The sequence below is a fragment of the Lytechinus variegatus genome, chromosome 10 (genome assembly GCF_018143015.1).
Source record: "Lytechinus variegatus isolate NC3 chromosome 10, Lvar_3.0, whole genome shotgun sequence".
NCBI classification, from domain to species: Eukaryota; Metazoa; Echinodermata; class Echinoidea; order Temnopleuroida; family Toxopneustidae; genus Lytechinus; species Lytechinus variegatus.
Window position 1 is genome coordinate 30890305 of NC_054749.1, and position 144179 is coordinate 31034483.

Genomic DNA, 144179 nt, shown 5'->3' on the forward strand with positions numbered 1-144179 from the left:
CAAATCACAATTTTTTGACATAAAACAGTAACTATTCATTTATCTGTAGTTTTCATGGCCACTGAAGCCAACAATCAATAGATTAAATCTGTTCCAACATTTGTAATTTTTTTTTGGGGGGGGTGAAATCAGCTTTTTTTTATCATGTGGTGATAAATGATCACAAATCACTATTTGCATTCATAAAAAAACCAATATTCATGCATCTGTACCTATACTATAGTATGAACTGATATGTGTTCATGCTATTTATTTGAAAAATAGATGATTCATATATGATGATATAATTTCATTGTCTTTCTAGAGAAAAATCCCAGAAATTGTCAGGCAAGGGGGGGTATACATGTATGTGGCTTTGAAATATTTTTGGTGTACAATGTACATAACGTAATAGAACAAGTAGTCGAACTACCTATATTGCATGTTTTCATGATCAGCACTAGATTAAAGAAAATGAAATTTAAAGCAGGAGGCTATATGAATTACTTGTTAGTTATCAATGTTTTCCTTTGAGGATTTATATATTTCTGTTTTAGATTTGGGGTAATGCTTGGCTTGGTGAAATTTTTGCCAGATATCACCTTGACTTTAGTTAGAATTATAGATGTTAAAATGTACTGATTGCATCTGTTATCAATATGCAGTATTGGGTGCAGTGATTTACAAGACCATCTCAACACTAGTAAAACTGGAACATAATTTTTGACTAATACGATTGCCTACAAGTACTCTGTGTCAAAGTTTGGGAAAACGAAAATATTTTGACAAATTAAAATTGTTTACATGAAACTGTAGAGTCTGAGCACAGAGTGTACTAATGTTTGTACGTGTATAATGAATTAATATATGAATTTTTTCATTCAGCAGCAGAGCATCCATTTTTTGTCTTTTGGTACTCTTCGTGCATTTCTTATCAAAACTTTCAATTTCTCCACAGAACATTTTTCCATCTTGTATGTCATCTGATCCTTTCACACACCTATTTGACGAATGTCTGGAGTTACTGTGAGACAAAGATAGCCAACTTAATTCTGAAGCCATTTTCACTGAGATTTGCTAACATATCTAAGTTGTTAAGAGTCAGTGGGCCATTATGGTCTTTACATCTTTCTAAGATTGTTAGAGTTTTACAAGCTTTCTTCTTCTTTAACTCCTCATTCTTATGCAGTGCAAATTTCTGTGAAGATACAACAGTTGCATTAAAGTGTGCTTCGAGCTTCTACACTGTGTCCATCTCTTCAGAACAGCGAGCCCACTTCCACCTAAAAGTTCCTTCCTTTCTTCTATACTCTTACTTTCAAATTCAGGGTGTACCAGAAGACGACCAGATGCCAGCAGATTTTTTTTTCTGGACAGAGTCTGGACAGAAGAACTTTCATCAGTAACTTTGAATCTGTGCACTAGCTTTCACATTCTAAGTTGGTAAAAGGAGCATAAATCATGCATGCCATCAACATCCGATAAAGTAATCGGTCCTGGACATCTGGCTCTTCACTGTACTAATAACTTCTTCAATCACATCAGCAACTAGCCTATCTCTTCCCGATCCTGTTTCTTTTCTCTTTGTCCACCATAATTTTGTCTTACCCGTTTAGTTTTTCCTCAAGGAATCACCTGCCACGTTCTATCCCCAGCATTTTGCTCACCCATCTTGTTGATGCCCAGCAGTTCTTTCATCAGGAAGATGTTAAGATAACCTGTCATTGTGTAAATTTCTCAACAGCATGTGAACCACTCATTCTGAATGAATGTAGCCACGTGACTGCAAGAACAAGTTTGTAGTTGTTGGTGTCCACATCTGCATTGAAGAAAGCTTGGATGAATTCTCGTCATGACAGGTACTCCTTAGCAAGTAATGCAATTCTACCGAATTTATTGGCTACAAATCCTTTGAATCCTTGGCACTGAATATTGTTATTTTCCATCCAAGAGGGACACTTATTGCTGATTATGGCTAGGAGACAATAACTTGGAGATTGCGATCAACCCTAGTATGGATTGAAAATCCTGGATATACAAATATCCCATCACCTGCTGATACCTCCAGTAACTGGTGGATGCAAATCTTCTTTTCTATGTTTCTGCACATCTATTGCATGATCTATACGCAAAATTATATGAGCGCAGCATTTTAGGATTTTAGTAAGGTCTACTTCAAGAGCTTGAAGAAGGACTTCTGTCAGCAGCTCGATCTGTCATCCAGAAGTCTATTTCTGATTTCAATTCATCAGCTGTGGAGTTGGCAAGAATGGCTATTAAGCACTTGAGCCTGAACACATAAGCTTTGATCAGCCCCATCTTGACCACTATGCATCAAATTTCCCACATAACCTGTGGTCAGGGATGTCCTTTTACCTGAATGTCCAGTTATGGTGATGTGGTCTGCTTTCATGTTATTCATATCAACTGTATGCCTATGTATTTTCAACATTGATTCATTAAAGCAGCTGGTCTGCAGATTATTAAATCTTTGATTTTGTTTTGTTTTGTTCATAACTACATGTATGATAATGATTTTTACTAAACATATGAAATTCACTATTTGCATTTATTTTTGCTTACAATGTTGATGTAACCATTTATCACCATGCCTGTACCTCAATAAGTATGCATATATTTCAACTCAGTACCCTAAAAAATAAAGAGACATGTCGCACACCCCTTTTATGATGTTTAATGTACAAATATGGCCAAAAGGCCATTTTCCCGCCATTTTTCAAAAAATGGCGGGAAAACAATTTTATCTCACCCAGCCTATACATCTAATGTCCTATATGTATGTGCAGATATTTGAACTCAGCACCCTCAAACACATAAGACATATCACACACCCATTTTATGCTACTTAATGTAAAAAACATGGAAAATGCCATTTTCCCGCCATTTTTCAAGAAATGGAGGGAAAATGGCAATTTTTTTACCATGGCTATACATCCAATGATTTACATATTGAGATAATTGAACTCAGCACCCTCAAAAACAAAGAGAGAGACAAATACACACCCGTTATATGCCGTTATATATAAAAATAGGGCAAAAAGGGCAATTTTCCCGCCATTTTTCAAAAAAATGGCTGGAACCAATATCAAACCTCATTGGAGGTCAAAATGGTTGGCGGATTTGTGTTCAGCAGCAAAAATGGCAATAGAATTCACCCGTTTGAAATTTTTTTTTGTCATTTGCCCACCCCCAGTAATAGAGGATATTTATGAATGAATAAAACTTAGCATAGAAAAAATGCTTATGTTATATGCATATAAGATCTACACATTTTTTTTTATAAAGTAGCACAATAAGACTTAATTTATGAACCTGCCACTTTTACAGGGAAACTCAGTTGAAAACATCGCAAACCATAGAATATTGGAATATACTGAATAAATTAATGAAACATCCATGGTATAATGATAGCACAATATGCAAAGTGCAGTATTTACGACACCCCTGTTGAAATGATAGAGGCGAAGTAAGTCTCTATCACAAAATTTTCAGAGAGACCATTTAACCAATAATTTGAGATAGTAGGGAGAAAAATGCACACTCCTGATTAGGCTCAATCACACACTAAACTAAATGATGTGTTTGAGAGCAGCATATTCAAAGAACTTTACTGAACCAAGATAGCCCAGTTTACCCACCAGGCAATGTACATGTGTCAGAGCTGCCAACCTGAACAAGAACATTTCAGTATTTTCAAGGCTGAAAATCAGTATTTTGGTGAGGAAAATAGTATTTTCACAGGAATACCATAGGACAACACATAAACTGAAACTTAAGAAATCAGTATTTTGCATGAAACCATCAGTATTCTCTATTTTCAGTACTAAATACAGAAAATCAGTACTACTTGGCAGCTCTGAATGGTGTCTATTCGGTAATAATTTCAGATCCCATATGGATCTGGGCTGGTATGAATGCATGAGCCAAAATTTAAAGTATTTTACTTCAGTATTTTGCTTAGGTTAACTTATATATCTTTGGTATTCAATTGTCATTTTTGGCCAAGTCTAAGTCGGCTGCCTACCTGGCTTTAGTCTGGCATGCATGCCATTTACAAATGTGATACAAGCAGTCATAATTTTTCTGCACACAGATGTATACATACATTGCATATTATTTGGCTTAAACTTTTGGGCGTCATAATGGTTACTATTATTTTTCTTAAATTTGGCATGATAAAGTAATTAGATGTAATCTGAATACGAGTTTAAGCGGTGTGCTTATCACAGTAACATACTAAGTAAAAAAAGTACTTATATAACCAATAGTTCCAAATTCATAAGAGCCCTGCATATCAGCTGGTATATTTTGAATCAAAATACAGAGGGCTGTATCTTGAAGTTCAGTTTAACTTAGACCATTGTTTAAATGTGCTAAAATCACGGGGAGCAAAAAACATCAAAATTTCATTTTTTTTTTAACTATAAAGTTATTTTGTGGTCTTAAATGGAAAAGACAAATGTCTTATTCATCTTCTCTAATTAGTTAAGACTGATTTTAGTGTTAAATGAGCTAATAAAATGAACCTCAACTGTCACCAAACTGATGTCACAATTGGCTATCCATAAAAAACCACAACTTCGGAACAGTTTAAATCAAAACCGAGTTCAGAAAATGAGTACATGTATATATACACAGATATGTATATATACACATATGTATATATACGCATATGTATATATACCCATATGTATATATACGCATATGTATATCTACGCATATGTATATCTACGCATATGTATTTATACGCATATGTATATATACGCATATACATATATACGCACATACATATATACGCATATACATATATACGCATATACATATATACACACACACATATATACGCACACACATATATACACATATACACACACATATATACACACATATATATATATATATATATAAAGCATAAGAAAATACAGGCTTTTCAGAGCACACATAGCCAACATTACTCTTATTTGATTTGGATCTTGGAATGAGAGTAATATAATATATTCTAACAATAATGTTCACATTTTTTTTTTAAAATTCCATTGGTGTAGATTCATATATATGGTATTGTTTGGTAGGAATTTGAATGTTTGAAAGTACATGAAACAAAGACGCCAAGGCCTGTATTCTGAAGTACACTTTAACTTCAAGCATGGTCTGGGCTAAAATAATGAGCAGCCCAAGCAGTAAAAGATTTGTTAAACTGCATGCTTCTTGTGTTTACTGGGATCCTTTCCATGTTTAATGAGGAAAGCAATAATTGTATTAATAATTTCAAGACGATTTGTAATACCAAATGTGATGATACATTGATCATTTGAATCCACAGTTTAACCACACTTTAAGTTAAAATGGAGTTCAGAATATGGCCCCAAAAATCAAATGTTCTACCTGATTAGAAGTTCTTCCAATGACAATGTTTCCGGTAAACATAAATTATTAATCATATAGATTTGACAAGAAAATCTATTACAAAAATACCTAAAAAATTTTCTCTTAAAAAAGATTGAAATAATTTTCAAATAAATAGATACCCGTTTTATTGGGGTCAAACTTGCACGTCCTGATATACAACCAGCTGCTTTGGTGACCTGTCATTCACTGTGATTCTTTGACAATTAAAGCATGACTTTAACCAGATTTTTGTCTAAGAGGAAGTTAAACCTCTCAATAACTTAGTTTTGCATTGAATTCATTGTACTGGCATGATAAAAATGAAGAGCAAACTTACAAATGAACCCCATTTCGCCTCATCGATAGCAATGAAAATCAAAAGGGGGGAGGACAACACAAAATTCTGCTATATCCAAGATAATCTAGTATTTTACTATGGCAATTACAAGTATATAGTTCATGCACATAGCTTACAGATTGGTAATAAACCTGTCAAATTTGCAATCATACAAGTATTGATCAGTATCAATCAATTCAGTATATCAGGAAGTGCAAATTCACCTAATAAAACTTAAAATCACTCAATAGTATTCTGACCATAAACCGGGATTAAATTAGGCCACACTTTTACGGAGTGACAGTTTTCAACTCATTCACCAAATGACCAATTAATAATTATTCTTATCCTGCTGCAAATAGTTGTCAAAAATCAATCACGTCATGAAACAGGAATATAAAAATACAAAAATATGAATTTTAATTGATACATTACAATACAACTAGCACGAAAATGGAAGAAATAGTAAGAGGCCCAGCATTCCATAAAAGTATGGTTAAAAAGTATTGTTTAGACCAGGATTAAACCTAGGTTTAATTATCAGGATACCTTCTAATGCATATCCTCCTCTTAGAACATTACCCTACGAGAGGTAGTAAAGACATTAAGAGCATTACAAATAGAACCCCAAGAAGTAAAGTCACAAGGAATGTTCCAATCGATGAAGACTTCTTCCGATGGCCACGTTCCAGGAAGTACTGGACCATGTCGGTGAGATCTCGTTCTTCTGGCTCGTAACCAAGCTGTTTTCTGGCCTTCTCGATGCTGAAATGATGAGTGACTGCAACCTGGAACAGCTGGAGAATTCAAAGGAGAATATTGAGAAATTGGATTAAGAGTGGAAAAATTACTTCTATGGAAATTTTGCCAATATGGTAAACTTTTAGACATACTGACTTTTTATTTCAATTTAAATCTTTATTTCCAATTTCAACAATACATCTGCAGACTAATGAAACATCCCAAATCATAATACCTCCAGAAAATATTTGTAGAGGGTAGTGGCATAAAAAAACATAACTTATTTTTGTATAATAACAACATTAATATGGTACAGGCACTAAGAATTATATCAATTCTCTTTGCACTTTACAAATAAATACAGTAGTCTATTCACACAAGATTGAGTGGTCACAATGACCAATCATTAAAAAAAAAAATTCTTTCATATAAATTCTTACATGACCTAAACATTCGCATAAATATAAAATATAGTATCCTAAAGATGAGCACACATGGGCATAATAGAATAAACTGTGTCTACCGTGAGCATGCCATACTTATTTTGCTTACTACTGGGCAATTGACTATTATTGATGCATAATCATTGTTACAGAAAACAAACAGGTGATTATTATGTTTGATATTATTTTTACAGCCATGACAGCTGAAAGGCAAATTCCAAAAATTTTAACATGGAATTTTAAGAAAAATACATGGAAGTTTGTCTCACCTCTGTTCTCGTCATCAATGGCTGAAAATCGATGACTGGCTTCAAGATTGTGTGTAACCATTCAGTCAAAAAAGCTATGGAAAGAAAGGGAAATGGTTGTGAATATACATGATTGATCATTGTTTAGCTTACATTAAGTACCAAATCATAACTTGACGGATTCTCTACTGCATGCCATCAGAATCAAAGTCTCCACCACTGCCAGACCAGTAACATATTACACACCTAACTTCTAAAATGTCAAATAATGACCTCAGTGACCTATGATGTGACCAAAAATATGATCAGATCCTTCCTCCCTCATGCATAAACAATCCAATTTTGAAATCAATTGCTCATACAGTTCTTCAAATATCGCATGAACAAGATAATTTGATGTATATGCCTTCTGTGAGCTTTGACTTTTGGCCTCATGACTCCCCATTTCAATAAGATCATTGTTCCTCCTCTAAGTATTCCAAGTTTGAGGTTGAAGATGTGCCATACAAAAAAAAATAATATAAGAGTATGAATTGCAAGTAAGCAGAACAAATAAAGGTTGTAATATTAGATAAATTCAATTCAATTAAGGTTTATTAAAAACCACAGTCACATGAAGTGACAGTGGTTTGTCAATACATACTTCAAACATTAAAAATAGCATCATTTTCAGATACCAAGATAAGATAGAAGTAATAACTCGTAAATCAAATGACTCATACAAAATAATGATTTGGTATTTATAAGTGGTAACATTGCACATTTGTGTGTGCATGTGACTCAAGTGTGTTTAGAATCAGAGAGCCAGACAATGTACACAGCTATATTTTTATAATAAACACTATCATAAATAATATAGGATTTGTATAGAGCACATATCCACCTTGTAAGATGCTCAAGGCGCTCCTATATTACCCTGGCTAAGCTGGTCTACCTATTCCGGTGCTCACAGCTTTTTGAGGATTTACTTCCTGCCGTTACCCATTTACTTCACCTGGGTTGAGTGCAGCATAATGTGGGTAAATTTCTTGCTGAAGGAAAACATGCCATGCCTGGGAATCGAACCCACGCCCCTCAGATTTAAAGACAAAGAGTCTTAACCAATAGACCACAACGCCCCCAAATTATTATTGTACGCTATTACTGAACATGTTATGCAGACTCCTACTCACCAATGATATACATGAACCACACTGGTACAACAAGAGATGGATAATGATAACCTAGACCTGTTATGAGTGGACGGAGGAACTCAAACTGGTTTACTGGAGCCTTGTCAGCAATGAAGTATACCTGACCAGCCTGAAAAGCGAAATAAAAACATCTTAAATCATTCATTGTATCAGTAATTGTAAAAGGAACTTCATCCTCTGACAAGTAGATTTTTTTTTAAGGGGTCTAGCAATTTAAAGGTTAGCAACTGATCATGAGGCTTTTTTCTGTATTTGATTGTAGAAGTCATACCTATGACCAATCCAAATGTTTTTTAAGAGTGTATGCTTTATAACATCAGGTTTCATCATTATAAAAACTATAAATTATCAATCATTATAATATAAAATGTATAATTTTCAACAATTTTTATCTGTACATAATCCAACCATGTAAAATATATAATACAGTTGCAAATAAAAGATTGACTTGAAAAAAAAACTAATCGCTAATTAGATTAATGTTAAATTGCCCAGATTATGTTAAAAACATGGAAAAAACACAAAATTATTGCTATCTTACTTTGAAAATTGAATAATGATTTTATTCAATATTCCCTTTGACCTTTACAAAAAGGGCAAATCTGTGTCTTAAAGATACATAATAAAGGAAAAGTGATTAAAAAAATTATTTGAAAAGACAACATGCATCGACAGAAGCAAACTAGTGTTGGTTATGGCACTCAGGAGAAAGTAGCAGAGTACCTATGTGTGGAGATTAACTTACTGCTATATGTTATTTATGACTTAAAAGACTTTCAGCTGCTGGTATACGACATTGACAAGATAATCTGACATGTGTAAAGATTAACCAACTTACTGCTATAGGTTCTTTGTGCCTTGATAGCCCTTCAGCTGCTAGTATATGACCATTGACAAGATTATCTACATGAACCCAGTAAACATTGATATGTGTAAAGATTAACAAACTTACTGCTATAGGTTTTTTGTGCCTTGATAGCCCTTCAGCTGCTAGTATATGACCATTGACAAGATTATCTACATGAACCCAGGGAACATCAATTGTGTAAAGATTAACCAACTTACTGCTATATGTTCTTTGTGCCTTGAAAGCCCTTCAGCTGCTAGTATATGACCATTGACAAGATTATCTACATGGACCCATGGAACCTTTATGTGGGAACCACCTATCTTCATACATAATAGACCCTGCTCCATATTTTTCTGCAACAAAAAAAGAGAAAAATAGAAAAGAATTTAACATGAAAAGGGAAATAACTATCGCTTATCATTGATTAGCTATTTCTGTATTACATGTAAGTGGTTGTAAAACACTTGAGTAGTGTTTTACAACACTTGTTTTGTTATAGTCATCACCATCAGCATCACCACCACCACCACCATCATCATCATTATCACCACCATATCATCATCCTCATCCCCATCCTCATAATCATAATTATCCTCCTCATCATCATCCTCACCATCATCGGCATGTTGTACCAGATCTAGACCTAAGATGTTTCTACTGAATTAATTATTGCTGTAAATAAATTAGTTTAGTAGTAGTATTAACAGAGTGAAGACTTACCACTATCCTTGGGAAATGTCTCTGTTCCCCAGCACCATAGATGGCTACAGGTCGTATAACACAAATATTCAGAAGACTCCCATCTGAGATAGAAGATAAAAATATCAACCAGTATTTGTATAACATATCGATCACTCCCCCTCCCCCAAAACAAAACAAAACAGAGCAATGTAACTTCTACACCCTTTAAAGCAGATGCAAACCAGCAGCCTTTGATAACAACACCTCAATTCCTCAACTACTAAAATCAGGCCAGGTTTCTAACCCATAATGCATCATTCTTACCGATGTAGTCTTGCAATATAGGCCCACTTGAATAAGACACTAATTCACTATACAATACATTCATATCACAGTAATTATGTTTACTAAGTAGAAAAACAAGTACATGTATGTTCCTCTCAAATTTTTTATAGTTTCTCTGTACAAGTAAAATGATCAGCCTCTTTAACTTTTCTGTATTATTAGTAGTCATCTCAAACAGTATATTTCAAGACAATGAGAGACCACACACAGTGCTTACAGTATGAGTAAAGCACCGAAAATATCAACAAAATTAGATGTACATTACGAGAATTGTGGCATTTCATATTTTCACATATTTTCTTGAAGTTCTTGAGGTTATGCTGAAGTCACATTTCCTCAAGGGCATCCAAACAGCAAGTCGAAAACAGCAGATTTATTCATTTTTAGTCAAATCACCTATATGTCGCTGGTACAAATGTTATTTTACTTGCTCTAAGGCTACTGTATGGGAAATATGACTGCCCCATTAAATGGTATACTTTTTAGCTATGAAAATTAATTGAGTTTTGGTGGTGGGTCATCTTTCAAGGTTATCCAAATAACACAGGGGTAATATGAAGATACCCACAACATACAATTGATATGCAAAAAAAAACCCAAAACACATGGATTCCATTGGAAATGATTTTTTCACATGTAGGGTAAAATTATGAATTCAGGGTCCCGCATCACAAGGGTAAATAGCAATTTATTGTACGCTTGATTTTTACGATTAACTGCATATTGTAGTCAATGCAATCAATCGCTAAAAAATGTTCTATGATGATTGCTAAGCTTTGTGTTAGAGGCCCCCGATTATTCTTACCCTTTGTTTGCCTTCCGTTTGATTTCATTGCTAGCTGTTCTGCCATTGATTTTGATCTTGAGTAATCATCTTTGTGCTGAGCAAAAAGAAAGAGACAAAGAAAAACTGAGCTCGCAATCATCGCTATCATTATTATTGTATACATCATCTCATCGTCATTATCACCATCTCAATCATTCCTATTTATTCTAGTCATTTCTCATCAAAGTTTCGACATTATCATCATACAATTGCTGTACACATCATCACCATTTGCAGTGATGTAATCATTAGGGGAGACCGGGGTTAGTTGGAACATGGGATAAGTTGAAACATTGTAATTTTCTTTAACGCTTGTAAAATAAAGTTATGTAATGCTGCCCTCAATTTATTGCAATATAATTCAACACTGTTGTATTATTAATAACAATAAATTGAGGGCAGTATTGCATAAATTTATTTTACAGGCGTTAAAGAAAATTACAATGTTTCAACTTACCCCATGTTCCAACTAACCCCGGTCAGTCATTGCTACATTTACTGTATAATCATTCAGGTAATTAACATTATCACAAACATCACCATCATATCTATTATCACACCAACATTCCCATCATCCCATCATCAATATCATCATCACCATCATGATCATCATCACAATCATCATCCTCATCATCATCACCCTCATCATCCTCATCACCGCCACCACCACCACCATCATCATCATCATTCTCATCATCAACATCAACATCATAATTGCAACCACCATCACATTACAACACAACCTTCACAACAAATAAATATATCTGTTCCCCATCCCCCTCCCCAAAAAAAAATCATGCCCAACTTGCACAGAAAAGTTGCAGAATCAACACACAATTCTATAAATGACATCAAATTGAGTCTTTTTTTTAAACCATCTCTTGTATGCCCATGAAGAAACAAGCCCCAAAGGTAATCTCAATCAAGAATATGAATTAGCTTTTAGCCTTGAGATTGGTTACACTTGAATTTTCTTTGAAGATTTTCATTGCATTGGTCATTTAGACATTTTAAACTTTCAAGATTCATTCAATTTTATTACAACTGAACAGATACTGATACATTGCAAATGACAAAAGATTGTGAAAGGTTTTTTTTTCTCTATCTTATAACATATAACATATATGATTTTTGAGAATCTGTATCAACATAAAAATGAAGTGAGATTGAAGAAGTTGTTTACTCACTGCAGACAATGGTAGTAAAGGCAACGTCTCGTCTCCATTGTCTATATCTTGCCCAGCGAAGACCACGTTGTGTGTACTTGTGTATACCAATCTGGTCACATTCTCCTTGATACAAGCTGTTATGGATAATCATCATAATCATGGACAGTGACAGAATACACACATGAAGTACATGTTTATTCCACATAATGGTTTGCTTTATATTTCAAAAAGTTAATTTGTCAGTTGAATGTATGGGTATCCAATGTTTTCTGAAGACAGCTAATCTCAAAGGAATAATTTCTTTTGTCAGCATTTGTTATGTTAGTTTGTATATATATTAGTACATGTATAACAAAGGAAGTGTGCAAAAGTACAGATCTACAAACCATGAAGGGCCAGTACATATCTTTCGAAGCAAGAAAGAAAGTGAACAAAATGTGAAGCATGCAGCAATGAAATATTGACATCAAATTAATGTCTTTCCTACATTTTGTTCTGTATCAGAACTGCATTCAAAATTGAACTTCATTTTCACAGCATTTTCCTCGAGACCTTTAAAAAAATATTTCAATATGAAAGCTGTAAAATATAGAGCTTTCTTAATCTGTTTGTAAAAAATACATGTACATGACAGGAAATAAAATTGATTTCCCATCCAAAAATTGTCTGACATTCTTTGCAGAGGAAAAGTATACAATTACTGGTAAGAATTACCTTCTATGATGTTTTCAGTTCCACCAACATTGATGCTTTCAATAAACTCTGAGGATTTCAGCTAAGAGAAGAAAGATAGCGATCAAGCATAGGGCGAAGGGGAAGAAGAAGGATATGAAGAAGAATAATAAAACAAGATAACATTATATTTCTTATCCAATTACTCATATGTATAAATGGTCTTAAGAAGTTCTTTGTGAGTTCTGGCGGGTACATGTTTTTTTGTTTTTTCTCCTAATCAGATCATTCATTTCTATTCCCATGATTAGGCACCAGCTAAAGTAGAGATTCCATCTTTGCAGATTCAAATTCTTTTTACTCTCAAGTCTCAAAAGCAAAGTTCCAGCTTGTCAAAATTTGATTTGAATTGATGTTATTACTTGAACAAAAGGACATGTCATCAGTTATACATAAATTAATGTATAACTGATACATGTAGTACCTTTCAAAGGGACAGCAAGTAACAGAGCTTTCATTAACTGTTGATCATACACTTACCATTTCCCTGCCAGACATTCCATATGAAGCAATGTGAAACACGCAGTCCACACCTTCACATAACTTCTCCAGTACTTCTCGATCCCTAATGTCACCCTGGATAGAATAAATGAAATTATGAAAATAACATTTAATGCACACATTGTAGCCTCTCTTTCCTTCTCAGTGTCCATCTGTCTTCTCACTCTTATCTCTTTCGATCTGTCTTCCTCTCTCTACAATCCCTTCCTTACACTCCCTTAAGGCCTGGTCACACCGCCCGAGTGTTGTTGGAGCGGTCGTGGAGCGGAGAGAAAAAATCATCACCGCTCGCTACCCTTCACCATTTTCGATTTCGATTGTTTTTTTTTTGTTTTTTTCCCCAATTTTGTGAGCCAAATTCGACCCTCTCTCCCTACCGCTCCACGACCGCTCCAACAACGCTCGGGCACTGTGACCAGGCCTTTAACTAGTATTAAGCTTTACTTTTATCTTCATTTTCCATTACTTTCACCCTCCCTTGATACCTCCATCCCAAGCCCTCTCTTTTCTTTCTGCCTCTCTTTTTTCTTCCTATCGCTCTCTCGCTGTTTCTTTACCTCCCCCCTTCCCCCCTTCTCTCTATCCCCCTTTCTCCACCATACCTGAACAACTTTGATATCCGGGTCATAGTCCTCTAGTGGCTTGGCCTTGTCAAAGAGCGTGACCTTTGCCCCCAGGAGGTGCAGTGCCCGTCCAAGGTGAATACCAACGAACCCTGATCCACCTGTAACCAGAACACGACGACCCTGGAATGTTTGCACTTTCAAATTCCTGAAAGAAGACCAATCAATTATTAGAGCTGCAGGGTTAATAGGTTTAACATTCTTTCATACTCCTAACAATAAATATGAGATAGGAATCCCAGCTGTCCCATCTCAATATCAGGCTATTAATATCATGTACTAAAAGCATTTTGTCCCCCTGGTGTCCTGTGCATAGATACTCTTTAAAAAAAAAAAACCCTCCATCATAATATAATTTTCACATTGGACAGACAGGATGCAGATTTTTCAGTAGAGGTGTTGGTCCATTAATTGGGATTGTCCCAGAAAAAAAGGATATCCCAATAAACCAAGACAAATCATGTATCGATATTGTCCTTAATGGGGAGTTTTTTATTCACCCCCCCCCCCCCAGGGACATAGCGGTAGACGGCAATTACTAGGATTGAGAGTGCTAAAAATAGATGCAGTGACCTCGATTCCCCCTTGTTCACTATTTTTCACAACTTGAAAAATTCCAACAATCTTGTTACCAAACCTGATACATGTATGTTTTCATTGACCAGCGCACTTGACTGGTGTTGGTACTATATAGACAGGTGAATGAATTTCCATAGATTTTTTTGTGTGGAGAAATCTTAGAAAAATTGGAAAGTCCTTGTAAACCGGGATGATCCCAATTTTCTGACCAGTAGATCAACGTTGTTTTTTTTTTCTTTTTTTCATAGAAAAGAATTCGGTCCAAATTTTTAAACACAAATTGATGGGTCAGATTTACAATATGCTAAAGTATAGAAGTTCATCTTAAAGAAAATTTTGTTATGACTCATAACAAAACTGGCCGATCGAGACTGGGGTAGAAGGAAAGAACTTTTTGTTTTTTGAGGTTCCAGTCTGTGTCTTGATGTCAGGATACTACCACTCGTTAGACCATCATCCATATAATCGTGGTAAGTGCATAATTTCTGTTTTCACAATTTATCTTGCTAGATATTTTGACCATAATCTACCCTTGTCCCGTGAGTATGGGTAAATACACGGTGAGCTCCTGGGCGCCGGCCCGCTAAGCAGGCCGGTGCTCCCTGGTTAGGATATCATCAAATGACATCATCATCATGGCAGGGCCAGGGTAAATTTCCTTCCCTTGCAAAGCCGGCCTTGCAGTCCCGACAAACCCTTCCCGGGACGCCTATTTGTCCCGTATGTAAGAATATTGAACAAAATGTAGTTAATACATTTAAAAGTGATGACTTTTCATCAAATAACCAACAGATGACGAAGCAGAGACAACAATAAAATAGATGACTGTAAGCTTTTGCAAGTTCTGCGGTGATTTTCTTGCTAATTGAACCCAAACATTGCAAATGAACTGGCCTCCTGCCTGTGTGAGACAGGCTACTATCTAGGCAAGTAGGATCGGAGCAAATTCTCAATGGTGCAAACAATTTTGATAAACAGTTTTTCCACCAAAATAATCACATAATCGGCGGGAAATTTGTATAATTATCTTATGGATTCTTAGATTACTGATTTGGAGATGTAATCGGAGGAACAAGTGATTGAGTTTTCATAATAGATCTGGTTGTTTCAGCTTTCGATTTGAGTCTTAATTGTTGTGTATAATTATGATGCTGCAATGATTAATCTCATTTTTTAAGTTGACAATGTTTCACTTTGAAATTTTATTAATTTTCAAAACATTTTAGCTTTTAAAATTTCAATAATATATTTGAAAAACACCAGATATTATGATTTTTGTTAGATGATTGGATCGTTTTTGTTTGCTTGAAGTTTGAACTCTTTTCCTTTTTCTTTCTTTCCATTCTTTTTTCATCCTTCTATCCTTCCTGCTTGCCTTTTTTTGTTCTATCTTTATTTGCTATATTTCTTTCCTGATCCTTTCTCTCTGTGTTCATTTTTCTTTCTTCCTCCTGTCTCTTACCTACCATCTTTCAGTAATCTTTAAAAACATACTTGTTCTCTAGTAGAGGCGCACGGCCAATATGGGAGACTCTCTCCACATTACGAAAATGTCCCGTTTGATTCTCGACCTCACTTCGGACTGCAAACTGCGGTTTTATACCCCGATTCGCGTTTGGAAACTTTTCCAACCCCGATAAACCCATCTTGGCCAGGTAATCCCCTTGTCTCGATTTCACCACCACGGGCCAGCTAAATGAGCGTTGAGCCAAGGACGAAATGATAAACAACGCTGTGCTATTACGTAAGACTTGTCTGCCTGTAGAAGGATCTTCGGAATGAAATTATTGTATTCGATATTAATCACGTTTTCAAAGGCATATTACATTCAGACATCCAATACTAGTCCATTTTCAATTTCGAACGAAGAAAATCGACCTTGAAATAAGGAAAGTAAGCGAATAAAAATTACGGTATGCTTAGCATGCAAGGACCGCGATGCATGCATAGTTTCTGTCCGTCCAGCAAGAAAATGGGTTCACTCGCGCAATGATACAGTCTTAACGTTCGAAAAATAGAAGTAATGGCATACCAACATACAAAGTATAATAATCATGCTGCTGATATGCACAAAAATATGAAATCATTATTTTTTTTTACCCCAAAGTCTTATTCATAATTTAAATACAAACTATGCCTGTAACTATTTTTTAATCGCAAACGTATTATTGCACCATACGTGGTTCTCCGGTAAACTGCCCATGTGCGCTGCATCCATTCCACCGTTTGCTTTGGGTCGTTTATACTTTTAGTTTCCACCATTAAATGTCTAACTTAGATATGTTGTGCTAATTTTTTTGTAAGTCAAAATGTTCATCGTTGGAGAGCGAGTTCAGGCGATTGATGAGTTGGGAAGATGGAGTGTTGGAAAGATCGATCACGTGTCTTAGTTTACAAAACCGCGTGCCCGTTGAACCCCGATCCCTTCAGTGCCCATTTTTAATATGTTCCCCTTCCTCAAGTACATCTTGTTGAATAATCACTTTAAAAAAAGTTGTTTTTTTGCCCCCCCCCCCTTAGCCCCCTTTTCATAGTGAAAGTTCCTTTGCAGTGTCCTTTTTTATCTTTGATCAAGCGACCCATTTGAACATGCCCATATTTGATTGTGATAAATGTCTGTTTTATTTTCTAGTTCAAAATTTATCATTCTGCTAATATGAGGTGATTAAAATTAGCGCCCTGTCCTTTTTGTCGGGAGAAAGAGAGAGAGAGAAATAGAGATGGGGTGGAATTTCCACCCCATCTCTATTTCTCTCTATATATCTTTAACAAGGGCGCCGGAAGCGAGGGGGGCAGGGGGCACTTGCCCCCCCCCCCCCAAATAAATTTTTTGGGGGGCAAAACAAGATTTTGCCCCCCCCCCCAATGTGCCCCCCTGAAAGTAGAAAAATGATAAATTTTTAAATAATTAAAGGACAAAAGTATACGATGAAGGCACTTTTATGCCCAAAAATTGTCATTTCTATTGTCAAAAATGAACAATTTTGCCCCTGACGGAGCAATGACATTATCATAGTAAGCCTGGCGTCTTTTGACGAACAGTTCCTCTGTGAAACATACCTTTGAAAAGCCCCTTTCACATCTTATTACAGTGTGATAACGTTTAACCTTTTAATGAATACATTTCAGACTAAAACCGAATGGCAAGCTAATTTTCTTTAATATCTAAACCTACAAATTATGAAAAAGATGGATATCTTCTTAGATAAATGATTTGATTTTATATATTTCGATCCAAAAAAGTGAAAAAAAATCAAGCACGTTTTGAAATAAAAAGATGGGTGTGTATTTATGCAAAGCGCAAGCGATTTTATTATTTTTATAACATGTCCTGAAAGTTTTCTTTTTTCCCAATTATTCACCTCCCTTCCATCATTCAACTTTCTTCCCGGTCCTATCTTTCTTCTTATTTTTCGCCTCACCTTCCGCCGCTTCGCCCCTTGATCTACCTATGATGACCCCTCCCACGGCAGGAATTTTGTGTAAAAATGGAGTATAAGTCTCGTTAATAGAGTGTTTAAAAACAAATTTGGGGGATAAAGCATAGTTAAAGTTCATTGTGAAGGATTAATCATAACTCATGAAAACTATTCTTTATACTGAGTACGCAAACAATGAAAATATTCTCAGTATATTCCAAGTAAATTTGGAATAAAGGGAAAGTGAATTGGATTAACAAAGGTATGATTTTACTGGGTATGGAACATTCTCGTCTAACCGTCTATGCACTAAATTCAGAGGCGATTTTCTTTTTTCATCATTTTTATTAGTTATGAAATTGACAATGGCCATCGATGTCATCAATGTCATCACTCTTTGGCTGGTATATAGGGCTAGATGAGAGTTGGAGAATAGTTGGGCCGGTATGCCTTTTCTTTTCCTAACCAAGTTCTTAACAAAAACTATCTGTTTATATATATTTCGAAATTCGAGGATATAATTTCGATTTGAAATTATGTATTTTTTCCATAATAAAAGAGCACAAATAGTAGGGGGACATTTGATATTATGTACCCCTTTCCAAAATGGTAGGGGGACGCGTCCCCCCTGTCCCCCTGGGATTTCCGCCCATGGTGATGGGGGAGCTTTTGCATTTTCTAGAATAAAATTGAAAGATTTCGTGCACACTTTGGGTGAATTTTGCCCTCTCGATCGGTGGCCCCCGGATGCATACGGTCATGCATGTTTGTCATCTTAAAGTCTTTAAAAGGCCTATATTACATTGGTTTAAAACAATAGAGTTTGCAATAAGGCTCGTAATTTGCTGGAACTGCGACCCTGATCATGAAGAAACACCAGTCTGGGTCAGAAGGGAGGAAACAGGATCAAAAAGAACCCCAAGACTGTTTAATTCTCAAGAAATTTATTTTTGAATGCTCTTAGAAACGCAACTTTTACACTCAATTTTTACACCCTCAACCACACCCTCTCCCGCTCGATCGCTTCCGTATCTCACGCTTTCAAAAATATTGTGCCCCCTTCGGGATTTTGCCCCCCCAAAAAAAAAAAAAAACTGAAAGTGTTCCGGCACGCCTTGGTGGAAACAAATCTGAAAGAAAACATGAAACCAAGAAAGGTATTTCAGAGGGAGGTTTACCGTATACACAGGCTATAGGCCTACAAAATAAGAACAATAATGGGAGATAAAGAAGATCACCTGCTAATAACGCATGTGAATTAGAAAACGTTCTGAATAGATATGAATAGAACATTGAAATGCTATCCAAACATTGTGATTCATAATGCTGGTCTTTGTATTTTAATGTTCTATGTATAGGCCTACACCTCAGCTTTGAGAAAAGGACATTCATAGGCCTTACTACAGATATGATTGGCAAATGCACGTTCTTTAGAGGTGTAGATCAAAAGGGGGTGGATGAAGAAAATAAGTCTAGAAAGAAAAGAATTAGACAGCCAGACAGAGAGAAAGAAGGAAAGAAAGGAAGGAAGAAAATAAGTCTAGAAAGAAAAGAATTAGACAGCCAGACAGAGAGAAAGAAGGAAAGAAAGGAAGGAAGAAAGAAAGAAAGGAAGGAAGGAAGAGAGAGAGAAAGAAAGAAAGAAAGAAAAAAAGAAAGAAAGGAAGGAAGGGAGAGAGAGAAAGAAAGAAAGAAAGAAAGAAAGAAAGAAGGAAAGAAAGAAAGAAAAAACTTTCTATCAACGCGTGTATACATCCATGGCCATGCGCTCGCCGGAACTACACACATTGCAATCCATCGTGTGTGGCCCCCTGCTGTGACCGTAGATGCTGGGGTGAATTATCTTCGCGGACCGAGGTCAAGAAACAGGTGTTTCTATACTTAAATTTAATCTCTTGAGGGCAATAGGATTTGTATTACTGGGAGAAGATATTTGTTGATAAGGGAAAATGGGGTATACAGCCCTCAAACGAGAGATTTTCGTCATGAATAGGGGAGACAATCTCCCACATTGGAGACTTGCTTTGCAAAAGGACAAAAGAAACAACACCAACAAAAGCATGATTTTTTCTACCCAAAATTTTGTCTCACTGAGGTCAGAAGCCCATTTGTTTTGTGTGTGATTGACAATAAAAATCCTTAATCAAAACAAAAGTAGATGGTGAATTTTTAAAGTAGACGGTGAAAAGGGGTAATTTGTCATGAGTCTGCTTATCACATTTTTATTTGCCGCCAAGGTAATCCTTTTGCCGCAAATGTAAACAAAGGAAATTAGTCTCCAAAACTGGAGACTGTCTCTGAAATTGGATACCCAAATTCTTTACAAAAGTCTCTGATATTGGAGATAATTTCCCACATTGGAGACAGTCTCCAATATTGGCCGTGCGCCTCTACTGTTCTCATGTTAGATTATTTTGTTCAGGAAAAGCACCATGTATGTTGCAATGTTTTAATTTTTCATTTAGTATTTATGTATTTTATTCTCAGTATACCTGTATTTAATAGACTTAATTGCCTCTTTTGTAAAGCGCATAGAGATTCTGTCAAATATTATGCGCTATATAAGCATCTTTTATTATTCTTTGTTTAAAATTTTCTTTTTTTCCTTCTCCCTTCCTCTGCTTTTCTTTCTTTGTCTCCTTCCATTATTTTTTTTCATTCTTTCCTCCCTCTCTTTCCCCTATTCTTTCATTTTTTTCTAATTCTTTTCCCTTATTCTTATCTCCTTCCTTCCCTCCTTCCTGTTTTTCTTCTTCTTTGTTTCTCTCAAAAAATGAAGGAAACATTTTTCTTTCCTTCATATCTTTCTGTCCTCCTTTATTCTTACTTTCTTTTCTTTTCTTTCCTCTATTTTGTCTTTCACACATTTATTCATCTTCCATTTCTTTTTCTTTCTTTCTAGGCCTATATTCAAATCAAAGAATGACCGAAACCTCTTTCTTTCAACTCAAGTATCTAGCTATATTACATGATTTTTTATTTTTTTTTAAATACAGACAAATTATACATCACTTGAAAGGTTTTTTCAAGACAAATTCAATGGTGAAGACCAAATTACAATTGGAGCACCATAACTGAAGATATGGCCTTTTAAAGGGACGCTATACGCAGAACTTTTCTGCCACCCAAGACAAGTACCCATTGGGTGGCAGATCTACAGGTACTTGTAGATCTAAGAAACTTCCATACTTTTTTTTCATGTAGGTTACTAAGTTAATTTGACTAAAATGCAACACAAGAGGTGATCTAGCTTGTAGAGCATGGCTGTGTTACCTTCATATTTTTCTTATTCAAACAGCTTCTATTTGTGAAAATATAGTAAGATAACAAATTAGAATAAGACAAGAGAAATGCATGGAACGCTTTGCGTTGTTAAAAAAAATTAATCAACTCTTGGGGGTCTCATTCCTCAACAGACTTTAATCAGAAAATAAAAATGAATGTCCAACTATACTTCCCGGTATCTGTAAGATTTATATCATTCAAAAGTAGAAAATTAAGTTTTGCAAGTAAATTTTTTCTTTCTTTCTGCTTGTCCATGTTCACTCTGTATTCTGTATAATTACCATGATGTCTCTTTTTGTTTGCAGATCTGAGAATGCGAGATCAGACAGCTGGAGCTGCAACAGTAGCTAGAAATGTACTCCACTGCTTAGAATTATAGAATATATTACATGTAACATTAAATATATTGGAATATATAGTTAAAAAGCAAGTCTCTGACATCTGAATTTCTACTACATTTAAAATCACATTTACAAAATAATCTCCCTCCTAGTAAACATAATAAAACAGGGACCCATTATTGTGTACATCATGTGAATTGATGAGACAGCTTATTGATATGATGACACAAAACAACAGAATATAGATACATGTATAGTCATGTATCTATTCATTTTAATACCAGTACCAGGCAGCAGTCAATGCATGGTCTGCGCCTGCTTTAATTCCCGCCTGTTTTTTTTTTCTTGAAATATTAAGTTGAAATTATCATTAATTTATCATCAATACACATAATTCATGCAGAAATCAAATGCACAACTTATCACCTACAACTAATTTCAATGGGTTTAACAATAACATACATGCATCAAGTACCACACCTACGGACACTACGCCCACTCACTCCTTTCGGTCAGCCATGGCACCAAAATCACACTCTAGGCGGCACAACATGGGCTTGCATTCGCCTCTTGCGCAGCTATGCGACACATTCTTATATATCAAAATTAGATTTTCTGATACAAATACACTTCAAAGAATTAATTTATATCTGATATTTGACTGTTCCCTGGGAAATTTTCTGTTTATACAGCTTTGAAGTAAGAAAATAGAAACACGATTTACCGTAAGTGTCCAAAAAACTCCTTTTTGTAACGAAAAACATTGCCGATATTGAACTGAAATCGTCACTAACTTGTAGAAGAAAGTCTGCCGATTTTAATGATACATAACACATGGTTATTTGATGCCCCTAGAGGGTGTCAACAAGTAAAAATAACTTGCAAGATTAACCCGGTTCTGGAGTCATATTTTCCAAAATGGCGACTTCCATTGTGTGACGACGGACAGGTGGTGCTCTCGAAAACGGCCTTAAAAACAACATTTTTGCGATGCAAATGTGAGTAAATTGACTAGAAATAAGAAGTTTAGATATAATAGAAAAAGATCGTAACATTTTATGAAAAAAGGATTTGAAATGTTGATACACTGGCTCAATGAATTTTGCCCATTTTGTGTGTTGGCAGAATAGGAAATGTGTTAAACGCGAACCCGTTGCGATCGCTAAAGTATCATCCTTCTTTTATTCTATCTTTCTCTTATTTTTTAAATTTTTCCTTCATTTTTCTTTCTTTCTTCTCAATTCTACCATCTCTTTTCTTTCGTCTTTTCTTTCTCTCCTTCATTCTTTCGTTCACCCTCCCTTCCAATTCTTTACATTTTTTTACAAGTCTAGCCTACATACAGACCAGTGAACACCCCAACACTCCAATCTCCAACACAAATTTGTATGCGAGGGACTAAGCCTGGACCTAGGCCCAGCTCGGGCATAATACTATTATGTAATGACGGATTTAAACTCACCTTATCACATCTCCTGCTCGTTTTTTATGAAGAAAATTTGCGGACATTGCCATCATTGATTGTATTCGCATATGTAAAATAAACTTATCTCGGCTTTATTATGAAAACGGAGATATGATATTTCTATTGTTGAATAAGAAATTTGCACGAGCTGCGCGCGGCGAACTGGTAGTGGTTTGATGACACAAAATAAAAAGGAATTAATGTGTCAACGTAAGTCGATCCCCGAGCTCTCGAGACAGATCTTCGGATTCAGGGGCCATGGAACGGTTTTCAAAGTGGGGGGAGGGGGCTGACCATGCTAGAAATCACAATCATATGGTATTTTTACGTTGTTGTACACGGTTCTGGACCCCCCCCCCAGCCCCTGATAAATATATGACACGCTTTTAAAGATCCATTAAATATTTTTCTAGTTATTGTGCGGAAAGGGGCGGAAACCAAGTGGGGGGACTGACGGAAAGACGGACGGACGGGGCCAACACCCTCCCTCCGGACTTCGTCTGCGGGGGCATAAAATCTTCTGTCAGGCAAGACAACAAAAATTACAATGGGGGGGGGGTTAAGGCCCCTTAACCTCATGGTATTCTATGCCCCCCCCCCCTGCTACGTACAGTTTATCCATCACTCTTCAAGGTTGCGTTTCAAGACAGCAAAACAATATACATGTACCTCCTTTTCTCTCTTTAATCATTACTTGTAAACAATCCAATTTACATCACTATAATCCATTAAAAAAATCATTACAAGTCTTGTTTTTAATATTGGTACATCTCACAGAAAACACACATTCACCTCCCCAAACCCCTAATGTATGTCCACAAAATACACAACATCAGACATTGAATGATGGTGAAACAATTAATATTTATTCATCAGACAATAGCATTACTAAATACATTTCAATGTTAGTACTCGAATATATAGTGAATTCCTAATCACTTTCTAAAAACATCATTCTTTCACCAATACAATTTTGAATGGTATGAAAAGTACAATATACTGTAAATGTAATGATAATAGGAAGGAATGAATGTACTGTATCATGTAGACCAAAAGTTTTCAGTATATTCCCTTAAATAATTTTCTGGTAAGAATGAAGATTAAAGATTAAAATTTATTGATCATGCACAGAATCATATCAAATTCAGCAGTAACAGCTTTATTTCCCAAAATAAATCTGCAAATTATCGAATATCATCACTATAATCACAATGTATCGTTTCATTATTTTTGTTTTTACACTATTCTTTACTGTAACATCTGTTCTTGCCCTAGGCTATATGGCAATAAGTTCATATGCCCTACATCCTTTGGCTTGAGAAAAACCTGTAATTGTGCTGTAAATAATGAGCATATCGCTCAAAGGCTTTGGTCTAAAATATGGACTGGTCCAACCAAAACTTAAGAACTTTCTGCAGAAACCTCTTAGTCATTGAATACTTTATTTTTCTATACGTGTTTAAATTTTCAACTTTATATTGTAATCTAATTATTCTTTGTTTATCGTGTGTATTATTATGAATTGTAAATGAAAACAAGAGTGGAAAAAATCAATTCAAATCAAATCAATTAGAGAACTTTATAATCATCTAAAATATGCAAGATATTTCCTTGGGTATCACATTGAATACATAACATCTTTGATCACTTCAAAACTTTCTATTAATCTTATTCCCTGTCTAAAATCATTGATTTTGTGGTTATCCAGAATTTCAATTTACAAAAAAAATTTATAGAACATACAGTGCATATATGCAAGTGAATTGAGATCATACAAACAAAAATGAATAACAAGTGGAGAGCAGAATTGTGTCTTGCCGAACAAACCCACACGAGGGAAGATTGGAAGTACAATGTTGTGCATTTTTATAACAAACAGTATTCATGTGAGTAAGCATTATGATCATTATTTTCAAAGTAAATTTTAGGATTAACATGTCAACGATGTGCAGTTTTCTGCTTTGCCACCCGCCTTGCCACACAGTCAGAAATCTATTGAAACTCCAAGCTGATACTGACAAGCAGCTTTCTTCGAACTCCATTTATGACAGGATGTTTATCTATGTTTTTTAAGGTTCCTTCAATTTTAATACAACACGAGATTTTGACCCACAGTTCAGGTGAACTTAAATGGATCCCAGCTTACTAAAATCAATTAATAAATCTATGCAGCATATCAAATCAGATCGGAAAGGTTGACACAGGATAATATGGCAGATATTTGTCAAAAGTTTTTTTTTTAAATGGGCAAACCATCATGGAATTACATGATAGGTGTAGAGATATAAAGATGTGAAAGCCATGTGGGTTGATATAATGCAAAACATTAGAAATTTTTATTAAAATATACAAATAATTGAGAAAATTCTCATAGAAGGGTGTTTAACATGAATAAAGGGACACTGTTTTTTTTTTATGAGATAGATATCAATAATAAAAACAGGCATACAATTTGATATGGGTATTCAAAAAAATTCCCTTTCAATAATGGTTGCACAATCCACTGTGTGCATATTCAGTGTACATATACAGAAATGAAAGCCTCATAAAAGAATTACAATATTTTCAGGGGTGATCAAAAAGTATTCTGGGTGAAGAAAAGGTATTTTTTAACTTTTCTGCAATAGAAATTTCATAAAATATGAATAAAGTAAATTGTATTTTTGTGAAACCTGCAGTTTTTTGGTTTAAAAAAAGTACAAAAATGCCAGAAGGGGAAAACTTTGCTTCTCTGAATTTATGGATATTTATTCATATGTATTCCCAGTGGGTGCACATTATAATAACTTTCCACATTATCATTGAAAATAACACTTTATCTAGCAATGTTAGATACAGTGACCGTGATGGTAAAAAAAGTCAACAGCTTTAATTACAGAATATCTCGAAATAAAATTTTCCTTTTTTTCTTTTTAATACTTTAGTGCAATGACATAAAGACCGTTTGTATCAAATCACAATACAATAAAAGCACATAACAATTACAAATACACAAACAAATATACCTTGTTTTCCATAAAAAGGATGAAATACTTCAATATAAATGATACCTGACTATGTGTAGATAAATAAAAATGAATATATTTGTAAATATATGTATATGACAAAAATATTTATAGTGTCTTTTATATCATTCCATTCTTAGTAATAAAACAAACAGACTCTTTAAAAAAGTGTAAAGTGCCTCAGATCAACAGATACATTTCCTTGTTGTTGCTAAGTTTATTAGAATTTACTATGTTCATCAAACAATTCCTGTTGACTTCCAAGAGGTGGAATTCCATCTCATATCTTCTGTCATAATAAAAAGAACACATTCATAATGAACTTTACCCTCTAAAATTCACCTGGATAATAATCAATTCATTGACATTATACAGTAACAAATGCAGCTAGTAAAATCAGAATGATCATGAATGTGAAAAAATAACAAAATGATGTCAGACAGTTCAAGGCAAAGATACACCAGACAAGGGGTATATTTGTCTGCAAACTGTCTGAAAAAGCCTTCATAAATTGCAAAAGAACCACCCTAAATTGCTAGTGGGTAAAATGCAAAGATTGCAAGGCATACTTTGGCACACACTGAAGTAGAGAAATTGTTCCCTGTTTACAAAAATAGTAATTTGCTCCTAGTAACAGTACGTCATAAATATACTTTGGATACTATATACAAAAAGATTATTTAATAAGTTACCAAAATTGTTGGGAAAAAACATCAACTCTTGCAATTGTGGTAGTGAAGATACTCATAAGAGTGTAATTTCCTCTTAAATTTAAAATCAACCTTCATAAATCGCTGAAACATTAAATGAAAAAATGATAAAAAGACTATGTTCAAATACAAAATTGTTAAAACATGTCACTAAATATCTGATGTCTACACATGGACTAAATTTTTAAAATGATGAAATTTGTAATAGTATGAAATGCATAATGATGTTTATTAATAAAATGAAATAATGATAACATCTAAAAAAAGAGAAAAATTCAAACTCGAGAAACATATATTTATTTTAAGTTTGTTGCCTGGTTGGCAAACGGACGTTGGATTTTAGCATACATTAGTTCCCATTCAAGTTAGTCAGACAGAAGTACGTTAACTCTTTGCTGCTTTGTTCAACTATAGTATCTGTAAATCTTGTGAAGTCTGTGCTTGAGCTAACGCCCTTGAAAATCGCTGTACACATTAACCTCTTTCCCTTTTGCCAGCCAGGCGAGGAGTTGAATAATATCTAAATAAATGTTCTTCACGCCACCATGTAACAGTAAAGCTGGATAAGAACATAGATGACTATCATCTCAAATAATAAATAGCAAAAAGGCCACCTTGTTAGTACTGGATAATTGTACCATTAATATGTAATGCACATTGTTTTCAATGTCTAAGATTTGAGTACAAATAGAATTCCTGAATTTGACGTAAAGAGAACTTGAAAAGTCACACTTGAAAGACAATGATAAACACAAAAAGCAAAATGGTTCCCACAATTGAATTCTGACCCTTCCAAATTTCTGTGACTGTTTAAAGAAAACATGTTTGGTAATAGGACTAATGCTTCCTAGCCCCTCCCCTCAAGAAAGATCAAGAATTTGGTTTATGATACAACTGAATGTTTTCCAAAGTTCCCCTAGCAGTTTAATAATGTAATAAAACTGTCTGAGTCATCAATTATGAGCATCAAAACCCCCAAAACACAAAAAACACCCAATAAACTTAATTTAAGTTTTTGTCAGTTTTTTAATAGGGTTATTTTTGCTGTTGTTGGAGAGTGTTTTTGGTATGTAATGTTGAATTACACTACATACCTAACAAGCAGAATAAACTTCAGGAGACTCAGACTTCCAACGTTTAAAAAGGGAATCCCCTGAAAAGTGAAACCACAAATTCGATTCCAAATAAAAAAAGAATAAAAGGTTTTCATAGTAATACAATGTAGACAATATACCTTTGAACATTAAAACCAAGCACTGATTCATATTTTACGTAATTCAGGAAATTTAAGGAAAAAACAAGGAGGTTCATGAACCACGAGCCTTGCCTGATATCGCGATCAATAAAATATGCAATAAGATGTTTTTACCTTATCATCCTCATAGACAAATGTGTGGTATAACCCAGTGGTCATTTGTACCAAGTGTAAACACAAAGGATCCAAAATTAAAGAAATGAGAGCAATTAGAACAAAAACTTGACCTTTTGACCCCATCACCCTCATGGACACCCATTTGGTATTACCCAATGATCAGATGTACCAAGAATCAACATAATTGATGCAGAAATAAAGAAATGAGAGCAAGTTGAACAAAAACTAACATTTTTAACAGACTAACAGACCAAGAGGAAAAGTGATTATTAGGTCTCTACCAAACTTCGTTCAGGCGAGACAAAAAGCAATTAATCTTCCCAAGTATTAGTGACAGAAACTGAAGTTATCATTGCACAAAATTTGGTCAGATAGCAATCATCAGAGAGAATGATAAAGTCAATTGCACATGGGGAATGGGTGTAATTATATTACCAACATGTTTAAAGGGTTATGTGCCAGTTTTGTATCTTGCCTTACCTGTTACCATTTAATGCAAGGAAAATATGACTGCTGTAACACCCAAACTCTGTCTCTCCAAATCTTGTCTTCTTACATTCATGATGTTGTGGTATTTGATGTTAGTAACATAATTACATCACCATCGACTATCACGGTGAAAGTTCTGCTTAAATAATCTGTTTGGTCCTAGAATTTGGGTATTCAGTATATTCAATTGCTTATATATCAGAAGGGTGATAATATTCTTCATGATGATTTGGCCATTTACATACATCTCAAGAGTCCCAATCAACAGCATAACATTTTAATCTACGTTTAAAGCTCATCAAGTATTCAAATATATTAATCATAAAAATATATATATATTCAACATACAAATAAAAATATTTGTGCACCAAGTACAACAACTGTGAATTGAATAGTGTGAGAGTTTTAGCCTCTCATTTCACAATAATTATTGATCACATTTTCAATTAATAAAAAAGGGTTCTTGTATCAAGAGCTTCTTAGGAAGCTGAATAAATGCAGGGGAGGGGTTCAAGTGGGACAGGAGGGGGGGGGGGCGGATTAAACATCCATATTGACTGATATCTGTGGTTTGGGTGGATGTCGGACACTGTGTCTGCTGCTGGTTCTTCCATTATGTTCATTCTCCTGTGTAACGGACATCAACTCTGCCTCCTCATCTGGACTGTCTACCTGTGTCTTTGCAAATTCAATGAACACCTATTGAGTAAAGAGAAACCAGGGAAGGGTTTATATTTCCTGAGAAGAAGCAATTTTCCTACATCTGTTTGTGCCAATTTGTGTACAGAGGTTCCTTTGAAGCTGTGAGGGCTATACAAGAGAAGCTAATAGCGCGTCAACCCATGCATTTGACTATAGAGACTATAAATAACTTCTGTTGAGTCTGGTCCCAGTTGCATAAACCTTAATACTATTAATGGTAACTCTGTCATAATTGATTACTACTGAAAATAATAATAGCTGGTTGTTATTTTCCCGTAACAATTCAAAGCGCTTTACAGCATGTTATTATCCCAGTCATTGGATTCATTTGAACCCCGCAAGAAAAGTTCCAAATGTCCATTATCTGGGGAGCATTCCTTGCATTCATCACAGCCTCATTATGGCACTGGCAAATTCAAACATACAATAACTTTCGAATCCTACCGGGCACCCATTTAGCACCTGGGTTGAAAGTAGCAAAGTGTGGATTAACGCCTTGGCAAAGGACGCTAGACCGCAGATGGATTCGAACACATGACTCTCTGTTTACAAGGCGAGAGTCGGAACCAACATACAAGGGGCCTGTTGCATAAAACTTTTTACCAGAAAAAAATCTCTGATAAAAACTGAAAGCTAAGGTTAGTCTGATTTCTGCCATTGACTTTAACACAGGGAAAAAATCTGGTAAAAACAACCTGAGTTTTCTCTGGTAAAAAGTTTTATGCAACGGGCCCCAGGGCTCTTACTACCATGGTAACACTGCGCAAACTAAATCAAGGTTTCCATGGAAGTTACAATGAAAGACAAAGTTATCACAATTTAAGGTCTTGTTAAAAAGCATTCTAGAAACAGCATAAATTATGTCCTTTTTTATAGACCATGGGTACTACTTTAAGTGCATTGTACTTGTTTGTTTGAAATTATTTCAAAATTGCAACAAGCTAAAAAACTTATTAATCACTTTCATAAATAAAAAAAATTATTGAACATGCACAGAGTTTCATGAATAACCATACAAAATTTTATTTGCTGAATAATATAAATAATTGTTTCATTATTCCTTTTCATATACATTATACATGTAAGCATCACATTTAGGAGTATTATATTGGATCTAATGAAGCCATTTTGCCTTATAGTGACATAGATAAAATAACAATTACATCAAGAATATCAGAGATTCCTTTTTCCATAATCATTTAACTTTGATTGTTCATTCACTTTGATATTCAATATTGTTTTGTATATTCATAATGAATTGAGCTAATAAGGACATCTATTCAACATACAAATATAATATTCATAGAAACTCACCTGCTCTAATGTGGTCTGACTGAAGCTGTATTCTTCAATTCCATAATCTTGTTTACCTAAAAAAACAAGAAAAATAGGAAGAGTAATAGAGACATATAACACCTATCTACATTTGGTTTTCCATGAAATTATTTTTCCTGTCGAAACATGTATTAAAAGAATCTGTCTATAAAGACTTGTTTATTACAACTATTTTTCCTGCCCCCTTGACCGTTTTCAATTAAGCTCTCAGAAAAATTCAAAATCCTCTGCTACTCACCTTGCTCTAAGAAAGCAAAGACGGTAGAGAGCGTGATGTTGCTATCCCGGGGGATCTTGTAAGTGATGCGCTCAGCGAAGCTCTCGGTGACCTCCGCATCGGGGATAAGGAGAAGGACCTGCTTGTGAAGAATGTCCATCTTCTCGTCCAGGATGTCCAAGATGGCCGTAGTGGTCTGGTCACTGGTGTAGTACTGGACACCAGGGTTAAGTTTGATCTCCAGGATGTAGCCCCCACCGTACTTGTCCTTCAGATGCTGGGTTGTCCCAAGACATCTGGGGGTGATGAAAGATAAATTCGAAAATAAAAAGATGAAGGATTTTGAGGAAGCGTTGGATCAGCAACAAATGGGTTGGTATGAACATGTGTTCAAGGCAGCTGTTGAAGGGTGTTTAAATTTCAAGTGGATGGTAGGGAGCATTCAAAGAAGGCACGGAAGAAGCAAGTGGTAAGGAGAGAAGGAAGTTTGATTGGAAGGAGGATACACTGAATAGTGTGAAGTAAGGGCACTGGGTGAAAGGCATTTCTTCATCAAAGCATGCAGTTAATACCATTATTCTTGTTATCAAGACTAAAAGTGATTTAGAACTTCTTATTACTACTGAGATCATTACATGGGGAAGAAAGGGGAAAGTGGATACGTTCAGATTGTCTACCATTTATACTTCTCACAGCAACATGGACTAACCTGAGTTGTCCTTGGATCATGATGCCCACCCTAGAGCACACAGCATCAGCCTCTTCCATGGAATGAGTTGTTAAGATGGCTCCTTTCTTCTCAAGGAAACTTGATGTGATGACATTCCTGTCATAAAATAGTGGCAATGATGGTTCAGAATGGTTTTGATAAGACAGCATTTGATCATGAAAGAAAACAATGTTGAAAGTTTTATTGACATTCATATACATACAATAGCTTTATTTCTATATGATCACCATTATCACAACGATGAATACCTTGAGCAACATGATCGGCATTGTTATTAGAAAAACTGACATCAGCAACATCGCCACTATCGAAACCAAACCATCACTATCCTTTCCACTATAAATAAGCACAACAACAATAACCCAACATCACTACAATCACCATCATCATCATAGTCATCATCATCATCATCTTCATCATCATCTTCATCATCATCATCATCATCATCATCATCTTCATCATCATCATCACCATCATCATCATCATCATCTTCATCATCGTCATCATCATCATCATCATCATCTTCATCATCACCATCATCATTTCCATCATTACCACCATCATCATTATTACATCCATCGTCATCATCACAACATTCACCATTATCATCAATAACATCATCATCATCAACATCATCATCACCACCACCATCACCACCACAATCACAACTTACATTATAACTATACACAAATCTAATGACCACCACCATCTCTACCATCACCATAATATCTATAATACCACCATAAATCTACATCCTTCCAATATCTTACCAGAGGAATCTCTTTGAGCTCGGATCCATACCAGTAGAGGGTTCATCAAGAAGAACAATCTTTGGGTTACCAAGCATACTCAGGGCAAAGCACAGCTGTAGTGTAGTAAAAGAATCAACCAATATATCAAATAATTGTCATTTCAATACATTTTAGTAGAAACTACACCTAACTCAAGTAAAATACAACATCCAATGACAGTGGCGTAACTACGGGGGGCATGGGGGGGCACGTGCCCCCCAATCGGCTGACCAAAAAAAAAAAAAAAAACGGGGAAAAGGAGAAAAAGAGGGAGAAAGGAAGATAAACGTAGTGGGAAAAAAGATATTATTGTTCATTATAATGTCATATTATATCGTAATTATGTTATGTTATATTACATAAGAAACATTTTTTCATAACTTTACGAAACATAATTTGCTCAGGGCCTATGTCTTCATTGTTCCTGGTGCTCGCATTGTCTGTTTAACGAGATATATAACCCTGTTATACTAAATCCTCCCGTTTTCAAGTCAATATACAGCATACTACCAAATATATTTCCTCGCACTTCGAGTTATTATTGTTTTATGTACAATAGTATGCTTCTTTTTCATGACTACTCAAAGTGATTGCCCCATTTTAAGGTCTTAATATAAAACATTTCCTTCGCAGTAGTGGATTGGTGAAATATGTCTGCTCTCCATGAATTCCTAGAATCAGTCCTTAAAATGTCCCTTTTCTGATCTGAATATCAAAAATTTTCAGCTCGCGCTTCGCGCTAGCATCATATGGTAAGTGAACTACGTATGGTCTTTGTGAATTCCTACAAACAATGCCCCTCTTCGGGTCTGAATTTCCTAAATTTTCAGCTCGCGCTTCGCGCTCGCAAGATTTGATTAGTGAGATGGGTATGTTAATCATGATTACAAGTGCATTATGTGCATGTTTAGATGTAATTCTAACAAAATCAGCAAGCGCTTATTGGCACTCGCATTAGATGACTATGGTGAGATGTGTATACTCTAAATGGATTCCTAAGATATAGTCCTTAAAATCTTCCTGTTTGGGGTCAATATTTACATAAATTTCAGCTCCCGCTTTGCGCTCGCATCATTTAGTGAGACAGGTATGTATCATAATTACAAAAGATTAATTTTAGTGTCCCTTTTTAGGTCTGAATATCAAAAATTATAAGCTCGCGCTTTGCGCACTCACTAGTGACTCAAAATTTTTGCTGGTGCCCCCCCAATGCCATGACCCACGGTACGCCACTGTCCAATGAACTAAGAACTGCATGACTTTAAATCTATGGAATATTCATAAAGACATCATACTTTTTTAAAACCATCATCAATATACAATTGCATAGTAATAACAATGATCATTATTAGTGTACTAGTTTTGCACTTAAACCACTGGACCAAGCAAAAACCCTCCTTGTTTCTTATCTACACAAGAAATGAGAGCAATGACTATAAACTTATAAAACTCAAGAATGCAATTGTGGACAACAGTGAATATTTACCCTACTTTTAATTTCTATTTAATGGGGAAAACAAAGGGTGAAAGTGTTGTATATAGAACAATCCTAATATATAATATAATTTTCATACCTTTCTTTTAGTTCCTCCAGATAATTCCTTTGCCTTTTTATCTGCATGCTCCATAACCCCAATAGCAGACATAAAACTGAGTGGGCAAAACACATTAGTGTAAAATGCAATTACATCTTTATGACTAAATAGCATTTAACTCTACATCTCTCATAACAATACAAGATTTTTTAAATGCTTATTCTTTAATTCCATATTAAACAAAGTTTATTGCGATTTCGTATTCGGCCATACCAACTTTGAAAGTTTTCCAAGATGAATGGTGCTGTACAATACTGTTTATAATCACCATCATTATCATTTTCATTATCATTAATAACATGATTATCACCATCATTATCATAATCAACCTCATCATCATCATCATCATAGTCGTCGTCTTCATCATCGTTGTCATCATCATCATTATTCATCATCATCATCATTGTCATCAACACCAAAAATAATTCATTTCATAATGCACAGTACAATGACTCAAACTTACTTATTAGCGATTTGTTTCCTATCCGATGGATGGATTCCTTTAAAGCCAGCGAACCCTTCAAGATGTTCTCTCATAGTGACGTCTTCCCACAGAGGGTCTATCTGAGGGCAGTAGCCCAAGGAGGCGTAGGCATCGCTCAAGGCTGAAGAAACGTCATAACCTCCGACACGAACCTGCCAAAGAGGGTGATGGCTATTTTTATGAGGTGTCTTAAAACATTTCTCTTCAAAAATACTTTCAAATGTTATCTAGAATGCAGTATTCCCCCAATGTTACTCCTTTCCACATTTCATTATTTTCCTTTCTTATAGCACATATACATTTTGTGAGAAGCGCTGGATATAAGAGGGACAGGAAAAGGTGAAATTTCTTCATAAAAATCGAATAATGTCAATGAACAATGAGATATATTTTCTGCATACATATTAGTCAGAATGTCTTGAGATTTGATGAGAACATATTTGATGACACCAGACTCTGTAGCTGTGGAAGGTAATGGAATTCCCAGTAACATTCCTCGATACCAGCATTTGGGGCTTAGCTCTGTAACAAGTCTATGGGATTTCACAATTCAGTAGTCAAAGGGTTAACAGAGACACAATAGCCAGAATACGGAACATTGATATGATCATTATACAGTACAGAGAGAGAGAGAGAAATTGATGTGTTTCTGCTGTTTTTAGACTGCTGCCTTATATTTTTCTTGAGTTGACAACAGGTTATGTAAAGCTGAATATACATATACTTTGAATATTCATCCACAGCTTTTTTCATACGTTCACCAGAAACCCTTGAAAAGGAAATCAATTGAACCAACCTGTCCGGTAGTAGCCTCTGTATCAGCTGTAACCACGTTCATGGTAGTCGTCTTGCCTGCACCGTTGGGTCCTAGAAGACCCAGGACCTCACCAGTCTGAACAGTCAGAGACAGGTTACGAACGGCAACCTTGGTAGTCTCCTTCTGGTCGCCACCGCAAGCATCGCCGGTCCTCTTCACAAACTCTTTCCTCAGCTCGGAGATGGCTACAGCAGAGGCCTGAGGAAGGTGACATACTGATTTTAAAAAAATCTTATTCAAACCCATTACAAACTTACTGATAATGCTTAACAGGTATTCCAAAGAACCTTGGCTCAGGCCCAGACCTCAGCCCAGGTTTAATTTCTAAATGGTTAAAGGGCTTTAGTAATGAGCCAATCATCAAAATGTTTGATGTTTGTGGTTTATAATATTTATTCATGTAGATAAGAAAATGAATATGAAGACCTTGAAATGAACATTATTATCAAGAAATATTGAAGTCAGCATTATAAACAGGGGTACCTTAAAAAGAATTGCTGTTTTGTGTCGTCAAAATCCCTGCGTTACAACTGTATGTAAACTCTTACCTGATCAGACTCATACATTTCTTCTACTTTCATCCTCTCTTCTTTGACATCGCTATCCTCATCTGGAATGACGTCATCATTTTTCGCGGTCGCTCCAACCTTTTTGGAAACACTACAGGAGAAAGAAAAGATAGTGGAAGGGAATGACATCAATTGAATATTTCAAAGAAAAAAGTCATAAAACATTGCGGTGCAATCTTTCTGTGTTACAGATTTATCACGAAAAATGTCAAGGGGTCTGAATCAGCCCCCAGTCTGTTTAAGTTTAAGTGAATACAAATATACTTACAGGCAAGGGCAGGTGTCTGTCACCCTGCCACCTGACTTCACAACTTCACAGAACCTCAGGAAAAAGACCAGCATGAACAAGTCAAACAGTAACTAAAGGAAAGATGGGGGAAAAAACAGAATACAATTTCAAAGCCACATTCAAGAGGTGAAGCACATTGTTTTCAAGATATAGTCTTCAAAATGAATGTGAATTGTTATCATCATAATGAGTTCTGACATAGTTTACGCAAGCTTAACATTGTTGAATAATGACACCGAGCTGAAAATTAGGCAAAAATCAAAGTGAAAATAGCAAAAACAGATACATATGGGTATGCGTACTGATTATGTCATAGACAAAATACCTGTCTATTGCTGGGATGCCATAGTTATATATTTCTGACCAAAAACTAAGTATCTTCACTAATCAGTTTGAACATTTATTTCTACATGCCAAAATTTGGTGGTTCATTTATTTCTACATTTCTTTGTTTTATTGTTACAACTGGCATTTGGCTATTAAACATCACACATTTATGTAAGCCAAATGGTGATTAATCCAAAATTAATTGGAATATAAAAGGAACCATCAACACATACATATAGTCTAGCTTGGTTTATTCTTGAAAAAACAACAATATATTTTCAATTAAAGTAAGGAAACACTATTGCTCTCCTTAGTATCAAATAGTGTACAATAATATTATCTGTAGAATCTACACAATAAACCATGTGGCCACTTGATACAAAGGTTTTGTAATATTATAGTCTATATACATTCTCTATCCACAGGGGAATATTCTGACCAGGCACTTATGATCACATAATGTATCACTTATCTACATTTGCCACTCCCCACAAAGGAGTCAAATGTGCACCCCGTAGGATGCAAACATCAGTGTTATTACATTGGTAAATGAGCGTGCTTGTTAAATAGGGCCTGGCTGGAATGCTCCATGGGGAGTGGAGATGGTGCACTTAATGTGAGAAACAATGCAATCCAATCACTGGGTCTGTAATAATCACATGTTTAAAGTACTTAGTAACAGAGTGTTACATGAGTTTCTTTTTACCAGTAAATAACTCTAATAATATGTCAATGAAACTTACAATGAGCATTGTTGGCCAGATGTATGCATCAGGTTCAAAGTAATCTGCAAAGGTGACACTATCAGCCATTCCCCTTATCAAGGCGAGTTGGTAAACCTGTATGGAAACAACATGAAATATCATTTTGAGAAAAGAGATATTAAGCCCACTGAATAAAGTGTCACTCAGATGTTTTATAGTTTAATTTGATTTTGCCCCACTGCAATGAAGGTCAAAACACAAATGTGTTTTGGGGTCTATTAATTTGACTTTCCCGCTTAAAAGTAGGAAAAAAAATCTGTAAAACGTGAAAAAAAGTAGTTTTTAATTGGGAATAAAGTATTAGAAATTGGCCAGTGTCAGGATGTAACTCTTACTGTAACTTGTGTAAACAGATGAACTCATGAAATTCAACCACAATACAGGAAGTTTGTCAACACCATCTTGGTGAGGGAGGGATCTTGTACAGTATGCACATTCCATGCTTGGGAGAACCTCAAATTTCAGATCCAGATTTTTCCTTTTACTTCACTAGGCTACCATGAAACATTTTCAAAATATACACCATAGTATGGTCCATACTGTGATCAATAGGTACAAATATGGTTCAATTCCTTCTGAAAGTGGCTTCAGTGTTTCAGATCTAGCATGAACCCTTTGTAAACTCTATTACGCTGGAAGTTTTCACAGATATCACATTTTTAACATACTTCAAAAAATGCTGCAAATGAAACCAACACCAGAATCATAGATAAAACATGATTATGATGATGATTCAGAGAGATAAGAATCATGAAAATATATTTCCACCAAAATATTGACTTATACAATACCTTGTCTATAAAGTAGAGAGCTCCAAAGATGGCATAGCCAGGCCAGACCACACACATGACAAGGTGAAATGAAGCAGCAGCAGCCGCTGAGACAAACAGGTCAATGAACATCGTGGGTAAAAAGAGGAACAATGGTAGCTACAACATAAAAAAAACAAAAAAGGAAACATTCAAGAGACATCCTCGAAATGTTACAATGACGAGACTAATTATGGCATTATAGTTTACTCAACTTACAATTATCAAATGACAAAATCCACAGACCTGCCAACCTTAATTATTTCTAAGCCTAAAATCCCATTTTTCTTTGAAATTTAGAAAAACATACCGAACATTCATTATTCTAGCAAGTTTTAAATATCCTATTTCTAAGGGAATAATCCCATTTAGTGTCGCTTTCCCCTTAAAATCCTACAAAATATGATAATAGCCTACTAAATGACAGATCTGAATCCATATCAATTGATCTGGTAACACCTTGTAACATAAATTTCAACTAAAATTGTAATCTCTTAAATAGCAACCTATCCGCTCGATGATGCAGGAATTTCATAGATAAGCTCTCTTTGTGGGCATACATCAGTTTTCAGATTCTTGCTTCTTAAAAAACATTTATGGCAACCTAAATGACAGAAATCTTGACATAACACAGCAATATTTCTTGACTTTTGCAGTAAGGACTTAATAAAATGGCTGAACCTCCACGCATATATGCCTCAGTCAAAATACTGCAATGCTGCAATAATACTGGTCATATTCTGAATTGGTTTTCTGAACTGAGCAAATAATCTGGATTGGTAATATTACTGTAGTAAGGTATTGGCAAACATGGACTAATTAAATTATTCTTCTATGATCTATTGATAATAACCCTGTGTATGGGCTGACCACTGTAATCAGTTTATTACGAAAGCAATATTTTGCAGATTCCAGAACAGTTGACAAGTAAAAGATAGAAGCATTATTACTAATGACACCAATTGCATCTTACCTACTGAAATATGATTGAAGGGGTGGGTAGATTCATTGCATTCATGCACTTCTCGGGGGTTCTTTACAGACTTACCTCAACAAGTATCACAAATGCATAGCCCTGGGCTGTCTCAAATTTATCAAATACAAAACTGATGCAGTAGGAATGGATGATAGCATTGGGAACATACAGGATCACCGTCACAAGGAGAGAGAACACAGCGCCCCCTGTGGTCAGAGAAGGCACTTGCATGGCGAATATGATAATGAGACCAATGATGACGACCAGGAGCATCTGAGCGACATCGATGACGAAGACGGATCCCCAGTAGGAGAGGGTGTCGATACCAGAGATGCGAAGCTGAGCTTTGATCTTCAACTGGAAGTTACAGGGAGATAGATAAACATATGAACATTTCAATAGAGTTTTAAACATAGGTGCTAGTCAAGGTAACAATCTCATAACAAGTTCGAACACAATCCCAAAATTCATCACCTTAGTGTACGTATGTTTAATAAGAAATATGTGCCACATAATTATGGTAAACAATAGGTGACTGGTGAGAAATGTGCAAAATAAGCATGCCTTCTAACCAGGTCTAGGTCTCTTTGTTTTTTTGTAAGTAGGTGGGGGAAGCAGTGCAACTGTAATGTTCATGGAATGAAGAGCCTGAAAAACAGTTTCCCTTGGTGATCGTCATTTATGACCACAGTATGTTTGACCAGACAATGCTAGAAGCAAAAAATAAAATCAAGATGAATTTCCTTCTGGGAACTAATGTAAGTCACTTTAAAAGAATTGATTTTTTTCCTGTTATATTTCCATACATGTATGGAAGGCCCACCTTTGTGAGAACCTGATTCTGTACATCAGACACCATATTGAAGAATGGGAAGTACTGAAGAGATGTACAAGGCAAAAAGGTGCCTTTGAATATAAACCAGGCGACATAGAATTCCAATGATTTGGATCCCAAATTATTTGATTTGCTCCTGACACTAAGTAATCCACATGAGAATGGCAGGTTTTCCTGGTTTGTGACATTTTAAGATCCATGGCTACATAGATTATGAAACAAATTATTCGATTAAAATTTTATGTTTTATGAGCAACTCCCCGTCACCCAACCCCATTTGTGATAGTGAAGGTGACTGTCATATTGTTACGAAGGTGATGGGGGCAATGATAGTGTTGGTTACAATTACGACCATGGCCTTGACAGTAATGATGGCAGAGTTAATGATGACGACTACAGTAACAACAATGGGGGATTTCAAGTTCGGTGTTGACCTTTTGGTGTTGGTGTTAGGTCAATTTTTACAAGATTATAAGAACAAACATAAACTGAAGATGGTCCTGAAAAGTCACTCACTAGTTGTTGAGATGTCAATAATGTGATCTGGATCAGTTTTACAAACTCAGAATAGGTTTTGGAGCTAGGGGAAGCAATCCAAATTTCAACACCAACACCAAGGCCAACACCGGACCTGAAATCACCCAATGAGCCTTTTACCTCTCTTTCCTTGACCCTGTCAATGGGGAACCCCATCAGAACCCATGTAACTCCCAATCCAAAGATATAGACGAAGAGGATACCACTGGTGAAGGTGTAAGTCGGTATGCTGGCTGGTTTGGGGAAGGGATGGCTTGCAGCTGTGATGATAGATTGATTGCCGTAGAGATTCAGGAGGGCGGTAGACATGATGCTGAGGGTCACTGGGAGAGAATGCTGGGCAGTGTCATTGTAGTAGGCCGTGAACTGGCTAGCTGAACCCTGACAATGTTGGTGGAAGAAGGAGAAGAAAAAAGAAAGATAACAATTTGGGTTTCAGATGTGTCAAAAGCATTTTTCTTGTTCAGTGTAAATCTATTTCTCAGCCATGTAATGGGGCAAATACAAATATGATCTTTAATTTCACATTAGTTTATAAAGTGTTCCAATAGCTTTTTTTCATTAAAAACTTTATCAAATTAGATGGAGATATATTTGTTCAACAATCAAATTCTAAATTTCATAAATAATTCATAGATGAAACATGATACAAGTCATTACGATTTCTGAGTGGAAAGTTAAAATGATATCCAAACATGATTCACATTATTGAATCCGTGTCACACAAAACAGGCTTTTGATATACCAAAATGTTCATGTAATTTCATTGAATAATTATAAATGAATAAACTTGAGTCACTCACAGTTGTACCAAGATCCAGGACATCAAAGGCGCCGTTATGCGGGCGATATTCATAGAGGGCACTTAAGTTGGCAGTTGCATTAGATCCAATGTTTAGATTGTCAAACCCTGAAACCAGGTCAGCAATGTTTTGACCTGTGAAAAGACAATAAGTGATGGAACGATCAGCCATAAAGCTGCTTTGTCTTCTAATGCGGACACTTTGACATTTTTCCTTAATCCTGAATACTAAAGATTAAACCCTGAATATGTTAACCCTATCCGGCTTGGGAGCTCCCCCCCCCCCCCCCCCGGCCATATGAACGTCCAAAATGCCCGGCCTAGATAGTGCTGAGGGAAAAGAAGAAAGGGACTGAAGAGTGATGAAATAACATATGGCATATGTGTTTATATTCCCATTGGAATTGTAAGTTTATGCCACTCTGTCTATGTGTATATGCACTTGTAATATGTAAACCCGATGTGAAACAAATTTCCTTCACAGACAATAAATATATTAATTTCAGTTCTAATTTGATACAATATTCAGTGCATAATATTGTGCTTTCCTAAATAATAGCTGTTTTGTTAAAACTTATCAATATACTCCTTAAATAACACACAATGAAAATAGAATTACTGTTTAAAAATAATTTCTAATCCTTTGATTAGAATTTTGTTATCATCACTCAATTTGACTTGTGTTATCACGTTGTTGTTCTTGTATATTCAAATGTGTACCATTACTTGACTAACACTGAGCAGACTCCACAACACCTAATTGACAAAGAGCCATGAAAAAATGTTTTCTTAGTTAAGGACCATCAATCAAAAATAACAATGAACAATCAATCAACACTTTGCTGACACCAGCAACCTACCACTTGGCAGTGAGTTTTGGTACAGGAGATCCGTTGACTGTTCATTGTCCATGCTTCCACCAAGAGGTGAGAAGTACATGGAGGGGTTGAAAACCAGGGGAGCAGGTGCGTCACTAGGTCCATCTCCACCAAACTTGATAATGAGGGACAAGACACCACCGACGACCATCAATGCTATGGGCAGGATCAACCGACAGATATATGTCTATAGGGAAATAGAGAGAAAAAGAGTGTGGTCACCTTGGATGTTACAATTATTTTATTGAAATTCCAATTTTATGTGATATGTATTACATCAGACTAATGTCTCAATAAAGCATTTTACAGATAACCCCAAATTACCCCAGTCAATGGATTTTGCCTTGCCTGTTCATAATGTAGATATTTTTTGCATGCCATGTGACACATTCTAGTGAGGGCGTGCACACCAATATGCTAGGCATACTACATTGGCTTTAGCATCCTATCCGGTACCTATAAAACATCTGGGTGGAGAGTGGCAAATTGGACAATGTTGGGATTTGAACACATGACCTTCTAATTACAATGTGGGGGAAAGCACCACTGCACCATGCTGTTTCAAATGTTACTTATCACCATCATCATCATCAGTATCATCCTCACAATCATCGTCATCACCACCACCAATCATCATCCTCCTGATCATCATCATCACTGTGATTATCATCATCATCATAATCATCAGAATCCTCTTAACCATTATTGTTGTCATCATCATCATCATCCTTGCCATCATCATCATGATCATCTTCATCATTGTCATCATATCATTGTTGTCATCATCATCACCGCCACCATCATCATCATCATCATCACCATCACCAGCATCATCATCATCATCATCATCATCATCATCATCATCATCATCATCATCATCATTATCATCATCATTACCACCACCATCATCATTACCATCAGCATCATCATCATCATCATCATCATTGTCATCATCATCATCATCATAGTCATCATCATCGTAACCATCAGGAGAAGGCAAAAGAATGTGGGAGTGAAATGGCAATAGCTTACTGCTGGATTCCTGGCAGCTCGAATGGCCTCGATATAGATAAGACTCTTGAGCTGTTCATTGTGTTTCACTACAATAGGTTGGGTAGCCATGATGGTTGCCATCATCATCATCACCACCACCACCATCATCATCACCATCTTCACCACCACCATCATCATCATCATCACCCCCACCACCACCACCATCATCATCATAATCATCATCATTATCATCATCATCGTCATCAGCATCATCACAACCACCATCATCATCATCACCATCATCATCACCATCATCATCATCACCACCACCATCATCATAACCATCATCGTCATCATCAAGAGGAGGCAAAAAGAACATGGGAGTGAAATAGCTTACTGCTGGATTCCTGGCAGCTCGAATGGCCTCAATATAGATCAGACTCTTGAGCTGTTCATTGTGTTTCACTACAATAGGTTGGGTAGCCATGATGGTTGCCATCATCATCATCACCACCACCATCATCACCACCACCACCACCATCATCACCATCTTCACCACCACCATCATCATCATCATCACCACCCCCACCACCACCATCATCATAATCATCATCGTAACCATCAGGAGGCACAAAGAACATGGGAGTGAAATGGCAATAGCTTACTGCTGGATTCCTGGCAGCCCTAATGGCCTCAATATAGATCAGACTCTTGAGCTGTTCATTGTGTTTCACTACGATAGGTTGGGTAGCCATGATGGTTGTCATCATCACCACCACCATCATCATCATCATCACCACCACCACCACCACCATCATCATCATCATTTTCACCACCACCACCACCATCATCATCATCACCATCAGCATCATCATCATCATCATCGTCATCATCATAATCATCATCATTATCACCACCACCACCATCATCTTCATCATTATCACCACCATCATCATCATCAATGTTATCATCATCATTGTCATCATCACCATTACCATCACCGTCATCATCATCACCACCACCATCATTATCATCGTAATCATTAAGAGAAGGCAAAAGAACATGGGAGTGAAATAGCTTACTGCTGGATTCCTGGCAGCTCGAATGGCCTCAATATAGATCAGACTCTTGAGCTGTTCATTGTGTTTCACTACGATAGGTTGGGTAGCCATGATGGTTGAGTCCAGTGGAGACTGTTCCATGTTGACTGTTACTGAAGCACCAGCTCCAGGTCCAGAGTCTTCTATTGTCATACCAGATACTGCTCCAGGAGGAACTGCATAGCAAAACATAAAGAATAAAAACCAAGTTGTTTTCCAAGCAGTTCGTTATACCAAGTACATACTTAGGCTTCTCAGAGATACCCATTTCCATTTAATAGGTCTTGATCAATTTACTTTGATATCATGGTCAACCAAGCTCAAAAGAATGCGCTATTACAGAATACTCAATATGATTTGCATATATCAGTTGACAGTATATTACATTCTTCCACAGGTACATGGACTGTATGAAGAATCACTTTTTTTTTACATGAATCAAACATTTCTGAGATATATAACTCATCACCAATGTGATAATAAATCATCAAAACTTTTCATTATATTTGCGATGTTTGTGTAATTTGCCCAGATGGATGGGAATAAGTAAGAATGTTTGAGAGTTCAACACCCAATCTATGAGCCATGAATCTGACATACATGTATATATTCACTGGGAGAATATACTAGTCTTTAAAACAAGTGGAATGCCTCTGGCCATCTCACCTGCATCACGCGATTCAACATAGCAGCATTGCTGACTTTGAAAACTACTATAACTCGCACAAGATGTTCAGTGATACTTGGTTACTCTCATTTCCACGTTTTATGAACTAGACCAATACACTTACAGAGATAGGATGGTAATTCAACAAATACCCCCAATGTGGCCAAAATTCATTGACCTCACATGACCTTTGACCTTGATCATGTGACCTGAAACTTGCACAGGATATTCAGTGATACTTGATTACACTTATGTCCAAGTTTCAAAAGTCAGATCAATAAACTTGCAAAGTTATGATGGTAATTCAACAGATAACCCATTTAGCCAAAGTTCATTGACCTTTGACCTTGGTCATGTGACCTAAAATGTGCACAGGATGTTCAGTGATACTTGATTACTATTATGTCCAAGTTTCATGAATCAGATCCAAAAACTTTTAAAGTTTTTATTGTAATTCAACAGATACCCACAAATCGGCCAAAGTTCATTGACCCTAAATGACCTTTGACCTTGGTCATGTGACATGAAACTCATGCAGGATGTTTGGTGATACATATTTGACCTTATGTCCAAGTTTAATGAACTAGGTCCATATATTTTCTAAGTTATGATGACATTTCAAAAACTTAACCTCAGGTTAAGATTTCGATGTTGATTCCCTCAACATGGTCTAAGTTCATTGACCCTAAATGACCTTTGAACTTGGTCATGTGACATGAAACTCTAATAGGATGTTCAGTAATACTTGATTAACCTTATGGCCAAGTTTTATTAACTAGGTCCATATACTTTCTAAGTTATGATGTCATTTCAAAAACTTAACCTCAGGTTAAGATTTGATGTTGACGCCGCCACCGTCGCCGTCGGAAAAGCGGCGCCTATAGTCTCACTTCGCAGGTGAGACAAAAAAGGAACACCCAACATGGATGGTCTTAGCACATGTACAGTGATGCTAAAAAGTTAGTAAACCCCACCAGAAAGTGAATATATTTCAAGTTTTCAAGTTCTGCGATGTTTTAGATATTTGATTGTGAAGTCAGGTGATAAATATTGCATTTAATAAAGTTTGTTTCTCTGGGCTCGCTGACATTGTAATCAATGCGGTCTCCATTCAACACTCGGCATGAAAGAATCCATTTTATGGTGGGCTGAACACTAACTTTTTAGCACTACTGTACATGTATGTGAGCAATACAAGAAGTAACCACAAATATTTGGAAATATAGAGAAAGATTATACTACAGTGAAAGCCCTATTAAGCTATGACAGTCATGTGGCAAGGTGTATTTAGTTACCAAAATTCCCAGATCCTGGCCTCACACTGAATGCTAAATAGTGAGAACAGCTTGATTTTAAAGGGGAATGAAACCTTTGGAACAAGTAGGCTTGAGTCAAAACAGAAAATTCAATGAACAAAAAAAGTTTGAGAAAAATTGGACAAACAATGAGAAAGTTATGAGCATTTGAATATTGCAATCACTAATGCTATGGAGATCCGCCCATTGGCAATGCGAGAAGGGTGTGTGATATCACATGTGATCAACTTTTCCTTTGATGGACTATAAAATACCCTCAAAATGTCTCTTTTTGTTTTTTCTTATGATGATACAAACTCTTTATCCATGATGTATTCTTTAAAAATCTGTATTACATGCCCTTTTATAGAAAGAACACATGATCTACTGAAAGATGTGATAAAAGAGGCAATTTAAGTGAAATATATACTAAAGGTCCATTACTGGACCTCTACAAAGAACAGAGCCATTATATCAATGGGTCTGAATAGAGTGATCCATCCATATATTTTTATGTGCATTTTTATATTTAATATCATATCTTGTGCAATGTATTTTATTGTGATTTTTATATGGTAAATAAAACCAAACCTAAAGTAAAAGGGAGAGTTGTTCACAAGTGACATCACACATCTCTGTCGCATTGCCAATTTGAGGATCTCCATAGCATTAGTGATCGCAATATTCAAATGCTCATAACTTTCTCATTATTTGTCCGATTTTTCTCAAACTTTACTTCATCTGTTTCTTTGATTTTTCTATTTTCACACAAGCTATCTTGTTCCAAAGGTTTCATTTTCCTTTAATGGCCACAAATCATGTGATTTCTTTTCATCAGGCGTTGACAGGTGAACCTGTTTTTGATTACGTGATTAGTAACAAGATGGCTGATGTCTTCTAATTATTTTTGAAATTATTTGAATCAGAAAAAAAGAAATATCCACAGAAATCAACAAATGAATGAATAGATAATTTTTCTAAAAATGTGTGCTGACTAAAAAGTAATTGGCTAAACTTTATATGTGTCTCATTTTGTATTACAAGTACATAGAGTAAACCCATAAAGTTATAGAGAAAGGACCTTATTTGAAATCTTTATATGGGGGGATGACCCACAACTCTCACATTCAAGGAAATCCTTTATAGCTCAGGATCCATAGAGGTCATGAACCATCCCAATATTTCAGGATTCAAAGAGATAATAGACCTTTCATTGTTATTGCTATTAATCGTACTCTTTATAGGCAAAGTCGATCCATTTTCAAGTTCATTCATAGAAAATAATCTATAAACAATGTCATTGGTATCAGTTTTATAAACCAAATAAATGTAGGAGTCAGCACTACGTTGTAGAGTAGGCAGCCTATTTACACTAAACAGTACACTAACATGAAATTTCCCAGCCAAGGATACAATCACTTACATCTTCGGGATAAATATCAAGTGCTATGGATTAGTAAAAGCTAACATTTAGCAAGAAAGCTTTATATGGGATTATACAGAGATGATATATTTTACTTTGAGGATTTATTTACCATCGGGGACAGGTCCAGGGCTAGAGGTTCCATTAGAAGGTGCTGATAGATTGATTTGAGCGGCTTCAATAGCTTATGAGAGGTGAAATGGAAAATATGAAGCATTAGAAAACAATATGGTTGCTGGTTGCATCAGTACAAACAAATCATGCAATTATGGTCATTTGAATGAAGTAAAAGAATTAATTAGAAAATAAACAGATAAAAGTTTTAAAAGCAAACATTGATACATGAGTCAGTGAGGAGAAACAAAATTGTCCATTTCTATATTGATGGTTCTTGAACGGTGCTGAACTAAAACAGTCATACCATGCACTGATTTTGCAATTACAAGCTTAAAACTTCAATTGCAAGCTTAAAACTTCAAACAATTCCTTTAATTCTGCTCCTAAACTTGTTTCATCTCTATCCTCTCTTTGCACTCTCTTTACTTCTTTGTTCAAAGAATTATGTGCAGTTTTATAAAAATACAATATGCAATTTATTTCATAACCCGTCTTTAATGTCAGATAATCATCATCACCATCATCATCACCACAATCATCATCACCATCATCATTATTACCATCATCATCATATCACAACCAATAATGTATGATAAATTATCATTATCATCACCATAAATTAACTATAGAACTCAATCCCCCCATATCACATTACTAAAAAAACAAAAACAGACCAACAACACAACAATTATAAGGCCTGCAACTCAAAAACGATACCAATTCCATGCATTTGTTTTACCAAATACGGGAGAGATTTGAAGGTATTCAGTACTTTCTTAAAGGTAAGAATTTGTCGACATTAGCTGCAAATTTCATAAAGCTAAACCACTATGGGAAACGATCGTTGAAATTTGGATTGTGATTGGCTGCTGAGCCATGTGTCCATGGTAGTTACCATAACAACAAAGTTACCATTTAATCAGAAGTCCATTATGTAACTGGCCCTAGACATGAAAGTGTAATTGTGATTGCCTGTGATTCTCGTTTCATAAAGGACTTACAACTGCTGTAACTTTGCCATAATGGCAAAGTCAGTTTGAAAGTAGTGTGCAGATGAAAATAATGTAGGATATGTCTCATGATAGAATGAACAATTCCTGCAGCTCTAGGTGGCATTTTTTCCTCTTATTTGATTCATGCGCACACAGCGAAAAATAAACTTGTCTTTTAATTACTCTTCTAAGATATTTTACATTTAGGATAGAAGGTATTTAAAGGGGAATCCAACCCAAATAAAAACTAGTTTTTATAAGGAAAAGAAAATTCAGACAAGTTGATAAGTGAAAGTTTGAACAATATTGGACAAACGACAAGAAAGTTATGATTTTTTTAAAGTTGTAAATATTGGTAATCACTATACCCATGGAGACTTCAAATTGGCCACATATTGGATATCATAGTGATGTAAGGCAAGGACTACTCTTCCATGTACTCCACTACATATTATGGCTAAAATGTCATTTTTCCCAAAAGTTTTATTTCAAATTATATTTTTCTTTCATGAGGACATAAAACAATATACTACCTGGGTTATATTTAGATTACTGCCCCAGGGGAATGGGTACTTAGGAGAAAACCACAAATCCCTGATAATAAAGTACATGGCCTATGGGAAAGTTGTCCTTGCCCCTTGTCATAATTTGCTTACTCAGTTGCCAATTTGAAATCTACATTGTCTTAGAGATCTCAATTTTAAAACAGCCATAACTTTCTTATTGCTTGTCCGATTTCTTTCAAACTTTCACCATTTTGTTAAATCTATTTTTCTCCTTCCCAACACAACATTTTATGGCCAAGGCTGGGTTCCCCTTTAAGAGATATTGGCTTGTTTCAAATACAAAAAATGTTTGATATCCTTTGTAGGACACTTGATACCAAAAAAGAAAATTGGGTTTATCTAAAATGTTAAATTGTATGTCCACTATTGCTTTTCAAGACCTCCTACCAGTTTTTACTAAAGAAAGGGCTGATCATTTTTTTAATAGTAATGCAGCATTTCCCATGTAGGTACACTAAAGTAGAAAATTCTATAACGAATGAACAAAACAAGAAAAACTGCATCAACTTGAAAAGAACACACACACACACAAGAGAACTCTAAAACATAAAATTTCAAATTCTTCCCAGCTTATTCAAAACTATTAAACTTTAGACTTGTGAACTTGTGAAAAATGTGCTGATTAACTAAAACGAAACACACGGTGGGAGTGACATAAAAAATGAATGCTTTGTAAATCCATTAAAGGGGCTACCCAATAACATAGAAGACCAAATTCACTGTTTGAACATCATATTTTCAACGTTCTTGCAATAAGAATCTTATTCTCATGATACAATATGCAACCATTGGGTATCCCCTTTAAAATCATCATTTACCTATTTTATTTCTCTTTATTTTTGAGGTCTGTTCAGCAGCTGCGCATGAAAACAAAATATAACCAAAATTGCCGAGGAAAAATATTACACAATGATGAAAATCACTATTGCTGTTTCTCCTTTTGAGGTGTGACAAAAATATTATGACTAATGACATCATTAGTATTAGTGTCATTATTATTAATAATTATTACTCAACAAAGCAATTAATTCACAGACATTCATGTACAAAATATCATAAGAAAATAGGGTTTTTTGTACAGTTGCCATGCAAAATAAATGGTCAAACAAACGTTGCCTTTTACTTCTTAAAAATACGGGTTCATTCACAGTATTATGTTAAAATTTTGTGAATGATCCCATATGAGAAAAAACGTAAAAATTTTGTTCTCGTAAGGGGTCATTCATAAAATGTTAAAATTTTGGGGTCCTGCAAATTATCACATGTGCTGAGAAAAGGATGCTAGATATCAAAACCACATAACATATTATTGCATGCATATTCTAGAGAAATAAAGTTTAAGAAAAATTCTTGCATGCATTACATAGAAGCTGCAATCAGTAAGAATAGTGACCTACATGTATCAGACACATACATACAGTGCGTCCCAGAAAAAACGAAACCGAGATTTAGCGATCATTTATCATTACTTAATCATACATAAAATAGACAAATGACCTACCAATTTAAAGCTTAGAATCTCCTCTTTCATCTGATATTACTTAGATTATTTTTCATTCACGCATGAGTGAGCAAATACAATTTGAAGAAAGGATATCAAAAACTCATTTTTCGGGGGGTATCTGGGTTTCAAAAAGAAAACCACATTTTTGAAAAGTTCAATATCTCCTCTTTAATTTGATACCTAAATTACAGAAAACGGTCATGAAATAACAAAGTTCTGGTCATTTGAAATAAGGCTTGAATTTCAATAATTTCATAAAATGAAGAGGTTCTCCAGGCTGGCTTTCAAACTCACTCGACACTCTGTTTTGTTGACGATCAGCCATGCATTAAATCTTTTGTTCACCATGCGAAAGCTTCTGTGGGAAACCGGTGAAAACACGTTTATCTCATGAAATTATGGAAATACAAGCCTTATTTCAAATGACCAGAACTTTTTTATTTCTTGACCATTTTCTGTAATTTAGGTACCAAATTAAAGAGCGGATATTGAACTTTTCAGAAATGTGATTTTCTTTTTGAAACCCAGATACCCCCCGCCAAATGAGTTTTTTGTATCCTTTCTTCAAATTGTTTTTGCTCACTCATGCGTGAATAAGAAATAATCTAAGTAATATCAGATGAAAGAAGAGATTCTGAGCTTTAAATCGGTAGGTCATTTGTCTATTTTATGTATGATTAAGTTATGATAAATGATCGCTAAATCTCGGTTTCGTTTATTCTGGGACGCACTGTATAAAGTAATTATATAAACATAATTTTAATACATTGCTCATCTCAACAGTAACTACAGAATTGTTTTCTGGTTCTTCAAACTAAAAATCTAACAGTACAAGCATAACAGTGCCAACATTAAACCATAAATTGTTGCCCTATTCTAATTATGAGCACATATAAAAAACATTATCTTTTGATATATTCAAAAAGATTTGTCATTTTTTTCTGTAGGACATAACAGCGATGGCCATTATGTATAATGCACTAGAGTGGTGTAGTACCATGCTGCTTTCGTTATATAGCAAACCCAATTTTATATTGGAGCAGTTTGAACCATGTAAAACCGCAGTCTTTATTTTATATCTTCTCACTAATGCCCCTTTTGTCTCCTTGTTTCTAGCGTTGCTGTTGGATGTCTGTGGTCTATATTATGGTTGTTCCACTTTATATGTATGTCATTTTGCCTCCGACAAAGATTCTGCTAGGATCGAAAGCTTAGGCCCCTTTTGACTCTCTAATTTACTCCATTGGCTTTTTTTTTAGATAAGCAGTTTTCAGCAGCTTCTTTTTGCCTTTGTCTTTATTTTGCAGCTATAATGTAGTGCACTTTCATATTTGAAAAGGACAGTGGATGTGAAACATGATTTTCCTACTAAATTTGAAGGGTTTCCAAAAATGTGTGCATAATGTGGATTTCAAAACTAGGTGGTTATTAACAAGCATATGTTCAAATTAAGATTAGTGATAATATTCACTATGCAAAGCACATTAATTTCAGACATGGATACATGTTAGGCTTTTACCTTGTCTTCTGGCTGCGTTAGCATGAATGATCCAATGAAGAAAAAAAAATTGATGAAAATGGAAACCAAACTGATTAAGCTAAAAAGATGGAAATTAAATACACCCCAGTCTCACTTTCAGTTGATAACATCAGACATGCAAAACAAATTATCATACAACACATATCCAAATGAAAACAGTAGCATGTTTAACAATAATGAATAATTGCGTAAAGCTTTTTGTTTGGTAATTTATAACGAACAATATACAGAATGGATATGTATATTGCATGTCTGACAAATAATGTATTTTCGAATCTGATAGGTACATGTCAGTAATACTGACATTCTTGCATCTCCCCCCCCCCCCTAAAAGAAAAATACATTCCATAAGCATATCACATCATGATAAGCATGATAAGCATCACAAAAAAAAGAAACAAGCATGTCACATTATTCTTAAAATTCCATTAAATGTGAACTTTTCTCACCAGAGGACTAGACTGCAATACAAAAGGAATGAGATATTTATTTCAAGAAGTTCACCCTAAAGAATATTTTGTTGTAAAAATAGCAGAAAAAATAAAATAAAAATATCGGTGAAGGTTTGAGGAAAATCTATTCAAGATTAAGGAACTTAGTAGAATGTTTAGCTTTTGAAATGTGACGTCCTCAATAAACAGCTGCCCCATATGTTATGGAATATGAAATGCATGAATTCAATTTCTTAATGGTTTGTGATTTTGTTTTCTTTTTAGAAACGAGGGTGAAGGTGTATTAAATCATCAAACTCTTCAGATCAATTTAAGAAACTTCTAAAAACATACCTCTTTTCTGAGTAATTTCTTTTGCATGCATTTTTACTGTAATTATTATGTGCTCTTGTTTTAAACTCGTTTGTAAACGTTGTGATATAGTTAACCATGGAGAGCGTACTAAATGCTAGTTATTATTATTATTATTATGTACAATAAAAAACATTTTCAATTTTCTGAGAAAATTACATTTAATGAATTTTTTACCATACGATATGTAGGAAAGTTGCTCTCATATGACATCACAAATTAAATAATTCAATTCTAATAACTATTTTATTCTTTGATGGATTTTTTTACAATCCGTTGGCAAAATTGTTTCTTATTTTTCCGGAATTTTCTACAATAAAATTCTTATTTAATACACCCCATTGGGTCCTGTAACACAAAGGTAATAGTGCTTGGTTGTTTTCATTGATCACAATGTACAATCAATTATTAAAAGAAATTTTAGGGGAAGGCGGGGTAAGTCGGTCCACCACCCCAGGCCAATTAATTATCAATGAGTCAGACATTGTGGTGGTGCCATATTGATGACCCATTGCATAACCCCACCACATTTTTTTCAACATTGAAACTAAAAGTAGTTTTCAGAGGGAAAAATACAAAATTTCGTCAAAAGAGTAAGAAAGTGTGAAATAGATAAGTGCATTCTACCCATATGCATCTTTAAATATAATATGGACAATAGATGACAAGAATGTTAGTCCAGTTACGGATCCTCATTCTTATTGTCTTTTACATGATGGGTGCATATAAATTGTGTGGATGTGAAAATATCCCATCAAATTTGGACTGGGGTAGGTTGAGCCAGCCAACATGAGGCAAGTTGAGCCATGGTCATTCACATGGTAATGTATACTGTATATAAAAACAAACAAACCTTAAAAAAAGGCAAAGTACTTTGTTTCTACAAGACTATTTGTCATATCAATCCTAACATGCAAAGAGCAAAAAATGTTTCATCTTACCCCGCCTTCCCCTATTATCAATCACTAAGCTTTGTGTTATCATGACACAGTTGCATTTTTTTGGGGGTTGCAATTACGAAACCGATGCAAAAAATTAATTTGTCCTTAAAAATCATACACTAAAGCAAGGCAGGTTGGCTTAGTGCAGTTTACATGCATATCATGAATAGGCATGTCAAAAATCATAAATTGGCTTACATTAGTTCTTGAAAGTGGTTGTTTTGCTGTGCAAAAGCAAGAATGAATCAGAGAAATCCAGAAAAATCTCAGGAGATAATGAAGGGGATCTGAAATATACAAGATCCTTCCCATCCTTAAATCTTAAATCTTTTTTCTAACACTATTTTTGGAATAGACTAATTGTATTCCACGCAATGGCTCCTAAAAGACAAGGTTCCGTCACGATCAATAAAATGGCAAATTTGCATTTAATGATTTTAAAAAGTCTCCACATTGTCAAACTTCCATACAATGAGCCTTGCTATCTGGAGACCCTTTGATATTCCACTCATATTTTCTGGAGACATTGGAGTAAAACACAGGAAACTACACCAGAGTCAAATCTATTGGGACTAGAGATATCTGCTTGACTACAGTGATATTGACTAAGATGAGGTATATCACACATCCTCTGTACAATCTTGTCTAAGTAAAGGCTAAACGTTCAACAAATATTTGACTTTCTGTAAAAGGTAGACTTATGCAAATTTACCTGTTATTCAAAAGATGATCATATCAACCATCACTTTCTATGTAACACTGCAGACATTCATACCCACCACTACATGTACAGCAAAAATGTGCTGTTCTTTCACAGCAGGAACATGAAATAAAATTCCTTTCAATTTTAAGACCAATAACTCACTGTTTATTTCATATTCACACATTCCAAATATCTGCTCAGATAAACAGAATTTCTGTTTGAAAATATTATTGCACATAACCTGCTATTTATTTGACATTTACCGATTCCAAATATCCGCTCAAATAAAGGTCATTTCTCTTCGAAAATATATTGCACATAATTCACTGTTTATTTGTTTCACCCATTCCTAATTTTGGTTCAATAAAACAATTTCTGTTTGAAAATGTTGTTGCGCACAATTTACCGTTTATTTGATATTTTACCTATTCCTGAACAAATAATGCTCAAATAAACATCAGCTTTGTGTGATTATTTTAAATCAGTATACAAAGTCATTTTCTTAACAGTTGACAAAGGGGTAAAATGGTTATATCACAGGGCTATCATTGATTTTCACCACAAATAATATTGAATGAAGACTTTCTTTGAAAAGAAATGGTGTCGGTGTAAACTACTCCACATGAAAACTTGTTTTTTCAATCTTTCCTTCATCCATCTGCCCCCTTTCCCCTACCCCCGGTCCCTCCTTCCATGCAACCCCCCCCCCCAACTTTCCTCGGGATAAAGGAAAAACCTACCTGCATCAGCCTCATCTATTTCTGCCTCCTCTCCAATTTTCAAGAAGACTTCCTCTAGGGTTGTCATGGAAACACCATAGCTCTGGATACCGAATGCCGGGTCACCTGACTTCTCCTCCAAGCTCTTGAACATGCCTGTCAGAGGATGAAGTATAATCAATTTAACTCTGCAGTGATGAGGTCAAGTTCATGTGACATGACAGGGAGATCGTGTATTTTTAATCTGTGTGCTTCATTATACATGCATAAAAGTGACTGTGATGTCACCCGTTCACATTTATCCTGAGAGATTTGTTGACAACAGTGTTCCGTAACACCATGCATTCATCAGTTGTTCACTTTCAAATTGATTACAAACCCCAGTCAAACACCTTGGTTTTCTTGGGATCCTGCTTGTAGCTCTCCTGACGAATCTATATTCTTTCCTGCATTTCTTTAGATAATCCTTTAATTTGTCAATTCTCACTTGTGGTCCATGGTGTTATGTATGACTTACAAAAAGGTTGTTGACCCACTAACCTATCGTGATAATGAACATTCCGTATGAAACATACAAACGTCCAATACTTCACTAAGAAGAAGGAACATGTACATGATCATGAAATCAAAGTTTTAATAGGGGATAAAACTGATTTTCAAATATAATTTTCATTCATTGTAGGTTATCCAAGGATTAATTCCAAATTTGGCAGAAAACATTAGTCCATTAGTGACCAAAAAACAAAGGAGCTTCAGTCCTGCTTGATATAACTTTCAAGGAGATTAATGTTTTAGGAAAATTTGAATGTAATGTTTTACATAAAACAGGATAAATATATGATTCCCGTAATAATTACCTGCAAATGATGAGACATCTTTGAGAGGTAAACTGTATGCTAGTTCCATTCCATGGGATCGTATGACAGAGGCCTCAGGGATGTATGTTTGGATAACATCGGTGACCTCATCTTGTTCACAGCTACCTTCCTTTACAAGCCTGGAGAATTGTGAATGCAAATAAGTAGAATAGTTTCCCACTGATTTCACATATTGAACCTCTTCTATGCCTATTTTCTGAATCAATTAGAAGTAAAATCTCTGAACATTTTATCGTATTGATTTTTGTTCTTTGATTTTACTGGGGGGGGGGGGTCGATAATACACACTTTTACACCCTTATTTAACTTTTTACATAAGACTTGATTTTTTTACACTTTACACTTTACTTACCACCTATTTAAACTTTTTAACATTAACATATTTCACACTTTATAAGTTTCTATTTACCCTTTTACACAATAGATTTAATTGAAACTATATGCACTAAGCTTAAAGGGGAATCCAACCCAAATAAAAACTTGTTTTTATAAGGAAAAGAAAAATCAGACAATTTGATAGGTGAAAGTTTGAACAATATTGGACAAACAACAAGAAAGTTATGAATTTTTAAAAGTTGTAAATATTGGTAATCACTATACCCATGGAGACTTCAAATTGGCCGCATATGGGATGTCACAGTGATGTAAGGCAAGGACTACTCTTCCATGTACTTCAATAGATATTATGGCTAAATTGTCATTTTTCCCAAAAGTTTTACTTCAAAATATATTTTTCTTTCATGAGGACATACTACAATATACTACCTGGGCTATATTTAGATTACTGCCCCAGGGGAATGGGTACTTAGGAGAAAACCACAAATCCCTGATAATAAAGTACATGGCCTATGGGAAAGTTGTTCTTGCCCCTTGCATGACGAAAACGGCCTGTTAGACCTCTTCCCTAGTATAACTTGCTAACTCGGGTTCAAGACACCACATTCCAAAGGGTCTTTCTGAGGATTAAGTTTCCAGTCCTATGTCTTTCCTCGGTAATCCTATTAAGGGATAATCCTCTTTAAGTAGCAAAAGACAGTTAGCTCTCACCTAGTACCAGCCCATTAGAAGATTGTGTGTGCAGTGCGTACGAACATTTTGTGTGTGGTATCCATGGCCAGTGGTAGTGGTATCGGTCCGTATACTCCGCTGGGGCCCATTTTCAATGAAATTGCAATAATAGCTATAAGCTATCAAAATTCTTTGTGATTGAATGTTTTAGCAATGATATAAATCATCATGTATATGTTATTTTAACAAGATCAGGTCTTTCTCGAACGGAACCATGGGTTTGTAAAAGGTAGCCAAATATTCTTACCAGGTTATAAGATAGTTCTTTAACTGTTCTCATTTTTTACAGTTTTTTCTTGTCACAAAAACATTTTTAACATGTGTAATTTTTACGATGTTTTTTAAAGTCAAAGTATGTTTGGTCTTGATCAGACCCAATGACTTATGATTCTGTTTTTTTTTCTTCTGTCGTCAAAATAATGTGTATTTTACATTTATTTTTGGAGAACGGAAGTTCAAAATGAAAAGTACATTACATTTATTTTTACTTGTTAGCTTAGCACCTCAGAAAGTTTAAAATGCTCCTGATAGTTCGTTTATTAATCTAAGAAGTTTGTGACTTTTCTTCTGTTTTATTTCATTTCCGCTGCTGTCAGAGTATTAACGATTAATTTACATATATATATATTTTTTATAGCGGAAGTTGTATGAGTATATCTTACCTGTTAGCCAACTCATGTATCTATATATATGGGCCTACATGTATATATATATATATATATATATATATATATATATATATATATACATACATATAATATATATTTTACCGGTTAGCCAACTCAAAGGAAATATTAAAACGTTCCCGATACCTTCATCATTAATCTTAGGTGTTTGTGAATAATGCGTCTTTTACACGTATTTTTTAGAACGGGAGTTCATAACTAAAGGTAAATAGAATTTATTTTTATTCTTGTAAGCACTTCGAAACAATTTAGTTCTAAGATGTTTGTGAATTCCATTTTATTTTATTTTTCTTACGTAATTTATCATTCGTTTCGGAGAACGGCATTCAAAACGGAAGGTATATAAAATATATTTTTTATTGTGAGCAACTCGAAATAATCCTAAAACGTTCCTGATAGTTCGTGATTAATCGAAAATGTTTGTGATTCTATTTTGTTTTATTTTCCTTCCGTCTGTTATCTTTGCTTTTGAAGAACAGGATTTTTTTAACGAAGTGTGTATAAAACAATTTTACTTGTGAGCAGCTTAAAATAGTTTTAAAACGTTCCTGATATTTCGTTACTGAATCTGAGATGTTTGCGACTTTTATTCTTTTTTTATTTTCATTGCGTCTTTTATATTTCCTTTGGAGAACGGGAGTTCATAAAGAAAGGTTCATAAAATTTACTTTTGTATTTGTAAGCACTTCAATTCTTTATTTGGAACGCCTTGAAAATTTGTTTATTAATCAAAGATGTTTATGCCGGGTGTTTGTGACTTCTATTTTGTTTTATTTCTCTTGCGTAATTTACGTTTCGTTTAGGAGAACGGCGTTCAAAACGAAAGGTATAAAAAATATATTTCAAATTGTGAGCAACTCGAAATAATTTTGAAATTTTCCTGATAGTTTGTTCATTTATCTAAATGTTTGTTCATTTATCTAAGATGTTTGTGACTTATTTTCTCTTTCATTTCACTTTCAGCCGTTATCCGAATAGTATACGTCTTTTATATTTCATTTTGGTGAATGGGAATTCATAACGAAAGATATATAAAATGCATTTTTACTTGTTAGCACATCAAAATAATTTTAAAACGTTCTTAATAGTTCGTCCATTTATCTAAGACGTTTGTGACTTCTATTCTGTTTTATTTTCCAGTCATCTTCTATATTTCTTTTTGTAGAACGGGAGTTTTGTTAACGATATGTATATAACATATATTTTTTGTTATGAGCAGCTAAAAATAATTTAAAACGGTCCTGATGGTTCGTTCATGAATCCGAGATATTTGCGACTTTTATTTTATTATATTGTATCAGCGCCTCTTATAATTCTTTTTGGAGAACGGGGCTTCGTTAAGGTTCACAAAATTTACTTATATATTTGTAAGCACTTCAATTCTTTATTTGAAACGCCTTGAAAGTTTGTTTATTAATCAAAGATGTTTATGCCAGGTGTTTGTGACTTCTATTTTGTTTTATTTCTCTTGCGTAATTTACTTTTCGTTTAGGAGAACGGCGTTCAAAACGAAAGGTATAAAAAATATATTTCAAATTGTGAGCAACTCGAAATAATTTTGAAACGTTCCTGATAGTTTGTTCATTTATCTAAATGTTTGTTCATTTATCTAAGATGTTTGTGACTTCTTTTCTCTTTCATTTCACTTTCAGCCGTTATCCGAATAGTATACGTCTTTTATATTTAATTTTGGTGATCGGGAATTCATAACGAAGATATATAAAATGCATTTTTACTTGTTAGCACATCAAAATAATTTTAAAACGTTCTTAATAGTTCGTCCATTAATCTAAGACGTTTGTGACTTCTATTCTGTTTCAATTTCCAGTCATCTTTTATATTTTTTTTTTGTAGAACGGGAGTTTTGTTAACAAAATGTATATAGGCCTAACATATATTTTTTGTTATGAGCAGCTAAAAATAATTTAAAACGGTCCTGATAGTTCATTCATGAATCTGGGATGTTTGCGACTTTTATATTTCTTTTTGGAGAACGGGGCTTCGTTAAGGTCCACAAAATTTACTTATATATTTGTAAGCGCTTCAATTTGAAACGTCCCTGAAAGTTTGTTTATTAATCAAAGATGTTTATGGCGGGTGTTCGTGATTTCTATTTTGTTTTATTTCTCTCGCGTAATTTACTTTTCTTTTAGGAGAACGGCGTTCAAAACGGAAGGTACATAAAATATATTTTTTTTTGTGAGCAACTCGAAATAATCCTAAAACGTTCCTGATAGTTCGTGATTAATCGATGATGTTTGTGACTTCTATTTTGTTTTATTTTCCTTCCGTCTGTTATCTTTGCTTTTGAAGAACAGGATTTTTTTAACGAAGTGTGTATAAAACAATTTTACTTGTGAGCAGCTCAAAATAGTTTTAAAACGTTCCTGATATTTCGTTACTGAATCTGAGATGTTTGCGACTTTTATTCTGTTTTATTTTCATTGCGTCTTTTATATTTCCTTTGGAGAACGGGAGTTCATAAAGAAAAGTACATAAAATTTACTTTCGTATGTGTAAGCACTTCAATTCTTTATTTGAAACGTCCCTGAAAGTTTGTTTATTAATCATATTAATCGAAGATGTTTATGCCGGTCGTTTGTGACTTCTATTTTGTTTTATTTCTCTTGCGTAATTTACTTTTCGTTTCGGAGAACGGCGTTCAAAACGAAAGGTATAAAAATATATTTTAAGTTGCGAGTAACTCGAAATAATTTTGAAACGTTCCTGATAGTTTGTTCATTTATCTAAGATGTTTGTGACTTCGTTTCTGTTTTATTTCACTTTCAGCCGATATCCGAATAATACACGTCTTTTATATGTCACTTTGGAGAACGGGAATTCGTAACGAAAGATATATAAATACTTTTTTTATTGTGAGCAACTCAAAATAATCCTAAAACGTTCCTGACAGTTCGTGATTAATCGAAGATGTTTGTGACTTCTATTTTGTTTTTAATTTCCTTCCGTCTGTTATCTTCGTTTTTGGAGAACGGGAATTTTTTAACGAAGTGTGTATAAAACAATTTTACTTGTGAGCAGCTCAAAATAGTTTTAAAACGTTCCTGATATTTCGTTACTGAATCTGAGATGTTTGCGACTTTTATTCTGTTTTATTTTCATTGCGTCTTTTATATTTCCTTTGGAGAACGGGAGTTCATAAAGAAAAGTACATAAAATTTACTTTCGTATGTGTAAGCACTTCAATTCTTTATTTGAAACGTCCCTGAAAGTTTGTTTATTAATCATATTAATCGAAGATGTTTATGCCGGTCGTTTGTGACTTCTATTTTGTTTTATTTCTCTTGCGTAATTTACTTTTCGTTTCGGAGAACGGCGTTCAAAACGAAAGGTATAAAAATATATTTTAAGTTGCGAGTAACTCGAAATAATTTTGAAACGTTCCTGATAGTTTGTTCATTTATCTAAGATGTTTGTGACTTCGTTTCTGTTTTATTTCACTTTCAGCCGATATCCGAATAATACACGTCTTTTATATGTCACTTTGGAGAACGGGAATTCGTAACGAAAGATATATAAATATATTTTTTATTGTGAGCAACTCAAAATAATCCTAAAACGTTCCTGACAGTTCGTGATTAATCGAAGATGTTTGTGACTTCTATTTTGTTTTTAATTTCCTTCCGTCTGTTATCTTCGTTTTTGGAGAACGGGAATTTTTTAACGAAGTGTGTATAAAACAATTTTACTTGTGAGCAGCTCAAAATAGTTTTAAAACGTTCCTGATATTTCGTTACTGAATCTGAGATGTTTGCGACTTTTATTCTGTTTTATTTTCATTGCGTCTTTTATATTTCCTTTTCGAGAACGGGATTTCATAAAGAAAAGTACATAAAATTTACTTTTGTATTTGTAAGCAATTCAATTCTTTATTTGAAACGCCTTAAAAGTTTGTTTATTAATCAAAAATGTTTATGCCGGGTGTTTGTGACTTCTATTTTGTTTTATTTCTCTTGCGTAATTTACTTTTCGTTTAGGAGAACGGCGTTCAAAACGAAAGGTATAAAAAGTATATTTCAAATTTTGAGCAACTCGAAATAGTTTTGAAAAGTTCCTGATAGTTTGTTCATTTATCTAAATGTTTGTTCATTTATCTAAGATGTTTGTGACTTCTTTTCTCTTTCATTTCACTTTCAGCCATTATCCGAATAGTATACGTCTTTTATATTTCATTTTGGTGAAAGGGGATTCATAACGAAAGATACATAAAATGCATTTTACTTGTTAGCACATCAAAATAATTTTAAAACGTTCTTAATAGTTCGTCCGTTAATCTAAGACGTTTAAGACTACTATTCTGTTTATTTTCCAGTCATCGTTTATATTTCTTTTGGAGAACGGGAGTTTTGTTAACGAAATGTATTTAACATATATTTTTTGTTATGAGCAGCTAAAAATGATAGATCGTTTATGAATCTGAGATGTTTGCGACTTTTATTTTATTATATTTTATCAGCGCCTTTTATATCTCTTTTTGGAGAACGGGGCTTCGTTAAGGTTCACAAAATTTACTTGCCGGGTGTTTGTGACTTCTATTTTGTTTTATTTCTCTTGCGTAATTTACTTTTCGTTTAGCATGTTTAGGAGAACGCCGTTCAAAACGATAGTATACGTCTTTTATATTTCATTTTGGAGAACGGGAATTCATAACGAACGATCATAAATATATTTTTTATTGTGAGCACATCAAAATAATTTTAAAACGTCCCTGATAGTTTATTCATTTATCTAAGATGTTTGTGACTTCTATTCTGTTTAATGTTTCTTTCTGCTGTTATCAGAGCAATGCGTGTTTTATATTTCGTTTTGGAGAACGGGAATTCATAAAAAAGGTAGATAAAATTTAATTCTATATAAGCACTTCAATTTTTTAAAACGTTCCTGACAGTTCGTTCATTACTCAAAGATGTTTGCGACTTCTATTCTGTTTTATTTTTCTTGCGTAAATAACATTTATTATTGAAGAACGGCGTTCATTATGAGAGGTATTTGAAATATGTTTTTAATTGTAAACAACTCGAAACAATCTTAAAACGTTCTTGATAGTTTGTTCATTTATCTAAGATGTATGTCACAAAAACTTGAATTTGGTATGTTACTACCAGAGTAGCCCACACAGTCACCTATCGTGATAAGCCGAACAGACGAGAGGCTGAATTTGGTGTGTTAAACCCGAGTTAGCCTACACAGTCACCTATCATGAAGCCCAGCAGACGAGAGGATGAATTTAGTGAGTTAGACCCGAGTTGTAGTCTATCCTACGCAGACCCGCAAGTTGCTAGAGTCGATTCTCACGGAGGTTTTAAGAAAAAATAAAATGAAAACAATGAACTGAATCTTGGGTAGTTTAAAGTGAACTAATCAACGGAGGTTCCAGATTTTATTTCTCGCACTCGACTAGCATGAGAAACAATTTAAACAATGATTGATTTTAACCAAATAAATAAATGAAATAAATAAAAAAAAGCAACATTTCCGAGGATATATTCTGGTAAACCATGTGAACAAAACTAACAATTACAATTAGCATGAAACTGAACAGGAAACTGTCAATCAAAATACTTTATATCAAATAGTATGTAGTCTTGAAACATGTCGGATATGGGATATTCCTACCCCCCCCCCCCCCCCCAAAAAAAAAAAAGCAAACTCACAATAAAGAATTAGAATTGAATATGAATGCTTGTCGGCAATGTATTTCAATTTAAAACAAGGGTAATCATAGTTTCACTTGCAAGGGAAAAATTACGATAAGAAATTAACATCATTGGATAAAAGGAAAGGATTCAGGACCAAAACCTGTCATGTTTTTAAAACGCTGACATACAAGCGCTAGCCCATAAGCCGAACAGACGAGAGGCTGAATTTGGTGTGTTAAACCCGAGTAGCCTACACAGTCACCTATCATGACAAGCCCAGCACACGAGAGGCAGCTGAAGTTGGTGTTTTAGACCCGAGTTGTAGTCTATTCTACGCAGACCCGCAAGTTGCTAGAGTCGATTTTCATGGAGGTTTTAAGGAAAATAACTTGCAAATAATGAACTGAATCTTAGGTAGTTTAAAATGAACTAATAAACGCAGATTCCAGATTCTATTTTTGCACTCCACTAGCGGAAGAAACAATTGAAACAATGATTTATTTTAAACCCAATGAATGAATGAAATAGATAATAACAGCGACATTTTCGAGGAAATATTCTGGTAAACCATGTGAACAAAAGTAACAATTACAATTAGCATGAAACTGAACAGGAAAATGTCAATCAAAATACTTTATATCAAATAGTATGTAGTCTTGAACATGTCGGATATGGGATATTCCTACCCCCCCCCCCCAAAAAAAGCAAATTCACAATAAAGAATTATAATTGAATATGAATGCCTGTCGGCAATGTATATCAATTTAAAACAAGGGTAATGATTGTTTCACTTGCATGGGAAAAATGACGATAGGAACTTAACATCTTTGGATAAAAGGAATGGTTTCAGGACCAAAACCTGTCACGTTTTTAAAACGCTGATATACAAGCACTAGCCCAGTTAGGCCCAGCAGGCAAGAGGCTGAATTTGGTGTGTTAAACCCGAGTAGCCTACACAGTCACCTATCATGACAAGCCCAGCACACGAGAGGCAGCTGAAGTTGGTGTTTTAGACCCGAGTTGTAGTCTATTCTACGCAGACCCGCAAGTTGCTAGAGTCGATTCTCATGGAGGTTTTAAGAAAAATAACTTGAAAATAATGAACTGAATCTTGGGTAGTTTAAAATGAACTAATAAACGGAGATTCCAGATTCTATTTTTGTACTCCACTAGAGGAAGAAATAATTTAAACAATGATTTATTTTAAACCAAATAAATGAATGAAATAAATAATTACAGCAACATTTCCGAGGAAATATTCTGGTAAACCATGTGAACAAAAGTAACAATTACAATTAGCATGAAACTGAACTGGAAAATATCAATAAAAATACTTTAAAGTAAATAGTATGTAGTCTGGGATATTCTCACCCCCCAAAAAAAAAAGAAAAAGAGAAAAGCAAACTCACAATAAAGAAGAATAGAATATGAATGCTTGTCGGCAAAGTATATCACTTTAAAACAAGGGTAATCATAGTTTCACATGCATGGGAAAAATTACGTTAGGAATTTAACATCTTTGGATAAAAGGAATGGTTTTAGGACCAAAACCTGTCATGTTTTTAAAACGCTGTCATACAAGCGCTAGCCCATATAAGCCAAGCAGACGAGAGGCTGAATTTGGTGTGTTAAACCCGAGTAGCCTACACAGTCACCTATCATGACAAGCCCAGCACACGAGAGGCTGAATCTGGTGAGTTAGACCCGAGTTGTAGTCTATTATACGCAGACCCGCAAGTTGCTAGAGTCGGTTCTCATGGAGATTTTAAGAAGAATAACTTGAAAGCAATGAACTGAATCTTGGGTATTTTCAAGTGAACAACGGAGATTCCAGATTTTATTTTTTTGCACTCCACTAGCGGAAGAAACAATTGAAACAATAATTCATTTTAAACGAAAATAAATGAATGAAATAAATAAAAACAGCCACATTTCCGAGAAAATATTCTGATAAATCATGTGAACAAAAGTAACAATTACAATTAGTATGAAACTGAACAGGAAAATGTCAATCGAAATACTTTGAAGTAAATAATCGTCGGATATATTCTTACCCCCCCCCCAAAAAAAAAAAAAAAGCAAACTCACAATAAAAAATAATTGAATATGAATGCTTGTCGGCAATGTATATCAATTTAAAACAAGGGTAATCATAGTTTCACTTGCAAGGGAAAAATTACGATAGGAAATTAACATCATTGGATAAAAGGAATGGTTTTAGGACCAAAAACCTGTCATGTTTTTAAAACGCTGATATACAAGCGCTAGCCCATATAAGCCAAGCAGACGAGAGGCTGAATTTGGTGTGTTAAACCCGAGTTAGCCTACACAGTCATCTATCATGATAAGCCCAGCAGACGAGAGGCTGAATTTGGTGTTTTAGACCCGAGTTGTAGTCTATTCTACGCAGACCCGCAAGTTGCTAGAGTCGGTTCTCATAGAGATTTTAAGAAGAATAACTTGAAAACAATGAACTGAATCTTGGGTATTTTCAAGTGAACAACGGAGATTCCAGATTTTAATTTTTGCACTTTACTAGCGGAAGAAACGATTTAAACATTTATTTTAAACGAAAATAAATGAATGAAATAAATAAAAACAGCGACATTTCCGAGGAAATATTCTGGTAAATCATGTGAACAAAAGTAAAAATTACAATTAACATGAAACTGAACAGGAAAATGTCAATCAAAATACTTAAAAGTAAAAAGTATGTAGTCTTGAACTTGTCGGATATGGGGTATTCTTACCCCCCCCCCAAAAAAAAAAAGAAGCAAACTCACAATAAAGAAGAATTGAATATGAATGCTTGTCGGCAATGTATATCACTTTAAAACAAGGGTAATCATAGTTTCACATTCATGGGAAAAATTACGTTAGGAATTTAATATCTTTGGATAAAAGGAATGGTTTTAGGACCAAGACCTGTCATGTTTTTAAAACGCTGTCATACAAGCGCTAGCCCATATAAGCCAAGCAGACGAGAGGCTGAATTTGGTGTGTTAAACCCGAGTTAGCCTACACAGTCATCTATCATGATAAGCCCAGCAGACGAGAGGCTGAATTTGGTAAGTTCGACCCAAGTTGTAGTCTATTATACGCAGACCAGCAAGTTGCTAGAGTCGGTTCTCATAGAGATTTTAAGAAGAATAACTTGAAAACAATGAACTGAATCTTGGGTATTTTCAAGTGAACAACGGAGATTCCAGATTTTAATTTTTGCACTCCACTAGCGGAAGAAACGATTTAAACAATTATTTATTTGAAACGAAAATAAATGAATGAAATAAATAAAAACAGTCACATTTCCGAGAAAATATTCTGATAAATCATGTGAACAAAAGTAAAAATTACAATTAGTATGAAACTGAACAGGAAAATGTCAATCGAAATACTTAAAAGTAAAAAGTATGTAGTCTTGAACTTGTCGGATATGGGATATTCTTAACCCCCCCCCCAAAAAAAAAAAAAGAAGCAAACTCACAATAAAGAAGAATTGAATATGAATGCTTGTCGGCAATGTATATCAATTTAAAACAAGGGTAATCATAGTTTCACATGCATGGGAAAAATTACGATAGGAATTCAACATCATTGGATAAAAGAAAAGGTTTTAGGACCAAAACCTGTCATGTTATTTAAACGCTGACATACAAGCGCTAGCCCACACAATCACTTATCATTGATAAACCCACCAGCAGACGAGTGGCTGAATTTGGTGTGTTAAACCCGAGTAGCGTACACAGTCATCTATCATGACAAGCCCAGCAGACGAGAAGCTGAACTTGGTGTTAGACCTGAGTTGTAGTTAATTCTACGCAGACCCGCAAGTTGCTAGAGTCGGTTCTCATTCGGGTTTTAAGAAAAATAAATTGGAAAAAGTGAACTGAAGCTGTGGTATTTTAAAATGTATTAATCAACAGAGATTCCACATTTTTTTTACACTCCACTAGCGGAAAAGATTTTGTTTTAAACCGAATAAATGAATATGATAAATAAAAACAGCAATTGCGAGAACATGTTTGCTATCCGGTAAATGATGTGAACTTTTAAACTTGAGGATATGATAGGATATTCCCCCCCCCCCCCTCTAAGAAAAAAATAATGACAAAAAAGCAAACTCACAATAAAAGAATTGAATATGCTTCCAAGCATTGCATGCCAACATGCAGGCGCGGTTCCGGGGGGGGGGTCGGCTCTAAGGAGTGTGAAGCCCCCCCCAAAAAAAAAAATGCTGAAGCCCGCCCCCCCCCCAAAAAAAATCTACCACATAGGAAAAATAAACATATTATGTCGGCCCTATATATATTTCAATGCAGTATTCCAAGTGCTATAAAATAAAGTTTTTACTATTCTTTTTTTCTGCACACTTTCTTTTTGTTTATGCTTTCCTTTTTGTTTTACCCTTTGGCATGCACACTTTTTTGTTTCGTGTATGTGTGGGTTTCTTGTACGTTGATTTGATAATGTTTTATTATTTCTTCATTTTGGCTTCGCCCATTTGCATTTTAGAATTTTAGACCTATATCTCTCTCAAATTGATTTGTAACAAACCCTTAGGCCTAAGGGGCTGGAAATATAATTTTTCATGCCAACATGCAGGGATCATTTTAAGAAGCTTTAGCAAATCTTTTATATTTGAAACATGGAAACATGGGGCATGGAAGGTGCTGAATTTTCGGGATATGTTTTTATCTTTGTTATACTATGAACCCATTCCACTATAAATGCTCATGGTGCTACAGAGAGAACATTGAAATACAGGGAAATGCTAGTGTTTATTCATACATCAACATTTTCACGGGAAGTTCGGTCATTAGAGGCAAAACCGGATAAAAGAGTTTCGACAGCCAATTACAATATGCGATCATGAAAGTTCATCTGTGTTTGTTGTCTTTTTAGCCAATATAGCAAGATTAGATTGGTGGAAGAGCAGGCCCTACTCGATTCTTAAAAACTTATATGTTGTAAAACTATTTCTTGTTGTATTCGTTGTCGAATTAAACGCGGAGAATTTCCTTGGTGTTTTTTTCCCCTTGATATAGATATATGTATATATATATATATATATATACTTTTATTCTGTATTGCCTTTTTTCCTCCGAGAACCCCGTCCAGGGCACCCCGCACCCACACCACCCGCAACCGATCAACACATCATAGTAAATCGGCGACATGAAAAGACGGTCTTTGTAAAGACTATTCTCATGGAATTCCCAGCTTTTGTTATCCAATTAGCACACTTCCTTGACCTCAATACTGTTCTCAGGGAAATCCCTCTCGTCGATTTTGGAGCCTCTATATTACAAATTATTCTAAATTTTGTAAAGATTTTCTTCTTATATTAACTTGAAATATATTTGATAATGTTATAAATATATATATCGATATATAAATATTGTACATTTATTTACGATCGGCTTATTGGGTTTAGCTATTTTTTTAAAAAGGAATATAGGGTCTGATTCAATACTAATATGCAGTAGATGCGATATGGAGCACGAATGCTCGCTCGCGATCGCGATTATTGCGCAAGTCTCGATCGACTCCCGCCATAGTTTGGAAAATAATACATTTACAAGGCCTTATTTAATTCGTTACTGTTGGGCCTAGCTTTTAACAGCTAGATGTACATGTAGCATGATTGAATTTTCAATGTTTTGTGATGTTTATCTGATTATTCTTCATCAGTCAAAATCATATATTCAAACTGTTCTACTCTTTAAATGATCAATTCCAAGACTGTTTCGAGCACCCGGCGGCACGGTCGCGGGGTGCGCAAGCGCAGAGGGGATATTCGGGCAGCGCTCCGCGGCCGCTTTTCACCAAAATGCCGGCTCATTGTAGCAGATATATGCGACCGGAACGGCGTAACAGAAAATATGCGAAGCTTTGGAGCGGATTCTTTCTTCTTTTTTTTTTACGAAAAGAACAAACCAATATGCTTTGAATTGGATTTCTTTGTTTTTTCTCAAAATGACAAAAATGCTATGCCTTGGAACGGAAAAGTCCGAATTTGCAGCTATGATTCCTTGTGCTCTAAATGCCCTCTAGAAACGGCAAGCTTTGTATCTGCTCGTCCTTGTTGATCAAAGTATTATACACATCTCTGGTGAATAAGTTTATTTTATGACCTTCACTTCTGAACTGGAAGGATGAGGGTGCTAAATGTCATTTCAGTTAGTTTTGTTTACAATTACATTTACTTTAGTATAGGACCACAGTTTATTATAACTACATGTATGAATAATAAATGTGAAGTATAACTGTACTTGCATATATAATTATTGCACCATTGAATAAGCAAAGTTAATGTGCCTCATACCAGGCCTCATAAATACTATAACTTATTATTATGAACGGTTTCAAAGTGGGGGGGGGGGGAGACCATACAAAAAAAATCTACAATCCTATGATCATTTTTTACGTTTTTGTACACGGTTTTGGAAAAAAATCCCCCCCCCCCGCCCCCACTTCCGTGGCCCCTGATGAATACACACAATGCATGTTTACTGTTAAATATGAAACTAAAAGTATTTTGCTTATGTCCAGATGTTTGTTATCATCACATTCACTGTATAAAGTATTTAAGGAAAATATATTCTTGAAGATATAGAATCCATATATATATATATGCATGAACTAAATATAGAAGAGGGAAGAGGGTAAACTATTAGGGGTCAATCGTGTAAATAGCTCTATTGGTTGATAATGATGATAAATAGAAGGTATACATTATGTAGTTCATTTTATTTCACCGATTAAGAAAACTTATTGATAACACACAGGGAATGATTGTATGCACAGGCCCCCAAATCACAAGTTGATTTGCATATAACTGTCTGTCTTAGTACTCTACTTGGAGGGGATTATAGTATTACCAGAAACACAATAGAAGAGGTGTATTAGTGGTAATTGTATTAAGGTCAAGAGTCTTAGGATTACAGGATTAAATATTCAGTAACAGTGTGAAAATCTGGTGTGCTGTTTCTAATGGGATGTTTTCGTCATGTGGTCATAATTTACTTACACAGTTGCCAATTTGAAATCTACATAGTATTAGTGATCTCAATTTTAAAGCAGCTATAACTTTCTCATTGCTTGTCCGATTTCTTTCAAACTTTCACCATTCTGTTTAATTTATTTTTCTCCTTCCGAACATAACATTTTATGGCCAAGGCTGGATTCCCCTTTAATAGTCACTTGTTTTTATGCACTTATCTCCTATTTCGAAAATAATCCATTTTACACTTTCTTTCATATGCTTTCCCTCTTCTGCAACTCTTTATCTGTTATGCTCCTTTAATTTACACTATCTAATATCATTATTATTTGTATCTCTGTATTGTAAATGAACTTCTTCTTTTTCTGCACATTCCTTCTCTTTTCATATTTACTTTTGACAAAAAAAAATTAAAGAATGTGCTAACAAATTATTACTGATAGATAGATTTTGTGTTTTATTAATATTGTTATTAATGTTGTGTTTACTATGTTTTGGCGATCCAGCCTTATAGGTTTTGTATAACCTTCGTGGGAAGTCACACAACTGATCTTGTATCAACTCACATTTCAATTTTCCTTGGAGAGTTGAATTGATACATATATCAAACAAAAGACAGAGTTAACTTACCCAAGACGATATCCAACACCAAATTTATTTTTCAGGAACAAGGATGAACCATAACATTTTAACTGTCCTTTAGAGATGATTGCTTTCCGATCTGAAAAGAGCCAATAGAAAGGGGACAAAACACACTTTATCAAATTTATTCAAATCTTACTGCCCTCTTTCTCTTCCTCTCCCTCCATCTCCTTCTCCATAATCCCCATGAACTGTAGATAGATTATAATTCATCTTTCCCATGTATGCTATTTCACGTCTGTACTCACAAAAATTCTTTCAATTTTTTTTTGAATAACCTATCATCCACTAAAGGGGTACTCTGGGCTGAAAATTTCATCAAAATCCGATAAAAAATAACGAAGTTTTTTAATTTTAAAGTCCAGCAATATTTTGGGAAAATAGTTATATGCACATCATTTCATGAATATTCATTAGGAGGGCTGATGATGTCACATCCCCACTTTCCTTTTTCTTGTGTTATTACATGAAATCATAATTGTTTCATTTTTGTTCATACATGGGTGAATAATGTGTCTCCTTCATAATGAAATAAATGCAGCAATGAATATCTAATGCACTTAATCAGTTGTTAATCCAATTTTTTTCAGTTCTTAGTAGAAACAAATTTGAATAAACCTGTTTCATCGGAATAATGCAAATCTTTAATATGCCATAACTTTGTTATTCCTAGTCCAATTTTATCAAATTTTCAGTGGTTTGTTTGTTGATTTTATAAAAACATTATTAAAAAAAGGTGCAAAAAAATTACATGAGGCATCTATCCAAAAGTGCTATATCTTTCCATCACATCTTTTCCCCCGAAATCTTCCCTGTAAAACAGCTTATCTTCCTACTTCATCATACCAAATACAGAAATGGGGAATGTGGGGAAAGGCACTGTATAAATACGCTTTAAGCCCCTTTTATAGCAGGGTTCTGCAGACCTTTTGTAAATTGCATTATCCATCACATCACAATGCAATGTAAATTGCATTATCCATCACATTCCTAGCTCATGTTTACCTACCTGCTAATATATCAGCTTCATCCATAAAGTGTGTGGTGAGTAGGGTCACTCTTCCTTCTCTTTGTTTCTTCAGAAGAGACCACATCTTTCGTCTTGAGTATGGGTCCATTCCACTGCTAGGCTCATCTAGAAAGAGGATCTACCATGAAAAAAAACACCCAGTGGTCATTCATAAAGTTGTCCTTTACGAATCCATGATCGTATGCGTATCTGTTAACCCTTTCTTATGCTAGATCAGATTCTTGATAATTTGTAATCCCATCAGTCCAAGCTGGAATCTAATCTTTTAAGATTCTTTTATTTGTTGTTAACAAGCATTTCATTGCAAAGTTTGTTACTGTTTAAAGTTTGAAGAGAATACTAAACAGTTCGCAGTTCACAGATATTTAAAGATTTGGGGAATTTTTAGTATATATTATTTTGCACAAAAATGGCCAACATTTGCACATTAAAGGGGAATGTAACCTTTGGAACAAATAGGCTTGTGTAGAAACAGAAAAATAAAAAAATAAGAATAAAGAAAGTTTGAGAAAAATCGGACAAATAATGAGAAAGTTATGAGCATTTGAATATTGCAATCACTAATGCTATGGAGATCCTCCCATTGGCAATGCGACAAGGATGTGTGATGTCACTGATGAACAACTTTCCCTATGGTGGACTATAAAATACCCTCAAAATGTCTCTTTTTGCTTTTTCTTATGATGATACAAACTCTTTATCCATGATGTATTCTTAAAAAGTATGTATTACATGCCCTCATGGAGAAAGAACACATGATCTATGGATAGATGTGATAAAAGAGGCAATTCAAGTGAAATATATACTAAAGTAATGGGGAGAGTTGTTCACAAGTGACATCACACATCTTTGTCGCATTGCCAATTTGCTATGTCCATAGCATTAGTGATCGCAATATTCAAATGCTCATAACTTTCTCATTATTTGTCCGATTTTTCTCAAACTTTTGTTGATCTGTTTCTTTGATTTTTCTGTTTTCACACAAGCTATCTTGTTCCAATGGTTTCATTCTCCTTTAATTTGTGCGTAATGTACAAAAAAGCTTTAGGAAACATCACTCTGTCTCATTTCTCTCACTAAATTTAACATTTGGATGATATGCCAAAATAAAATTGTCAAAAGACTTATCAACAAATATCCTTATTCATAGGACACTATTATGTAACAAACAAAGCCAGAAGGATACCATTGCTTCCATTTTAACAACTCATATTGATTATTGTGCAAGCAAAAAGCTACAGAACATGGCTGAGAAATGCTGTTAAATCATCATTTTGGATAAGAATAACATTGGGAAAGAATCACTAGCGTACACTAGCGGGGAGGGGGGGTGGGGGGCAGTCTGCCCCCCCCCCCCCCGATGAGCCACAACCCATGCAAAGGACGTATCCTGCCTGCCCCCCTGACGAGCTTGAAAGACCTTTTTTGCCATCCCCCTGACGAGCTTAAAGACCTTTATTGCCCCCCCCCCCCCCGACGTAGGCTTGAAGGCCTTTTTTTTGCTTGTCAATTTTTTTTCTGGTACAAAATCCTTTATTTGTGATTGAAGACATTTTTTTGTTTGTTTGTTTGCTTGTCAAATTTTTTGGCGGATATTTTTGCCCCCCCCCCCTGTGGAAAATCCTAGGTACGCCACTGGTAAGAATAATTCATGTTACATATAAGAATAATTTTAGAAGAATTGTAAAAGCAATTACATTCATCTATTAGTTATTTCCCTTTAAGGATAGCCAAGAATTGTAAAGAACATTCCAGAATGTCTTTTTATTATGCAGGCCTTGCCTATTTAAAGGCCAAGGAGTTTTATTGTTGAATAAGGAAAAGCCAAACAATAGAATTGTATTGGTAGTGGAAATGAATAGGCTTAGGTATTTTGTTTACACTGTTGATTTCAATGAGGTCATTCAAGAGTGTTCTGGATTTTGACTGCTCCTGAAAGGAGAAAGTTCTTTTGGAAGAAGGTGCTAGAACCTTCTATGGTGGTGACATTTTTTAGAAGCTTCTAGATTAGTTGAAACTTAGTATATATAGCTGCAGTTTCTTTAAGGACATCATCACACCATCACATCATATGAGATCACTTCACCAGATCAGATCAGAGCAGTTTATGCATCAATGAACTGTTTGCAGTTATTTTGAGAGAGAAATTATCAGTTCTCATCGAGATCATCAACATCATCAACCTGTTCAATGAACACGCTTCAACCCATGGATTGCTGAAATTGACTGTTAATCATCATCAACATCGTCTTCACGGACATTTCAACTCGTTGCAGTGACTCTTATTATTCATCGGACTTCAACATCAGTTTCATCATCGCCATCATTGTGAATTTTCGCCAGTCAACTGGGATTTTTATCATTTGGATTATTACTTGGATATAGCATCATCACTTCGGGATTTTACATCGGACACTTCAAGAGATTTATGTAAGATCATTATTTGTTTTATTTATGTATAATTATTTCCTGTAATAAAAAAAGAGGAAATTAAACACAAAGAAGAAATTAAACACTTGTTATTTGTTGCAGTATCGTAACAAATAATTTTGGGGGCTTGTCCGGGAAACAAAAACCAATTTGTATAAGCCAATTTGAAACTAAAACCAGTTGTCCGGGAAACGAAAACCAAATTTGTACAAGCCAAGGCAATTTGAAACGAAAACCAGTTTTTCAGGAAACAAAAGCCAATTTGAATTGGAAACATTTTGGAAAGTTCTAGAATATACTGTACTGTGTTATTACGTGCTTGTATTTGTGTATATTCACTATGGCTACATTTGATGTTGAAGAATTTCTTGCAATGACAGAATTGTCATATGATCATTTGAAGTCACTGAAGAAAGATGATTTGATAACAATTTGTGATCATTTGGGTGTATCTCTAGCCCCAGGTTTAAAGAAGGCAGAGATAATTGACTTGTTAGCGAGTCACATGAAGCTTACAGAGGAGTCTGAAACTTCTGTTATTATGTCAGATGATGCTCGGATCCAACTGGCAAACATTGAATTAGAAAAAGAGAAAATCAACCTTAAAAAGGAAATAGAAATGGAGAAAATGAGATTAGAGTACCAGTTGAAATTGAAAGAAATGGAGTTAGCTCATGCAAATACTAACTCTACTCAAGATAAATCTCCCCAAGACTTTGATGTGGCGAAAAATATTCGCCTTGTGCCAAAATTTGATGAAGAGGGAGTTGATACATATTTTGTGTCATTTGAAAAAGTGGCCAAGAGACTGAATTGGCCCGAGGAATACTGGACTCTTCTCCTCCAAAGTGTTTTTGTTGGAAAGGCTGCAAAAGTCTATTCTTCACTCTCTGAAACGCAATCATGTGACTATGCTACAGTAAAAGAAACAATTCTCAATGCATATGAGTTGGTACCAGAAGCGTACAGACATAAATTTAGGAACATGCAAAGACAATCAGGCCAGACTTATGTTGAATTTGCTAGGGAACAAGAGATGATGTTCGATAAGTGGTACAGATCACTGAAAGTTGACAAAGATTTTGTTCACCTTAGGGAAGTTGTCCTCCTAGAAGAATTCAAAAAGAGTCTTCCTTTTGGCATTAAATCTCACTTAGATGACCATAGAGTTACTGAAGTCAGTAAAGCAGCCATAGTAGCTGATGAATTTGAGGTCACACATAAAGGTAGTGGAGATAGGCCTCCTTTCAAGAATTATTGGAAAAAGAAAGGTAAAGGGTCATTTGAATCCCACAATAAACCTAGTGAGGGAAAATATGCAAGCAAGGACAAAGACGCTAATAAGGATCAGGCTAGTGGGGGCACAGAATCAACCAAACGGTCTGAGAGTCGTAGTTCCAAAATTTGTACTCATTGTCATAAATCGGGACATTTGAAAGAATCATGTTGGAAATTGGTTGGAATGCCAACCAAAACTAAGAAAGACATGGGTTTTGTCAAGCAAACAAGTGTTCCCTCGATGGAGTTTGTTCCATCAGAGCCCAATCGAGATGTTGAGAGTGTTTCTCTGGTATTTGCTGATAAAGTCAAACAGGTTGATGAAACTTTTAGAAGTTTTTTGCATGATGGTGAAGTATCCCCTTGTTCGACTGGTGCTGCTGGTAGGTCAGTGGTGATCCTTAGGGATACAGGGGCTGCACAGTCCCTGATGGTGCCAGGGGATTCGGCTCTTCCTCCGGAGAGTTCAGAGAATGCCAACGTCTTAGTTCAAGGTATTGGCCCAAATTTCATGTCGGTTCCTTTGCATAAGGTCGACTTAAAGTGTGACCTAGTTAGTGGTCCTGTGACTGTTGGTGTCGTTCCAGAATTACCCATGAAAGGTGTTGATTTCTTGTTAGGTAACGACTTGGCTGGAGATAAAGTTGTTGCATCTCCAGTGGTTTCGGAAAAGCCCGTTGAGGTAGCTGAAACTGAATTGTTGCAGGAAGAATTTCCAGGGATTTTCCCGGATTGTGTTGTTACTAGGTCTCAGACTCGTAGAGCTGAAAAAGATGATGCGGAATCTGCTGATGTAGAGGAGAGTACTGATGTCTGGTTAGCTGAAACCTTTTTTAAGGATTTGAATGGGGATAGTGTTGAAGGCTCTGTTGCTAACAATGATAGTTTGTTTAGTAAATCCTCCCTTGTACAGGCACAACAGGCAGACCCAGAATTAAAAAGCTTGTCACAGAAAGCATGTTCTGAGGCTGAGGCTGATAAGGTTCCTGAGTGCTTTTATGTCAAAGATGACATTTTGATGAGGAAATGGAGACCTCCCCGGAGACCAGCTGATGAAGATTGGTGTATAATTCACCAGGTTGTAGTTCCTCCTTGTTACCGCACAGATATTCTGAAAATGGCTCATGAGTTACCTATGGCAGGTCATGTCGGTATTCGGAAGACAGAAGATAGAATTATGAGGCATTTCTATTGGCCTAAGATGCACAAAGATGTTGTGCATTTCTGTAAGACATGTCACACATGTCAGATTATTGGTAAGGCACAGCCTTCTATCAAGCCTGCTCCATTGATACCCATTCCTGCATTTGATGAACCTTTTACTAGGGTTCTTGTTGATTGTGTCGGACCCTTACCCAGAACTAGGTCGGGTCACAGATTTCTCCTGACGATTATGGACTTGTCTACACGGTTTCCAGAGGCGATACCTTTGAGAAGTATCACTGCAAAGACAGTGGTGCAGGCGTTAGTGCAGTTTTTCACTAGGTACGGTCTGCCGAAGGAAATTCAATCTGATCAAGGGTCAAATTTCATGTCAGGAATATTTCAGCAAGTTATGAAGGAGTTGGGAATAAAGCAGATCAAGTCCTCTGCTTATCACCCACAGTCCCAAGGAGCGTTAGAACGCTATCATCAGACTTTGAAGACCATGATTAGGGCTTATTGTGAAGACTATCCCGATGACTGGGATAAAGGGATCTCATTCCTACTGTTTGCAACCAGGGATTCCCCGAATGAGTCCACAGGTTTCAGTCCATTTGAATTGGTCTATGGTCATGAGGTTAGGGGTCCTCTAAAGCTTATCAAAGAGAGGTTTATGGTTCAGAATGATGATGTAAACCTTCTAGACTATGTGTCAAAGTTTAGAGAAAGGCTCTCAAAAGCTTGTGATGTGGCTAAGGAACACTTGAAAGAGTCGCAGGGAAAAATGAAAGCTCATGCTGACAAAAATGCAAAAGAGCGAAGTTTCAAGCCTGGAGACAAAGTATTAGTGTTGTTGCCTTTGCAAGGTGAGCCCTTGAAAGCTAGGTTTAGTGGTCCCTACATAGTCAAAAAGAAATTGAATGATGTCAACTATGTGATCAGTACCCCTGATCGAAGAAAGTCTCAAAGAGTTTGTCATGTAAACATGTTGAAAGAATACTTTGAGCGAGAGGCTAGTCAGCCAATAGGTACAACACAGGTCAAAGAAGAAGAAAAACATGTAAATGTACATGAAGAAGAATGTTATGGAAAGACAGATAATGAATTGTCTTATACAGATGTATCCAAGAACGAACCATGTGGTATAAAGTTATCTAACTCAGAGATGTTAGGAAACATGGATGAGGCATTAAAACACCTGCCTGAAGATCAAAGAAATGATATATCTGGCCTGTTAAGAGAATATGAGAATGTATGTAAAGACAAACCAGGTCGTACACCTTTAACTGTACATGACGTAGACATAGGTGATGTAAGACCTATCAAACAGAATCCTTATAGGCTCAATCCAAGCAAGTTGGAAATGGTGAATAAGGAAATACAGTTTATGTTAGATAATGACATAATCGAACCGAGTCAGAGTAGTTGGAGTTCTCCCATTGTAATGGTTCCAAAGCCAGATGGCTCTCAGAGATTTTGCATTGATTACCGAAAGGTAAATGCAGTAACTAAGACTGACTCGTATCCAATTCCTAGGTTAGAAGATTGTATTGATAGGGTTGGAAATTCTGCCTATATCACAAAGATAGACTTGCTTAAAGGATATTGGCAAGTGCCACTGACTGACCGAGCCAAAGAGATATCAGCCTTTGTCACACCTGAAGGCTTGTTTCAATGCAAAGTCATGCCTTTTGGAATGAAAAATGCACCAGCAACCTTCCAAAGGTTGACAAATCAAGTGATTGCCGGACTTGACAATTGTGTCGTATACATAGACGACATCCTAGTATACAGTGATACTTGGAATGATCATCTGAATCATTTGCGAGCACTGTTTGAAAGGCTGGACAAAGCCAATCTAGTAGTGAATCTGATGAAAAGTGAATTTGCCAAGGCAAAGGTCACATATCTTGGTCATGTGGTTGGTCAAGGGCAAGTGCTACCAAGAGAAGCCAAGATACAAGCTATCTTAGACTTCCCAATTCCCACAACTAAGAAAGAATTGCTCAGATTCTTAGGTATGAGTGGCTTCTACAGGAAATTTGTTCCAAATTACAGTACTGTGGTTAGTCCTCTGACAAACCTGCTGAAGGCAAAAGTGAAGTATGTTTGGTCTGACGAATGTCAAAGATCATTTGAGAAATTAAAGGCCATTTTGGTGAATGAGCCTATTTTGGCAGCTCCAAACTTCACAAAGCCATTCAAAGTAGCAATTGATGCATGTGATGTTGGAGTAGGAGCAGTATTGCTCCAAGAAGATGAAGAAGGCATCGAAAAACCAGTGTGCTACTTCTCTAAGAAACTCAATCGGTTTCAAAAGAAATACTCAACTATTGAAAAAGAGGCCCTGAGTCTCGTACTAGCCCTTCAGCAGTTTGAGGTGTATCTAACCAATGGAGAGATTACAGTCTATACAGATCACAATCCTCTTGTGTTTTTGGAGAAATTCAAAACAAAGAATCAAAGACTGTATAGATGGAGCCTAATGCTCCAACCATTCCCTTTGAAAATTGTACACATAAAGGGAAAGAATAATGTAATTGCTGATGCTCTATCAAGAGTATAAAAAGTGAAATTATTCATGATTTTGACCAAGTGTGTCATTTGAAGAAAACATCTTTGATGTTCATTTATTTTAACATGTTCGTTAAGTACTATATCTTTGTACACGATAACTGTAAATGATTTATCAAGATGACTTTGAACAGTTAAAAGAAAAATTAATCTTAAAGAAACCTTTACTACGGTAAAGCTTTCTTTTCTCCGGTGGGGGAGGTGTTACATATAAGAATAATTTTAGAAGAATTGTAAAAGCAATTACATTCATCTATTAGTTATTTCCCTTTAAGGTTAGCCAAGAATTGTAAAGAACATTCAAGAATGTCTTTTTATTATGCAGGCCTTGCCTATTTAAAGGCCAAGGAGTTTTATTGTTGAATAAGGAAAAGCCAAACAATAGAATTGTATTGGTAGTGGAAATGAATAGGCTTAGGTATTTTGTTTACACTGTTGATTTCAATGAGGTCATTCAAGAGTGTTCTGGATTTTGACTGCTCCTGAAAGGAGAAAGTTCTTTTGGAAGAAGGTGCTAGAACCTTCTATGGTGGTGACATTTTTTAGAAGCTTCTAGATTAGTTGAAACTTAGTATATATAGCTGCAGTTTCTTTAAGGACATCATCACACCATCACATCATATGAGATCACTTCACCAGATCAGATCAGAGCAGTTTATGCATCAAAGAACTGTTTGCAGTTATTTTGAGAGAGAAATTATCAGTTCTCATCGAGATCATCAACATCATCAACCTGTTCAATGAACACGCTTCAACCCATGGATTGCTGAAATTGACTGTTAATCATCATCAACATCGTCTTCACGGACATTTCAACTCGTTGCAGTGACTCTTATTATTCATCGGACTTCAACATCAGTTTCATCATCGCCATCATTGTGAATTTTCGCCAGTCAACTGGGATTTTTATCATTTGGATTATTACTTGGATATAGCATCATCACTTCGGGATTTTACATCGGACACTTCAAGAGATTTATGTAAGATCATTATTTGTTTTATTTATGTATAATTATTTCCTGTAATAAAAAAAGAGGAAATTAAACACAAAGAAGAAATTAAACACTTGTTATTTGTTGCAGTATCGTAACATTCAAAAGAATCACAGCTGACTTGATGAACTACACCATCATTGACCTTTAATGATATTAAAGCTACCTTCAAAATTCAAATAAATTCCTTCCAATTGCTAGCTTTCTCAGCATTGTACACATGACAATCAGAGATTGCTATTTTTTTGTTTCTTATTCCTGCAATGAGATAACACATCAAGCTGCATGACTGACCTTCGGGTTACCAATGATGGCAATTCCAACGCAGAGCTTGCGCTTCTGACCTCCACTGAGATCCTTAGCAAAGGTCGCTCGCTGGTTCTTGAGGTCAATCTCTTCCAAAGCTTTCTCCACCTGCACAAAGATGTTTAAAGACATTACACAGAGAATATCTACAAGAGTATGACGTGTGAATGTGAGTTGTCCCCTAAACAATGCCCAGCTAAAGGGTTGCATATATATATATTTCTGCTCCTTTTTGGGCTTCATCTTCATGTTTGGTTTAAAGTTTGAATTCACATATGATTTCAGGTCAGAGGATAGTGAGGGAATTGAAAATAAAGCGATTGCCAGCACAGCGATAGAACATTCCAACAAACCTTGTCTGGGATCTGTGACTTTGAAATCCCTGTAAGTCCTGCGTAGAACTTGAGATGTTCTTCAGGGGTTAGGAGATCTATAAGCGTATTCTCCTGGAGGCACACTCCGGTCATGTTACGGACCTTCTCCATATCAGACTGGTCAAACATGTCCAGTCCATAGGCAACAGCGTGGCCATCCGTGGCCTTGACCATACCGGTCAAGCAGTTCATCAGGGTAGACTTGCCAGCTCCATTATGGCCAAGAAGACAGGTGATCTGACCCTCGTAGATGTCCAATGAAATACCTTAGAGTAAGATATGGTTATTTCAAGGTCATCCAATGAATATACTTTACATTCATGACATTCGATTAACATTGATTCCATATGGTGGAAGTTTTTTTTTTTTAAACCTAAATCAAAAGACATTGGCGGACTACTGCACACATAACAAATCTATCACACGTCCTCTATGGAAGTCTTCACTAGCAGTAACATATTTCAAGATAACACAAATTTTTCCCTTTTTTTCAACAAGGTTGTTCTTAATGATGAAAACATTTGTCAGAGGATTGGGTGACAGAGTAAGACATAGGGAACACTGGGGTCCGTGACTGACCATTGGATGGATTTTCACAAATTCATTTTACACTGTAATCAAAGTAATCCATTGTAAAAATATGCTCTACAATTGATTGCAAGGTATGTGTGACCAAACACAAAGTGGACATACCATTAACTGCTTTGACATCTGGTTTACCACCTTTCCCATGGAATGTCTTCTTCACATTGCGAATCCTTGAAAAATAAAAAAATATATATCATGTGACGATGATAAAATAAAGTTGTGGGAAAGATTGATATAATCATTGATAAATCTTATCATGAGGAACGGTCCTCTGACTGCTCTTCAAGAACCTTCACATTCAAATATAACGATTGAAAGCAGAACTGTGCGGGCCAACAAAGTGCTTTCAAGATTCATTTATTCCACTAAGAAACAACAACACAAATAAAAGGTGCCAAAATACTTTTATAGCAACACAAATCCATACACGTAAATTCATTTAAATACATAAATATGTGCATACATGTATTACTACGAAAAAATAAATATCAAAATACATACATAGTATTGTAAAATAACATGGGAGAAAATTCATCTGATGGGGATAAAAAATCAAGGATAATTAATTATCTTGGTTCTTATCTCACACATGCAGTGTTCAATGCCTAACCTTTGGGAGAAACTAGATAATTTCTTATAATTTTCAACTTTCCCACATGAAACAATATCCCTAACTACTTCATAATACTGCTGTAATCATGTAATGTTAGGCTTTAGACATGTAAAAACATTCAGACTGTGTATAACAATTCCTTCTGTGTTTGATAATGCCTACCTTATTCCATTTCTCCCTCTGAGAGCAGCTGGAACTGGCTCAACCATGACGTCATCGGTGTTGTGCTCACCCTCCCCTTGACCATTGACACTTAGAAGTCCAGTCCGGTCATTAGAATCCTTGATTTCCCTGCCACACCAATAGGATGGTTTTAAGAAGAACAGTGGGGACATGCTCTGACCGTACGCTCCTGAAATAATAGATTTTAGAAATAAAACATGCAAACAATAAACAGAAGGCATAAGGAAACACATTTTGGTTGAATTGATTATTTAACTGAATGCTAAGAAAGCATCAATGCTTGTAAGCAAGCAACCAGGGCACCGACTGCTTAAGGTCTACATTGGCCTAGTAGTGAGGATTTCAATGCCTTACCAACGGGCACTAGCGCACTTATTAGGAGTTGAACCCAGGTCACCGGAATACGAACCCCCTGCTCTACTGGCTGAGCCATCGCACCTCCTTTGGTGATATGCTACATAGACCAGTTCAGAATGGTAAATTGCAGCCACTTCATACACAATTGTAACTACTGTAACTTTGCCATTATAGCAACTACCATGGTAACAGGGCTCAGCAAACAATCGTAATTAAGATTTCCATGGAAAATACAATAATGGCAAATTTAAAAGGGTTTTTATGAATTAGGCCCCTGAGGCCTTAACAAAAAGGTTAGTGGATAATTGCTAACTTGAAAAAAAAAAAAAACAATTCTGATTGGTTTCTCATCACTCTACTCAGCAAAATGTGCATGCAATGATGATCTTGATAGGCAATTTCTAGTGATTACTTGATAACTTGAGTGGAGCGTTGTGGCCAAGTGGATTAGCCTCCGTACTTTGAAATAGAGGGTCGTGGGTTCAAATCCCAGCCATGGCGTAATTTCCTTCAACAAGGAATTCATCCACAGTTTGCTGCACTCGACCCAGGTGAGGTAGATGGGTACTGGCAGGAAGTGATTCCTCAAAAAGCTGTGTGCACCTGAATAGGTAGCCTAGCTGAGCAGGGCCCGCTTGGAGAACAGATTTCGGAACCGAAATGGCTACCCTGGGTAAATATACTGTTATTATTATTATTATAACCTTTGTGTTACAAAGCCCAGGCCTACAATTACTTGGTTTATCTTTCGTCTAAAACCAGTTGGTCTACTAACCAGTAGGTGTAGTGTTTGGTAAAGACCACACAGTAATTACACCAAATTGATAGTAGACCAAATGGATTTAGCACAGATGGTGTAGTGTAAAAATGTGGTGTAAAATAAAGTTATTACAACAAATTGATAGTAGACCAAATGGATTTAGCCCAGATGGTGTAGTGTAAAAAATGTGGTGTAAAATAAACAGTTATTACAACAAATTGATAGTAGACCAAATGGATTTAGCCCATATGGTTTAATGTAAAAATTTGGTGTAAAATAAACAGTTATTACAACAAATTGATAGTAGACCAAATGGATTTAGCCCAGATGGTGTAGTGTAAAAATGTGGTGTAAAATAAACAGTTATTACAACAAATTGATAGTAGACCAAATGGATTTAGCCCAGGTGGTGTAGTGTAAAAATGTGGTGTAAAATAAACAGTTATTACAACAAATTGATAGTAGACCAAATGGATTTAGCCCAGTTCGTGTAGTGTAAAAATGTGGTGTAAAATAAAGTTATTACAACAAATTGATAGTAGACCAAATGGATTTAGCCCACATGGTGTAGTGTAAAAATGTGGTGTAAAATAAACAGTTATTACAACAAATTGATAGAACAAATGGGTTTAGCCCAGTTGGTGTAGTGTAAAAATGTGGTGTAAAATAAAGTTATTACAACAAATTGATAGTAAAACAAATGGGTTTAGCACAGATGGTGTAGTGTAAAAATGTGGTGTAAAATAAAGTTATTACAACAAATTGATAGTAGGCCAAATGGGTTTAGCCCAGTAGGTGTAGTGTACAGAAATTTGGTGTAGACAAAACAGTAATTACACCAAATCGACAGTAGACCAAATGGGTTTAGCCATCTGATAAGTAAAGAAACTATATTTAAACCAAGTACTGTAGTTAACCCTAGTCACAAATTCCTATCTTTTTTGCACTTATAATGGGCATTCAAAGAGGAAAGCTGTCTCATGAATGGTTCTAATTCTCTTTTGAAAAGTGAATACCTCCACTTGAATATCATTGAATGCATGAGTGAACAGAAGACTGTTGAGGGCATTCCAGTCTATCCAAGCATCTTTCAGCTAGGAGATAGAGATAAATTCTTCCAGTCACCAACTTTATATAATCAATTAGATTCAGTGTTGGAGTCCAGTTTGCATGAATTGAGTGTTGCTATTTCAGGCAATCCCCTTAGAGTTCCATGTTAGTGAGTCTTAGATCTTAGTTCAAACCATCTTTATCTACACATGTTTAGATTGTATCAATGAACTTGCTTAATATATTGTTGTTAATTGCATGATTATAGCCTGATATTCCTGGTTACACCATAGCTTTTATCATACACAATTTTCCTTTTATTTGCATGGTTGTAGTGTGGGTCCAATTCAACAGGCTCTATGAGGATTATAAGAATTTCATGAAAATGGTTATGGATTGAGGCCATCTACACCTCAACAACACAAAAATCAAACACAAATAACAAAATTTTATCAAAGCTAGCCAAAATAAGAAAATAATTCTGCCTACATAAATATATTCTCCTTTCTATTTATGGGGCTCGTTGCAGAAAGAGTTGCAATCAATCGCAACAATGAAAATCATATGCAACTTGATTCTCAACCAATCAACAGCGTGCATTTGGGACTTGCGATTGATTTTTTGACTTGCGTTTAAACGCAACTCTTTCTGCAACTGGCCCCTGATATTAAACAATGAACACTGTACAAACTGAATAGATCTATCATAGCTTACCAGGAACAACATTCTCCAGATAGATGGCCATGATCAGATAGAGGAAGATATCCACAAAGATCATCACAAGAGGAGCATAGGGTGGAAAGTAGCCGTCTCCTAGGTTGCTAAACTGAAGACCATTGCTGAGTTGCTCAAATGCCACACACTGCAGAAGATATATAGACAATATTCATGATTAGACAAGAAATTGATTAATAGCTTCACTGAGAATGCAATAGATCAATGATAGAAATAAACTCACAGGCCCGTATTCTGTAGTCAGGCTTAACTTGGTCTAACTCTATGCTAAAATTATGGATAGCCAAAAGTGTCAAATTTTTTAATAAGTTGTATGTTTTTTAAATTTACTGTGCTCTTTCCTGATTCATCCATGGTGAAGACAATCATCTATCTATACTTCCCAGACAATTATGAATGATTTGAGATAAAATATGATATCTCTAATGATAATGATTTATGTACCAATTGGCTTTCCATACTTAAACCACAAGTTTAAACCTGAGTTTAAGTTAAACCCGACTTCAGAATACAGGCCACATTGTATGATTAATTGATTCATTGATGGATGATGACAGTGATATGTTATAAAGCATTTTAATACAGAAATATATTACATAGCACTTAATGTTGTAAGATGATATCTGTCAACACCAGGCTTGTCATCAGATTGTGCAGCATTCCAGTGGTATTCATTCAAAACCTGGGTGGATAGTGGCAAATTGAAGACTGGTGTCTTACCAAAGGACAATATGTCCAGGTTGGACTTGAATGAATCTGAATCTGAACGTACATGTACACGACCCACTGATTATATTACACAGTAGGACCATTATATGATTATGAGAATCTTGACTTTCACACTCAATGGAGAAGTGGGTGAGAAGAGTAATAGGACTCATAGTAAGGACAAGGACAGTCTCAGGGTCTAGGAGCATCAGAGGGATGTACTTACTCTGTCCATTAAGAAAGCTATTGCAGTAGGAGAGAAGAGACACAGGACCCAGAGTAGGGCCACTGGGACTGTCTCAGGGCCTAGGAGCATTAGAGGGATGTACTTACCCTGTTCATGAAGAAAGCTATTGTAGTAGGAGAGAAGAGACACAAGACTAGAGGGACTATCTCAGGGCCTAAGGGGGCTAGAGGGATGTACTTACCCTGTCCATGAAGAAAGCTATTGCAGTAGGAGAGAAGAGACACAGTACCCAGAGAAGGGCCACTGGGACCGTCTCAGGGCCTAGGAGCATTAGAGGGATGTACTTACCCTGTCCATGAAGAAAGCTATTGCACAAAGAGAGAAGAGACACAGGACCGAGATTAGGGCCACTGGGACTGTCTCAGGGCCTACGAGCATCAGAGGTTGTACTTACCCTGTCCATGAAGAAAGCTATTGCAGTAGGAGAGAAGAGACACAGGACCCAAAGAACGGCCACTGGGACTGTCTCAGGGCCTAGGAGTGCCAGAGGGATGTAGGGTATCACAAAGATCATGATGAAGAAGCTTCCGGCACCTCCTGCAGTGGTGGCCTTATCAAACAGCGGTGAGAACATGAAGGACATCGTCACCACTGTGGGATGGAAAATTGAGTGATATCAATGATATATAAATGAGAGTTAAAGACCCAGACCAGAGCTATAAGCTTGACAGATATGGGAAATACATAAGCTGCATAGTACAACAATGTAAATTTTATGCATATTCAACAGTTGAGAGCCGAGTGTTTTGCTTAAGAAAAACCTCAAATTAACTGGTTTCAGTAGGCATTATTGAGCTTCTTTACAGCCTGAAATATATAACACTGTGTCAGGAGGGTAGTAATTCCATTGGTTTTTGCATAGAAAAGATCAATTTTTTTTCATATTATGAATTAGATTTCTTTTCATTTTACAGAAGAAAATGGTACTGACAATAATTTAGTGCTCAAATGGATAGAAATCTGAAACTCTTCACTTGTTCTTTATTTTCTTCATTACTTTGTTTGGCTCTTATTGGGCCTAAATTGCTATGTCACGAAAAGTTGTTGCAAATATGAATAGAGATAGGACAGCTGTGCCAAATTAGTGGGAAATAATATAGAAAACAGTCCAAAGGTGTAGATCTCATAAATTCAAGCTTGCAGGAAAAGACATTAATGATATCTCTATGTGATAGAAGTGAAGAAAATAGAATGTGAAATATGAAAGCAGAAAAATCACATTTGTTCTGTGTACAAACTTATGGAATCACAATACAACACAACTTGACATTGCCGTTTTGAGGCAGGTGAAAAGCACAAGAAAGCCTACATGTATTTTCCAAGCCAGATAATTTATGGAGCTTTTCTTTGGCAAAATACACTACTAATTGACAAAAATGCATAAAGCTTGTATTGTTGTGCTTAATAGTTTATAAGCTATCAGTTGGTATATGGTGTGTTAATTTCACTTTTGGATCCGGTCTGAATCTTTTTTAAAAAAGTTTTGGGAGCAAAACAAGTATTCAGTATATCTGGGAATGTGTCCCACAAAGAGTGAAATGTTAATCTTTCATACAAAGAGCTAAACTGCCTGTGGTATTTCACACGCATCCTCATTGATAACTACACAATAACCTGCACCCACTAAAGCATAATCTGATCAATGCAGCGATGCATAATATACTGCACACAACTAGGGAATTGAAGAGCCAATCTTTGTAAAACACACCCTCAAAACTAACTGCTTGAAAGAGCGCAATGATATCAGAAATAGTTAGAAAATAAAAGAAATTCATATGAAAAGAAGTGCACTTATATATAGACCAACTTAAAGCTATCAGAAAGGGAAAATTTTCTGATTTCAGTGTTGAGTTTTGAGAAGTGTCCCAAATATATTATAAATGCCAGTATTGATCTCAAAGTGAGTTGGTACAGAATCCAATCATATAATAATTCTAGTGATTATATGGATTCATTAAAAATTGTGCCAATTTTTTTCTGGGACTTCTCTTAAACAATAATAATACATTGTCCCAGAAAGGATAATCTTTGTTGGCGATCAATTGTCATTGTCTCTCAGCATAAATTTCATTATTTTTTAATACACATTTGGCATTAAGTAAATATACATACCGGGTGCCTGTTTCATACAGTACTTGCAACTGTTGTAACTTTTCCATTATGGCAACTACCATGGTAACAAGGCTCAGCAGCCAATCACAATCAAGGTTACCATGGTAGTCGCCATAATAGCAAAGTTACAACAGTTGCAAGTCCTTTATGCAACGGGCAACTGATCTAGATCTGTGACAATTTTGAGGCAATTAACCATAATTTTCAAGACCTTATAAAATCATTGCTTGCTACAACTTCATTATTAGTTGTGTGACTTGTATACCCTTCAAAGTCCTTAGACAAATACTTTAGACAATTGCTCCAATAAATGCAATCCATGGTGTAAAAGATATAAAACAAAATAACCTTGATCAATACTCTTTTTTACATCACAAAGAACAGGTGTTAGTAAGAGGTATTTCAAACATGGAAATGTATTAGACAATACCCAACAATCAACAAGAACAAAAGCTGTGACTGTTATTTGGGAGAGTTCACAATGAATGATGAATCTGTTCTTACCTGAGAGGCCATAAAAGAAGAGCCCAAGAAAAATCAGGAAGAAATTCCCATCGGGCAATAATGTTATAGCTTTGCTGAAACCTGCGATGAGTATAGCAACAATGAGGACAATGCCGATATAGATAATAATCCATGATAACCTACAAAAGGAAGAAACAATTAAAAAGAATTTACTGTAAATATTCTGATAATCTGAAATGCAATTAATCCAATATTCCTGCTCCTCTCTCTGCACCTCTTATTCATCCTTCTCTTCATCCTACCATTCTTCTTCAACTTCATCCTGCCCCAATTTATCCAATCCTTTTTCCCTGATTCTTCTCCCTCTCCAATACCTCTCTTACCCCCTCCGCATCTCTTCCTCCTCCACTACCTAATATCCCTTGCCTCTATCTTCCATCTCATCATCCTGTTCTATTCACTTTTCACATTAGACGTTCTCAGTACTCCCTCCCTTCTCTCCCTCATACTTTACTTCCTCCATTTCATCCTTTCCCACTTTCCCTATTCTTTTTTATTTTTTTCAGTTCTTCTCCATTTCACTTTCTCCTCCACTTGCTCATCTTGTCTATCTCCATCACCTCCACCTTTCCACTTTTTACAACAGAAGTTCTCAATACTCCCTAATCCCTTCGTCATTCTCTACTTTCCTCACCTCCCCCTCTTTCTGCCCTCTATCTTCTGCTTCTCATCCACTTCTCTTTCTATTTCACTTTTTAAAACTAGAAGCTTTCAGAACTCACCTCCTACTCTCCCTCCTACATGTATTTCCTCCGCATCGTCCTCTTCCACTGTCTATTATGTAATCCATTTTTCCATTCCACTACCCCCCCCCCTCTCCCCTCTCCAATGTACTCACCAGAAAGTTGTATTATTGAGTCCCATAATATTCATCACCTCCTTGATCTTGCGTTCTTTTTCAACAACCAGCGTGGTCAGGAGGACTGCCGTGAAAGGCATGTACGCCAGGACGATATAGACTGACACGGTGATACGTAAAGAGTCCACGGAATAGTCATACTGGCCCTTGGGGAACATGCGAATGTCCACATCAGGCATAGCTAAGCTATCATCCCCTGTCACCAACTGGAACATAGAATAAATCAAAAATAAAAAGGATATTATAAACTAAGAAATAAATAATGAAATTAAAATGCAATAACTGTAATTCAGAATGAAATATCTTTATTTACATTATTCATTTAATACTAACATTTTTTTCATTTAATTTTATCCAATGAATATTTCAACTAGGAATAGGACCCTTGGTTACAACATTAACTACTCTATTTTTATTATGACCAGAAACCAGGGGCCTGATGCATAAAACTTTTGCCATAAAAACTCTAGTAAATAAACAAAAACTCTCACTGCCAAACAAATTCATGCCATTGACATTTAACACATTGGCCAAAAATTGTCTGAATTTTTCTTTTATACAACAGGCCCAAGCTATTCATTTTTGATAAATCAAACTTTGTACTTCAAGTTATGAATGTCAAATTCTGAATAAAACGAAGATAATCAATATTTACTCTCGACCAACCAATTTTGTTTTCATCAAAAATTTCACTAGTATACCAGAAAGATTGGCAGCAAGCATTGGAGTGTTACAGCATTAGCAAATTCCAAGTAGAAACAAGCTGGACTATATTTACTGATTGATTATTATAGCCATATTGTGGGGGTAACCAAAAGCTCCAAAAAATGAATGCATTTATGACTACCCGTACATGTATGTCATGACGTGATCAAAAATCCTTGTAGCGTAATATTATTCATCTGTTGTTTTCAAGAGGGACCTCTCAACTAACATAAATCCCCCTAGAACAATGGATCGTATTATAGAGGAAATAGGTATTGGTGTCGGGAATATTTATTTAACGTGCATTAAACAGACAGTTTGGCCTGCTAAAAGCAAATAATTAATCTTGCGAAAACGATCAGTGCTATTAAAATGACCAAAATACCATGTCACAAGTGTTGAACTTTAATCTCTGCCAAAATAGTATTAAACTAAGACTTTTAATGATTATCTTTCTTTTTTTCAATTCTTTCATTTACAAATATGCAGGTATAGACCGAGTGTTAACTGCTATACTTTAAATTAAAGTTCAATTTTGTGGCATCACTCACTTTCGTAATGTGAATTACAAATTTCCATACATTTCTTCTTCTGTACTACTTCATAAATGAATGAATAGGCCTATCTAATTTTACCATGGACCTACTACCCTGCAAGTCCATGATTTTACCAACTTACATGTACCGTGCATATATATATTGAAAAAAGACAATTTTGTATAGGGTATTACATTACATAAGTATAATTTGTATAAAAGAATTCTTGTTTATTTCATTCTCTGGGCAAGGAGTCTCAAAGTCTGTTTGTAAATTTTATGCATGCACTCAGTGGTTTCTATGTGTGACTTGTATGTCCTTCAAAGTCCTTAGACAAATACTTAGCTCCAATAAATGCAATTCATGGTGTGAAAGAAGACACAAAACAAAATAACCTCGATCAATACTCTTTTTTACATCACAAAGAACAGGTGTAAGTAAGAGGTATTTCAAACATGGAAATGTTATAGATAATACCAAACAATCAACAAGAACAAAAGCTGTGACAATTATAAAAAGGAGAGTTTACACTGAAGAGCATTTCAAGAACATTAATTTTGAGCTTTTAATGAATTTTTAGTTTTTAATGGCTGAAAAGCTCCTGTGTCTAACTGCCTATAAAATGGACAAAACATACTTCTAGTGAGATCTAACCATGTCCATGATCTAACAGTCATTTCATGAAATGATCTCCCTGATTTGATTTTCATAATTAAAAAATCATCATCATTATCAAAATTATAATTCTCATCATTTTGATATTTTCTGTTGCTGATATCATTATAATCATCCTCCATTCATTTGTTGAGTACATGATTACAATCATTGGCGGCGGAAGCGAAAAATTTTAGGAGGGGACAACAAAAAATTTTTTGACAAGCCCCCACAAAAAAAAGGTTCTCAACCATAAAATTTTAGGGAGGACGTAGGCAAATAAACTGACAAGCAAAAAAAAAAAAAAAAAAAAAAAAAAAAAGGTCATCAACAAGAAATTTAGGGGGGGACCGTCCCCCCCCGCTTCCGCCGCCTATGATTACAATTTAAACATATCCCAGAAGCTTAGATTTAAAATATCCTACTGCACATCATGTATGTTCATGTAATAAACACCCCGGGTCGCATTTCATAAGCTGGGTATGCAAAAAGGGTGGCGTATGAACAATTTTCCGCATGGTGCCATGGATAAATTGTTGCTACATCACAGCATCTTGACCAAATTTATTGAGTAATATCTCATTTTGAAGCTAGAACTATAGGCTAAATATATTACTATGAATTAAATCAATACAATATCAGGAACAAAAACTATAGCACATTAAGTTTGAAGTAACAGGGGTGGCGGAGCCGGTGGATGTGGTAAATGATAAAATATTAATTAAACCTAATTAACAACTTACTATAATATGACTGTTATCCTCATATTTTTGGGCATTTTAAAGCAGGGAACAACTAAATGTCATAAAAATTTGACAATTTTGAAAATATGCAGCAATGGAATACATGTGTATGTCAGCTCGGATCTGCAACCTAATCAATTAGTAAACCGGAGAGATTTGGTTAATTATCTAATTTGTAATCTTAATTTTTAGTACAAATGTTGTGTATCATTGCAATAAACATTTCTACCCATGATATTGTCATTTTGCCAAGCATATAAATACAATGACAGGTATTTTGGGGGCAAAAATGTGAAATTAAGTACTGTTAATTAATTAGTATAATTAATATGCATACAATTATAGATAATTATTTGATTTTTGGTACAGATTTAATTATTGATGTTTAAAGATTATAACTGCAAAATACTAGGGTGATCCAATGTTGCATTAACTATTGACACCATTTTATATGCAGCAGGTCCAATTTGAGAAAAACACATTTCAAAATTCACATTTACATTGACGTCTATGTAATAATTAGCTGTTAATTAGTCATTTTAAGGAAAAATAAAGGTATTCGAGACTTAAAACTTTTTCATTATTTAGAGAATGGTAATAGCTATAACATATCAAAAAATAAAATTTTTGACCATTTTCACCCTGTTCGTGAAATTGGACCACCTTATGACATGCGACCCCCGATGAATCATATTTTGAATCCACACAATGAATTCTCCATAATCATAAATAATTTCTACTTCTCTCATAATATCTAAAACCCTCCATGCCTAATTCCTATGATGTAAAGGTACAATAATACTGGCCAAATCTACTTTCACTGTATTGTGGCTTCAATGGCAATATCACAATGCAAGGTTTCTTGTTTGTGTTGTCATTGTCTCTCTGTCATATGTTATAAATATCATTTCAGTAATAGAAGGTCAAGTGATATAGGTCAACTCAATGACATTCTTGCTCTAGAAATATCCACACTTTTACAAGCTTTGCTTTTTAGTGGATCCCCTCATTTTCATTTATGTTCTATATTATACTGTTTTTATGTTTGTTTTACGAAGTAAGAATGCCCTTCTGTAAAATTGTACTTGATTTGTATTACTTTATATTACTTTGTATTATGTTTTGAATGGAAATGAAATAAAGAATTGAATTGAATTGAATTGAAAAAATATCTAAGTGAGAGCCTTCTTCATGTAGGCCTAATAAGACATCATGATAATCATAATAATATTGGTATTATGATATATCTGTTTTTGAATACTATTACTATGTAATGAAATGAGAGCCTATAATATATCTTTTTTATACCTTGTAACTAAATCAATTTCGGGTTGAAAATATTCATATCTAAATAAGGAGAGTAAAATTCACAGAGCAAGATGCTGATAATTTCATGAAAATCTGATAACAAAATTATAAAAGGGAGAGTTCACACTGAAGAGCATTATTTTCAAGAACATTAATTTTGAGCTTTTAATTAATTTTTAGTTTTTAAAGGGATGGTCCGGCCTGAAAATATTTGTATCTAAATAATTAGTCAAATTTACAGAGCAATATGCTGAAAATTTCATCAAAATCGGATAAAAAATAACAAAGTTATTGAATTTAAAGTTCATCAATCTTTTGTAAAAACAGTTGTATACACATCCTGATTAATATTCACTAGAGAGGTTTTTCTTAAATTTTATTACATGAAATCATAATTGTTTCATATTGTCATTTATCTGTAAATGATATATCCCCCTTATAATTAAATAAGGTGCAGCGATGATACATTTTTTTTTAAGTTCTTGGAGGAAATTTTTTTGAATTTTCATACAAACACAGTTTAAACAAAAATTTCAAATCACATGGAAGTGCCATAAAAACATTTTAATTTCCCCAAAACAAGTACTGGTACACCAATCTACATAAAATTTTCCATCATGTTAGCAAAGAGATATCCTGAAGTGCAAAAATGTCCCACAAGTCCGCAGTTTTTTTCATTTCTATTCATCATTTTTTTTTGAGAACTTAATAATAGAATACAAAAGAACAAGTGGTGATATAGTATCATTGGTTTGATCAATGAATATTCATGAATACATGCCTCGAACTGTTTCACTGGAATAATGAAAATCTTTACAATTTTGTTATTCCTTGTCCAATTTGATCAATTTTTCAGTGTTTTGTTTTTCTGATTTTTTTTTATCTGTTCAAATCACAATTATTTTCATATTATTTCATATATTGAAGGAGCGAAGCAGCTGTTTATGCTGGATTTCAATATTGCAGTACTATACAAATCTGTGCTACCAATGACCTGTGATGTCTGTAACAAAATGGTGATACGATATGTCTGTAATTTTTTTTCAATGAATTATGGAAACATTTAGACATAAAACACATTTTAGAGTACCTAGAAATTACACTTCAAGTGAGATGGAAATCAAAATGTTTGAAATGGCTAGTATTCAGAAAATCTCTATTTCCTTCCAAAATCCTGTTAAATAATCTAAATCATGGGTCCTTGGCTTTATAACATTCAGCAGTATCCAGTCTGGTAACATCATATAAATTTTCAAATGAAACCTGTTTTATGGTGAAAATTTTAACTTCAGAAGAAATACGTACTGAAAAAATGCAGTAAAATGAATTTTACTGCAATGTTTATAAAGAAAATTGTTACTTCAGAAGAAATATGTAATGAAAAAAAATGCAGTAAAATTAATCTTACTGCAATGTTTATAAAGAAAACACTTGTTTTCAACAGCTGAAAAATATCTTTTCTGACTTGGCCACATTTCCTTTATTAAATCTTTTTTGATATAACCCTTCCTGAATACTTTACAGGATGACACAAACTTGTGTCTCCATTTTCATATTTTTTACCATTGGGTATCATTTTCATGTAAGTTCAATAGGCCTACAACAAAAATGAATTGCTCGTTCAGAAACCACTTTAAATACCCCCAAACTTTCCTCTGAAATATATAGAAAATTGTTGCTGTTCAAAGCAGGCAAATTTATACTATACATGTACATGTACATCTACAGGCCAGTACACACAAAATTGACCTCAAGTGCAAGTGATAATATTTGAGTAGTGTAAACAACTTTACCCTTTCTGAATAATCTTCTCATGATATCACTGAAGATAGCCTACAGTACCTGTATGCCATGGGTGTCTTGTCTACTGGTGTCTTGTCCATAATATTTATATATTAATGCAAAGATGTGTGTATTTTGGAATGTCTTGATGTTATTCTTTGTCATAAATAATTGCTTCCATAAATGACATGAAAGAAAATGTGAAAAAAATTAGACTTCAAATGTATAGGAGTGGCATTCATGTACTGTATGTCCACAGAAGAGAATACAACAGGATCCTTACATGTAGGCCTTTATTACCCTTTTTCAGTTAAATTTTACGGTCTTTCTGCAGCAGTAAATTGCAGAAAAGGGTGTTCCTCCAGATTAATTTTCTGTTTCAGATATTTTTACATTATCAACACACCTTTGATATACATATATTTTTTTCAATTATTAATTATATCCATAAATATGTATGATTATAAAATTTTACAAGACATTTTTTCATGGTTACAGTGCTCGACATATGTTGAGTTTCAGTTTCAAAAATTAAAAAAATCAGATTCAAACATTCAACCAAAATATCAACAGTATACAGGAATCTAGCACATCAACAAAGTAGAAAGGTGAAAATAGGCACACACAAAATAACTATAAAAATTTGTTTTTTTTTTCACACCAATCAGCATATCTATCAATGAAGTAGAAAGGTGTAGGAGAAAGAAAAAATAATTTCAACAAACATGAAATTTCATCTTTACACCAATCAGATGAACCTTCAGTGATATGACATAACCATCATTCACAATGCAGAACCACTACTAGGTCATATCAAGAAATTAGAACAAAAACAAACAATTACCTCAAGTTCTCAACCATGTATACCAGGCAATTTTTTTTTCAGGGGTTACTTTTCACAATCTACTTCCTAATGCCCTTTTTACACAGGATTTTCTTAACCCTGGACTATCGCTAACCCCGTACTATCCTTAACCCCGTACTATTTTTTTTCCTTTTCACACATGCCAAATTGTTATTGCTAACCCCGGATAAGGAATGCTTGCTTTTTACACACGAAACTCGCTAACCCCGGACTAGTGGTTTTTGTCAATCATTCGTAGTACAAGTGCTTCACTCGTACACTTTTTACACACGCTACAATTTCCTTAACCCCGTACTATAGGTAGGGCCAAATAGTACGGGGTTAAGCTTAGCCCACTTTCGTTTTACACATGCGACCTTAACCCCGTACTATTGCTCTTAGCACCGCAATTGGTGGGATAACCCTGCTTTTTTGCAGGGCCAAATAATCCCGTACTATAGGTGGGGTTAGCCCACTTTGCAAAAACGCTGTGTAAAACGAAAGTGGGCTAAGCTTAACCCCGTAATATAGGTGGGGCTAAATTGCCATTTAGCCCCACCAATAGTACGGGGTTAAGGAAATTTTAGCCTGTCTAAAAAGGGTATTAGTCTACATCATTGGATAAGTTTTAAAATTGGAGTGAACTGGATTTTCTAGGGCTCTATTTCACAGGTAAAATCACCCTAATACTGTACATGTATGCCAGTGAATACTGCCAGGGATATATCCCTGATACTCCAGATACCTTGGAAGCCAATGAACGGCATATGTTGAAAAGAGTAAGTATGTTAAAAGTGATTACCCAATTACGTAAACATTACATAACACACAGACATGTTTCCCATTACATCCTCAGTGCAGTGTGAAGGCATCATCTGTACTCTATTTCAAGCATTCATACTTTGACCTCCCTCATTGAGTCCATGTAGAAAAGTACTATGTAGACAAGTATTATGTAGGCATACAGGTGAAACTAAGAGATTTTTTTGCATACGCTGTATCTTGTATGCTCTTTTGATACAAGAGTATCTATATTGAAATGCAGATAAAAATGTGATGGATACTGACAATCTGAAATCCCCATTACTACATTATTATAATCCGGAGAGGGGTGCACTTCTATTGACGAGTGGATACCATGCGCGACCATGAGGTCTCAAAAAGCAACCTAAACACATATTTTCCATACTCTGAAAATGCACCCCTTAACAAGTATTGGAATGTGAACCGGGCTTGTGAAACCCTACCCTTAACAAGTATTGGAAACAAAACGATACTATTGGCAAGTATTCCCTGAAATAAACCCCTAAATCAAGTACAGCGATATTTTAATTGTTATGTCACGGTCGTCGGTTTTACCTTTACCTACATCATTAGGTAATTCAGTACAGCTCCACTCACGCAAATCGTACTCTAAACACGTAGTGTTGACTCTTGGGGCAAAATGTACATCCTTTATAAAACATTTTAGTTTTGATTTTTATACCCTCTAAAATTTGACCGTAAACACATAGCTTTCCTTTCGAAAATAGATACCCTTTTTTCATTATTTTTAACACCCTTATTATGTTACGTACATAACATGCCTATTATGAAAAGACATCCTTTTAACATGTTTTTTGTTCGCGCATGGTATCCACTCGTCACTGTAAGTGCCCCCCCCCCCAGGTTATAATCATTATCATCACCTTCATCATCAACGTCATCCTCACCATCACTACAACCATCAGAACATGGTCAATAAAAAGATTTTGTGTAAATTAGCTCTTTATATCAATTACCTCTTTTATCACTAGTCCTGACGACAAATGCATGTTTTTGCCGCTTAGTGATTAAATCGATAACCTTTCTCTCATTGTCGATAATGCCAACTATTATGTAGGGACAGTGATTTTCTGTGATAGCGGATAACGAACATAATTCACTGAAACAGCATTTTGAAGCAGAAAGTGGCTTTCCAAACAAAAAATCCTAGAAAACATATTTTTCCTCAAAATACACAGAAAAGCAACAGAAATCACTCCACAATCTCAACAAAATAAGAATACTAACGAGCCACAAAACATGATCTCACTTTGCTACAATCATGACAATCCAAACATCGTGACTGCCCTCGACTCCATGATCATATCGAAAACATTCATAAGCGAAAGCTCAATTTAGTGACCAAAACAAGTACCAAATCTAAGCAACACGGCCTCGTGTTGCTGCCCTCTACATTCGAAGATGTAACAGCACAAATCCAAAATGGAGGATAGGCGAAAGTCGTTGACTGCTCACAACGACGTCCAAAAAGCCTCCAAATATTGATAAAATTTTATCCAACCCTAAAATAATGCTAATAATGTGAAAGGTGATGTATTCATGCTAAATATACATTTAGCATCTATGTTACATTATAAACAGAATTGTCACCTATCAATAAAATGTTCTTTTGTCGACAGTTGCCAATATCGGTAAGATGTTTTTAGCGATATATCGAGACAGAGAATTTTCTTACCGATATCAGCACTAGTGTGAATACATGTGAGGGACTCTAGATTAATTTGCATGATCTTAGCAACCAATACAAGTGATAATTGGTATGAATATCCCCAATTCAATTTGAAAATCATCATCATAATCATCATTACTGTCATCATCATCATCGTCATTATTTCATTTCATTTATTTCACATTAAAATCCAATACACACAATTACATAAGAACGAAAAAGAAATTATTCCATGTATATATAAAAAAGAAAAACATACAACAAAATCAAAATATGATGGTAAATAATGTGACCGGGGCTAGAAAAGCAGAGCTTATCGAGTCTAGCCCCGGCAGAAATGGAGAATACGAGAAGAAGGAAGGAGAGGCCCACCCCGAGACTCCGAGAGCACGAACGGTCAGAGACGTTAGACACTCTGACCGTGACCAACTAAGCTCCCGGAGTAGCTCTCTCCTCCAGTGAACACTTTAAAATCAGCCTATTGGAAATAAGGGGGGGGGGACAGATTGCTTTCTGTAATCAACCATAACCACCATTCATGAATGATGCCATCACCATTATTGGCATCCCTATCATCATCACCATGATCATCATCATCTTAAAGTCTCTCAGCTCACCTTAACCATCAGATGTTCTACCATGGCTTGTATTGCTGAGAAGCCCGAGTATAGATAAGTGTTTGCAGGACAGTTACGCCAAGGATAGGTTAGACCATACGCTGGATCATCATTATAACAACTCGGAGAGCCTGAAAACAGAGAGGAGGATAAACAAATGAATGACTATCTTAATATCACACAGGGATGGAAAACACACATAGAGAGTAGTTAATCAAGGTCCTGTCATTGGAATTCAATTCCAACCAAAATTTGTAAAAGTAAATCACAAAATGTTTTCAAAAAGAAATATAAAACTTTTTTTACTTGATTAATATTGTTGTTGTTTGCATCGATATGTAGGCTCTTGTATTTTATGGTATTATAGTTTTGCCCAGTGTTTGTTTGGCATTTTGTTGTCACATTTTTAGGGTACTTTGAGTTTCTATATGTTATTTAAATTTTTATTATTTTAAGTATCTTGGGTTGGTGTTTATAAGGTTCATCCTTTCTTGCCACTGTCCTCACTAATGTTTTTCATGAATATCGTATGATACTCTAGACTATAAATATAGATGTCTTCTTTTACATATATAATCCATAATTTCATATGAATTACTAAATAGTAAATATCTAGATGTACGATAGTTGTAGCTGGTGGGTAGGCCTTAGTCTGATAATTTAAATCCAAGTTCAAAAACACAAAAAAGCAAAGTAAAGAATCATGAATAATAAGACTAAGTTACTGATAATTTGTAAAAATTATTGTAACTGTCCTTTTGATTCCTCTTAATGTGGGTCTTCATCAGCTCGAGCTTGAAGAATAGCGCGCTAATGTGGGATCAGAGAAATAAGCCCGAAGTCAGTGGGAGTGTGCGATCCCGTCTTCACCAGCTCGAGCTCGAGTTTAAGCCCGAAACTGGAGCATGCGCGCTTCAAAGGAACAAGCGCGCGGTTTTAAAATTTTACCGCGCCAAAATTCGGAGCGTCTGCGTACGTACACAGTACGTGTGCGTACACGTACACGTGTGTTTTGTTGTTGTAAGAGCGGAAATTGACTGTTGCAGTGCATGGTGGGATCGATAAACCCGAAATTTGAGCTCGAGCTGGTGAAGACGCGAAAAGAATAGTGCACTATTTTGCGAATTAGCTCGCTATTCTGAAAATAAGTCCAAGATTTTGGTGGTTTATTTTTCGATCAGAATAGCGCGCTATTTCCGTCTTCATTGCAAAATTAGCTCGCTATTCTCTGATCGGGCTAATTCACTGTATCAGGAATAGCGCGCTATTCTTCAAGCTCGAGCTGGTGAAGACGCACCTTTAAATAGCTCTTAAAATAGATTATGACAAGCGAATTGCCTTCGTTCATTTACAAAACTACATATACATGTACATAAATCTACAATTTTCTATTAACATATTGGCAATGAGTGCCAGAGGTCCCTTTATGAAGCCCTATGAGTAGCAGAGAATGCAGTAATCAAAGGATTTAACTCACCGCGACCCACATAAGGTCCATAATCAAGAGAAACAGCTCCATAGGTAAGTCGGATTTTGTAGGATAAATTAGATGGAAAGTCCTCATCAAACACCAAAGCTACACTTATGTTTGCTGTTCCATTGACCACATCATCAACAATCTCATCCTCGGAGGCATACCCGACATAGCCCGGAATTGCCGTTATGTTGAGCAATGACGCCAGGTCAGACGCAATGCTCTCTGTGTCCGACGTGTTGGGGGTGAAGGCTATGGGGAAGGACTGGATGTTCGATGCAAAACGCGGATCAAAGAGGTCGTACGATTTCAAGGACTTAGAGGGAATCGCCGGTATAGGTTCAGTTTGAGTGGTGTAGCGCACTGTGGCCAAATTGGCAACAAAAATGAGGGAAATGAAGATCTCCTGTGAGATGAAGAATAAATAAAATGGATCTGAGAATTAAAATAAAAAAAGATATATTACATTCAATTCTTGATAATTTCTAATATATGTAGACACATAAAAACCTTTTAAATCAATTAAAGAAAATAATTTATGTATGGGACTAACCTGTAACATCACCAAATGACTTGATAGAGCAATTTGCCATGTTTTAAGGGCATACATGTAAGTTCCAATGCCAAGAATCAAAACCTGAACTCCCTTGAGGATATAGGCACCAGGACCAAAGCACTTCGTAAAATGAAGTGCCTTTGACATACAGTACCAATGCACTCTGCAAGCATTGTGTTATCCATTAAAAGACACAAGAATCATTTATTTTAATTATGTTTTTAAAAAATATTTCATAATTTATATTCAATGCTCCGTAACAGCTAGAAACAATCATCAATTATTGGTTAAAACGATCAGACAAAATATTAACAATTTCCTAAGTGAAAATCAATCACATTTTTACCTGAAATGTGAGCTGTTTAAATCGTATCTTGAAGAGAAAGTTACGGTAAAGTAGCCAATATAACTGGTCCCAGAACTTGCCCATGATGAGAGTTGATTTTCAAGGCCACCGGTGAATATTAGCTTTTTACCGTTTCTTAAGAGCTACTGTAATAGGAACTGTATAAACATAATAAAAGAGAAATAAAATGCAAGATTGAAAATTACAATTTTCTCCAATTTTCTCATTTTCTTCTGATTTTCTTTTTACTGCATGATAAAAGAATTTTATGCAATGGTGATGATTATGATGATGATGATCATCATCTGGTACGGGATGAAGGCGCGAGCCTGTAACTCCCGGTCGCTTCTTGTAGGATTGGTCACTGAAAACTACTACTTCATGAGCTTGCGTGAGGAGTCATGGAAGCTCAAAATGCTTATTTCGCCAAAATATATCAATATTTCTTTTAAATTTGTCTGTTGATGGCATTTGTATGAGGTTTTCAGGAAGACTATTCCAGTCATTGATATACTCTTCTACTGAAAGACTTATATCTCACATCCAGTTTGCTATGGGATTTCAATAATTTGATGGATATGATGACTAAGATTATAATGACAAATTACAAAAAAACTAGAGCCTGAAAACATCAGTTATTCTGTTTATACTGTTTTATCAGAAAAAAGGTAATAGCATTTAAACCTGTACATGTTTGTCGCCTGATGTGACGTTAGACGGTTATCAAAGTTGAACAACATGTATGGACAAATAAGAAATAATTCATTAGAACATAAAGAGTGGTTGAAGACTAAGGCATTTTTAATTTATAATTTTAGAAGTCAGAAACTCACAACAGAGCCAGTATTGGGAAAATATTCATGAAAAACATTTTACTTTAAAAAACTAATACATGCATGCAATGATACTGAGCAAATCACATCAAATCAATACACTTTTTCTTATTTATAGATGGAACTTAATAACTTATAGATCAATCAGTGACATAAAGTAAGAAAAATAAATAAACCTTAAAGAAAAAATCTACTGGCAATAAACAATAAAATTCATATCTTTAATAATTTGACAGTGACAGCAACCAAAACATATCACACAAAAATATCTGAATATACATCCATATAAGTTATATAACTTGTTAAGTTCTTCAGGATTTACATGACAATTACCAAAAAAAATGCAAAATTATTGTTTCTTTACAATAAATACCAATAAGATAATGAATGAGTGCTTTGTCTCAGCCCTACACTTGCAGACAATTTTTATCTGACAATGCGTATCTAGTAATCCATGAAAAATACTGTCAATACACTGTGCATATGCATATTGGAATGTTGCAATGCAGACAGACAATTCCAAAATATGGTAATAAATTCTCTAACTGAAAGAGGACATAATAACTAAAGGAAAATCCCTGATCCAAGGACCAAATTGACTTTATTTTGGACAGAATCCAATACAATTATTTCAGATTTCAGACAATCATACAATTTGAGACAATGCCAGACATTGTAAAACATAGAGGACCATTACAATATATGGCAATACTTTGTTGGCTCAAAAACTCCAACTTTGTGACACAGCCATTAAGCATGCCAATAGAATATCTTGGCGATAGTATAACAAAGATCATATGGGTGTGAAAAAACCACACTCATTTCAACAACAATCAAATTCAGAGTTAATTTTAACATTAAAATATGTTAAAATTAAGGGGCATAAATCGTAGTCTATCTGTTGTTAATCCACAATACAGCTCAAATTAGGCACAAAAATGATCTAAGGCCAATTTAGATTCAGTTTCATTTATGGCAGGGGAGCTTTCTCAAATTAGATCTATCCAGTACCGATACACCTCGTAAATAAAAAATCAGTTGATTTATCGTTTATAGAATCCAATGTCATAATCGTTTATGAGAAGAACTGACTTAGGAACACACCCTTTACATAGATTAAGTCGTTATTAAATAATATTATCACATCTGAAATTGATTCAAGTCTTTTAAAAATAATTATGCCAAAATTAAAATCACTCTACAGTACACAGACACAGTCTTCAGTGTCACTAAACCCAGGGGCCAGAGAGGGTCGCTGCCATAGCTAGGGATTTTAGAATTGAACTGACAATATGGCAGTATAAAAAATGACAATTACAACCCCTTTATTTATTTATTCAACTATTTATTCAACTATTTATTCAACAATGCAGCAACCAGCTGTAGATCTCCGGGATCAGCGGAGGAAGAAGAACCCCAAATGAAGCCATACCAGTTTGTAATCCCGCCCTGCGCGGTGCTGCTGGGGGAAGCTACGGTCATATCGTACTCGGAATACCGTCCGGCTGGATACCCGTTTGACGTAGGATGGAACCGTGAGAATTAGAGACGATGTTTTTCCGCTAATCAATTAGTTCACTTATTGAAACAGTCAACATATGTCAGAGAAGAGTAAGGCACATTCATACTTAAGCATAGAAAAGAGTATACGTTACCAATTACAGATTTATGTACAGATTCCTGACCTTCCAGCATTAAAGTCGTAGAGAGTTACCATCAGCTCCTGTTATGACTTATGTAATGTTTTTCGCACACGGCCCTGTTTACTTTTTTATTTGGGTTGCTTTGGCTTGAGCTTGGCAAGCGAGTTAGCTTCTGTAAGCAATGAATTCCAATGCCCGGAGTTAGAAATGAATATTCATTATGAATGACGTATTCTGTAGCGCGCATAATTTAATAGCGTTGTAGCCATAGAGTTAAATAGCGTTGTAGAGCTAGCTACGTACCGGTACGGTACGTACAAAAAAGTATTAGGCCTAGGTTACCAGTACTTTAGCCCTATCGATGCCAGTGATGGCTGCACAAGTCCATTTAGGATTGCCCAAATTTTGATGTAAAGCTGGGACCAAATTTCGGCTATGTTTTTACGAAAGAAGCGGTGGAGGAAATGATAAGGCATCATGAGGTGTCAACATTTTCATCGTTTACAATCCAGCAGACGAGATGCACGCCCGCGCTGCCAAAGAAGGGCCAGGAACGGGGCCAGGCCCAGGAACAGGAGATAAAGGTATGATACATGGTACAATATAGGCCTACCAGGGTGACCAGATTTCACAAAATGAAATAGGCCTACGGGACATTTAACAAACGAAGATCAACAAAGAAGCCCACACAAAGTATTAGACTTGTGATAAAAATATATTGAATTGGAAGAGAAGGTGAACGAAAGAATAAAGGAGAAAGAAAAGAGATGATTGAGAAGGAAAGAAAATAAAGGAAAAAATAAAAAATAACAAAGTTAGAATAAAAGAAGGATGAAAAAAATAATAAAAGAGATAAAATATAAGGTTTCCGTCATTCTTTGAAATTAGTATAGAAAGAAAGAAAGAAAAAAAGAAAGAAAGGAAGGGAAGGTGAATAAATGTATGAAAGACAAAATAAAGGAGAAAATTGAAGGGGGAAAGGTAAGAAAAAGAAGGAGGAAAAAAATAATGAAGGAAATAAACTGTTTCCTTCATTCTTTGAAAGAAAGAAAGAAGAAAACTGGAGGAAGGAAGGGAAAGAAACAAAAGAAAGAATAAGGGAAAAAATAAAGAAAGGAAGAAAGAGCGGAAGGGAAGAATGAAGGGAGGAGAGAACGCAAAAAGAAAATAATGGGAGGAGAGAAAGAACAAAAAAAAACAGGAGACGAAGAGAGAAGGAAGCCAAGGTAATTATAAGGAAAGAAAGAAGGAAATAAAAAAGGATATTTGATAAAGAAGGAAAGAAAGAAAAATGAACAGAGAGAGAGAAAAGAAAAAGTCTAGGAAAGAAAGAGGAAATAAAAAGATGGAACAAAATTAAAGGGCAAGCAGAAAAGATAGGGTTTTTATAAAAGAAAGAAAAAGGGAAAAGTTCAAACTTCAAGTAAACAAAAAATCCAATCATCTAATAAAAATCATAATTTTATTTGGTGTTTTTTTAAATGTATTTTTAAAACTTAAAAAATAAGATATTTTAGAAATTAATAAAATTTCAAAGTGAAACATATTGTCAAAATTAGAAATTAGGTGAAACATCGCGGCATCGTACACACCAAAACCCAAAATGAAAGCTGAAACAACTAGATCTATGGAAAGTCAATAACTTGTTCCTCCGATTACATCTCCAAATCATTAATCTGAGAATGCATAGTATAATTATAAAAATTTCCCGGCGATTTTGTGATTATTTTGGTGGAAACCTGTTTATCATGTGAGATTGTTTGCACCATTGAGAATTTGCTTCGATCCTCCATGCCTAGCTAGTAGCCTGCCACACACAGGCAGGAGGCCAGTTCGTTTGCAATGTATTGGGTTAGCAACAAATCACCGCAGAACTTGCAAAAGTTTACAGTTATCGATTGAATTGTTGTCCCTGCTTCGTCAGCTGTTGGTTATTTAATAAAATTTCGTCACTTTTAAACTACATTTTGTTCAATATTCTGAAATACGGGACAAATAGGCGTCCCGGGAAGGGTTTGTCGGGACGCCGGGACACATGCAGGAGCAAAATACGGGACAATCCCGGGAAATAAGGGACGTCTGGGGCCCGTTGCATAAAACTTTTTACCTGAGAAAACTCAGGTTGTTTTTACCGGAGTTTTTACCCTGTGCTAAAGTCAATGGCGGAAATCAGACTAACCTTAGTTTTCAGTTTTTACCAGAGTTTTCTTGGGTAAAGAGTTTTATGCAACAGGCTTCTGGTCACCCTGAGGCCTACTATTATTTTTGTGTTAGTGGTACAATATAGGCCTACTATTATTTTTGTGTTAGCAGCTAGTCCGTCCTATTTTGACAGAAAGCCCTTTATACCGCCTCGCCCTTCACTGTATGATACCGGGTGTAACTTATGATATGTGTAGTGTTTAAGGATCATTCTTTTTCTATTATAGATGATGCTAGATGTCTCTTTGTATCAACTGCATGCAGGCGAAACTTCAACTGATATAGCTATTTGAAAAAAAAACAAGTGGAAATTCTTGCAAATCGTGCAAGTTTTTGCGTGCCACTGTGAGCGGCTTTACAGAGTAAAGGAGTTAAACCCTATTGTAAATTTATATTACTAAACAATAAAATCATCAACACAAACTTGTAAGTTATGTGTTGCTATAACATCTGTTTTGGCCAAATCTTTACCATTTACTGACATATTTTCTGGACAAATCAAGTTATTAATTTGATATTGTTAACATTACCAGTGACAATGTTGTTGGTTTACAGGTGGTCCAAGGATATACTGGCAAGATGTTGCAACCAGTAAATTTTCAGTGCCTGCTGCAGCAATCCCTTTTGATGGTATACCATACACCTATGTATCAAAGCTGCTATATGAGTGTCACCATGGGAAGGATTGGAAGGAAAAGCAAAATATTCTCAAGCGAGATCAACGCAAACAGGTATAATTTTTCTTTGTAATGTGGTGTTATTTCCAGTGTGTGATATGTGTTTCGACCCAGTAAACAAACACCCATGTACACTAAATTGCAAGACATAGGAATGTATTTTCGACTGCATGCCATTACCTTGTTCATTTTCTCAAATACAATGATGACATTCTCAGGGCTCCATTAAAGATAATTATAGCTCAGTTTTAAAAACGTGACTCTGTTTGGGAATCGTTGGGTTTTGGTTGGACGATGCTTTATAATGCTTTAATTGCATGCTTTCGGATTTTTTTTTGTTAAGCAATTTCCCGCGCGTTTAAAGTATTTTAAGCGCCATCGCCAAATTATACATAAGATTGATCTATTCGAATGACTCTACATTGTCTTTTATTCAAAGTGACAATTACCGCTTCTTCTAAAACATGTTTTGAAGGATGTTATATTGCGAACACCAGTCCTAATCTTGACTGGTATGGTCATTTCTCGGTTTGGTTGAGCGATAATATATTTTAATTGCATGTTTTGGGCTGTTTCAACGAATGTATGGAGGTAATTGTTTATGTACACCTGAATCCAGTTGGTATGGGCATTGCTCGGTTTTGGTGACTATATTCAGGTAGTCAACCAAGGCCGAGCAATGTCCTTAGGAATATAATGTTCCTTTCATCAATCTCGCGCTTTATCGCATGTTTTGGGGAAATGCTTTTGTGTTTCACAATTTCCCGCGTGTTTTCAGGCATTCTCCCTTTGGATATAATTGCAACTTACGAATTGTTTCGCTTGCATGCATTTACCCTGTTCATAACAACCACATTCTTAAGCAGTGCATTATAATTGGGGGTAATTAAAGTTTGAATGTAAAAGGCAGTATCGGTTGGTTTTGGGCTCAGCTCGGTTTTGGATGAGCGCCTCAAAATGTTATCCAGTGCTTTATGTTATAATGTATTTTTTCTTGAAATGACTTTTCAACGATTTCCCGCGCGTGTTTTGATAAAATGTCATTATTGATGTACCATCGCCTATTTATCGATATACATTGCCTTGTTTGCATGCCTTTGTTGTTCACACTTATAAAATGGCAACAATGATCACTTTCTCTAAGCATGCATTTGGCCAGAACTCCAGATCCCAATTGTTATGGGTAGTGAAAATTGCATGCTTGGTTCTGGTCAAGCGATCGTTGCATAATTTTGTTTGTAAGCTTTTACCACATTCATTTACAAAAAAGAACAACAATGCCATTCCTAATAAGCATGAAAGTACCTTGTTCATATGTGAATACCAGACCCTGGTTAGTATGGGTATTCCTCGACTTTTTTTATCTCCGTTTTTTTTTGTTGTTTGTTATTCATTGTTCAATACTTTGATGCATGTTTCTAATCGTACATTTGTTACACGCCTTTTTCCCGATTATGTCATAATAATGCATTCTCTATACATACTTTGACTCAATTGAGATTGCTTTATTCAAATGTGAATGTTCGACCCTGACCGGTTTAAGTATAGCTTGTCTTTGGCTAAGCGACGCTCTTGTATTTTTCATTGCTTTCATGGAAGCTTTTAAAATGCTCATTGCCAATTTTCTCTTGTGTTTTCATGAATTTTAAAATTTAGACTGGCTGATTGGTATTGATTGGCCTGGTATAGCGTACTCTCCTTTGTTATGTATTTATTGCTCTGGTGTATATTTTTTTTCATAGAAAATTGCCTGTTTGCATGTCTTTACCAAAATTAGCAACAGCAACAATTTTATCTATTTTCAATTGTACGTGGCAAAAATTATTGTCGCCTCTTTTCATGTCCACAATATGGATTTTGCTTATATTGATATGCTTAATCTTGTTATTTGCCAACCTGTATGGGGTTATCGTTATTTTTCATCATTTGCATTTCTTATATTGATTTTTTTCTTTGGGCATCTCTCCAGTAATTATCAATGATGTATGTTTACCATCTTTGCTCTCTGACGCGTTTGTCCGCTCTGCCTACGAAGATTTCTGCTAAATGCTGCCCTCTCTCGAACTTTTATGAATTCGTTATTTGTTTTTATGTGTTCGTGTTTCTATGTATCTCTGTTACTTATTTGTTCCCACACAGGACCTTTTATTTTAATTACTCTTCTTTTACCAACTCAATGCCGAAAGTAGTAGTGAATGTTGAGACACTAACTGTACTTCCGTGAATACTTTAACTGATATGCCGTTTTATTCCTTGAGTAATGATGACCTCTCCATTAATTTGAATACACATAATTCAAATGGCAACCCTCAGGCTAATTTGGCGTACAACCACTTTGTAGCAAACAACATCAATGCATCATCAGAACTTCTAGATTTTCACACTGATCATGACTTAATTCGCAATCCTTCATCAGAATACATCACTGAACTTCAATTCAAAAACACTAGTAAACAATTCTCCAAAGATATTTTTTCTTTATTACATTTAATCATAAGAAGCATAAATAAACATTTCGAAGAGTTCCAACTGCTTTTAGACAATAATTCATCTAGACATTCGTTTTCCATTATTGGACTTACAGAAACTTGGTTAACTGATGAATCCAATATTCCATTTGCATTAGATCAATATGATTTCGTTTTTAATAACAGGAAAGATAGACATGGCGGTGGTGTTGCGTTATATGTTTCCCACAATTATGAATACAAAATTCATGACGAAATCACTACTATGAATGAAAATGTAGAGTCACTTTTTATCGAAATCAATGTCCTAAATTCCAAAAATATAATTGTAGGTGTTATATATAGACCACCAAATTCCAACCACAATGATTTTTTACTTTATCTTTCTAACTTAGTTAGAAATCCATTGTTGTTGAACAAAGATGTTTTTATATTAGGAGATTTTAATATCGATATATTGAAGCATGACAGCAACAATACTGCCCATGAATTTCTTGAAACATTTTTGACTTCTTCATATTTGCCATTAATATCAAAACCCACTCGCATTGCAGATCGCTCTGCAACCCTTATTGATAACATATTTTGTAACATCATGCCGTCTCCTGATTCTGAAATAATACTATCCGATCTGACAGATCATTTTCCCATTATGTCACATTTTCCCCTTAAAAATTCGTGTATTAATCCTTCCAAGCCATCAAGGCGGAGACCTACTCCCGAGAATCTTGCAAGATTGGGTGTTTCGTTAGAATCTGTTGACTGGTCGCCTATTTATAACAATAACGATGTAAACACATGCTTCAATAACTTTCTTAATATTTTTAACAGTGAATTAGACAAGCATATTCCAAAAGTAAAAGATAAACAAACTAACTACAAAAAATCACCGAGACTTCCTTGGATATCCAAAGCACTTTTGCGTTCAATCAACAGAAAAAACAGTTTATATTATAATTCCAAACTTAAAGGTACTCTTCAGGCAAAAACTAAATACACCACATATAAGAATACTTTAACTAAAACAATACGTTTGGCAAAGAAAAGATATTTTACTGATCAAATAATTCTGTATAAACACGACATTCAAAACACATGGAAAGTTCTTAAACAAGCCATGAATTTATCCAGTAACAAGTCCGATATAACTGAAATTAGGTCTAACGGTGATATTATTGGTGATCCTGAAAATATAGCTAATATTTTTAATGACTATTTTTCATCTATAGGAACTAACCTAGCTCGAGACATCCCCCCTTCAACAAAACACTTTCATGATTACCTAGGTACACCTAATTCTAGTTCAATATTTTTCACTCCCGTAGTCAAAAAAGATATTACTGACGTTGTATCTAATTTGAATAATAAAAAAAGTCCTGGTTATGATGATGTCAATAACTTTATTTTAAAAGGTATAATATCTGAAATTATCGATCCTTTGACATATATTTTTAACCTTTCTCTAACCTCCGGTCAAGTCCCTGATCGCATGAAAATTGCCAAGGTCATTCCATTGTACAAAAAGGGTGACAAGTTAAGTGTCAGTAATTATCGCCCAATTTCTTTATTATCATCCTTGTCAAAAATTTTAGAAAAAGTGGTTTATAGCAAAACAATTGATTTTTTTAAATCTCACAATATTTTTTCTAACTTTCAGTTTGGATTTAGAGAAAAACACAACACAGAACATGCACTATTGAATTTCGTTGATAAAGTGGCCCACGCTTTTGATAATTGCTCACATTTAGTCGGCATTTTTCTGGACTTCTCCAAGGCCTTCGACACCATTAACCATGATATCTTATTACATAAACTTTCTCATTATGGTGTGCGCGGGAAGGCCTTGGAGTGGTTCAGAAGCTACTTGTCCGACAGACGTCAATTTGTATCTTTGAATGGTCATGCATCCAACATGCAATACATTAATTGTGGAGTCCCGCAAGGCAGTCTGTTAGGCCCTTTATTATTTATCATTTATATTAATGACTTTTGTAAATCATCTGATATCCTTTCGTTCATTCTTTTTGCAGACGATTCTAATATATTTTATTCCCATAAAAATCCATATACCTTAGTAAATACTGTTAATAATGAACTTTTAAAAGTCACACAATGGATAAGATCCAACAAATTGTCTCTTAATCTACTTAAAACTAAATATATGCTATTTAGCAATTCCATTGATACACTTCCCATGGACATTGTTTTAGATGACACTAATTTAGAAAGTGTCACATTCATTAAATTTCTCGGTGTTACCGTTGATAATAAGCTTTCCTGGAAATACCACATAGATTGTATATGTAAGATTATTTCGCGAAATATTGGCATTATCAATAAACTAAAATATCATTTTTCGTCGTCATCACTTTTAATGCTATATTCTTCCCTGATCTTGCCTTACTTGAATTATGGGATACTTGCCTGGGGCAGCACCCACCAAACCATTTTAGATAGACTGTTATTACTGCAAAAGAAGTCCCTTCGTGTTATTCATAATTCAGCTTTTCGTTCACACACTGACCCACTATTTTTTGATAGCAAATTGCTGAAGATAAGCGACCTATACTTATTTCATTTAGGACAATTTATGTTTAAATTTGACAAAAACACACTTCCACGTGTATTTGATTCTATGTTTCCTCTTAATCGGTCTTTTCATAATTACCCTACTAGGCAATCTAACGAATTTCATTTACCCCGTTTTAGAACTTTATTGGCAAAGAGTACATTTATGTTCGATGGTCCTAGATTTTGGAACTCCCTCGACATTAACATAAAAAACAGCCCTTCCATACATTCTTTTAAAAGAAAACTGAAAAACTTCTTACTTCAATCCTACCGAGGTCTTCATTACTAATTCCCGCTTGTTATCATCTCCTCTCAGACTTCAAGTTATGTTTTTGTCTTTATCATTTTGTTTTATCCTCTCTTTTCGGTCGTAATTTGTCCTGATTCTATTTTACGTTTATTCTACTTTTGTCGTCCTGTTTTGTTTTTTCTTTTTTATTTTTATTATTTCTTCGTTTTGTCTTGTTCTGTGAGTTATCCTGTTCTTTTTCATCTATTCTGTAAATCTTCGTAGGCAAATAGCAACCATTGCGTCTCTCTCTCTCTCTCCTCTATTCTCTTCCTTTAGGGGGGTTCACATTATACAAGCGATGCTTTTGAGTGAATCCCCCATTTCCACAGATACTTTTCTTTCCAAAGTATTATAATTTTTTTCTATAAAATATTTTGTATTTTTTTTTTTTATATGTTATTATCATTAATGTATTGTAAATATTTGTTAAAATGTATGAAAATGATTTGTATATTTGCTATTTCTGTTGGAAATAAAATCTGAATCTGAATCTGAATCTGAATATGGGAGTATTCATCTCATTTTCATATTATTGAATCGGTATGCATCTGAAATTTTAGACTTCTCACAGATATTGCATTTTCTTCAAAGCAGAACTTAATCTGTGTGTCATTGTAATTTATCCATAATTAATGAGCTGGAATTAGTCATTATTTGGAAAACAAAGGGTAGGTCCATCTTTAATTTTAATTTTTTATTTTAAACTTCAGTTCACATGGGATTTTTGTAGGTTAAATATGTTGTCTAGAACAGGTTTACGTGAAACATGAAGAAATTATTCATTTTTAAGGCTGTATTTATAATTTTAGACAACCTCAAATATGCTAATTGGTAATTTTTGTCCAAACTTCGAAAATCCCAATATTTACCACTTTGAAATATTGATATCCAGAACCGCCTGGCTAATTTTAATGATTTTGGTGTCATTTTACTCAGGAATCAAGAGATATATCTATTTCTGCATAGATTACGATGTTACATGAAACTTCAAAATTTCATTGACATGCCTTCTTATATTATTTGAAATTAGTTTGTACATAGATATATGTGCTTGTTGCTGTCCTTACAGGTGGGAGAACATGGCTATGTTGGCACTAAATCCAGGAGACTCATCCAACCTACAAAGAAATAGAATTGTCCAGCAAAACTTATTGTCAAGGAAGTTTTTAAATATCCAGATTTCAAGGTTTGTACTGGTTCTGATTTATCATAATAATATACAAGCAAAATAGCCAAACACTCTACATGTCAGTCTCATATAGCAGTATCAAATTTTACTCAAATTGGGTGCTTTGTTTGCAAATTATCCCCAAAGCATCCAAGTTACAAAGTTTAAAGGGGGGGTCTTTGAGTACTGGTCATCCAGTAGCAACAGAAGGCAAAAATATAAGGTCATTCAGTAGCAAAAGATAAGAAAAGGGGGCCATTGAGTACATGGCAATTTGAAGAAAAGTGGGGTCTATCCGAAGGCACATCATGCGTATCCACCATGGAAGTGCCCCCCCCCCTTATGTAACACTTCATTAAAGGGCTCGATATTGCATATATATCACCGTCCCAATCATAGATAATGAGTAAGACTTTGCTTAAGTCAAAATATCAGGGGTGGTATTCTGAGGTCATTTTATCTTTAAAATATTTTATTTTATCTCTTAAAATGAAATTGGTATTCTGAGACAAGATTTTATCTCTCAGATAAAATTTTAGTTTTTATCTTGCGTATAAATTTTATCTTGCGTGTCTACAGATGATACGCAACAGAACAATGCCTGCGTACACATACCCATCGCGTATCTGGCCATTGCAACGCAGATGATGTGCTTGCGCCCACGTTACTTTGAAGAAAAAATAAAATAAACTTAAAAGAGGGTAGAGGCTATTTTATCTCTGTGACGTTGATTTCACCAGTATTTCTAGGTAAATTAACCCCAAATGATGACATGAAAATGAAGAAAAATTATACATTTATTGAGAATAACACCTTAACGTTGTTCCTGTACAATCAGAGAGTATTTCCTAAGACTTTTCTTTACTAATATTGTCTTTGAAATGATGTTTGAAAAGATGCGATATAGACTTCGAAAAAAGATGAGAGTATTGTCATTTTTGTTAAAAAGAAATCTCCGTAAAGACGCGCAAGCGTATAGTGCAAGCGCATTTGAAGTCAATAAATTGGCGCAATCTGGCCCCTTTGCCACACCTCCTGGCGGAATGGATTTCAATTGGTTGAGTGATATGAGAGAGCTATAAAAGCGTGTTTCTAATTGGATATTGATTTAAAAAAATAGGTGTGTCTTACAGAGATAAAATGAAGATAAAATGGTTCTCAGAATACCGATTCGGAGAGATTTTAAGGGTATTTTATCTCACTGATTTTAACGGAGATAAAATATTTTATTTTATCTGAGATAAAATGGATCTCAGAATACCACCCCAGGGCATTTTTGCTCAATTTGAAGATTACCTGGAAAATTCGCAAGTATTAATCAAGTGTAATATTTATATCCACACATGCAAATCTGCAAAGTTGGGCCTAGTTTACAAATATCAGAAGAATTTTGTATCAGAACCAGTTGAGAAGCAACATTTTATTTTTTATATTATTGTTCGCTTTTTCCCTTTACAGGTACAGGAGGAATAACCTGAAAGCGTCTTCCAAGTCAAGAAAGTTTAGTACAGATATTCCTGACTACCTACACAACCGTCCCTTGTCTGTTATAAAGTTCTGCATGGACCAATTAGAGAGTAGCAAACAAGTAAGAAAGGCAGATGTAAGAACAGGGGATGCACCAAATAGTTACAAGGTACAGAGTATCAGTAGACAAACTGCATTCTACAATGTTAGTTTTGACAAACCAGCATGTGATTGTTTCACGTGGAGACGAAACGGGATCCCATGTAAACATTTCTTTGCAGTATTTACACACACAAATTCCAAATGGCAAGATCTACCAGAATCATATAGGTCGTCCCCATTCCTAATCATTGATGTCCCAGATGATATCATCCCAAAAATGGGGACATGTCATGATTTTATTTCATGTTCAATAAATATGGTCTTGCAGTATTTTTCCATGAATCGGGAAGAAAGTCTTGCACGAGAACCTTGACCATTTTACTCAATGGTAACTTATACTTTGTCCGTATGTATTCATCTTTGAATGAACGGTTCTGGCACTCTATGCCATTATTAGTGTTCACACTCAATAACAGACGTTGCTGCCGAAATGCCCACGCCCATCTCTGTGTATAAAACAAAAGTATAAGCCATTGTTACATTTTACAATACTGCAAAGCAAAGAGATATTTGCTGAAAGGAAATGTGACTTTCAGAATCTGTGGTTTTTGGTGGCATTTAAATTTCACTAATTGCATCAGCACGCCATTGAAATCAATGAACATTATTAATATTAGAAGCAAATTAATTTTGCGATTATGGGGTATTAGCGAAATTACATTGCTAGCAACTTTTTCAAAGTAGAGTGCTGAGATAAACATCTTCAGGGTTGACAATGACAGTTAATTGTAAAAGATAAGTAGTTAACTCCATCTGAGGCATCCTTTAAATGGGCAATGTGTATTTCTATGTAGTTGTTTTAATTGCAACATATTTTTTTATATAATCTTTTGAGACTGCTTGAAAACACAACAATATCCATAACCACGTAACTACAAAAAATTAAGACTGTGGATGAACGTGCCCAAAAGGTATCAAATGTACCCACAGGCGAAGGTTTATTTGAAAGAAATAATTCTTAATGAATTAAGGTGGTGCTACTGGCTAAGTCAGAACGTACATTTCTTGTATATCAGAAAGTAGTTCTTGATCTTGAGTCTCATAACTGAAAGTTTATTCACATGCATATCAGGTTGTTTGGTAGTATGCAAGTCTGGAATATGAAATTGTTGCATCTAGCTGTCCGTTAAAATTGTATTTCCAAAAAAACCTAACCGAGACCCATACAACATATATCTTATGCAAGAAATCTAAAGATTTGATTAGCCAATATGAAAGTAAGTGAAACATACACCTTTAAGTTGATAATAATATCTGTATTTACAACATTTTCTGTGGATTATTACCTACAAACTACATATTCTTCTATTTGTAAAAGGGCCTTTTTTAAAACCCTTTGCTTTGTTCACTGTCTTGGATCTGTCAATCATTTGCTCATACATTATAAAGCTCCTATATGTGTTGAAGAATGATAAATGTTTCAAGATGTGATTGATGTGGAGTTTTACATGAAACAGAAGCAAAATTGTTTGTAACTCCAAGCAAAAGCCTGATACATGTATTACGAGATAGTAATCAGCATTTAGTATATAGTTTTCATTACTCTATACTATACTTAAAATACAAGTCTGAAAGTCAGCACATATTGATAAAGGCTAGCTGAATTGTAGTCAGTCTTTCACATTTGAACGCGTGTTTTACATAAAATATGATTTTGATTTACATGCTGTATTTGTAAGTCTTTTCTGTATGATTGTGTTATTAAAACTATATTTTGTCATCCTATATGAATATGTAAAGTGTCATTTTTTTTTCATTTTTATATCAAAAGTTCCAAGATTTATTTTTCCATGAAAAAATTAAAAACACAATATATATTATATACAAAGACTATTAAACCACATAAGAATTCATGTTTCAATGGTAATTAATCAATAAACAAATTGAAGAGCAATCTTTCTATCTATTTGAAGCTAATGTTTTATCATTTTCACTGACCATGCTTATTAATGCTATTTTTGTTACATTTACATGTCTCTTTCTGGTGTACTTTTTATTTCAAGCTACAATGAGACAAATGTATGTTTCTCTAAGGTTTTTCAAAATACCACATACAGGGAGAACGGTTCTGAAGGGGGCACACTAGTAATTCAGCTCCCATATGGTTTACACGTAAATGTATGGTAATATAACGTCAGATTTCAAGCCTTTTGGGCAATGTTTACCAGCTGTGACACCTATCAATGTATCCAGAAAAGATGAAATTTTAACATATATCTCGATGTTGGGGGTTTATGTGATTAGATTTTGCGCTAAGGGCCACCAAAGAGCTATATTGCAAGTCTCGAGGCCTTTTCAAGACCCTGGGTGGGCCACTTACATTGGCGAGTGGATATGCGCGACCAAAAAAACATGTAAAAAGGATGTCTTTTTCACGATAGGTCACGTTACGTACGTAACGTGATAAGGGTGTCAAAAACACAAAAATAATGAAAAAAGGGTATCTATTTCGCTAGGAAAATTACGTGTATAGGGTCGAATATGCGGGGATGATAAAACAAAATTGAAATATGTTTTATAAAGGATGTCCTTTTTTGCCCCAAAACTTCGTGTTTAGAGTCTGATTTGCGCGAGGTGTAGAAGGTGGGGTCGTACTAAACCAAAAAAGGTAAAGCCGACGTACGACCGAAGGACCCGTAACCTACAAAACATTCCTGTACTTGTTTAGGGGTTCATTTCAGGGAATATTACCAATAGTATCATTTTGTTTCCAATACTTGTTAAGGGTAGGCTTTCACACGCCAATACTTGTTAAGGGGTGCATTTTCAGAAAATGGAAATTACGTGTTTAGGGTGCTTTTCGAGACCCCCATGGTCGCGCATGTCCACTCGTGAATGGAAGTGCCCCCCCCCCCCCCCGTCCAGGTCTCAGGTAACGCGTGTGGTTACCCGTTAACCCTGTTACCTCCCCTCCCCAGGCCACTACACTGCACATCCACAGGCTTAGGAAGATTTAACATTCCCCCACGGCCGGTGGTCCAGGGGCAAAACTTGCACCAGTTGGAGTCAAGGATTCGCCAGAGGGCTTCTACACTCTTTGAAAGAGAGGCCATTGCCGGGGGTAAAATCCTTTTTTTAAATACCCATTGGCATTGACTAGTGAGTCCAGTGGTAAAGCCCTGATCCCCCTCCCCCCCCCAAAAAAAAAGGTTTTACTGCATTTACTTTTTTGTGGGGTATGCCTATATGAAATCCTGGCGGTGGAGTTAGAGGGAGCCCTCCCCCCTCCCCACATGCTAGATAGCCGGGTTTTTACAGCAAAAGGGAGCCTTGAGGCTCCATTGGGTCGATGGGGATAAGCCCAACGAAGCTTTAGGTTTACTGTGTTGTGGGGTTATATAATAGGGCCTATGGGTCGATCCACAGCTTGTTATGGGTCATTGAACCCTGGGGGAGGGGGCACCGTGAGCCCTTAACTAGGGTCGAATGCATCACTTTTATATGGGATTAGCCTATATAAAAACCTAGGGGTGGAGCCCCCTCCACCCCCAAGCCATCCGGGTTTAAAAATATTTGTGGTAATTAACAGCCCCACCCCCCCCCCCCTCCCTTCCTATAGCCAATGCACCTGATCAACTTGAAGCCTAGTGGTACCAAGTCTCAGCTCAGGCTCTGATACCTAAGGCTAAGACTAGTTCTGGCTCAGTAGCCTACTAAGTAGGTCTAGCTAGCCAGCTAAGTCTAGCTGCTATTTAGGTCTATCTCTCAAACTTGACCCTCAGCTCAAGGGTATACCCACTCATTCAATGAACAAGGTTATAATATAACCTTGTTCTCGGTTATATCTCCATGTGTGGCAAAATAAGGGTGGCAATGTTTGGCTTATTTTTCTCTTTTTATTTGGGGCAAATGCTTAGTAATTTTCTTACACTGACATTATTCATTAAACCTATTATTAATACTACTTGGCTCTTATTTCAATTTGATTCTTTAAATAATTTTTTCCTAATAAAAATAGAGAAAAAAAATTAAAAGACCCCGTACGTATTTTACCCTTTTAGTCAGTTCCTTAGACCCCCATTTCAGAGTTTTGTGAGGCACACCCCATCAAAAAATCATTTGAGTGCCCCCCCCCCCGGGCCTACCGAGATCGAGAAGACTGAAATTAAAATAAGTACCCAATATAAGTTCTCTACACCGTTCTTCCAAAACGAGTTCTCTTTGGCACCACATAATCACGTCTCTCTACGTAACGCGTACAACGCTATCAAATTACGCGCGCTACAGAATACGTCATTCATAATGAATATTCATTTCTAACTCCGGGCATTGGAATTCATTGCTTACCGTTAGGGTAGGGTACGATGGGCGTGGCCAACCTGTGTGGCCAACACGTGATTCGTACGCTAGCGATATCTGCTCGATATTAAATCAATTTGTTTATTTTTTTTATTGTGATTACGTGTCTTTATTTTTAACCATGATTCTCATTCATGTTAACAAATTCATTCATTTCGAAGAAAAGAATGTGAAATAAGAATTTCAGTTACAAAGGAATATTTCAATGTACAAACCCGATGAATACGAAGAAAAAATACCAGAGAAATAGTGATAGATAGATGGGGATTATCTAGCTCGATGCAATATCAGAGATATTCATGAGGGTGATAAACAAAGCAAATAGCTTGCGATTTGGGGATTTTTATTGTTCCAGATGATTGTTCATCATGTTCTAGCTGGACATTGAAAACTAATCAATTATTATCGTTTGATTCAATAGGCCTATATTTAAAAAATGTATATACTTTAAGCTGGCCGGGATATACTACATTGGCGGCGGAAACCCCAAAAATTAGAGGGGGTCTACCTGAGATTTTGTAATGGACACATGTAAAAAAAATTGACAAGCAAAAAAAAAAAAGGGGGGGGGTCATCAACCTAAGTTTTAGGGGGAAGAGACACTTTAAGGGGGTCCACCAGAATTTAGGGGGATGCAGGAAACAAAATTGACAAGCAAAAAAAAAAAAAAAAAAAAAAAGGTTATCGACTAAAAATTTTAGGGGACCTGTCCCCCCCCCCCCCCCCCCCGCTTCCGCTTCCGCCGCCTATGGGGATATAGCTCTGTTAAAAGCTGGAAATGGCCCCGCCTCCTCGATCAGTTTTCCTGGGATAATAGGATAATACATGCCGTTGACGCCAATTAAATGGAAATGGGCGAACAATGCAAATGGCATCATCTAATCGCAATTCCTTTTGTATACTTTGTGATACGAAATATTTTTTTCTTAACTCTCACAAACAGGGTATGACTCCTTCCGGGAACTACAGTTGTTAAAGGTCAAGTCCACCTCAGAAAAACTGTTGATTTGAAACAATAGAGAAAAATCAGACAAGCACAATGCTCAAAATCGGATGTAAAATAAGAAAGTTATGACATTTCAAAGTTTCGCTTATTTTCAACAAAATAGTTATATAAACGAGCCAGCTACATCCAAATGAGAGAGCCGATGATGTCACTCACTCACTATTTCTTTTGTTTATTGTTTGAATTATACAGTAGGCCTATTTAATTTTTTACGAATTTGATGATTACGACCTCCTTGCCTGAAGTACAAAATGTTAAAATAATGGAATTCCACGTGGTCAGGGAGGAATGAAACTTCATTTCACATGACAAAATGACGAGAAAATCCAAATATTTCATATTTCATATAGTAAACTACAAAAGAAATAGTGAGTGATTGATGTCATCACCGGTGTCATCAGTTCCTCATTTTGTATACCGACCGAGGTGTGCATATAACTGTTTTTTTTTCAATGAAGCGAAACTTTAAAATGTCACAACTTTCTTATTTTACATCCGATTTGGATGAAATTTTCAGTATTATGCTTGTTGATTATTTTCTCTTTTCATTCAAATCAAGTTTTTGTTGGGCTGGAATTGTCCTTTAAGTGCAACTCTATTGTGATTCGGTTAAAATTCAACTGCATGCCAGAGCCGGGAAATTGGTTATTCTAGTTTTCATACGATAAACTGAAAAGAAACAGTGAGTGATACGCCCATCTTTTTTTCTGTCATTTTCATTGGCGCCTCAAGAAGGGATTTTTTAAGTGTCACCCAACAATTTTTTTTTAATTGAGAGAGGTTTAAAGGACAAGTCCACCCCAACAAAAACTTGATTTGAATAAAAAGAGAAAAAATTAACAAGCATAACACTGAAAATTTCATCAAAAACGGATGTAAAATAAGAAAGTTATGACATTTTAAAGTTTCGCTTATTTTTAACAAAACAGTTATACTATATGCACTAGCCAGTTACATCCAAATGAGAGAGTCGATGATGTCAGTCACTCACTATTTCTTTTGTTTTTTATTGTTTTTTACTATGGCTAGTGTTATTACTCTTTTTTTGGTTCAGACTAATGTCGAGATGAATTAACACCCAAGAACAAAAGCAATCATATTGGAAAGAGAAAAATGGGAGGAACAAGTGAAAACAAGTTTCATCAAAATCGGTTATGAAATAAGCAAGTTATATAGACGTTTAAAAAGTTTTGTTGGCAAATGTGCTTCAAAGTGACTGATTTTGTGGACACTACTCTCCACTACACAAAAATTCAGATTTTCCCCTTTATTCTACATATTTCACATTATCTCATCCTGACCATGTCATATGTGGTGTTAATTATATTTTCCAGTGACATGTTCTGCTCAGAAGGAGGCAAGATGCAATTTGAAAGATAATGAGGAAAATCTTGAAATTTGTGCACATAACAAATGGAGAGTTGTCTTTATTTATTTATTTATTTAATTATTCATTTTATTTATTTATTTAATTTCCACTCGTGGGCTGGATGACACTCTTCAGCCACAGGCTGTTCTTCTGAGGGGTCCAGTGAATATGGTTGTCCAAAAATCAGCCATTTTGAAGCGCGTTTGCCAATTTGAGGATCATCATAAAAAAGTACAACAAGTGTTTTCAAACTTGATAAAACAAGTTTAAAATTACTCCTCTCATTTTATTCTTTCTCATAAGATTGCTTCTCTTCTTGGGTTTTGGTTTCCTTTAAATAGGAATATTTATTTTTTGAGGCTGTTTTGGCAGCTTTGCCACGTGGAATCCATATAACTGTTTTGTGAAAAATAAGCTGAAGTTTAAAATGCAATATTGATGAAATTTGCAGCGTGGTGCCTTTTTCTTTTTTCCATTTTTAAATCAATTTATCCTTTTGTCTGTGGGGACTTTTGATCGCAAACGATCGGAACCAAAATATAAAATCATATTGAATCACAGGTTTACAGATTGGGGGCTTGGGGAAGCTTGCCCCCCTCCCCCAAAAAAAATCACGACCAAGAAAAAAAAAGATAATTGAAAGAGAGAAGGGTGAAATATGTTATCATTTTTTAAATATTGTACAAAAATCTATACATCAATAAAAAAAAATTAAATAAAAATGTCGAACTTTTTTCTCGATTGCTTCACTCTCAACTATAACCGATAGGTCTACGCCATATTTTGGCCTTTTTTTCGGGGGGGGGGGGCTCATAACGCCACTGTTTATGATGATCGAAGCCGGTGTTATGACAAGCCCGTATTTCAGAAAGGGAATTCACTGTCTAAATTTGTGTTCTCGTACACACGATCATGTGTAGACAAAAACAGTTGGCCATATATAGATAGAATAGGTCGAAACTACCCCCCCCCCCAAAAAAAAAAAAAAAAAGTTTAGGGCAAGATACACCGATTTCATGAGGTGGGGGCAAGATAATCTAAAGCTGACTTCGTATTTTTTATGCAATTTATAGTGTTAATGTATTATAAAGTTACACTCCCACACTGCTCCTCTTCAACCTCCCTCCTTCCCTTTGTCGCCTCTGGTTAGGGCCCATCGACTCTAAAAAAAAAACGCTCGATATTGACTTCCAAGAAAATTTGACGGCAAAATGTTATCAACTCCGAAATCCATCTTCTGATATTGGAAACACATCAAATGGCCAATCACAAAGCCGTTAGTTTTAACATGGACCTATGACTATTCCATACAATTATCCACACATGTCTGAATTATTCATACATCACATTAGACTAATGCGATGTATGAATCATTTAGACATGAAGATAAAACTCTTGAATTAATAAACCTCGGTAAATTTTGATAGGGCAAATGTGTGATGCTGATTTTGCACTCTTCATGCTTTTAGAATATAAGTAAAATGATGACCATCCGATTTCATCAGTGGTGATGATTTTTTTCTTTTTTGGTAGGTCTTATGATGACTGAAAAATAGAAATCGGACATGAAAAAGAAAACAAAAGTCTTGATATTGAAAAAATGACCCAACGAAAAAGAGCTGCCTATGTAGTTGTATTATACTGTCATGATTTTTTTTTCATATTGGCCTATACCCCTTTTCCCCAGAGAAACATACAGGGAATTGTTATCTTATCTTATCATTGTTATCTCTCCTAAAAAATACAAAGCTTATGAAATGAAAATTAAAAAAAAGAAAAGAGAGATTAAATTTTAGCAATTTTGTGAATATGCTGTACATCACAATGCCATGAATGCGGCCAATTTGAAATCCGTTCGATTTAACTATAATTAGTCACAAAGTTGAAAATTCATACATCCAATTTAAATTGTTAGGTTGTTGGTCTTGTTCACCCAATCATCAAATTGCTTCTCTTATATTTGAGCACTTTGGGGGCTTTTTTTTACATTTTCTCTTTTTCACACGAGGTGTCCTCTCCCGGCTATCAATTACATCTTGATTTATCAGTGACCAACTTAATGGAAAATTTCTATCTTCTCATTATACCTCCACACTTCGAGTCTCCCATTGTATAGACGATGTTATTGATCCGGTATGGTTAATACGCGTCATAACCATGATAACTGTGTTGAATTACGTGTATCTATTTTTGGCGCCATTATTCGTCCGCATCCTCGGCAATGTTGGTGTAATACAGTTCAGTGCATGATAATGTAAACCCTCTCGCGCTCAGAACTGGGAAATGAAACGGTAATGTGACGTATTTTGTGATTGTGCACCCCCCCCCCCCTCTCTTTATGTTTTTTTAGGGGGAGGGGGTCTAAATCAGGTAGCAGAAAAGTGGAAGGAAGGCATGGAGCAGGGTGTAAGTTGTCTATCTATAGCCAGTATGATCGAATATCACAATGCGAAGCCAAATTTTCCACAGGGGGGCAATCGTCCGCCAAAAAATTTGACAAGCAAAACAAAGGTCTTCAACCACAAATAAAGGATTTCGTACCCCCCCCCAAAAAAAAAAAAATGACAAGCAAAAAGAAAAAAAAAGAAAAAAAAAGTCTTCAACTTCGTCAGTGATCAGTTGTGACTCGTCGGGGGGGGGGGCATTCTGCTCCCCCATAGGTACGCTAGTGGCACTCAGAATCTGGTTCAATAAGGGATCAACTGCCTGTTATGGGAATATCATGAAGCCTCTGGCAGTCTCACCTGCACTACGCGATTCAATATAGCAGCAGTGCTGACTTGAAAACTATAAAATTATTACTCACTAAAACACCATTCATATAATGATAAACTTCTCTTTTTATTTCCTCTTCCTTATTTCTCTTTTCTCACTTGACAATATATATATATTACTACATACTTGAAAAACCATATGGGAGGTCACCCTTGCACCCCGGTGTCACAAACCTCTTCCCGACTCAAACTATCCTCAAACTAAAATGAATTGGTCTTGTGTGATCTTATACAACGTAAAAAATGAAGTGCTAATTTAGCACTTATACAGTGTTTGTATAGTGACTGCACGTAGCACTTCATTTTTTACAGTATAATCTCGAGTTAAAACCCATCTTCTGATATTGGAAACACATCGAATGGCCAATCACAAATTCATTAGTTGTAACATGGACCTATGACTATTCCATGCAATTATGATTTTATCCACACGTGTCTGAATTATTCATACTTCGCATTGGACTAATGCGATGTATGAATCATTCAGACATGAAGATGAAACTCTTAAATTGATAAACTTCGGTAAATTTTGATAGCATCTGCACCGGTACACTCTAAAAAATGTTGGGTAAAAATGCTCCATGAGGGATGGTCCAACCAACATTGGGCATTTCTTTTTGACATTTTTATTTATCCAACCGGGCATAGTGGCTCAGTGGTAGAGCGTCCGCCTCATGAATGGGATGTCGTGGGTTCGATCCCTGGCCGAGTCATACCAAAGGCATTTAGATTTAAAAAAAAAGGTAATTATGCAGTGACCGCTGGAAGTGACTTCCCTGGGTAAATAAAATATTATCATTATTATTATTATTATCCAGTGTGATGAAAATTTTGCCCATTCTAAAGAAATTGCTGCTTATTTTTTAACCTTACTGGACAATACGCTTCCCGCATTGGGTAAGTATTCAATTGGTAGGGCACATAATTACACTCGTAATGGTAAGAATTTTACCCAATATTTTTTACAGTGGAGTATGTACATAATTTTGTGGAATTAAGCGAAATTTAAAAATGTCATAACTTTCTTATTTTACATCCGATTTGGTGAAATTTTCAGCATTATGCTTATTTATTTTTTTTTATTCAAATCGACTTTTTGTTGGAGTGGAATTGTTCTTTAACAGATCAAGATTTGACGACAATAATATATTGACAATTAAATTCTCCACTTTCAGAGATAATCTTGATATGAATACGTGGCCACTAGTACAATCCAACATGTTATGAATTCGAAAGAGCAAAACCTGAATATTAAAGAGAAATCTTTGATTATGTTTGTGTTCTGGAATCATAGAGTCATTAATTATCTACGCATAATTTCAACAGATAAGAAATACAATTAAAAGAAATAAAATTAAAAGGTAGCAGAAAAAAGTTGTTTAACCATGTTAACCATAAAAGGACTGGGCTATTTGAGATGTAGTGAGGACGAGGGGTGGGGTGATGCCCCCTTTCTTATCTCGGCCGCCGTTCGTGCGATCGCGCTGAACTTTGGCACGCACACTTTTTACCAGATAAGCTAAAAGCCAGTATAAAAAAAATCCGAGAATTTTTTTTTAAAAGTTTTTATGAATAAAATATTCAAATTTATTCGTGAAAAACATTGTTTGCATATTTAACACCCAATTTCACTTCAAATTTTCTTCTTTTTTTTTCCAGATGTCGTCTTTGTAATCTAATTCAAAGGTTTCCACAAAGAAAAATTGCTAAGCCAAATTTTCCCTTATGTATTTCTTTGTTTTTTCATCTTTTATTTCTCATTGGTTTTTCAATGAATTTCATTTTCCAGTAAAAAGTCATATGGCGTCGAGAGACTTCAAAGAAAAAAAACATGAAATTTTGTGGCGCTATCTTTTGCATTTCGGAAATATCGCTCGAAACTTTGAGGTCCCCATACCTTTTAGGGTTAACATAGCCCTGCAATACAGCAAATTCAATAAAAAGTCCAAAACACTCGCTCCTGGACACACGACGGGTTAAAAAATGTGTTGAAAATGGCGGTCAAAAATGACAATGAACAGCTGGGAGGTCTTCGTTGAAACATTGGTAAACAGAAACTACTACTACTACTAAATATACTCATATAATAGTAATGATAATGATAACAATAATAATGATAATGATGATAATAATAATAATAGTAATAAAAATAATAATAAAACATGAAAATAATAGGCTTACAATGGAATAATATTATGGAAACAATTATGATTAATATGTGAATGGATGTAACATGATGATGAAAAACTCCCCTATACTCCGGTTCAATGACGTATTTTTTACTACATGTATTCCATTATTTGACATTTCATTTACCTATGCCTATTATCCCCAAATTAAATTCAGGTTCGGAACTGCTCGACCAATCCACATCGGGAATAAATTGGCAAACAACAAAAGCTAAGTATGAGCAGTCGACGCCGTACCAGAGACCGTCGATGAGAGACAGAATAGTGCAGATATCATTCAAAGGTTCTGTTTTAAAAGATAGAAATACAAATATAACCCATTTGAAATAAAATCACCCAATCACAATATTTTTGGAAAGACGTGGTTTTAATGAAAAAAAAAGTGCTTATCATCAACTGAATCAACTAGGGGATGTGCTGATAAGGCGTTGCAAGAAACTTATTTTATGTTCGATTCCATATCAAACGCGTAAGGTAAGTTCTTTGATTAAATGCCAATTTGCTCGTTGATTTGCGATTATTACAGAGCCCAAGGGACGTTTTTTAACAGAGGGTGTTGGTTGAAATTTGAAAAAGAAAAAAAAAATGGGGGGGGGTCACGACATAATGGGTGTCATTTTGATCACGAGGAATTTGATAAGGGAAAAAAGGAAAGATTTTCACTAAAAATAATTTTGGTTACATTTCTCTTCTTTAGCACACCTACCAGCGTTGTGACGTGCGCCTGTATATAGTCCACAGTGTATAGCTGTGGGGAAGTTATTATGAAGAGGTTCGAGCCCTGGTCACGTCTTTCGGATGGTGACGTTAAAGGTCTGTCCCAGACGTAAATAATAATTTCTGATTGGTACACGTCTGAAAAAACTCATAACACACACACACTACCAGATTTCCAGAGGGTGCTACCTATGAAGAATTAAACACACGCAGCTGTGCACCCCATCACCCATCGCCCCTGCTTCCTAGATAAGTGCCATGGTTTAATTATTGGAGCTAAACTTAATGCACAACGATTAATTACGCTTGATGATTGGACTTACGCTTGATTATTTAAAATTGAACGCAAGTTTCTTGCAACTCCCCATAAGAAATACAATAAATGGTTTAATCGCAACGAAACGCATTTTGCAGACCGATATCATGGTTTAATGAGGGCGCTTATAGTTTTTTATGCGGCATGCAATATGGATTTTGAGAGGAAAATGGCGAAATAATGATTAAGTCAGAATTTGATAAATACTATTCTTCAATTCTTTAGAATTGTCATGTATCACATTGTCATGTGATGAGACCATGGTATTTCAAAAAAATATATATATAAATCTTGTGTGTCTCCAGCTCATTCGCCCCATAACCATTAGTCCCACTGAAGCGCATAATTTTCTGATGACAAGGATTGCTTTTGAGCACAAGCTGATCGATCCAGTGTCCCAGGCGCAACAAAGAAACCAACCCCTAATACCCCGTTCCCACTGTCGTGCGATTCAATACAGACACTATGATTGGCCTTTCGTATCTCATCGCATTTTTTCTAACCAATCAAAATTATCATACCATCAATACGATTGCCTCGACTGATCTGTTACGACCTTACATGCAGGTTCTGATACGATCATTACACGATTAAGACCACTGTTTCAATCGTGACAGTGTGAACTGGGTATAGCCTATTCTGATGCGATTCAATGATCGTAACTGAAATACTCACGATTAACCAAAGATGAATCCGGAATGCAGTCGAAACGCTCATTCGGATCACAGTTCACCCAAACCAAATCATTCCCAGTGATATCCACAACGTCTTGGAGAACATCAACCAAGAACGTATTCTCGTCAAGACTGTTGATGGTCAACGGTGTTACATCGGCCATTCCCGTGGATACCTCACTGAAGCAGTAGTCTTTGGCTTGGGTGTAATTCATGTAGGAGGTTACATCATCAACAGGTGGAAAGTGGTAACACTTGGGGCCATAGAGGACGAAGTTGGAAGGGCACAGCACTATAAACCACAATATTCAAACAATCACATTATTAACTAATGTAAACACAATAATTATTCATTTTCAAAGGTGTTCTGAAAACGTTATTAGAATTATGTTTAGCTGTTAGTTCCATATGACTTGACTTTACTCTACCTACTGGAAAATGCATGGTCGCTAAACAAGCATTTAAAATAGTCAACTTTCCATAAGCTAGTGTGGTCTTAGATTAAACTTCCTACTGGCATCAGACATTTAAATTTCATTTTTTTGTTAAATTCTTGAAGATGTTGATTGACAAAAGGGGTGGCAACGGAATTCATGTCACAAGAGAGAACTTAAGCGTGAAATTTTCTTCGGTATTTCTTGCATTAAGTGTGACACGTAATGAGAAAACGTATATGAAATACTAAAGAAACAGGAAAAACATAGTTTGGCATGTCAAGGGTAGAACCTTTCCCTCACAGAATTTAAAGTTTATAATAGCCCTATAAGTTTTAAAATGAAACCAATGCATTGTATCTTGTGAATACTTACCTTTATTATATATAAAAAAAGGACAAGCATATACGCAAAGTCACATAACTATTGCATGACTGTGGGGAGCATAAACTAGTCGGCCAAGGAGCAATGAGCAGGAATAAAGATGTACTAGGCCCAATACTGTTTACCTACCTGACAGAGAAGACGAATTTTTCGTGGTGGGAACACTTGTACTGGTCGGATCGGTTTTGGCTTTTGTAGATAAAGATGAAGTCAAAGGAGAAGTTTCGTACCCTTCAGTCGTAGTAACATCTGTAAAAGACTCTCCGTCAGAATTCATCTGCGTTAAATCTGTTCCAGGAACTGCGGTTGATTCTGTCGCAGGTGTAGTTGCTTCAGAGCTCATCTTCGTTACATCCGTTCCAAGAACTGCGGTTGATTCTGTCGCAGGTGCAGTTGCTTCAGAACTCATTTGTGTCACGTCCGTTCCAGGAACTGCAGTTGATTCTGTCGCAGATGCAGGTGCTTCAGTACTCATCACATCCGTTCCTGCAACTGCGGTTGATTCTGTCGCAGGTGCAGTTGCTTCAGAGCTCATCTTCGTTACATCCGTCCCAAGAACTGCAGTCGATTCAGTCGCAGGTGCAGGTGCTTCAGAAGTCCCTTTTCCAGAAATGATATGGGTCGAAATAGGAGTTGTAGTCCCACCAGTCTCTCCTGTTATTTGGACTGATATCCCAGTTGTAGTTTCATGAGTAATGGTTGCCTGATGAGACGTAATTAATTGAGTCGTATTCCATTCCCCATCATCTTTAAGCGTTGGAACTGAACATTAGGAATTGAAATTGTTAAAATCATTTAGCAGAAAGTCACGGGTGCAATCGGTTAAAACGAAGTACTTTAACATAAACCAGTAATTTCATTAGATGTGACCTTTGGTTGGCATACTTTTCTGTGTCCATCTGCTACAAAGTCCCGATCGAGACATGAAAAAGTTGCAATTCAGTGAACATATAACCGATGGGGAAAATATTTTCCACTACAGTAACATTTCAGATATGAATATTTATTTTTCCCTTCTAGGGGGAGGTCACACATTATGTATCTGCATAAATTTTGTAGGCTATTAAAAATAAGAGTTGGGTGCTAAATGCCGATAGGATGAACATCTCTACTTTTACTGAATTTCAAAACTTCAAAGAAAAGACATATCTGATTGAACATGCCATTTTCATTTTTGTTGTCGATCGTTACTTGAATATTGTAATTACCTGGGAGTGTGCAGATAAAACTCGAATTCCCAAGAGACTTCAGGAGTTTGTAGGGTGTATGAGAGATGTTTCGTAATGACCTAGGGACTAACTGAATCTCACGACCCAATGGTAGTCGAAGGACGCCGCAAAAACTCCTTAGTTCTGTCAGGCATGGTGACTTTAAAACAGCAGAAGTGGTGACTATACATGGAAACATAAAAAAAAGAATAATCGATAAATTTGAGAGAAAAACCAAAACGCAAAGGAGAGAAAAAAAGGCTTTTCAAATTTTCATTAGGTTGTCCTCTTATATCAAAACCTATTTTTAGCTTCATATATTTTTTCTTTTATAATAATTGCTCCTCTCATCTTTCTTTTCGGATTGATTATCTCCTTGGGTTCTTGGCTTTCTTTAAATTGAAGCATTTCTATGGGAAATAATGTCTCTATCTGGATCGGAAGTAGTAGAAGCAGCAGCAGCAGACGAAGAAAAGGCAGAACATGGAAAAAGAAGAAGAAGCGAAAGAAGAAGAAGAAAGAAGGAGATGAAAAGAGTAAATTAATTTCAAAATAGGCCTACACTGTAATTTTATGCGAGGATAGACAGTGAAATATATAGTGCATGCTTACCTATTGTTACAAGAATCCAGACGCACATCCATACCTCTGTCTGTGAAATGCCTCTCTGTATAAAATTGAATTCAAATTACATAAATATTGTTCAAGAGTTTATGAGTTTCTATTACACTATTAGCCTCGTAGATCCGAAAGGTTGTGTTTTTAGATGGGGAGTAGACCCGGGGGAGTATTATATTGAGCTAAAAGCTTGGTCTTTCAAACAATGATCACAAGTTTGTTATTCTATAGACTTAAATTTCTTGTTGAATTGTTATCTTGGAAAGGGAAATTAAAAACAACATAGAGTCTTCCACACTTTAATTTCAACTTGAAAATCCTATTCCATTTACAAAAACACGTAATATATACAAAGGAATATAGATTGAGGGATCAACAAAACTTAACAGAGGACAAGGAAAAATAACGATTCATAGAGAGAAAAATGTTGGTCCAAGTAATACATCAAAGTTTCACATAAAATCTAGGTCAAACCCATGATGAAAAAATACGTAAAATATCAGAAATACAATAAACCTAACTCAATCTAAAAATACAAAATCAGTTAAAAGTTAAAACAAGTCAGGAAATTTTAGCAGGAATGAAAAAGGAATTAGACTATATAGACAATGAATACTCAATTTTGTATGAAAGAAAAGAATAGCCTTTATACAGCTATTTTTTAACTGCTGTGTTGAAAAAGCACTTATCTAAAATCCGCTAGATTGATATCAACTCTATCAAGAATTCTTTATAGGGCCATAAGAGTTTCTCTAGGATCATGATAATGGATAGATATTTGAATATCGGTGTATTTTCAAATTAAATCTAATTCTCCTGACGGCCGGCCACATACGCTGTGATGGCGTATTCTCCCTATAATCAGGTCGACAAAATGCAGATATGATGTGCGAAGTATTACCACTTACCAATCTCATGATGCTAGGGCTAATCGGCGAATTGACTTCGAAAAAAATCAAAACTAAATGCACAATCAAATAAAGAAACTGAAATAAGGATGTCAAATCCTCAACAGCAACAAAATCCACTCTCTTTTATCGCTGATACATCGCCGGGTTTATGTAGGCCAATGCTATGCTGATAGGGGTGTCGTGTGTCGTTGAAGCCTTCTGTTGAAACTCTTAATTAAAATGTACCGCTTTCAGGATTCTATTAACGGTTATTAACCTTCATAATTGGAGTTGATGGTCTCCGATGAGATTTTTTATTATATTTTAGGCAATTGACTTAAATTGCCAAGAACCGTTATTAAAAAGTAATTAAGATAGGCCTACTTGTAAATGCCAGTAATGTGTTGGGATAGTTATTGTACACGATGAATTTAAAACTCTGAATAAAATGTTTGAAATACATAGACTCAAATAGAAAAGCTCAAACAGAGTTATTCATGATAATTGGCATTGCAGTTATTTTTTTTAAAAATAGAATCGTGAAATGAAGAAACTTGCATATATAAATTGGATGTATAAAAATATGCACTAGTCAATGGCGTAAATCCGATCCGAGCAGTGAGGATTCGCGCTTAACACTCCATTTTGTGAAACATGCAAGATAAATTTTACCCCCCCCCCCTCTTTTCCTTTGCCACCCACCAGTTTTAAAAACCTGGTGCCGCCACTACTCGGGGGCTCTCGTTATTTAGAAAAGTAACGAAAATAGGTTGACAATGCATGTAAAACATTGTAATGCCCGGTTATTTTTCTACAGAAATTTATACGCATATTTTTTTTTTCTGTGAGGAGGGAATGTGAAAAACGAATCTTAAGTGATATTTTTATTTAATGATTTCGTGCACATTTTATTAGATTTTGTAAATCTTTGTAAAATTTTTGTAAAACTCTTCTGTAAGAAAGAAAGGTTTTTCACTTTTTTCAGGGGATGGGCATTAATTCTGCCCCTCCCGCTACGTACCAACGTGTTTTTAATTTATCACGTGCTCCCTTCTCCCCCTGGGGAAATTGGTATAGGACCCCGGGGGCCACTTCCATTCACGAGTGGATACCATGCGCGACCATGGGGTCTCGAAAAGCACCCTAAACACGTAATTTCCATATTCTGAAAAAGCACCCCTTAACTAGTATTGGCGTGTGAAACCCTACCCTTAACAAGTACTGGAAACAAAACGATACTCTTGGAAAATATTCCCTGAAATGAACCCCTAAACAAGTACAGGAATGTTTTATTGTTACGGGTCCTTCGGTCGTCTGCTTTACCTTATTTGGTTTAGTACAACCCCAACTTCTACACCTCGCGCAAAACGGACCCTAAACATGAAGTGTTGGCGCAAAAAGGACATCATTTACAAAACATTTTAATTTTGTTTTATCACCGCAAATTTGACCCTAAACACGTAATTTTCCTAGCGAAGTAGATACCCTTTTTCATTATTTGTGTGATTTTGACACCCTTGTCACGTTACGTACGTAACGTGCCCTATCGTGAAAAAGACATCCTTTTTACGTGTTTTTTGGGTCGCGCATGGTATCCACTCGTCAATGTACATGATGTAAGTGCCCCCCCCCCCCGGTATAGGACCTATCGCGTTAAAATTATTGTTCATACGCGGTACATTCCGAGTTACAATACGAAATATAATTTCTTTATAAAATATCATGAACAACGATAAAATCAGATGACAGAGCTTTAAAAAGTTACTGAGTGAAAACATATCTTATCTGCAACTCGATTCCTGAATAAAATACTGATGCGACCTTGTGCGTTCAGACTTGCGACGTTATGCGTTAGTAATTTAAGCTACGACATTATGCGTTGACTGTGACATTATGCCAAAATCATCCATCGCATAATGTCACAATCAACGTGTAATGTCGCAATTACGACATTATGTATCGCTGCGACATTATCGGTTGTTGTAACAACCCCCACTCTTCGTCTCGTTCACATTTTTTTTAAATCAAAGTCGAAATGATGATATAGTATATCATTTTATCACTTCTAAATCAAATACATTAGTGTATTACTTGGGTATTCTCAAAATAATTGATACGTTTGGAAATTCTTGAATTCGTTGATCGATATCAATCTAGCTAGCTAGGCCTTGTGATTCAGACTTATCAATACTTTCATGAATTCACTCGACATAATTCAGTCTCCATTTTACCTGGTTGTGCGAAGATAGCGTGATTGGTAATTAATTGGTTGATAAGATTATCCTATTCCAATTTCAAGCCGTTTACAGGTTAAAGTCTGTATTTAGTTTTGGTATAACGTCTTTAACTATCAAATTTGAATAGAGTTAACCAGTTACTGATTGATTAGCTGGAAAAATAAATGTCGGAAATGATTGTCCTATGAGAATAACATGCATTATAAACTGATGCATGTAAATATTTCAAGCAATTTATTTCTTATTTTTTCAAAGTTACAAAGCATTTTTCAGTGACAACCGAATTCATAACAAATCATGACACTGAAAATAGCCTTTTCAACAAAGATAGTATGTTTAATTGCTAGGTTCGTGTAATGGCAAATCTATTAAAAAAAACTGAAAAACAATTGAATATCATTATTGTACCGTTAAGTCAACTCTTATTTGTGATCAGTAGCGGACCGTGACCCGGAGGAGACAAAGCATTTGGGGGGGGGGGGGGGGCACTGCATTGTTTGTGAACAATGCCGTGCCCCCCCCCCCAATGCTTTGTCTCCTCGGGGTCACTGTCTGCCACTGTTCGTGATACTCCTTTGGAGTGAGACCGTAGTTATCTTTCCTGTAGAAGTCAATATATACAATGTAATTTGTAATACCACATCAACTATATCACCAATTATCTTATACGGTTTGCCACATGGCTTCATTTTTGGCCCGCTTATTTTCTTTTTATGTCAATGATCTGTCGAATATTTCAACTTTATTACAATATACATTATTTGCGGATGACATTATTATTTTTGCTCCCACTCTAACTTGAATAATCTTATTTATATATTAAATGCAGAATTGCCCAAATTATCAAGCTGGTTTAAATGCAACAAATATTGCTTACACTTGGGTAAGACAAACTTCATCCATTTTAAAAGAAGTCGTGCTCACAGTGAAGAAAGAAGCTTTTCGTTAAGATAATATAGGCAGTATTAATGATCCAACAAAAGAAAAATACAAAATTCCGAGGAATTCGAAACAACTTGACCTGCATCAAGTTTAGTCTCGACACATTGAGGTACACTTTGAGGCCATTTGTACCACTTCGTTTTTTTTTTTTTCAAATCTACAATTCATTCATTCACTCTAGGATTTCATATTGCAATACAGCAAGGCCCAACAAATACAGATTGCGTCTAATGATTGCAAAAGAGAGTTGTGCAGCTTTCTACTGGGTTTGGATATTTTAAACATACTGATCTTTTACTCTGTATTGCAAATTGCAATTTATGTATCATTTAAATAAAAAAAATAGTTACCTTACTTTGAATAGAGACATTCATAGCTATCCAACTAGACATTCATATGGTTTTCATTTATTTCTCCCAGAAGCGTCTTAGCCCACAAATCGACGAAATATGTAGGTCCTTGCATTTGGAATTCACTTCCTTTAAATATACGAAATTGAAACAATATTTTGTCATTTAAGAAGAATATGAAGGATTCATATCTCTCCAAATACTGTACACGATAATATTCTCTAAATCACTCTTAATACCGAGGTGCATAATCATTTTCATTTAATTTATTGAAGTTGCAAATAGCGTCCATGCTTTATGGGCATACTTTTAGCTCTTAATTTAATTCATTTTCGTTATGGGTTTTATAAAGGCTTATTTTGAGCCATGTTTTAGGTAAACGTGCTACTTACATACAATGTTATTTAAGAAACTCTGCATGTCAAACATTATCTGTTTATGCTTAGTTCCTACTATGTATATCATAATTATCAATGTTAGATTCTGTTAATTTATTTCTTGTTACGCATGGTAATAACCCCCCCCAAAAAAAAAAAAGAAAGCAATTAAGTAAGCATGCAAGTAACACCATTTTTCTGCAAATCGTAACATTTTCAACGATAAATATACCCTCAGTGTTGAAAATAATATTAATGATAATAATGATACAACTGCCTTTACTATCGTTACCACCAGCAATTCTACTACTACTACTACTAAGGATTATAACAATAATTATAGTAATAATAATAGAAGTAGTAATAATAATAACAATAATAATATCATTAATAATGATAATAATGCTAGTGATAATAACAATAACAATGAAAATAATGAAATAAATTAAGCTAATAAAAGTGATAATGATAATAATAATAATGACAGTATACCAATGACGATAACGATGATAATATTCACAATTATGACAATTGCAACAAAAATGTAACTATGATAATAGTATTGATATCGATGATTATAGTAATTATTACACAACTAAAAAGGAATAAGTCTCATTATCAAATATAAACATTTCACGTCACGTGTGTATATAATAATAATAATATTCCGCATTTATATAGCGCTTAATACATCGGAACGATGTCTCTAAGCGCTTTACAGACATATTATTACCCCGGTTATCGGATCCTTGCATGCCCGCATACAATGTATGCACCTTCTCCACTCCCTGGGGAGCATTCCAACAAGAGTTCCAAGACTCAATTGCTAGGCATACTACATATAGGCTTTCACATCCTACCGGGTACCCATTTAACACCTGGGTGGAGAGTGGCAAAGTGTGGATTAACGCCTTGCCAAAGGACGCTAGGCCATGGTGGGATTCGAACACACAACCCTCTGATTACAAGGCGAGAGTCAGCACCGCTACACCACGACGCTTCCACAATTTATACGGTCAGGCGGTAAGCCCACACTATCAATTAGGCACTCTCCCAAATTTTGAAGTGCCCAGGGGACATGTCATCTCATTTCCTGATCCTTGACGACGCCCCCACCTCCCTGTCATCCCCGCATTTCACTAATAGCCCCCTACCTATAATCAAATAAAGCCATACTTTCAACCTGCACACCCCCCCCCTCGCCCCATGATTCTTTCCCTTCCAACCCCATGGTAATCATCTAAATCCTTTCCTCCCTTTCATCTCAATGGTAATTATCATATCCCCCTCCTCCCCATCCACCTTCGTAGTAATCATCATATCCCCCTCCTCCCCATCCACCTTCATAGTAATCATCATATCCCCCTCCTCCCCATCCACCTTCATAGTAATCATCATATCCCCCTCCTCCCCTTCCACCTCCATGGTAATCATCATATCCCCCTCCTCCCCATCCACCTTCATAGTAATCATCATATCCCCCTCCTCCCCATCCACCTTCATAGTAATCATCATATCCCCCTCCTCCCCTTCCACCTCCATGGTAATCATCATATCCCCCTCCTCCCCATCCACCTCCATGGGAATCATCATATCCCTCTCCTCCCCTTTCACCTCCATGGTAATCATCATCATATCCCCCTCCTCCCCTTCCACCCCCATGGTAATCATCATATCTCCCTCCTCCCCTCCCACCTCCATGGTAATCATCATATCCCCCTCCTCCCCTTTCACCTCCATGGTAATCATCATATCCCCCTCCTCCCCTTTCACCTCCATGGTAATCATCATATCCCCCTCCTCCCCTTTCACCTCCATGGTAATCATCATATCCCCCTCCTCCCCTTCCACCTCCATGGTAATCATCATATCCCTCTCCTCCCCTCCCACCTCCATGGTAATCATCATATCCCCCTCCTCCCTTTTCACCTCCATGGTAATCATCATATCCCCCTCCTCCCCTTCCACCTCCATGGTAATCATCATATCCCCCTCCTCCCCTTCCACCTCCATGGTAATCATCATATCCCCCTCCTCCCCTTCCACCTCCATGGTAATCATCATATCCCCCTCCTCCCCATCCACCTTCGTAGTAATCATCATATCCCCCTCCTCCCCTTTCACCTCCATAGTAATCATCATATCCCCCTCCTCCCCATCCACCTTCGTAGTAATCATCATATCCCCCTCCTCCCCATCCACCTCCATGGTAATCATCATATCCCCCTCCTCCCCTTTCACCTCCATGGGAATCATCATATCCCCCTCCTCCCCTTTCACCTCCATAGTAATCATCATATCACCCTCCTCCCCATCCACCTCCATGTTAAACATCATATCCCCCTCCTCCCCATCCACCTCCATAGTAATCATCATATCCCCCTCCTCCCCTTCCACCCCCATGGTAATCATCATATCTCCCTCCTCCCCTCCCACCTCCATGGTAATCATCATATCTCCCTCCTCCCCTTTCACCTCCATGGTAATCAGTAATCATCATATCCCCCTCCTCCCCTTCCACCTCCATGGTAATCATCATATCCCCCTCCTCCCCTTCCACCTCCATGGTAATCATCATATCTCCCTCCTCCCCTCCCACCTCCATGGTAATCATCATATCTCCCTCCTCCCCTTCCACCTCCATGGTAATCATCATATCCCCCTCCTCCCCATCCACCTCCATGGTAATCATCATATCCCCCTCCTCCCCTTCCACCCCCATGGTAATCATCATACCTCCCTCCTCCCCTCCCAACTCCATGTTAAACATCATAGTAATCATCATATCCCTCTCCTCCCCTTTCACCTCCATGGTAATCATCATATCTCCCTCCTCCCCTTTCACCTCCATGGTAATCATCATATCCCCCTCCTCCCCTTCCACCTCCATGGTAATCATCATATCCCCCTCCTCCCCTCCCACCTCCATGGTAATCATCATATCTCCCTCCTCCCCTTTCACCTCCATGGTAATCATCATATCTCCCTCCTCCCCTTCCACCTCCATAGTAATCATCATATCCCTCTCCTCCCCTTTCACCTCCATGGTAATCATCATATCCCCCTCCTCCCCTTCCACCTCCATGGTAATCATCATATCCCCCTCCTCCCCTTCCACCTCCATGGTAATCATCATATCTCCCTCCTCCCCTCCCACCTCCATGGTAATCATCATATCCCCCTCCTCCCCATCCACCTCCATGGTAATCATCATATCCCCCTCCTCCCCTTCCACCTCCATGGTAATCATCATATCCCCCTCCTCCCCATCCACCTCCATGGTAATCATCATATCCCCCTCCTCCCCTTCCACCCCCATGGTAATCATCATACCTCCCTCCTCCCCTCCCAACTCCATGTTAAACATCATAGTAATCATCATATCCCTCTCCTCCCCTTTCACCTCCATGGTAATCATCATATCTCCCTCCTCCCCTTTCACCTCCATGGTAATCATCATATCCCCCTCCTCCCCTTCCACCTCCATGGTAATCATCATATCCCCCTCCTCCCCTTCCACCTCCATGGTAATCATCATATCCCCATCCTCTCATTCCATCCCACCTTCCATGATCTTCTTTGGATGTGGAATCATTGTCTTTCTGATCAAGAAAATTGAAGTTAGAGCTACTTTCAAAACTAAAACTGTCAGAATTCCAGGACGAGATTTCCATTCCCTGGAGCTGAGAATAGCTGACCTGACAGACGAACTTGAATTTTCTTCCACACGTTTTACTGGACCACTTATCACCGGACGGCCCCATCACGGCACACTTTGCCACTCGACTGTAAGTAGGGTCACCGGGTGCCCAGTCTATTGAAATGAGATAAAACAAAATGGATTCGATCATGCAGGCAGTGACAAAACTAGTAGGAAGGGGGTACGTGCCCCCCTTTTTTTGACTCAGTGGTCAAAAAAGCGGGGGCGGAAAGAAAAACATTGTTGGACAAGGAAAAAGGAAAATATGAAATAAATTTACTGAGGGTCTATAATAGTATGGCTATCTGAATGGCACATTCTTAACCCATTCAACTGTATTATAATAAGAGATTTTTAAAGGTCAAGTACACCCCAGAAAATGTTGATTTTTAATCAATAAAGAAACATCAAAGAAGCATAATGCTGAAAATTTCATTAAAATAGGATGTAAAATAATAAAGTTACAACTTAAGGTTTCGCTTATTTTTCACAAAACATTTACATGCACAAGTTTGTGACATGCAGATGAGAGAGTCGATGATGTTGTTATAATTAATAAATATGTCATTCTTTACAGATTTGACAATAAGGACCAACTTGATTAAATCATAATATGTTAAACCAATAGTAATACCACGTTCAGGGAAAAACAAGACTTTGTTTCACACGAAAATGGCGAGTAATGGGAATATTTCATATGATAGAATACAAAAGAAAGTGAGTGTTATCATCAGTTCCCTTATCTGCATACCGATCAGATTGTGCTTATAACTGTTTTGTGAAAAAATATGGGAATAATACTTTAAAATGTCATGACTTTCTTATTTTACATCCGATTTTGTCGAAATTTTCAGAGTTGTCATTGTTGGATTTTTCTCTTGTTTATTCTAATATTTTTTTTGCTGGGGTGGACTTGTCCTTTAAGACTTGGGTTCCAGTCCAAGTAGCTATTCACGTCCAAAGAAGCACAAAAGAGATTACTGCTGAGTTGTTGCCTTTGGCTACATTGTATAATCCAAATTTTGATTAGCTAAATAAGTGGAAAATGTGATTATTCCTAAAGTGGTATATTCCAGGCTAAATAAGTATGATTTGAACAGATCATCATATCCCCCTCCAGAGTAAAATCAGATAAACAAAACACTGCAAAAATCAGGACAATCAGGAAAATATAGGACAATGAATAACAAAGTTATGACATTATATTACCAAGCATTGCATTTTTCAATTAAACTGTTCTATGCATGTTTTATGTATGTAATGAACAAGGTGATTATTATGTCATATCCCTATAAACAATATTTAAATCAATGATATTTATTTAACTTTTGTCAAGCGAGAATTAAAAAAAAGCTTGACAACTGATTCAATTCCTTTCTGAAACTATTTTCGTTACAAAGGAGAATGTCGTAAATATGCATAGAGATATATGATTTCATAATTATATCAAAGAGGAAAGTGAGGACATGATTTCATCAGCCCAACTAATGAATATGCATGATGGCGTGCATATAAATGTTTCCACAAAATATTGCCAACATTAAAAATTCAATATATTAGCGGATTTTCATGAAACTTTCAGCGGTTCGCTTGGTAAATTTTACACAGTTCATTTGGGGGTATAATTATTATCAGTCCGGTGTATCTATTTATATCTAAAATTAATGTTTTCCGATCACTTACGGCTAACTAAATATGAAAATCCATACAGTTATTACTGGTTATGTGTAGCAAATTATCACTTACACACATGCCCAGTATAAAATTGTTTCATAATTTAATAATTTAGGAAATAGTATACCATATTACCAGATCAGTGGTAGTGAAAAATAAAACTATTATCACTATAAAGCACAATTTTATTTGTCTAAATGCCCTGTATAAATATGACATCTGAAGTCAGGCAGAACTCTTGTTTTATCTTCTCAAGGGAAGATTCCGCCAGGTACATGCCTGACATTTTTTTTACTGGAGACAGATAAATTAACATTTTCATACGCTCTAATACATGTCATGCATGTAATACATACTTCTTAAAATTCGTGAATGAAAGGGTGAGCTGTTGGGTGCTCATGTTATTACAAAAAAATATGTGATTTCTTTCTAGTCAAATTTGTCTCACTACAGTCATTTCTGAACAACAAATAGTAAGATGTATATACATAGGCCTATCAGTGTCATCCAATTGGCTATTAATCTAGTCCCCGGATCGAGTCTGATTTAGTTTGGAGTATGGTTAACATAAACCCACACATAATTATATACACATTTATACATGACTTTAAGTCAATATACCTCGGAATGATGTCGTATTTTTCCAGGAGTCAACTTGACATTCCCAATCCTCTTTCCACCCTCGACAGTTCAACCAAAAAGCACTGTTCAGCAAGGAAAGTTCCATTGTCAAATTGTTGAACGTGGTTACTTCAAAACTGTTCTCAAATGCCAGAAGTGATGCTGCTGACCGTGACCCGGAAGTACTATTTAGGATGAGAGCATCAAGACAAAAGTCCTTACTTTTGATCCAAGTTAGTTTATACCTGGAAAAATAGTAGCACTTATTCCATCCCGCTATCCAACCAGCAGGACAACTCACATCCACTGGGAGAAAAAGAAAGAGAGATAACAGATTAGGAAAGAAAGTGATAAGGGGACGGAACATAAGGATGCAAAAAACATGGCATAAACCCCCAAAAATGAATTATAAATCTTTTAAATACCATGGTCGTATTCTGTTGAGCCAAGGGCAGAAATCACCCAAAATGTAAGCAGTAGGCCTATACATCTGCTTCTCCATTGGGAGAGAATAAAAAAAGGAAAAGTCCCCTTCAAATCACGTACCCGGTCCTGGTCTCTCTCTCGCTCCTGCAAATCGCACTTGCTCACTCCCTAGAAGGCTTTAGCAGCCAATTTAAATCATGTTTCCATAAGAAGTATATCAACGAAAAAGTTAAAATTGTAAGACTTTGTGCATCAGTCCGACGTTATACGTGATCCGATGGGTTGTCTATCGCAGAAAATATTGAAATATCGCTCGTAAATTGAAAAATGATTTTTGTTTAATGATACTTTACCAAGATCAAATATTGACGCATCCCGTCAGTTATAAATTTATTATACTTAAGCTACCATGGTTACTATAAACTAACCTTCGCTTGGTGCACTTATAGAGCGTGGTATCATCGTTTCTCCTAACGTTGTTTCTAGCAAGTGGTTCGTGTGGGTGGATCCCGTTCCAATGGGTGTACTCGGGATATGCTCCTTTCTAGCTATGTCTAATGTTGTAAATTCGACGTCGACATGTGATGCTGGATATTATAAAGAAAATCACAGTAGCATGACAAACAAGCAGATAACAGCAGTTCTCATTATCATCAAGAATATCAATTTTCTCGCGTAAAACAAAATTCCTCAAGTGTTGAAGACATATTTTGCTTTCTTTGTTTTGTGAATGCAAAATGCCACCTGTTTGAATTTCAGTTCTCTACAATAACTCAAAACTGTACTCAACTCTACTTACAGTTAGCGTTTATAGTACATACCAAGAGCGGGTACAATATACATGCTCCGACATTTTTCTTTCTTTCTTTATATTTTTCTCTCTTTTAGTCGCTTTTCCTTTACAAACCGGCAAGCATGCTGGTTATCTTTCTTTTTTAATTTGCAGTCATGCAACTCCCTCGATGTATACATGCCGTACTCTTTGAAAGCAAAGTTTAACAATATTCTGCTTCAATAAATTAAGTATTCTTCATTTTCCCGTTGCTTCTCTCCCTGACTTATACATGTA

General features: G+C 35.6%; 6 protein-coding genes across 12 annotated transcripts in view; 1 reads left to right on the forward strand and 5 right to left on the reverse strand.

Moving 5' to 3' along the window:
- Positions 1–4877: 4877 nt before the first annotated feature.
- Positions 4878–23341, reverse strand: LOC121422521 (short-chain dehydrogenase/reductase family 42E member 1-like). The gene is made up of 11 exons (XM_041617651.1): positions 23164–23341; positions 14057–14225; positions 13434–13529; positions 12936–12996; positions 12240–12355; positions 11032–11107; positions 9921–10003; positions 9416–9553; positions 8330–8459; positions 7179–7252; positions 4878–6522 (listed from the first exon to the last, which is right to left on the reverse strand). The coding sequence occupies exons 1-11, from the start codon at positions 23232–23234 to the stop codon at positions 6304–6306; spliced, it is 1233 nt and encodes a 410-aa protein (XP_041473585.1). The 5' UTR covers positions 23235–23341; the 3' UTR covers positions 4878–6303.
- A 670-nt stretch (positions 23342–24011) lies between these two features.
- LOC121422275 (cholesterol transporter ABCA5-like) lies at positions 24012–104997 on the reverse strand. Of its 6 annotated transcripts, XM_041617192.1 has the most exons (36): positions 104911–104997; positions 102423–102580; positions 101524–101926; positions 100047–100177; positions 90343–90569; positions 89484–89623; positions 87262–87458; positions 85892–86039; positions 82990–83179; positions 82320–82384; positions 81606–81892; positions 81241–81360; positions 72509–72647; positions 71488–71578; positions 56420–56559; positions 55584–55718; positions 52376–52387; positions 50171–50209; positions 47790–47861; positions 44275–44468; positions 42182–42386; positions 41323–41456; positions 40640–40900; positions 39220–39504; positions 38154–38291; positions 37342–37437; positions 36251–36342; positions 35962–36073; positions 35393–35611; positions 34576–34748; positions 34092–34167; positions 32497–32591; positions 31706–31822; positions 31018–31292; positions 30759–30814; positions 24012–29441 (listed from the first exon to the last, which is right to left on the reverse strand). In XM_041617192.1, the coding sequence occupies exons 2-36, from the start codon at positions 102504–102506 to the stop codon at positions 29283–29285; spliced, it is 5307 nt and encodes a 1768-aa protein (XP_041473126.1). In that variant the 5' UTR covers positions 102507–102580; positions 104911–104997; the 3' UTR covers positions 24012–29282. The 6 variants fall into 6 exon arrangements, with proteins under 6 accessions (XP_041473126.1, XP_041473127.1, XP_041473128.1 ...); XM_041617193.1 differs by lacking the exon at positions 52376–52387; XM_041617194.1 differs by lacking the exon at positions 50171–50209.
- Positions 104998–105125: 128 nt separating this feature from the next.
- On the forward strand, positions 105126–117630 carry LOC121422277. 2 transcript variants are annotated; one of them, XM_041617198.1, is made up of 4 exons: positions 105126–105482; positions 107656–107831; positions 114178–114294; positions 115735–117630. In XM_041617198.1, the coding sequence occupies exons 1-4, from the start codon at positions 105363–105365 to the stop codon at positions 116216–116218; spliced, it is 897 nt and encodes a 298-aa protein (XP_041473132.1). In that variant the 5' UTR covers positions 105126–105362; the 3' UTR covers positions 116219–117630. The 2 variants fall into 2 exon arrangements, with proteins under 2 accessions (XP_041473132.1, XP_041473134.1); XM_041617200.1 differs by lacking the exon at positions 105126–105482 and adding an exon at positions 106716–106749.
- A 9911-nt stretch (positions 117631–127541) lies between these two features.
- On the reverse strand, positions 127542–133015 carry LOC121423081 (mucin-17-like). The gene is made up of 6 exons (XM_041618365.1): positions 132802–133015; positions 131888–131942; positions 131276–131458; positions 130197–130829; positions 129251–129541; positions 127542–127828 (listed from the first exon to the last, which is right to left on the reverse strand). Exons 1-6 carry the CDS (start codon positions 132808–132810, stop codon positions 127662–127664), a joined length of 1338 nt encoding a protein of 445 aa, XP_041474299.1. The 5' UTR covers positions 132811–133015; the 3' UTR covers positions 127542–127661.
- A 4938-nt stretch (positions 133016–137953) lies between these two features.
- LOC121423203 (glycine-rich protein DOT1-like) lies at positions 137954–139014 on the reverse strand. Its single transcript, XM_041618524.1, has 2 exons — positions 138993–139014; positions 137954–138930 (listed from the first exon to the last, which is right to left on the reverse strand). Exons 1-2 carry the CDS (start codon positions 139012–139014, stop codon positions 137954–137956), a joined length of 999 nt encoding a protein of 332 aa, XP_041474458.1.
- Positions 139015–140048: 1034 nt separating this feature from the next.
- The window catches only part of LOC121423204 (versican core protein-like), a 4311-nt gene continuing 180 nt past the window's right edge, over positions 140049–144179 (reverse strand). Inside the window, exons 2-4 of the mRNA XM_041618525.1 lie at positions 143539–143697; positions 142685–142990; positions 140049–140503 (exon numbers count right to left, since the gene is read on the reverse strand). Of these exons, the coding sequence (XP_041474459.1) occupies positions 140049–140503; positions 142685–142990; positions 143539–143697 (920 nt within the window). The remainder of the gene's footprint in view (positions 140504–142684; positions 142991–143538; positions 143698–144179) is intronic.

Coding starts and splice junctions, on each gene's coding strand:
- LOC121422521 (XM_041617651.1), bottom strand. CDS start 23,234: ATGCGAATACAATCAATGATGGCAATGTCCGCAAATTTTCTTCATAAA. Junction 12,997..13,433: donor GAATGTCTGGCAGGGAAATG/GTAAGTGTATGA, acceptor TTCTTCTCTTAG/CTGAAATCCTCAGAGTTTAT. Junction 6,523..7,178: donor CATTGATGACGAGAACAGAG/GTGAGACAAACT, acceptor TGAATTCTCCAG/CTGTTCCAGGTTGCAGTCAC.
- LOC121422275 (XM_041617192.1), bottom strand. CDS start 102,506: ATGGGCAAGTTCTGGGACCAGTTATATTGGCTACTTTACCGTAACTTT. Junction 86,040..87,261: donor TAGCTTTCTTCATGGACAGG/GTAAGTACAACC, acceptor TATCTTCTGCAG/TGTGTGGCATTTGAGCAACT. Junction 83,180..85,891: donor TCTGGAGAATGTTGTTCCTG/GTAAGCTATGAT, acceptor CTATTATTTCAG/GAGCGTACGGTCAGAGCATG.
- LOC121422277 (XM_041617198.1), top strand. CDS start 105,363: ATGATAAGGCATCATGAGGTGTCAACATTTTCATCGTTTACAATCCAG. Junction 105,483..107,655: donor CCCAGGAACAGGAGATAAAG/GTATGATACATG, acceptor GTTGGTTTACAG/GTGGTCCAAGGATATACTGG. Junction 114,295..115,734: donor TTAAATATCCAGATTTCAAG/GTTTGTACTGGT, acceptor TTCCCTTTACAG/GTACAGGAGGAATAACCTGA.
- LOC121423081 (XM_041618365.1), bottom strand. Junction 131,459..131,887: donor CTGGATTCTTGTAACAATAG/GTAAGCATGCAC, acceptor TTCCATGTATAG/TCACCACTTCTGCTGTTTTA. Junction 130,830..131,275: donor TTTTATCTGCACACTCCCAG/GTAATTACAATA, acceptor CCTAATGTTCAG/TTCCAACGCTTAAAGATGAT.
- LOC121423203 (XM_041618524.1), bottom strand. CDS start 139,014: ATGGAGGTGGATGGGGAGGAGG. Junction 138,931..138,992: donor GGAGGTGGATGGGGAGGAGG/GTGATATGATGA, acceptor ATTCCCATGGAG/GTGAAAGGGGAGGAGGGGGA.